Source organism: Archocentrus centrarchus, chromosome 17 (assembly GCF_007364275.1).
Source record: "Archocentrus centrarchus isolate MPI-CPG fArcCen1 chromosome 17, fArcCen1, whole genome shotgun sequence".
NCBI lineage: Eukaryota > Metazoa > Chordata > Actinopteri > Cichliformes > Cichlidae > Archocentrus > Archocentrus centrarchus.
This window is the reverse complement of record NC_044362.1, coordinates 22,055,381-22,179,776: the sequence shown is the minus strand read 5'-3', so window position 1 is coordinate 22,179,776 and position 124,396 is coordinate 22,055,381. Positions and strand designations below refer to the sequence as shown.

The window sequence follows — 124,396 nt, the reverse complement described above, 5'->3', positions numbered from 1 at the left end:
ATATGTGGCATACCAGTCAGATAAAAAAAAAACACAGTAAGTAGTGATGATGACCTCATCATGCTGCATTATCCTGCAGCAGGTCGCGGGCTGAAGCATCATTACTGCATTTTTCACAGCTGCGCAAGCAGCTTGTGCCTGTAATTTTTTTCCTGCAGGTATCAGATGAAACAGTGATGTTTTTATCCCCCTTTGGTGCTGCGTGATCCATGGGGTCTGGAGTTTTGTTTCTCTATTTACAACATCTCTGCCGTGCTTGTCGAAGTTATGATAAATGTGTAAGACATATAGGAGGCCTGAGACATGGATCCGGCAGGGTGATCATTAACAGAAACAGATTCACGAGGAGAAGCAGTAGAGAGCTTAGGAAAAAAAGAATATAAATGTCCTCATGCGTGTGCTAGATACACTATTTATATGAGTGAATGCTTGCCTGAGAACCGTATTCATTTCTTTTTTCCAGTTGTACATTAATCCACCCACAAATCCCTACCATCTTAAATCACATATAGAAGCAGAAAGAGGAGGGGGAAGCATAGTTGTTCATTACAGCCTTTCTTCTTTGTGGCGGTAGCTTGATGGCCACTGTTTCCATGGTAACTGTTTGAGCAACCTCTGCCCACAACATCTCAAAAGATCAGAGATGTTATTTTTAAAGAAACGTAAAACAAGATGGTTTCTGAAGCATGAGGGAAGTAAATCCTCAGGCAGAAGCAGCCCGTCGTCGTTCGCAGTCATTTTTGATGACATGCAGTGCAGAGGTCCGTGACATCCGTGTGGTTTTGTAGGAATTTTAATAGGAGCCAGTTCAATAGACACTGATAAACACTGATATCCTGTAATGACTTTGTTCCAAGAGAACAAGACGTGAGTTTCCAAAACATTTTAACTGCTTTTTTCTCAGCTTAAAAATTTTCTGAAAACAAAAAAATATATAACTCCCTATTTTAATCGCTTTCTCTTTGGTAAGGATCTTTTCAACTTATATTTGCAATAAAAAAAATTTAAAAAGTCACTCGTGTGTTCCTAAAAGTTGTTACCCAGCTTTCATGGGACTTAAAATATTAAAATTTCCATCGTGCAGGCTTTAAAGTTCAGTCACAAAGTTTATCATTGTTTTGTTTTGATTCATTTATGGCAGGGTGGGGTGTGTGTGTGTGTATGTATGTGTGTGTGTGTGTGTGTTGCCTGTGTTTACTTTTTATTGACATTTGTGTTACTGTATGCCAAATTGCAGCTCAGTGAGTGTTCACGTAACAAATCTTTGTCCCGATTATTTTCTCATCTAACACTTGTCAGTTTTTTTGCTCCTCTCTCTAGCAGCTGTTTTTCCTTTTTTTCCTTTCCTCTCCAAAATGCGCCTCACCTAATGTGGACTTTAATCTGAATACGTCACACAGTGGGATGTGTCTTTTACCGCGTGTACTGGACTCAGCAGGTCTTGGCTCAGACAAATAAAGGTCTCCCTCTCTCTGTTCTCGTTCTCTCTGGTGAAGGATTTCAGATGAGTGCATACAGCAAATCCTATGTAGCACTGCAGGCTCCTCAATGGACACACTTGCCAGCGTGTGTTTCCATGGAGACGCAATTTGTTCACGCGCCCCTGCAGCTTGTGTCATTGACTTCAATTAGTGCAGAAGGCCATCTTGCCTGAGCACATACTTACACAGAGAGCCAGCCTCAAAGGGTGGGAGAAAATTGTCAGAGGACATCTAAGAGCACGGCATCTGTGTGAGACAACTTTACAGGACTACGGGAAAGCTTTACAGTGAAATGGCATTCATTTGAATGCTGGAACAATGTCAAAATAAAAGGAGTAAGGTTTAATCTTGGGGCTCTTTCCTTAAGACGGACTAAAGCTGCAGCAATGAATGGAAACTGTAGAGGCACTTACGTCACCAACTACATCAAAAACATTTTTTCAAAATTTAAGTAGGTGTCTCTCTCTACTGTTAAATGCAGAAATAAAGCCTACTGTAAAGAAAAGTTCAAACATTTTCAGATCAAGCCACAGATGTGGGATGTGCTCAGAGGCTCAGCAACTTGCAAATGTTAACAAAATGCCGTAGCTAGCATAAAAATGTTGCAGTTGTCATTTCCAGTAAAAGTGCAACTTGCACTTTGTGTTCAATTTGAGACAGCACTTAGATTAAACTCAATTGCTACACAACTTAATATGTGTGCGGAGTACTACACTCTCATGTAGTACTCCGCACACATATTAAGTTGTGTGCGGAGTACTACACTCTCATGTAGTACTCCGCACACAACTTAATATGTGTGCGGAGTACTACATGAGAGTGTAACAGAAGCATCTGAGTTGAGACTTACAAGGTAAATGCATCTGAAACGCTCATTGCTTCAGGCAATAAAGAGCTTTATGCTATAAGTTTAATGCACACACAGTGTTAAAGTGCTTTGCTTGTACTGTATATATATACAGCACTTTAACGGGTAAAACAGGATGTAGATATTTAGAATTCAGTGTCTCGCCCAAGAATGCTTCTGATTAGTTCTACCTGTGTTTGGCCATTTATCAAAGTCAGGATGTGAAGCTGCTGCTAAAACATATTCATAAGATTAACAAAGCCAGGAATGTATCATCTGAATACCTGCAACATCAGTTGCATTCAACAGTTATCAAGATATTTTGCTCAAAACCAAAGATGTCAAATGTCAGCGGTGCTAAACAAAAGTAAAGTACTGTAGATCACTGCATAAATACAAAAAAAAAAATAAATAATTCAACCTGCTTTTAGTTGAAATGGTGAAATATTAACAGCTCAACGTTTTGATTTTTGATTTTTTCCTCTGGAGGCCACGAGTGTTCATACCTAATTTCATGGTAAACCAGCTTATCCAGCTAACCAAAAAATCATCACTCTGAAACTTTAGAATTAACTAGTCCACCTTAAAGCCTTTCCCAGGTTTCATTTGCCAGGAGCTAACTTCTATTTCCATGTAGACAGAAAAAAAATATTCTTGGCAAATTGGCAGGATGTGCCTTTAAAATGATTCAACCTTGACTATCCCAACTCATTACGAGCACACTCCCGGGCTGTATCTGTAATTACTGTGAGCAGGTGCATTACTCAGCCTCATCGCCACAGAGTTGGAGATTTAATTTAGAGATGCTGCCCGGGATATTAACCCTGCTAATTACCACAGTGAGCTCTACGTTCAGCCACAGGGATGAAACGTTGTGGACCTCACGGCGTGGAAACGCAGACAATTACTTTCGCTTTTATTCAGAGGGGAGCACAGGTGGGGAGGACGTGGTGTTTACACAGGAGGCTTCCAAATTGAGCTCTTGTGGGCAAATTGTGTGAACACTGTGGAAAACTGCTTCTTTTTTTGTGAGGATGGATTCACATGAACAGAGGGTTTTGAAGTTAAAGTGGAAAATTCAAGTTAGTCAGCCACAGATTTTTAAGGTCTTCATTACACCACAAAATGCTGTCATTGAGTTAAGAGGACTGACATAGCAAGAAAATTTGAGGCTGACTGGTCCACTATTGTTATAATAATAAACATTATTTTTTTCTTTAGATAAAGTTTTTTTTAATTAATGTTCTGTACGCTATTGTTGTTCCTAAACTTTTTTCTGAATATCTTCAATGCTCTGAACACACACGGTCACATAACATGTTGTGTAACCTGACAGTCCTTTGAAAATCTTGTCCAGGTTCTAGCAGTGCAGAGCCATGCATTATTTTTATTTAGCCTTGCCACACTTTTCCTGTGAACTCTGCCTCCACTCCCACCTATCCCCTCTCTCAATTTGGGAACTACTGTTTTAAATTACAGTAATATAACAAAGTCAGTATTATGTTTTTGATTAATCCCACTTTAATTTTAACTCTCCATTAGCTCTGAAATTAATGGAAATTAACAGTTTTTTTTTCAAAACATTTGAATTTTTATTTGTCATTTCTTTAAGTGATTTTTTTTTTTTTTTTACATTCTTCAGTTATAAAAAATATGTACCCTACTTGCAAGACTTTTAATATTGTGTTAACTAAAATGTGCATTGTAGCCCTTGTCTATCAACAGCTGCTTTATCCTCTCATAAATAACTCGTAAATACACACAGGAGCTGCTTGGCAGTGGAAACCCATGCCATGAAGCACTCGGTGCACGGTTTTTGTGCTGATGTTAATGCCATAGGAAGTCTGGAGCTCTGCAGTTACTGAGTCAGCAGTCCATTCTTGGCTTGGTGCTTCATTTATACATTTGTGGCAAAATGACTGAAAACACCTGAATTCAACAATTAGGAGGTGTAGCCCAATACTTCTGTCTATACTATACTATATCTATTCCTGAGTCCCCCTTGGTATGGATTTAAAATCAACAAAACAAAATGTTGCAGAGGGAAATTGAGAATTTAACCACATGTGAACAGATTTATTTGCTTTTACTGCAAACCATTATCTGTGGCTGGCTGTGACTTTTCTTTTGCCTTTAATTTTTACTATTTTTAAAGCTGTTAGGCTGCTAAATGTCTTATTTATTATCATAGTATGCTGCTTTTATTCATTTGCATAAACACAGGTAGGAAAATAAAATCTTTCTTCATTTCATAACACTTTCCTGTTTTTGGTAATTAAAAGTTCTGTAATTTCACAAATGCAACAACAACATGGTGTTATTGTAATAACAATGCAAAGCTCAAGTACCAATTATTAGAAATAACCTGCACCTGCCAACTCTAAAGTAGGCTGCAGGAACACTTGCTGTGAAAACTATATGAACTATACACATACACCGATCAGGAATAACATTATGACCACTGACAGGTGATGTGAATAACACTCATTATATCTTCATCATGGCACCTGTTAGTGGGTGGGATATTTTAGGGAGGAAGTGAACATTTTGTCCTCAAAGTTGATGTGTTAGAAGCAGGAAAAAAGAGCAAGTGTGAGGATTTGAGCGAGTTTGACAAAGGCCAAATTGTGATGGCTAGACCACTGGGTCAGAGCATCTCAGAAACTACAGCTCTTGTAGTCAGTATCTATCAAAAGTGGTCCAAGGAAGGAACAGTGGTGAACCAGCAACAGGGTCATAGTCAGCCAAGCCTCAGTGATGCACGTGGGGAGCAAAGGCTAGCCTGGGTGGTTTGATCCAACAGACAGACGAGCTACTGCAGCTCAAATTGCCAAAAAAGTTAATGCTGGTTCTGTAAAAGTATTAGAATACACAGTGCAGCACAGTTCTTTGCGTATGGGGCTGCATAGCAGCAGATCAGTCAGGGTGCCCGTGCTGACCCCTGTCCACCACCAAAAGTGCCAACAATGGGCATGTGAGCATCAGAGCTGGACCACAGAGCGATGGAAGAAGGTGGCCTGTCTGATGAACCATATTTTCTTTAAAAATCACATGAGTGTGTTGCTTATCTGGGGAACACCTGGCACCAGGATGCACTATGGGAAGAAGGCGAGGCAGCGGAGGCAGTGTGATGCTGGGAAACCTTGGGTCCTGCCATCCATGTGGATGTTACTTTGATACGTACCACCTACCTAAGCATTGTTGTACCCTACCACAAAGCAAAAAATGTGTTGTTTCTGAAAGTTGGCAGGGGGTGATTCTACATGGTTATTGAGTCAACTTGATTTACCTCAGTAAACATTTTTCTTACAAGTTTATGGTCTCACTAGTTTCAAGTCTTATTGTAAAAAGCATGACACTCACTTCATATGTTTTACATATTTGGAGTGAAATATATGATACCATGTGTGTCCTCAGCCTGATCCACTCTTGTCCTGTTTCATCTGGTTTTAAAAAATCAAGACACCACCAGAATGCTCACTGTTTCAAAATGGAGTCCAGAAACCAGTGATTGTTGTTCGTCTTTTATTTACAGGCTATGCAAACCCATATATAGATAGATTCCTGAATTTATCTGTGATGTATTGCATGTAACAAATATTTTATTTGAAACAAAACTTATTACAAATTGAGGGAAAAATTTACAAAATAAAGTACTTTTTATTTAATCATTTCAATTATATTTAGAATTTATTTTTTAAGAATGCCAAGAGAGCAACAGGGAATGAAACAAATGACTGTCAAATGCTATAATTCCAAATACTCATCAGTGCAAATTTAATGGGGAGAAATTGTTGTCAATTTTAATTTGAATCTTAGATGTTTCTGTAGGGCTTGATGACACATACGGTCCCTGAACAAAATGAAGAAAAAACTCAATTTATTCATCTTGAAAGTCAATTTTAATCCACACAAAGTCCAAGAGCAAGCTGTCACAGAGACCACTGCTCTACAAGTGATTTGTGCACAATAACCACTCATCACTCATGTGCCAAAATTCAAAAGACAAGTCACGACATGTAAAAACTCCTTTGAAGTATTTTTATGTTTTCTTTCTTTTTTCCTTACTTTTTTTAAACTGCACATATTCAATTTCTTGTTCTTGTTCATCCTGTTCTTCTCTCACATGGTATCAGAATACGGTGGCATTTTTCATTTCATGTGCATCTGCGTCAGAATTTCTCCTTTCATTGGAAAACAGAATAGGATGATAGCTGGCCTGTGATCTTTTATTCATCCATTCGTCCTCTTCTCCTCACTCCTCGCCTCCGCATCAGGGAGCTCAGCATCTGACAGCCCTCGCCGAAAACCACCAGCTGGAGTGACAACAAGAGGAGGAGGTATAAAAAAAAGAGAGGATGCATGTGTGTGTTTGTGTGTGTGTGCGTGAGAGAGAGAGAGATATGGACAGGAGGGCAGTTGGGGGCACAGAGTACTGACAGCAGCCCGGCCCTCGGAGCAGAGCAGATGGTTAGGACAGGACTGGCTGTGGTTCCAGATCAAAACCTCACCTCTCAAAAATCAGAAGCTTTGAAGAAAATGAACTTTTGGGTTTCAGTTCATTTTGTCCTGTTCTATTTCTGATAATGTGAAACTTCTGAAATATATTTTTAAACATTTAAGGATTAGATATGTAGTTATTTGAACAACAACAAATGGCTGTTGCTCTATTTATTTATATTATTAATAACAGAGGCAGAGACAAAAATTGGACATCCTAGTTAATCAAAGCCTGCAGTCATGATAAAAAGAAAGTACAACCTCTTTATTGTTGAAGGCTTTAAGAAACAGTGTGTGAAAGTTTAAATACACCCTTTCTACCTCCATAGGAATTATGAGGGTAAGTAGCAACCAGGTGCTGCTAATCAAATGCACTTGATTAATTGATCATTACCCATCATTAAGCACGTTGCCTTTTCATTTTGGCTTAGCTTTTGTTAAATAACCACATGGTGGAACATGTCATCTGTTGTAGTTCATCTAATTTTAAGAGTAGATAATAGAATGTCCTATATATATATAAAACCTTTTTTGAGCATGACTGTATATGGTTTAAGCTTCTTTAATTAACATCTTTCCACTGACAGTGTTACTTTGCAGGTCCCTTGGACTGCACCAAACATTTTTTATTTATTGTTCAGTTCACTGTTTTGGTTTTACCACCCCCAGCTTTGCTGTTCGTTTCCATCTCAGTGCTTTCACCAGAGATATTAGCCTCAATCCCTCAGGTGCTGGAAACACAAACCTATTTGTTTTTCTCTTTATAAATGCTAAATTCTTATAACTGACAACCACCATGTGATCAAACCATTCACTGGTTGAGGAAAAAGACTAAAAATAATCTTCTGTTGACTGAGCACACAACACACTTTACCTTCACTCGAAAAAAGGAACCACTTATGTGCTTTTCTGTATTTGTCTGTCTCTTGGTCTGTTTCCTGTTTTTTGACTTTGCCTCTTTCCTTTTTGTTTTTCATTCCCATCATCTCAGCATCCAAATTCAAATTCAACCTGCACAGGTCTGACAGATGAGCACTCTGCTTATTTCATCATGTTTTCTATGGGTTGTCATCAACATCCATGTCAGTGATGATGATGAAGGCCAGCAGGAATTTCTGCTTTTTCTGGTCATGCTGTGCATTCACAACTTCAGAGAACTTCATTTTCAATTTTGCTTATTGTATCAAGAAGACCTACCTTAACCATAACTACTACTTGCCCAACTCTAATTAAGTGATTAACCCTTACCATAATCTTAAAACAGGTTATTATTTTTAGTTTAATGACTCACATTTTAGGGTCTTGTTTTTCTTTTGCCATAGGGAAGAAATTCCCCCATAACGTGTCTGTGAAAACAGATTTAGGTCCCCACAACACGATTAAATCCTGAACCACACACACACACACAAGTCTCCGAGCTCCAAGTTGCCATGACAATCTGATGAAAAGGACTCATGATTGAATGGCTCTGGTAAAAAAAAAAAAAATGTACATGTGCTTTGATTTGATTGCTACAGATTGCCATTATTTCAGCTTTCACATCACAGACAGTGATCATTATTTCTGATGAGTACTGAACCAATTTAAATTTACTGTAAATTGCAGCACCAAGAGTGCGATTTCACTGTTTCTGCCAATAAATATGTGATTATTTGCGAATAATTTTAAAGTAAGTGAGAGATTGTGAATAAAACGCAGTGTACAAGCTCATTGGGTGGCGTCTTAGAAACCATATTATGAAAAACTTTTGAAAACTGAAAAGGAAGAATAGATTGTTTGATTTAGAGCATGCTATATTGGTACACAATCTCCCCTTGTGGACAAAGGAAATGGAGCAGAGATGAGTGTGGTGAGACACCTACTTTAAAGGGCAGGGAGGTAAAAATTATTCATTCATTTCAAAAATGACAATCATGAGTCATACTCACATCAGATCCAAATAAAGTGTTAATTTCTGTTGTGATGTATGAAAATCAAATATCGTACAACAATTAGTAGATAGTAAATATGGTATAAATCATCAAGATACAGTACAACAAATTTGTCTAGAGTGAAAAAGGTCTGTTTGTGATAGCTTTCATAAATTATTTAAAACAAGATGACTTTTATGACAGTTAGCTAAAGGACCAATGATGCCATGGTGTCCATTTTCTGTCCATCCACAATTTACAACACACCGTACCCATAACCCTACACTAACCCTAATTGCTGTTTCTTTTAGAATATTAGTAAGAATATAATCAAACACACACACAACGATCACCTAATGGGAAAGCAAGCAAATTGTGTTCATTGTCCAGGTCATATTTGTTGTTTTACATGCAATAACCTGTGAACTGTGATAGGTCGTGAGCCGGATGAGCTACACTGAGCTTATCTTTTGTAAGTTGAGTTTTGGATTCCTGGTTGTATGTGTCATGATCCAGGGCCAGTGGACCTGCGTTTTGAGTTCTTTTAGTGACGTTCTGTTTTGTTGTATCTTCTTGTTGTGTTCTTCATTTTTCTTACAGTCTAGTTTCTCAGTTGTTGTAGTTTTGTATTGTTTTGGTTTTTTGTTAATTATAGGTTATTCTGATTTTCCTGTCTTCCTGTGTCTTTATGCTCCTGTGTCTGTGCTCCTCTGTGTATCTGTCTCCCCGTGTTCTTGTGTCCCGGTGTTTGTCTTCATTGGTTGTGTCTCAGGTGTCTGTCTTCCCTGTTCAGTTGTTCCCTGTCTGGTGTCAGCTTAGGTGTTGTTAGATTCTGTTTAGTCATGTTTAGATTCCCTCTGTGTGCCAGTCTCCTTATGTGTCAAGTCTGTGTGTACCATGTTGGGTTACTTCCTGTTTTATTTTGACAGTTCCTTGTACTGTGTGCTTGTGTTTTGCTTTACCTCCCTGAGTCTCCTTAGTGTTATTCTGTTCACCTGTTACCCCAGCTGTTTCCATTCACCCCTCGTTTCCTCTGTGTATTTATTGTCTGAGTTTTCTCCTGGTCAGATGTCAGGGTCTTGTTGTCTTGTGGCTGGTTCCTTGTGCTCTCCAGTTCTTCAGACCGCCTTAGTAATTTTCCAGTATAGGTTTCCTTTGTTTGTTTCGCTGCTTTAGTTTATTTTGCCATTCCCTTGTTCTGCTGCCATAATAAAGGCTCATTTTGGTTCATCTTTTAACACCATCTCCTGCGTTCTGCTTTTGGGTCCTCACCACCTTTCCACGCCATGCGGCCTGCACCCCGGAACCGTGACGGAATGTCTTATCATTCTAGTAATTATGACTTTATTCTATTATTGTATTTGAGTTCTGGGTTCTGGTTTTTTGTGGACTCCACTTCCTTTTGAGTTTATTTCTCATATGTTACGTTCTCAATGTTTCCTTCCTCTCTCATCTCTTTGTGTTTAAGCTTTTGCTATCCGTTGCTCCCTTCTTCTTGTCTTCATGTTTAGTGCGGATCTTCTTGTCCCACGTGTCTTCTGGTTTGCTTAATGTGTTACTTTGATAAATGGTTTTCTGTAGTGTCTTGTTTTAGGCTTTACTTTTTGTCTGCTTAATTGTCTTTGCCTCCTGTTTCTCAGTGTATGAATAGTCATATCCGAATGTACCTGCTTTTTCCTGGGAATGTTCCTCATCTGCAGCCTTGTGTCATTATAGTCACTTGTGTTTATGGATATTATCTTCTCACCCTTTTCAAGTTTCTTATTGTAGACTTGGTGTCAGCCATGAAGCTTGCTTTCAGTTGGAGTTCTCACCTGCGTTTTGGAGCCCCAACTACTGAACAAGCAACACACCATATTTAGCTAGGATCAGTGTCACTACTGGTGGCATGAGGCAATACCTGGACCCTGCAGAGGTTGCACAGGTAGGCCAACTCCAGGATGGCACATCAATACATGCCATTGCCAGAAGGTTTGCTGTGTGTCCCAGCACAGTCTCAAGAGCAGGGGTGCCCGATACATCGATCGCGATCTACTGGTTGATCGCAAGAGGTGTGCAGGTAGATCGCATGGAACCCCCAGTGGAGTTGGGGGGAAAATGTAGATTGCACGGCATTAAACGAAGTAGAAGATGATTGATGAACTGTCATCCATCCGTTTCGTTACCACCCTACACACGCGCATTTAACCATGCTAGCTTTGCGTGTAGCTCGCGAGCTGAAAAAGTGTGGGCACCCCTGCTCAAGAGCATGGAGGATATTCCAGGAGACAGGCCGTTACTTTAGGAGAACTGAACAGGGCTGTAGAAGGTCATTAACCCATCAGCAGTACTGGTATCTGTTCCTTTGCGCTATTGTGTTATGAAAGGGTCTGGAGAAGCCATGGAGAACATTATGCTACCTGTAACATAGTTCAGCATGACCGGTTTAATGGTCTGTCAGTGATTGTCTGGGGAGGCATATCCACTGAGGGACACACAGACCTCTACCTGCTAGGCAACAGCACCCTGACTGCCATTAGGTATTGGGATGAAATTCTTGGACCCACTGTCAGACCCTACACTAGTGCAGTGGGTCCTGGGTTCCTCATGCTGCACGACAATGAGGCCAGGCCTCATGTGGCGGGATTATGCAGGCAGTTCCTGGAGGATGAAGGAATGGATACTATTGACTGACCCCACTCTCACAGTAAATCCAGTAGAATACCTCTGGGACATTATGTTTCGGTCTATCTGACGCCGCCAGGTTGCACCTCAGACTGTCCGGGGGCTCAGTGATTCCCTCGTCCGGATCTGGGAGGAGATCTCTCAGGACACCATCTGTCATCTCATCAGGAGCATACCTCGGCATTGTCAGGCATGCATACAAGCATGTGGGGGCCATAAAAAATACTGAGTACCTTTTGAGTTGCTGCAATGAAATTTGGGTAAAATGGACTAGCCTGCTGCATCATTTATTTTTTATTTTTTAATTTGATTTTGGGGTGTCTATGAATTCTGTAGGATGATTTTCATTTCCATCAAATGATCCGTGGCATCCTTTCATTTATAACACATCACCCAGTCCATATCAGTACAGATATCCAGCATGATTTTTTTTTCCTCATTGAAAACACATCAGATCTCAAAGTGTTCCTTTAATGGTTCTGAGCAGTGTGGTTTTACCAGCTATCTTTATCTGTATCATTTCAATTTCAGCTATAACTCAATAATTTCACTTCTGCATTGTTTATCATGCCACATGCCCTAATTTCATTGTGTAGCCACATGGAAAAGCTGCACTGTAAGCCCACACTCAGTGTTTACTCCTAAGTATTGGCACATTTACCAAAGATCAGACCCCCAAATATTTGGGATTAACACAGTGTAAAGTCATGGGGGAAAAAACCTTTGTTTTTTGTGTTAAACAAGGTGCGGAGTGTAAAGCTTCATCTGATTTCTAGTGGGTCTGTCTAAATGCTTGATTAAAGAATAAAAATCAACACTAGGAAGAAAATGCTTACTGTGTGCCAGCTGTTTTGTGTTTTTTTTTTTTTTTTTTTTTTTTATTTTCACAGCTTGTCATGATCCTTGGCCAGTGGACCTGCATTTGAGTTCTTATAGTGACGTTCTGTTTTGTTGTATCTTCTGGTTGTTTTTAGTCCAGTTTCTCAGTTGTTGTAGTTTTGCATTGTTTTGGGTTTTTGTTAATTATAGGTTGTTCTGATTTTCCTGTCTTCCTGTGTCTTTATGCTCCTGTGTCTGTGCTCCTGTGTATCTGTCTCCCCGTGTTCTTGTGTCCTGGTGTTTGTCTTCATTGGTTGTGTCTCAGGTGTCTGTCTTCCCTGTTCAGTTGTTCCCTGTCTGGTGTCAGCTTAGGTGGTGTTGGATTCTGGTTAGTCATGTTTAGATTAGGGTTTAATCCCGGGATCCGGGATTCCCGGGAAATGCGATCAGAACCATTTCCCGTTTCCCGGGAAACGTTAGACGGGAAACCGGGAAAAAAGTCGCGCGCGTCGATTTGACTTTCAGAAAGAAAAGAAAGCTTCAGAATGTTAAATTTAAGGAAATATTGAGAGAAGGGTTCGTTTAATGCGAAAAGCATTACTCTTCATTTCAGGCACGTTCAGCCTCCGTTTAAGGCTTCAGCCTTCATCTCAAGCGTTTTAATAGAGGTATTACACAGTTGTGCTTTTTTCCTCTTTAATTTGTTGAAATCGTAGGCAATGTGTTTACCCTAAGGTATTTTGTATTATATAATTTTATATTATTATATATTGTTATATTGCAGTATATAGCCTATAAAATATGCCTGCCCTGAACAATAAAGAAATATCTGTTTAACTTCGAGTGTTTCTTTTCCTCGTTTGCAGCCGCTTACTAACAATCATGAATTAGGATGCGGGCCTAATGTGTGAAGAAAGTATCATGAAATAGATTGCTTTAACATATTTCGCTTTTAAAATGGAGTTGAGTAAAATGTATATTTTTTAGGCTATAAGGATTGGCCAGTTTTTCAAAAGACGATTCACAGCGAACCTACTTTAACCCTCAGACACGGTGTTATAAATTTGCTGTTGCCAGAATGGCAATGACCAAGTCGTAGTGCATTACTCAAGGCCCTGTGTTATGTCATATTATAGTGTAGTACGGTAGTTAACTTTTCAATGACTATTACAGCGTTCCACTGGTGGAGATATAGCGCAACAGATGTCGCCACGACAGCGTGGCTGAGCCTTTATCAATGCTGTGGAGATGAACCGTATTGTTTTGCACCAGCAGTTGTAAAATATCTTGGTATAATTCCATGTACAATGGAGGAATATTCTAATTATATTTGTTAAGGGAGTGTTGAGGAACGATACAACACCGCATATCTCGAGCACTCGAATGTCGAGATGTAAGTTTTATTGCATTAATCAAGCCAACGTTGCCCCCTACTGGGCATAACAGGACATAGCTGGAAAGCTACATCTACAATATCACAATAGGTTAAGGCCGACACAGGCTACAGAAGGCCTAATTAAAATAAAAAATAAATAAACTTTTTCCCGGGATTCCCGGGAAATGGCTCGTCATTTCCCGGGATTTGATTCATGTCATTTTCGGGAAAAATATTAAACCCTAGTTTAGATTCCCTCTGTGTGCCAGTCTCCTTATGTGTCAAGTCTGTGTACCATGTTGGGTTAGTTCCTGTTTTATTTTGACAGTTCCTTGTACTGTGTGCTTGTTTTGCTTTACCTCCCTGAGTCTCCTTAGTGGTGTTCTGTTCACCTGTTACCCCAGCTGTTTCCATTCACCCCTCGTTTCCTGTGTATTTATTGTCTGAGTTTTCCCCTGGTCAGATGTTACTTGTTGTCTTGTGGTTATATTTCCCTGTGCTCTCCAGTTCTTCAGACCTCCAGGAGTCCTTAGTTATTTTCCAGAATAGGTTTATTTTGTTTGTTTTGCTGCTTCAGTTTATTTTGCCATTCCCTTTTTTTTTTTTTTTTCCTTCTGTTGCCATAATAAAGGCTCATTTTGCTTCACTTTTAACACAATCTCCTGTGTCCTGCTTTTGGGTCCTCACCTCCTTTCCACGCCACACGGCCTGCACCCCTGAATCGTGACACAGCCATGGTCAGATTGTGAAGAGTGTGACCTAAGCTGATTAAAAAACATATTTTTCCCAAAAGACCTCTTACTAAAATAGGTGCATCCCAGTGTGAGGACCACAGGGGTTCATTAGGCCCAAGTTTAAGATTTAATGACACACACACACCCACCCACCCACCCACCAGCTAAAGAGTAAACTGATAACCACAGAGGGGGCTATAAGGTCAGGGACACACATGCACAAAAACACATCTCTGCAGATTAGTCATACGAGTTTAAATGCAGTACATATGTAATTCAGCCTAAGTAAGGCTTCAAAAGCACACTGCAAAGGTTAATGTTATATGTAATTATATCTATAGGGAAAAGTATTGTGACGCCACAAGCTCCTGAAACTTGAAGGTACAGGTATAAAAAATTATCTCTAATATTACTTGACATAAACAAAACAATGCCTGCATCACAATATTATGTGTGAAGTTGAGGAGGAAGGAAAATTAACTTTTGACATAACAAGCAACATCTCTCACGCATCCTCACTGCTAGGAGAAACACACCGAATCGAGGAGTCATGTTAGCATGATTAAAATCTGACCACCCCACATGACAATTGCTCATGAGTGTGAATGTGAGGATGAATAGTTGTCTCTCTGGTAGCCCTGTGATAGACTGGTGACCCATCCAGGGTGTTTGGATGTGAACAGTTTGTGCTTCTGTACAAACTCACTGTAATCGCTGCTGACAAAAAGCGAGTTTGAAACTGATTCTTAAATTAGTAAAGATGCAATACTTTATGATTATTTTCACTTCCTACCTCTATACAGTATACTGTATGATTGCTTGGTTTTGGTTCTAACATGACTCAGGCACAGCAGATGAGGTCACACAGACAGTCTCCACTCTGGAAACCCTCAAACTGTAAATTGTGTGAACACTATACACTGTGTAGTGTTCACCTCATGCTGTAGGTTTTACTTCAAAGCACGCATGTACTCCTTTCAAAATGTATTCAACCATTCCTAATTACCAATTCTACATGCAGCCAGCACTGCTTTCTGTGCTGAACTTCTTCGTGCATACTTGTTTTTGCTTTTAAAGCCACTTTTGATTCACGTGTGTCTCAACTCACCAGAGTCTGTGCTCATCGCAGGCTGCCAAGCATTTCATGCTTGTTCACATCACTAAGCTTCAGAATTGCACGGCATGTCTTTTCCTCAGTTATCCAAGCCAAACATCTGTGTGTGCATGTTCGTAGCAAGGAACTTATTACATGCTTGCAGTCTGATGCCTTTTGTGGTACATTTCTTAATTTAAAAAATGTGTTATGCCTAATAATGTCTTTGCATGCAGGCTAGAAGCCAATATGTACCACGTTCATCTTTTCACATACTGTATGCCAGTGAGAAATTATAGCCTGGCTTAAATTTATATTCTTTGTTGTAGCATTTGCAAAGTACCATGTAATAATTTTTTATGAGTATGTTCAGCGAAAATTTTACTGGATTTTTTTTAGAAAAATTTGAATTTGCTCTTACATTCAATGAGCTTGAATACATGACTGCCACTTAGTTTTAGTTGCTTAACACAGACACACATTTGCGTGTTAACTATGACTCTGTCCATTTAGTCTGAATTTAAAATGTTCAAAAAGACACACACTACTTAAAAATATCCATCTAACAATCTAAGCAGAGAATCCCAGACTTTTCTCTTCCCAGCCACCTCCTCCAGCTCATCCTGGGGAATACCGAGGTGTTCCCAGGCCAGCCAAGAGATGTAATCTCTTCGGTGAGTCCTGGGTCTGCCGCGCCTCCTGGTAGGCAATGCCCAGAACACGTCGCCCAAGAGGCATCATAGTCAGATGCTTTAACCACCTAAGCTGGCTCCTTTCAATGTGGAGGAGTAACAGCTCCACTCTGAGTCCCTCCCAAATGACTTACCCTATCAATAAGGGAGAGGTCAGCCACCCTTAGGAAGAAGGTCATTTCCAAAGCTTGTATCTGTGATCTCGTTCTTTCAGTGACTATCCAGAGCTCACGGCCATGAGGGTATAGGGACATAGACCAACTGCTAAATTGACAGCTTCACTTTTAAGCTCAGCTAAAAATATTATGACCCTTTTCTTTGCCAGTGTTGACCTAAGAGCTGTAGTGACTTTTTTTTTTTTTTTTCCAGTTAATGCTTTTTAGGATTAGTCACAGCTATATTAATCTGGGTTTTTTTTTTTTCCTGCCCACTGAACACCAGTTATTTTTAAGCTATCTTGTGCTGCCCACTTTTCATGCTTCCCATCAGCCCAATTACAAAAAATTTACAGGATTATGTAAGAAATGGCCCAGTCACTGTGAATTTAACAGGTAGGTAATTTGATTCAGGCTTGCTAACACGGTCCACTGTCCAATTACATGTTGTTGATTTCAAACAGGATACATGGCAGCAAAAGGAAAGCATCTTGATGTCACCAAAGTAAATGTTAAAAAGAAAATACATTCTCTGTGTGCAGAAGTAAATTAAACTTTGGTACTTTAGCATCTTTTTTCTTTGGTTTGTTGTCCTTGTCTTAGTTAACTAGCAGCTACATATCCAGTGGCGTGTCTGAGATGAGATACCCACACACCCACCATTACTCAAAAAGAATATGCCTTTTATTATAAGCCATTTGTAGCCATTTGACTCTGCTTGCTGAATGAACAGCCAAGCTCTGAGTGAGTGGCTTGTCTCAGAGAAATAATGGATACAGTATGTCCTACCAGCCTTTCAGTTTAGATCTTACTGCTGACTTTTCAGTAGCTTAATAAGTCACTGACTTTGGCCTGATCTCCTTTGAGCTCCTATAACAACCATTTGATTGTTTTGCTTTACCACATTTATGTGTGCAGGGAGCCATCAGGTTTTGAAAAAGTTTTTTAAAATCAAGATTCCATAATGTGTATGTCATTGATCTTTGTATACCTTTCATATCTTCATGCCATTAAATACTTTTGAGTAATAGCCTCTTAACTTCTGCAACTTTTTCTGCTTTTTAAAAAAAAAATATATGTATATTTTGTGATTCTTGCAGTTTAAGGCACAGAAATAGCTTTTTGTGTTGAGATCCTCACAATCTTTCAGTCACTCTGGGCCATTTCTGTGCCCTGCCTGTACAAGCATCTTAAAAAGGATGTTACTTTAAATCTGTTTACCTGACAAACCTGTGGGTTGCCAGGTGGCTCAAGGCATGAGATTCTTGATCAGATGTAGTCAGTGTTAATGCGTCAGAGTTATGTGCGTTTCGATGCAAAGAACCAAGGTTTTCAAACAAAATATTGCATAACAAGATTTCTAGTGTTGTCTGTAAATTTGTGTAAATCAGTGGTGTTGTGGCTGATAGAGTATCCATTACATCAAATGTTCTGTGCAGGAAAAAATGTGTTTCTGTTTTTCTCTGATTTTTAACTCTTATCTTACTGTCTAAATTATGTTTTTCCATCCTTTCCTGGGAGATCTAAAGGAAGTGACTGGCGTCTCAGTTCTGCACATTACTAACAAATAGTTTATATACAAAGCACCTCAGACTCTTTTGTCTCCATGACAACTGGGACGTTTTGTTCCTCGATTTTTCTGGTGCTGTAAAGTGTGTAGCTGCCACTGTTTAAAACTGCTTACTTGTGGGATGCTTCTTAATCATACTTAGATTGTATCAGGTACAGATAACCAGTTTAATGTATATTAATATGGTAATTAGCATAAAACTGCATTGTATAGCTAAAGAACAAATACACGATAAAGCAACTTGTGGTGCGATTCAAAAACAGTTTCACTGTTTTCAAAGTTGAAAAATACAATATTTGATATTTTTTTCTCATTTGTTGCTCCAGTTTGTTGGATTATGTTTTTATGAATTAAGCTGAAATCCTCAAAGGGTTGAAATTCTAGTGGATGCCTGTTTCAGCAATATATGAACATCAGTTTAAGGAGACATGAATAATATCCTTTGAATTTGATTTACTTGGCTGAAGCTTTGAAAGCCAGTAAGGGAATCACTGCCAGCCTCTTTTTTCTCATTACAAGTTAGCTAAACAAGTAGAAAATCTTTCATCTTTATGTGTTTCTACCAATATAGTTATTACTATGAACTTGGTGCACTAGAAATGTTAAATAATTCCTTCCCTTTGAAACATGCAGGTCACTGCATACCAGACTGCTAAATTTCATGACTTAGCAAAAGTGCTCGGAAATGTATTTCTTCTTTGCTGATTGGAGATAAGCTAATGAGCTCATTTTGTATAATTAACTGCTTCTTCTGAGGAATTGGACTCTTGTGCTTTTCCCTGGCATTCAGCTTCTCTTTTAGTTTGATCATTTGTCAGCAGGTGTAGGTCGTTTGGTTTCTGCATGCTGACTTTCAATAGGAAAATGCATTCAAGGATTTATACACAAAGATTGTTAAAAGAATGTCATCGTGACTGAAATAACCTTTGTTGTTGGAGAATGTGTCTCATAATTAAAGTGCAGAATCAAAGTTCAGATGCTTGATGAGAAAGTATCAAGTCTTAGGATTAGCAAGAGAGCAGTCTTCAAACAGCTTCACAGTCAAAAGGAAAAGCAACAAGCAGGCCAGCATCCTGTGTCAAAAGCAGAAATAAGCTTTTAGTCTGATGTATGAACCCTTTTATAAGGTTTAGCACAGACAAGTCCATTAAGTCTAAATTCACATGTAAGGGGATAATAAAATCAATAGATATCCAGTACTTAACCACCTAGGATACATATGAGGACGTGCACAGATAAATCATTATGATGCAGAGGTGTGTATAACCGACACAAAGAAAAGTAAGTGAAAAGAGATGCATTATGTGAAGACTTAAAAGGCATTAATTAATAATGACCGCTTCCTCAAAAGCTCAGGAAACCTGAAAATATGAGAAATCCACAGGGGTCAAGAAGATTGACTCTGCTGGAGCTGTTAACATAAAAAAATAACAGTCTGCAGCCAGTTTGCACCTCAACACCTGAGCACAGCTTAGTGAGTGAATCCTAATACGATGCAGTTTTTTTTGTTTTTTGTTTTTTTAGAATGTTTGCCATATTAATTTAGCATGGTAGCACTGACATTTGCTTATTAAATGACAAGAATGATGGAAAACTTTAGAAAGTGATCTATCCCCTTAAATATGATAAGTTTTACATTTCAATCCATCCATTTTATGCAATTCAGGGTTCCAGGAGGGCTGCAGCATGTCCCAGCGGTGATAAGGTGAAAGGTCAGTCTGTTGCAGGACTAACACATAGACAAAACAATTCAGCATCACGACACAGCACAGCATTTAATCTAACATGCATGTTAGGTTAAAAACCTGTACCTGGAGAGAACCCACCGAGGACAGTGGAGAGCCCACTTAAATTCCACACAGAAAGGCTCCAGTTGTCCAGTGGATTCAAACCCAGGACTTTCTTGCTATGAGACAACAGTGCTAACCACTGCACAGCTGTGCTGCCCAGTGGTAGATTTAAATGGATAAAATTAAGATCATTTCTTTGATCAGGTCTGACCTCTTTGCTTTAATCTTACTGAATGTGTTGTTAAAACTTTAATTGGAGTCCAAATGTGGCTAAGGACAGTATATATACCTGTGTGTGTAAGTGGTGCAATCAAAAAAGTTCTGAGGCTATTCCTGTTGAACACAAAAGTTCATGGACATCTAACCAGTGCCAGCAGAAATTTTCATGTGTCAGGATTGCATGTTTTGCAACTGCTTGAAAGTATGTATTTGCAGTTTGTACTCTGACAATGTATACAAGGATCTCCATTGATAGATGACCAAACATGGCATCTCAGCTCAGGGGAGTGCCCATCAGCAGTGCCAGTGATTTTCTTGATTTGTTTGGTTGTAGACGGAAAGTTTCTCCTAGGGTCAGTGCAGAGTTCTTCTACTGTAACATCCCGAGATGTCTGAGCTCAAATTGTGGCACGACAGTATGCAAGATTTTTGGGACCGATTCAACTGTTACTCCCTCCCACCTAGCTCACCAGATTTGGCTCCCTGTGACTTCATGCTCTTCTCCCAATTTTTGACACAGTGTAGGACAAGCAGCATGTGACACAGATGGTCTTTGATGCACTTTCTAAATAGGACTTCCAGTGAGTCCTCTAGGTGTGACAGGAGCCCCTGAGTGGTTTATTGCTGCCCAAGATGACTAACCGCAAACTTTAGATTGGGTATGGTTTTTGCTTTTTTTGGTTAGTCACTGAGCTTTTTGATTGGAGCTTGTAAACGCCCAATGATCTACGCTGCATTCAAGTTAAAAACATTAATGCAGTCCAACAACAATCCATCTGAAAAATGGAGAATCACGCTAGCAGAAATTTGTTCTGCAAAGATGAGAGAACCTGCAGGAAGTATGACCAGCTCATTTTATTAACTAGGCCGTTATAGTAGACTAGCTAGATGGAAACAACTCTGAGTAAAAGACACGTGAGAGTTTCCTTAGATGTAGTCAAATGGTAAATAAGGCAAAAAGATTTTCTGATCTGATGAAGCAGAAACTGAACCCAGTGGACAGAACTCCAAGCATTATTTCTAGCAAAATCTAGGCACTGCCGACTACCTAGTTATTATCATCTCTATAGTAAAGTATGATGGTGGCAGCATCATTTTGTGAGCAGCAGAGACAGGGAGACTGGTCATACTTCAAGCCAGAACTAATACAGCCAAATATAGAGAGGTCCTTCGGGTAAAAACCTTCTCCACGGTGCAGCAGCCCGATACAGTGTTCCTATCAGCACAGCAATGAAACACATCATGTAGGCAGTACAGGGCTGGTGTGAATTCAAGGCAAGTCTCTGACTGTCCTAGAGTGGCCAAGCCAAAGCCCATAGAACATCTGTGGAGAGACCTGGAGACTGCAGTTCACACATGCTTCACATCCAATCTGACAGGATCTGCCAGGAAGAGTCATGTGTGCAAAACTTATGAACAGATTTCAATGTTTTAACTTTCTGTAAATTTACAAAAAAATAAAGAAATCATGCTTTCACTTTATTATTTAGTGTTAAGTATCTAGTATGGATGGACTTGAAGAAATAACTATTTTATCTATGTAATAGTAAATCCCAACAACATTGGCCAAACAAATGCTGAACAGTGAATTTATGACACACACTCCAAATATGGTAAAAGTTAGCCAGGCAAGTCATTCTGAGGCTAAACAGCCTAAAATCAATCTCTTCATTACAAATCCACTCAAAATGAATTTCTCATGGATCACCAACAAGTAGCACTGAGTAATAAATCTGTAATCTAGCCTCAAGAGACTCATTAGATCTCAGTCATCAGAGCAGGCCAAACGGACATTGTAGTGCACTGAAACCTCCAGCTGCTTGAACAAAGCCTGGAGGTCATGCAGCTGGCTTCCACTCACCTTATAATTAGTCATCTAAAGCAGAATGACAGTGATTACTACATTGTATGTGGAAGCATTAATCAACTGAGCAACTGCATAGTGATTAATGTAGCAGATCTTGGCTCACAGAAACGTTTGAATCCTGAGAATATGTTGGGTAAAGAAGCTAAAAAATGCACCTCTCTAATCCCAGTGGTAAAATTATAATATACTGTACCCAAGAGCAAAACCAAGATGACAGTCATCATCCGATAATAATTTGTGTTTCTGTCTGGATTCAGGTGCATTTAGCGTGATTATTCACAGAATGAGGCTTTGAGTTACCCATAATTGTCTCACTCTCAACTTTAATGTGAACAGAAGACGCATCATTTTGCAAACAAACCATTAAATTTAGACACAACCTGCAAAAGACCATTTGGAAGAGTTTGTAATGCTGTCGTCTGCAATCATTAGCAAGGCGGTGACTAAGAAATAAAAGTCACAGTGGTAAAAACAAAGACATCAGCACCGCACTGTTTTATAATAAACAGTCACACTGAATACAAAATTAGGCCAAAACTGTCTGATTCTCTGTAAAACCTTCATACAGTTTTCTTTTTGTTTGTGGTTTGATGCAAATCCGATTTTGTTACCCTGCTTTTCTGTAACACATTCAACTCTTTGTTTTTTAGAAAACTGTACCTAAATACATAAACCCCAACAGAGGAAACAATAATTTTGGTTATTATGAGCAGCAGATTGTGTGTGCTGTATTTTCTGGCATATCACAGACACAATTGGCCATAACCACACTAATTTCTTTGATGGTCCACATAATGTTGACAGTAACAACAGTAGAATAGCAGAGCTTTGACCCAATTTGTGCCTCAAGTTGTACTTTATGTATTTTGGCTTTGAAAAGCCACAGCCTCAGGTTAGTTATGGTCCTCATACAACAGAAACACAGGCAAGCTTTCATACTGTAGATGTTCCAAAGACAAAAGGTTTGATTGATTTGTATTTGTTAGTTTGTTTGATTTTAACACATAATGTGGTGGTAATGAAAACCTGATCCTAAAAAGTTGTGTTTAAGTACCTCCAAGACCTAAATTACAAACATTAATGGAAGCAAGTTTCACCTCCAGAAGTATGACAAATGCTGAAAATAAATAGGGAAAGCCTGTTCCAAAAAGAAAATGCTACAGAAAGAATTTACTGGAAGTGTGCTGTACAGAAGGCGAAGTGATGGGCTATTGATGGCACGCATGCCTTTGCACGTTCCAATCAGAACAAGGGATCATGCTCTGCACGTTCTTCAGTCGTGCAGTATTTACCACTCTAACACTGTTCAGGGGCATCCACACAGAGAGACATTCATTCACCATGCATCACTTTGTCACTGACACTTGGCTGACATGCAGAGCTCCGGTTGCACAGGTAACCCTCTAATGTATTTACTACTCTGTCATATGTAAGTCAACTGATACTGTGAGCAGTTGCTTCAACGGCTTGCCTCGAAGCTGAGAAAAGTTTAGATCTTGTTTTATAGTACCATGGTTATGTCTGTTTATGTGGATATTTGCCTATGGAGACCCTACAGAGAGGGATTTCCAACCTACGCAAATGTGCTCCAGTGCAGTTTTCCCAAAACCCTACAGTACATAGCTCTCCATGCCTGCCACAAACAATAAAAACATTATGGAGAGGTGTGTAGGTCGAATACTAATTGATTGTGATAAGTGGGTCAGAACAGGGAAGGGAGCAATAGTAGAGTTCACTAGGAACAGGAGAAACACAATAAATAAATAAATAATGATAATTTTTAATAAATCAAAGATCAAAATACAGCAAATACACAAACAGTGGCTTCAATGGATGCTTTTAAATCATTTTTAAACTCGGTTTCACTTCTGCTCTTTGTATATTGTAACTTCCCTCTGCTGGCTGATGGACCAGCAATAGCACAAGCAAGAGAACTATGTTCAGACCAGTTGTACCGCATACTTTGAGCACTTCCTCCATCTACCAACGGACACTCACAGCAGGTAGGCAGGCTGTCTGTACCTCCTTATGCACTGACAGTGGAGAGCCATGTTCAGCTTATTACTTGAGACCTGCCAAATGATGTCATTGACTTTCTCTGGTCTCCACATTGCTGCTAGTTGCTTCCTGTGCGCTAATGTAACTGACTGCTCTTTTGCAGACCTGGTAGCTGTAGCTGCATGCTGGATTTACAACACTGGTGTACAAGTTTGCTTCCATAATAAGACAGTCAATGACAGAAGGATAGCACCAAGAGTGAAAAGGAAGGTTTAAAACAGTGCTTCTTAAATGGTGGGGTGCACGCGTGGTGCGCTACCAGGGCGGCACGTCTGACCCCGGGGAACATGCTTTTTTTTGCCGTACTAGAATAAAGTGTAATTGCACAACAGTAGGTGGCAGTGGCGCTCTCATTGTCAGAGTGTGCGCAGTAAGTAATAGCTCTATGGTGCACTTTTTTTTTTTTGCCTACTCACAGCATAGAGCAGTGACTATTTATATTCGCACCGGAGAGGGGAGGGGGGGTGCAAAAGATTTTCTTCTTCCTAGGGGGGGGCATAACAATTGAGAAGCACTGGTTTAAAAAAATGACAGTGAAACCTACTGTGATTTATAGTTTGGAGATGGTGGCGCTAACAAAAAGACAGAAGATGAAGCTGGAGGTGGCAGAGTTGAAGATGTTAAGATTTTCATTGGGAGTGACCAGAATGGACAGGATTAGAAATGAGATTAGAGGAACACCTGCAGTACCTTCGCGGCCCACCAGGGGTCCGCGGCCCACACTTTTGTAACCACTGATCTATGGCATTTGCCCTAACAGTTTCACAATAAAAGTCGAGTTTCTTGGCTTGAATGCTTTTCGTCAGAGTTATCAGTTGGGTTAATATATCTTTGATATGGCACTGAGGGAGTGAGCAGTGAGGCTGCTTTAGAGAAGATAAAACTAAAAACAAAAATGGAAGAGTATATGCGTCCATTGTTTCTCATGTAAACTGCACATGTACTGATATTTAATTTAAACCCAGCAAAATAAGAATTCTGCCATTAATGATGAAAACTTTGCTGAAAGGTGATCACAGAATGTAAATACACTGATCAGTTATGGCTAATAAAACAGATCACATGCGCTGCTGCCATGAAATTTCCCAGGACTTACTAAGCAGTGGTGCACAGGAGAACACAAATGTTAAACACTGGCAGATCAGATAATAGCTGCTCTTTAGTCGCCCACCTTGCTTGCACAAAGTCTGCGAATTCCAGTGCATTCACTGGTGTGAAAAAGAACAACAGTAGAAACAATCCCAGCTGGATTAAAATTTTCCAAAGTTTTACTATGAAAATTGCTGGTGTATCAATAACAGGTGTGATTTAATTGAAACAAAGCAGCATAAATTTAAGAGCAATGGTTTTTAAGATTAAAGGGCTCATTAAAATATTAACAAAATGACAAAAGGTCTGGTACAGTAAATGATGCTAATTTCAGCTGTTTCACAGTCAAATTTCAGTTTAAACGTATTCAGATCAAGCTAAGCTAAAAGTCAGTTTTTAGTCATGCAACAGGAGTCATAAGACATGGCTTTGCTTTAAAGGGGGTCTCAATCCAAATGGTTCAGAAAGCACATTGTAGGAATAATAGTATTTGCAGTGATGAATCAGTGATACTGTCATGTCTATATATACTGTCGTTTTAGGAGCTTTGTTTAGACCTCTGCATAAAGCCTTTGATTCCTTCTGATCTGCAAGTGATTACTGATGGAAATGAACATGGAGACTTACGATGAATACACTGGAAACAAGCAGTCAGGCATGCACTCTCAAAGACACACAAACACTTTAAAATCTCCCCTAGTGAGACGTCTGCTGCGTGATTTGTCATTCTCTTCTCCCACACCAGTGAAACGGCCTCATGACGACATGTCATCCATTACAGAACATTTTGTTCAGCTGCTTTTCTCTTTCTCTGACAACCTGCAATTATATCCACATCCTCAGAGAAGTCAATCCACACTGTCAGCCTCACATTAAAGGCAATTCAAAGCGTTTGAACAGTCTAGTCAGGAACAAATTGGAGGTCCAGGCCCTGTGCTGTCATACTGACACTGACTGCTTTGAAAGAGGTCTCAGAAAGATGACAGATATCATGACAGTTCCTATATTTTAAATATTTGCTTCTGTATATAATTCTCTAATTACTGTTTGTAACTTAGAAAACTGTATTGTTTTTACAAGATGATATCTATTTTGTTGATATATTTAATAGTTATTGATGAACTTAGCCAATATTTAGGCAGATATTTCGCTCATGTCTCTGTAAAATCCAGCCTTACTTCTTCTAGTGCTCCCTCCAACTTACTGGCATTTCTGCGCACGCATTTGTTGTTAAAAGCAAATAAGTGGGTGAGAGCTCATAACTGAGAACTCTGAATTTTTTTATTCAGCCTTTTGCTCATCTCACCATCTGCCACCCGAGAAAACTTTAGCTCCTTCTGTGCTGGAAGATCAGCAGCCCTCCTCCTTTTTGTTCTCCACCTTTTTGTGCTATAAACCAACCCAACAGACTTCCTGTGAAGATGTAATATAAATGTAGAGGAAACGCCGTTTGAAGTTGCCAGTGACCTTGGCAGTGGTGTCTTTGTTTATGAAAATTAGCGAGCCTTTTCCAAACAGTTTAGTGCCCCATGCAAGACATCCATCAGCAGCCTGTAGAGACTTTTCATTAAAGCTTAGATAAAATAATGGTTCTGTAATTAAATATCATTAACATCTTCTGCGAATAGACTTTATATAAATACTAAAACTTGTTATAATTTATTCTAGCTTTGTCATGGTCCTGGGCTGGTGGCCCAGTGTTTTGTTTCTTTTGGTTAGCTCTGTCTTGTTGTACTTTGAGTTGTGTTTCTTAGTGTTTCCTTGTATACTGTCTGATCCCCTTTGTCAAGTTTTCTGTGTTTAGTGTGTGTGTGTGTGTGTGTGTGTGTGTGTGTGTGTGTGTGTGTATGTTATGTTGGTCACTTCCTGTTTTATTTTGTAGTCTCGTGCTTCTTATGTGTTGTGTTCAGTTTACTTCCCCTGTGTTATTAGGTTCATTTGTTGTTTCCTATTGTTTCCACTCTCCCTGATTTCCTCGTGTGTATTTAAGCCCTTAGTTTTCCTTTGTTCTTTGTTTGGGTCCTTGTCTTGTCTACGTCCTTGTGATGACTGCTGTGTGTTTTGTTTTTGGGTTTCAAGTTTGATGTTTTGAGTTCTTTGAAAAGCATAATCAATAAATCTACCCTCAAACCCTGCTCTCGCTGTGTCCTGCACTGGGGTCTTCCCTGCCTTGCCTGCACCAGCCGTGACAACCTTTTGTCATAAAACTGATATGAAACAAGGTATTATCAGTCTCTGCAAGTGATTCAAACATGATCCGTTTCTGAGTATCTGTCCAGGAGCTGACTGGCCCACAACAGTGTCTTCAAGGTAGAGGTGAGACTTTCATGTATAGATGCCTGTATCATGAATTATGATCCAGTCTTCATTTTCTTCATTTTCTGTTAACCAACCACTTTTCAGACATGTTTAGCGCTAAATTAAGATATTGTTTCCACTTACTCTTTTGCAAGTATTGCTTTTGTGTCTCCTTAAAGTCTGTTGCTCTACTCATTATCAGGGTGTAAAAGAATGTTTCCTATAATATAATGCTCAAAAACATTAAATGAACACTTTGTAATCAGAGAATAGAATCAGGTCAGTTAAACTTATAGGATATTGATCTGATCAGTTAAGTAGCAGATTCCAGGAGATAGGAAGTTACTCTAGGAGAGCTGGGCAGGACCACTACTGGTGTGAATGTTTCTAACCAAACAATCAAAAACAGACTTCATTAAGGTGGTCTTAATGAGGTGGTCATTAAGACATTAAGGTGGTCATTAAGGTGGTCAAAGGGATCACTAGGGCCTGATGTCCCCTAGTGAGCCCTTTGCTCACTGCCCAGCACCATGGAGCCTGATTGGCATTTCTCATAGAATACCAGAATTGGCAGGTCCACCACTATTTTAAGTTTATCTGTTCCAGTACTTTTACTTACAAGAAAAATGGGAGGGTTCAGACAAAAGATGTTCTCTTCTGAACTGTGTGTCAGATCCAGATATAAATACATGGAAATAAAAACTGAGATGTTGGTCATTTGTCTCATATTCATCTTTTAATGTCAAACCCAAGTGTTTTCAGTCTACACCAAAAATAAAGGGATTGGCTTCAATGCTCCAGTACTTTTGGAGGCCAGTGTAGGAACCACAGCAACTCACCCACAAAGTGTCAGACCATGTAAAGTTACAGAGCAGGTCACTGAGTTCTGAGGTACACAGTGTGTCCAGCACTGACTCAATAGCTCCAAACTTTCGCTGGCATTAACATCAGTGTAAAAACCATGCACTGGCAGCTTCATGGCATGGCTTTCCACTGCTGAGCAACTCCTGTAAGTGTGATGTACAGTATAGGTGATCCAATGCTTTTGTCCATGTAGTGTGTTATGTGGATAGTTACTATAAATTTCAAATTTGCAGTGGTATGCAAAAGTTTGGGCACCCCTGATAATTTTCATGATTTTCCTTTGGATCAGCAATTTCAGTTAAATATATCATATAGCAGATGAACACAGTGATATTTGAGAAGTGAAATGAAGTTAATAGGATTTACAGAAAGTGTGCAATAATTATTTAAACAAAATTAGGCAGGTGCATAAGTTTGGGCACCCTTGTCATTTTATTGATTTGAGTACCTTTAGCACTAATTATTGGAACACAAAATTTGTTTTGTAAGCTCATTTACCCTTGAACTACATACACAGGTGAATCCAATTATGAGAAAGGGTTAAGGTGGCCAGTTGCAAGTGTTCCTCCTCTTTGCATCTTCTCTGAAGAGTGGCAACATGGGAACCTCAAAACAACTCAAATGACCTGAAAACAAAGATTATTCAACATCATGGTTTAAGGGAAGGATAGAAAAAGCTCTCTGAGTGATTGACAGTCATAGTCAACCCACAGAGCAGCTCCAAAGACCTACATCATCATCTTGCTGCAGATGGTGTCACTGTGCATCATTCAACTATACAGCACACTTTGCACAAGGAGAGGCTGTATGGGAGAGTAATGCAGAAGAAGCCTTTTCTGCACACATGCCACAAACAGAGTCACTTGAGGTATGCTAAAGCACATTTGGACAAGCCAGCTTCATTTTGGAATAAGGTGCTGTGGACTGATGAAACTAAAATTGAGTTATTTGGACATAACAAGGGGCGGTATGCATGGTGGAAAAAGACCACAGCATTCCAAGACAAACACTTGGTGGCGGTTCCATCATGCTGTTAAAGTTGAGGGTCGCAATATCAGCAGATTCTTGAGAACAATGTTCAAGAATCAGTGACAAAGTTGAAGTTGCGCCAGGGCTGGATACTTCAACAAGACAACGACCCTAAACACTGCTCAAAATCTACTAAGGCATTCATGCAGAGGAACAAGTAAAACGTTCTGGAATGGCCATCTCAGTCCCCAGACCTGAATATTATTCAAAATCTGTGGTGTGATTTAAAGCGGGCTGTCCATGCTCAGAAACCATCAAATCTGACTGAACTGGAGATGTTTTGTAAAGAAGAATGGTCCAAAATACCTTCAACCCGAATCCAGACTCTCATTGGAAGCTACAGGAAGCATTTAGAGGCTGTTATTTCTGCAAAAGGAGGATCTACTAAATAATGATGTCATTTTTCTGTTGGGGTGCCCAAATTTATGCACCTGCCTAATTTGAAATAATTATCATTTAAATAATTATTGCACACTTTCTGTAAATCCTATAAACTTCATTTCACTTCTCAAATTTCACTGTGTTCATCTGCTATAGCTGAAATTGCTGAACAAACAATGATGTATAAAGGAAAATCGTGAAAATTATGAGGGGTGCCCAAACTTTTGTATACCACTGTATGTTTGTAATACATGTTTTAACCCATAAGAGCCCACACCCATTTCTCCTAGAAAAAATTTTTATTTGGAATTTTAAAAAATGTTTTTAATTAAAAACGTAAACAAATTTTCCCAAAACATGTGAAACTGTGACACCCATGTCACACTAGGTTACATATAATTAGGCAGGTGTGGTGGCTTTGGGGCACGTCACTAGACTGTAAACCAAACTGAGATTTGTGCCCTCTTTCAGTTACTGTTTAATTTAGTTTTGCCTCCTTTTTGGTTAGGATTGGGAAATTACAAATTATTAAATAAAACAAGAATGGATGCAAAATGTACAGACAACTCGGCAGGTAAACTTAACAGTATAAATTCATGTGATTTAGGTAAGTAAAAGCAGAGCAACTAAAGTTTTTTTTTTTTTTTTTTTTTTTTTTTGAAGCTCCCCTGTTGCCGTCCAAGGCAGCCATCTAGCTTGCATTATGCTGGCAAACAGGCTTGAATAATGTCAAGTTTTTAAGCTGTATAAGTTTTGTCTTTTTTGGTGTTTCCTAGAAGCATAGTTAAGGAATAGTTTTCCTTCGCCTTCTCTGCCTTGCCTCATATGCATAGCTGATTGATTAATCCCCTCCATGTGAGACACTCTGTGGGAGGTTGGCTTGTGGGAGGAGAAAGAAGATGGCATGGAAGTTAGGAGGAGGTCTTGCCTGGTTCCCTACAGTGTCCTCACTGAGATGAGGTGGGTAGGTGGTCTTTGCACTCAACCACTTGATGCTTTCCTCCCACATGCTGTCAAAGATGAGTCTCCATGGCAATCCAACAGTCTGATTGGTGCATGATGGCAGACAGAGTGGGAGAGAAGTCCTGTGGAGAGCCTCATTGAGTGGTGGCGCAATGAAGCGTAAACACTTCGAAGAGACTGTGTGTTATATCGATAAAGCGACTAAAGCAGCAAACTCTTTCTGTGCATGTTTTTGAATTTGTGTAAAAGGACAAAGCATTAAACCCGGGTCATTTTTATAAGTTTACTACTTAATTTTATATTCGACAGTAGACCACATGACCTGCCGTCTATTTTTTAACTTGTTTGCAGATTAAAAGCTTAAAATCTTTCATGGTCCTGTGTGGATGAATCCTGCTGGCTTGAACTGTCTATTTTTCCTTAAGCATCACCAATAAAATAAGATGTTTGTGGTTCTGATGCAAAACTTTACTGGATAAAATTTGGTATACTCATTCATGTTCCTCTTGGAATGACTAATAATAACATTGTTGGTTTATGACCAAATATGTAGAGAAATAGTGGCCTTTCGATTAGCACACACTGGATGCACTTCCTGATGCAATCCTCCTCATTTATGCAGAAGGTTCCAGAGGAGGATGCCAGGGATAGGGTGAGATGGAGGTAGACAATCTGTTGTGGCGACCCTTAAAGGGACCCGCCAAGAGAAGAGAAGAAGAAGCCTGTTTTAGCATTGCTAAACTAAGACAATTGGCATTGTAGGCCTTAAACCTGCCTTTGGCACTGGAGTTCCCAAGGAGACCTGCTGCAGTGGCTATGGAATATTTTTGAGATTGTTATTTTAGGTTTGTTTTTGGGCCATTACTTTCTTCATATCTGATGCATTTCAGGTTAGAAATGTCAAACTTACTGTAATGTCTTAAAGTACCACTGTCAGTATAATGCATTTTAAAGACAGAATCAGAATAAAACAAGTCATTAATGCTTGAAAATCTAAAGCATTATAATTATTTCAACAGCCTTTCAGAAAATGTTTTAATACCATGATAATTTTCCAACAAAAGACAAAAAAGGTACACAATCTTCCTTTTGAGGGTTTTTATTTGCCTAAAATGAACACCTGCCTCACACAATACACAGATTAGATCTTACTGTTAGCAATAGGGTTGGCAGTTTGACCCTTGACACAGAGAGACATCTCTTTTATGGTACCTATCATCAGCACTCTGTCCTTCAGCAAATGCCTGAAACCCTAAATTGATTGTTTTGTGCAGTAACTGCACTGAAAAACTTTGTACATGTGGATATTTTAGAAAAAAAATCTAAATGAAAACACAATCCGACGCAGCTTTATCTTCCTCTTCTCTTGCCATTCTGCTCACACACAGATGCTTTTATCACAGCAGCACGATTCTGCGTTTGCTTTGCTGCTTCATCTCGAGCTAATAGAGAACTGGAAAGCCAGAACACTAGAAGTAACTGGAAGATGCAGTGTTTGCCATGGAAACAAGGCTAAAACCATTGTCTTACCTGCTATGATGCACAACAGTCTACAAATTGTTGACTTTAATAACAGAAAATTTTCTGAACTTGTCACACTGGGAGCACTTCTGTGGCTGCCCTTGAGGCAAGTCCAGTAACAGCGTTAAAATGTTCCAGGAACAGAGGGAGGCATGCGTCATTGCTCTTCATGGGCTCCACCCCCACCCCCATTTCATACATTTTGATAGAGCCAGGTGTCTTCAAGGCAGTTAATGGGGCCTTTTCTATTTCCTGTTTGGTTCTCTGAATTTAATGCTTTTTTATGCTTCACTGATTTATAGCCAACCCATCAAAAGCTTACATGCTGGGGTGATCAATCATGACTGAGTCAGGCTGCACTCAAAACACTGGCCTGCATACAGCTGCTACTGAAAAATGCCAACCCTGGATTCTGGGAATATTATGTAATAATATTGTGCATCCTTTTTATCTCTTAGTAATTGTTGTTCATATTTGCTTGTTTTTCTTTATTGATACTTTATGCCTTTGAATCTACTTATGCTTGTTTGTTGGTTTTCTTTCTGCTTGCGTTTGTTAGTACGGGTTTACAATCTACTGTCACTTGAAGGTAATTTTGTGTTTTTCCATGTTTTCTGTGACTTGGTGGTATTGTTGCATGTCTTTGTAGCCTTTTGCTTTGATTTCCAAATCAGAATCTGTTCGTTCTTGGCCTTTTAAGTAATTCACCCGCCTAGCTCCTCTCCTGTCTGGATCCCAACAAAGAAACTCAACAGGAGATTTAATTAAAGCGGCGGTTAATATTGATACTGAAGCTTTGTTTAGCTGCTGATAAAAGGTCGCGTGGTTGACTTGAGGCTTTGCTTTCAGCTCATTGGTTCCCTGCGGCGATTGCTTGGTCTCTGTCCGTGGTCCTGAAAGTAAACAGGATCGCCAGCGGCCACAGTGGCCTCTGCAGGTCGCTTGTGTGTGAATTAAGGCTCCTTTATGAGTAAAGTTGACAGTCTAACTCGACCAGCATCCAGTTTGGGGTTTTTGTGTAGCACATGCAGGAATTCAGATGTTAAAGTTCTGACTAAATATGAGTCACCCACATCATGCTGCCCACTCAGTGCCTCGCAAATTGCACACAGCAGGGGACCGGACCTTGTACCTTCTGGAGCGTCTGAGAGGCGCAGGCGCAAATGTCAGAATTTTATGAGTAGTTTCCTTTTTTTTTTTGGAACAAAGTCCCTCGCAACTGACGCAAAGACGTGTTTTTCTTGCACCACATCCCAGACTTAGAAAATCTGTCTCCTCCCCGCGCTGCATCGATGCTTTTGTAGAGCAAACAGCTGTCTCACTTTGTTGTCTGCGTGTCTGACGAGGCGAGAACCCCAAAGGTACTGACACCTTCATCCTCCTCCTCCTCCTCCTCTTCCTCTTCCACCTCGTCGCGGTGCCGCAGCAGCAAACGCGGTGAGTGGGTCCTGCAGCAGCGGCGGCAACAGCACCAGTAACGGCACCTGTTCTTTTCAGGAAGGTTTTAAATGTCTTAGCCGTGAAAACAAGGTAGAAACACCGCTGCAGAACCGTAAATGCCGATGGCTTCATGTGTAGATATTTGCGGCTGTGAAAATTAGGCATCGGTAAGTTGCTTTGACTTGTTTTCCAAGGCGAACGCAGCGCGCTTTCACTCACATCTGTGGCTCCCGATGTGACTGGTGAATTAAGAAGGCATTCAGCTGAAGCATGCATGTCTTTAAAACGCCGGTTATGTGTCTTCTGAAAAAAATGGAAGCAGGGAATTAATATCGAGTGAACGTGCCGTAGAAAAGAGGAAGGATATAGCTGCATGTGCAAGTGAAGGTCACACATGCCTGATGTGTTAAAGATTTGCGGATGTGGGAATAAAGAAAACAAGACAGGGCAAAATGTGTCTATTCTGTACCATTTGGGGGGTGGGTGGGGAGCATTTGTCACTTATTGTGTCTAATGTAGCCTTTCCTTTCCCTCTGAAATGATATAAATCACCTGACATTTTGTGAGCTTTGATTCAAATGACAAGAAAAGACGCTTTATCCGCGTTATGTGGGCTGTATGACCTCTATGCATCGGTAAAGGAACATTCACTGAATGTATGTAGAGATTTTAAATTGCAGTACACGTTTAAGGCAGTGGAAGTGGGTTGATTGGACGTGGGTTTATTTTTTATTTATTTTTTTGTTCCTACTGGGATCGCTTTAAATTGGAAATGATTTATTGATGCATCACAATGTTCAGGGGAATTCTACACACAGGAGGAGGAAACTGATAAAATTCCCTTTACAGTGGCCATAAATCTTTAAGGAATCTGGATTGAGTCTCAGTTTTTCTCTCTTGTTTTTGTCATCTGTAGACACACACTGCTTACACACTGCTTACACACACACACACACACACACACACACACAGTCCTACGGTTGATTGACATCCTTGTGAGTGCATGTGTTTCCCAGTCTTCCTATCACCGACTGGTTATATTTTTGTGTGTTTCTTTTCAGCTTCTGTTGACATCAGTGCCAAACAGATGTGACTGAAAACTGTTATAGCTTTGTCTTCTGTTTCATACAGCAAATAATGCTGAATAGTCCCATGGCTGCAAAGCTTCCAATATTTCCTAGTGACTCAGTACTGAGCGAAGCAGAGACTCTTGGCTTTCTCACCCTCGGGATAGTTCTGTTGTTTTCTCCACCAGATCTTTCGCAGGACCAGAGACATTGATTTGTTCTACATACAACCGTTTTTAACTTCATTTGAAGCCTATAGCAGCATGTCTGCTTTTGGGTTAAATAGATGAAGAGGGAAAAAGAGCTAACCAATAATGCCAGTTCCCATATTTATCTTCCTGTGTCTGTTTTATGTGTGCATTTTGGTTTTATTGCTCACATTAAAAGTTTGCTTTCAGCCCTGTTAGACATATGTAGTCCTCCTCTATATCTGTGGATTTTTCCTCTGAGCACAGTCTGTCCTATTACTTGATAAAGCATCCGAGAGATGCTTTAGAGGTAATTGGATTCAGTACTGGAAGGAAGAGTCTCAGAGTGAAATTCATTTCTCTGTGTACACGAATAATCTTTAGGAGAAGTTGCATGTGTGTTGTGCTGTTTCACTGGTTGTGTGCTTGTTATGTGTTTCTGGTGTTGCAGGCAAGTGTGTTTTGTGTTAGTTGTAAATAATTGTGTTTTCAGGAAGTTTTGGCAGGGGAATGTTGTTAATTCGGACCCGAGGCACATGAATTTTATTGTCTTAAAGGAAATTTAGAGGAACCTTCCAAATTTCTTGCCTTCGATAATCAATTTGTTTTTTGCAAACCCATGATATTGTTTTCATTTATGGCTTTGATGATGACATGTCTTTTTCTGTTGTTTATTTACTCAGCAAAATGTTGCCTCTCTGAACAGTGTCGGGGACTTTGGGGAAAAAAAATCAAATGATGCACATCCACTGAAGGCCTGTGTTTGTTTATGTGTGTGATTTCTGGGTAGAAGAGACGAGTTGTGCTCTGGAGTCCCTCTCAGGGTTTTTATAAGGTGTTATACAGCTTATAAAACTAACAAAATCCAACATTTGATTGAAATGTACAGAAATGCACTAAAGGGTTGCACTTGATTGTTTTTGTTATGAACTGATAACCTGCTTGATAAGATACAGGCACATGTCCTGAAATGATTTCATAAAGTGCCTTAAAGTGAAATCAGACATAATCAAATTTATTGTTTTAACACTGAAAAACATAGGTAACAGTTCCTTTTATATTTTTAAGAGACAATATCATCTTTTTTTTTTTTTTTTTTGGAGGTTTACTAGGTACTTGAAAAATGATGGCTGCAACAACTGATGACAGAATTCATTCTCACTGCTTCCCACATCCGCATTGTTAAGTAAGGCAAGTTTATTTGTGTGGCACATAAGGCCAGTGTAAGTGCTGAGACATCAAAGGCATCAGAAGATGAAAGAAACACATGGTAGCAGTAAAACACATACTGTAAAAGTAGTAATGCAGGAAACATCCAAATTATTTCATAGAGTTGCTTCAAAAAATATCCAAATAATGTACTTTTTTGTGTGATCAATTGTTTTGAATAAAGATTAAAGTAGAAAAAATGCTACAGTATCCAAAAACTGCTGCATAATTGTTATAAAATTTATAAATAAAAGCATCGGGAACATTCTGTGCAGTTTGAATTAGATTTTAGCAGTAAATCAACCACTACAGTAACTATAGTTATGGTATGCAATTCTTTCTGTCATTTAACTGCACATTACCTTTTTTATACAAATTGCTAAAAGTGATGATGAATGGAGGGTAGATTTATATTAATTGGAGCAGCCATGAGGTTGATATGGAATGAAGTCTTGAAAGAAAAAAAAAAAACAGATGACGTTAGAGGTTATTCTGGTGTTGTTTCTCATTTGACAGATTCATTCACTTTAACTGACACTGGCAATGGCGTCAACACTTAAAATAAAGGAGCATCTCTTAAGAATGAACCATTTTAGTTGCCACAGTTAGCAACAACAGCAGTATTAACTTAAACAGGTATCTGCAAATTGTAATTCTCATTATGACTCAGAAAAACTTAATAGAGTGATGGGGTGCATGCACACATTGGCCTCTCTTGTTGTTGCTTGTTCACTTAGTGTTTTTTCCTCTGTGTGCTGTATTTCAGAGCCCTTGATGAAGCACAGTGACGCTGTGGGGAGCATTTTCAGTGCATCCCTGTGAAAACACGAAGATAGTGAGGTGTCTTTTGGATGCAAACGCTTCACAGGAGACGATGAGAGGCTTCCTGCTGAGTGCTGTCTTTCTGTTGCCCTTGGTGAGTAGTTTGTGGGCATTTATCTGTGTGCTGTTCAGATTTGTAGGTATGCGCATTTGCGTGTTTGTGTGTTTGCTTGTGGGGGTGTTCAGGAGCACTGGAATGCATATATCCATACATAAGGATACAGTATATTCACGTCTCCATTATTTCCCTCCTGTTCCTCAACTCAGGCCTGGTTTATTTTTATATGCACACTTTTGCTGGTGTGTTTGTGATGAGCAGTAGAAGGATGGAAATCAACCCATGCACAGCACATCAGCATACGTTACAGATCCAGATTCAGCTCATCATTAAGGCAAGCACAAAAACAGATGGCCTGACTGACCAGAGGACTACCCATCCATCTGCTCTGACTCACTTTTTTGTGGTCTCATTGAAATGAAAAGCAGAATGGAAGAGTTGTGCAAGGTGTGTGGGAGGAATCATATTCAGGGCACTGATGCAGCACAGCAGCTCTTTCCTTGGCTAAGCCACACAAATGTAGAAATTGCTTTTGGCTATTTGAAAATTAATATCGTCCTTTATGTGATGATGGTTTCTTTTGTAACTGCCAGTAAAATTTAGCAGTAGTACCAGCAGTGCCGTTCATAAAGCAACTTTGCAGACACAAACATTGTCTCCAACCTTCAAGTCACCACCCCCTGACATATGTGAAGTGCTTCTCCAGCTGACATCTTTGCACAGTGCCATTTGAAGCTGACCTTCAGCGACTGATGTGGCAGATATGTCTGTTGTGATGTACTTATTATGTGTCAGATGGGTCTGTACGGTGGGCCAGTGGTCTGCAGCGTCAAATGGGAGTTATTATCTGTGCTGCGTGGTGCTGTGGGTGCTACTGAGTTATCTGTCCCTTGAAAAAAAATAGCCTCAGGGAGGGAAACTGCATTCTGCAGCCTCAGAATGGAGGCTATATCTGGACAGACATCTGTCTGAGAAAAGAAGAGTTACTGGGAGCACAGATTAAAAAGCTCGCTTAGAAATATTTCATTGATCTGTCCTGTGTTTTCACGCAGTGTTTTCATGGTGCTTGTTTTAGGCTGAAGCTTCTTAAACCTTTTTAAATCCAGTGCAAACATTTTGTTACTCATAGCTCTACCAGCAGTTTTTAAAATGCTGATTTCACATTGCATTAAAAGTAAAACTAATGCTGATGATAATTTCATAATAAAAAACAAATCAGAATAATAGACAGTGATTTTAAAATTACTCATTCACACTGAGTAATTTTGTTGTGGCCTCAAAACCCATCATAAAAGGTTCTGAAGTATTAACATTATTTAACAATATCTGAAGCTAATATTAGCATTAATATTATCATTAAAAACCATTAACTCAATAACTACTTAAAGCATGTTCTTTTGTATAATAGAGATAAAATGTATTTATGTGGGTGGAACCGCCAGCTAACATTGTGGATTTAAATCACAGCAGGCAACAGCTTTGTTAAAAATAAAAAGCTCTGAAAATCCGGTGTAGGCTGTGCTAAAGTTAGCAACTAGCTGGTGACACATTTAGTAGCTCAGCAGAACTATCTTTACCTCAGAAGCTGATGGGAACCAAAACGGAGCTGAAAGGAAAGCTCACATCCTGTATGCCCCATGTTTCGTCAAAATACCATGTGCAAGCTTGTGTACTGATGAAAATGTCAGACTTACAGTATATGTTTCTTTGGGAAGCTCTAATTACAAAAGTACCAAAACTAAGTGACAGAGTAAACCAAAAAAACCTTTACTGCTGTTCAGCTTTATATCACAGAAAGATACTCATACCTGAAGTTATCTTCTAAAGATAAATCCTTAAATATTTCATTTCATGTGTGCATTTATTTTCTATTATACAAGACTATATAAACAATTCAAGTTTCAATTCAATTTTATTTTTGTAGTGCCAAATCACATCAAAACAGTCACCTCAAGGTACATTATATTGTAAGGCAAAGACCCTACAATAATTACAGAGAAAACTCAACAATCAACACAGCCCCCTATGAGCAAGCATTTGGTGACGGGGGAAGGAAAAATTAGAAGTGCTTTCTAATAATACTGCCTAAGGGAAGCATGTATATATAGTGTAAATAAAATTAGTCCTAGCACAGAACCCTGTGGAACTCCAAAATTAAGTTTACTGTGTGAAGAAGACTCCCCATTTACATGAATAAATTGCAGTCTGTTCTATTCTAACTAATTCAAACCGCTGCAGTGCAGTACCTTTAATACCTATGTAATAAAATATTATGGTTAACAGTATCAAAAGCTGCACTGTGGTCTAGCAGGACAATCACAGAGATGAGTCCACTGTCAGAGGCCATAAGAAGATCATTTGCAACCATCACTAATGCTGTTTCTGTACTATGATGAATTCTGAAACCTGACAAACAACAGTGCAGTCATTTTTCAGTCAAGCATTCAGTGCAGTCAGATTATATTAGACTATTATATTTTTATTTAGAAAGTTTGACTTTTTATTGCATGGCACTGAATCTCACTGTAAATCCTGTATAATGACAATAAAGGCATTCTATTCTATTCTATTTTAATGCTTCAACTCTGCAAAAATCTGTTGCAGTATTTATGCACATTTCCAGATAAATCGTAAAAAGTTTAAACTTTTACATGGAAAAATAAAACAGAGTAGTGAAGCTGACATAATGTATGTATCATTTGAACTTTACAGTTTGTCAGTTGTCTCTGTTTTAAAATTATAAATTTAAATATTGGTCAAGCTAAAAATTAAAAGCTAATTAAATACTGATTTTCTCAAGTGACGTCATGCACACATTACTTGAGAGTTGTCTGCCATTGTGGCTGTGATACAACCACTAGGCAGGGAAAAAATGTGTATTCTCCAACTGTTTGGAAGTGGTTCCTGGAGGGTTGCTGGCTTTTGCTAGGTAAAATTAGACAGAAAGAAAGCGCTGCACTAAAAACCTCCTAGTGATTGCTTTGTTTGCTAGCAGATTGCCACAGTTGCCTGTAGTTTTATTATTATTATTATTATTATTATATATGTCTGCAAATACTTGCTAACTTTCATAAGGCGCAACTCTAGCTTTGAAAGCAAACGGTCTCCATTTCTGGGTTTTTGACAGTTTCGCTACAGTTTGGAGAGTATCACTTCTATCACTTCCATTCAAACTACAAGCACAGCAATATACTAGTGACAAAATAAATCACAAGAGGATTGTGCCAACCAGTTGGGGAATACACTTTTTTTTTTCTCCAGCAACAGGCGGTTGCCAGGAGGGTTTAGCAATAATTTTCCCTGCAACTGCCATCAACCTCCAGAAACCACTCCTAACTCATCAGGGAATGCTCATTTTTCGCTCACAACTGGTGGTTGCTACATGGTTGTGGACCAGTTTCTAAGCTTGTGTGACTGGAGCACTCTTCACTTAATCCTATATTATCACCATGATTGTCACACATTGTCACATAATTTTAAAACAGTATACTATACTGATTTTGTTTGTTTGTTTTTGTTTTTTTTTTTAAAGTGAAGGCATCAATATTTGCATCTTGGTATTAGCAAAAATGTCATTAGTTCATGTGAACTGTAATGGTTTAAACCATGATTAAACAGCATTTCAGATAAACATCAGGTCACATATGTTGACCGTGTTTCATTTTATCTCTTTCACTGGCTGTATAAATGTATCATATCTTAGCAAGCCAAAATTTTTAGTCACTTAAATTAGCTAGCTGTCAATTGCACTTGACAGTCATTGGCATCAACAGCATGCAGTGCTACACACTGAATATAAAAATGATTTCTGCTACCATGCACTCACACAAAAATGCCATCAAGCATGAATGATAACAAAATAAACTTCTGTAATATGAACTTGCACTGCTTTCATAAAGTATTAAAGTTACTCAGTGCACAGAATGTGTAAACATCAGGCCGACTAATCATCACTGCCTACAAATATTACATTCAGTTCAGTCATATCTACATCTTTGGATTGTTTCATACAGAAATACAATTTTAAACATATTTGGGAACAGGAAAAGCACATACACACAGAGACACAAAATAAGTGAGTGGCTCGAAATGGAATGAATAGCACATTTCATACTGTCATCTTACAGGCTGTCTGCATTCATGCCAAACAGATATTAGTCATCTGCATCCAATTATTTCTCATTTCTGAATCTTTGCCTACACTGCGTACCAACTCCTGGCTGGTAACCTGCTGCTTAGCAACATGGATGCTTGCAATGAGTACAGAGAGGTCTTTCTTTAAAACAATACCTGCACTGGTTTAATAAACAGCACCAAACAGCTGTGACAGCATGGGGAAGTGAGGTCTTTGAGATCTTTTGTTGTCATTTTTTTTGTCATCACAGAGAGGAGGAGAAATTGTTTACATTTTTAAAAAAGTGTTATTTTGAAATGGTAACGCACCAGATAACAGATAAATCTAATAATATTTCACATAATTTTCGCAGTGTTTTAAAATTCTGCCCTCATGCTGCAAGATAAAGAAAGGTACTGAGTCCTAGGACATCTTCACAGTCAGCTGATGACCTGTCTTATCTAGGTACTGACGCCTGAAGTGAATTCATATTGGAGAGGAGGGAGATAGAGTGATGAGTCAGCCATGGCTCAGAGGGCTGGGATATATTACACCTATCATTTCACAGTGAGAGCGAAGGAAGGGTTACAAGAAAGCTAAAGGTGCAAAATAGAGATTGGCCTTGAGAGAGTGGAGGGGAGCATCAACAGAGAAGTTGACAGACATATAGTAACTCTACTGCCTCAAAGTAAATTGCTCTCCTCACTGCATCTTGGAGGGAGATGATATCTTGTTTACTCCTCTGTGGTGTCTTTTATGAGCCTTTTTAATGGGCTTTGGTTTCATTGGTCAGCAGAGGATGTCTGAGGGAACCACAGTTTTGGACCCACTGTCCTAAACCCTGGTTTTGTTGGAAGGTCATCCCCTCACTCAGTCAGTTACTTTTACAAGTCTTAGGCAATATGTACAAGAGACAAGAGAATGGGGCAGCACGGTGGCGTAGTGGTTAGCACTGCTGCCCCACAGTTAGAATACCATCTGGAAGGCCTGGGTTCGATTCCACCTTGGCCCAGGCCTCTCCCTCTCTCTGTGTGGAGTTTGCATGTTCTCCCCGTGCTTGCGTGGGTTTCCTCCGGGTACTCCGGTTTCCTCCCACATTCCAAAGACATGCACTTACTGGGGTTAGGTTAATTGGCTAATCTAAATTGCCCATAGGTGTGAATGAGAGCATGAATGTGAGTGTGAAAGGTCGTTTGTCCCTCTGTGTTGGCCCTGCAACAGGCTGGCGACCTGTTCAGGGTGTACCCTGCCTCTCGCCCTATGACAGCTGGGATAGGCTCCAGCCCCCCCGCGACCCTTAACAGGATGTGCGGAAGCGAATGGATGGATGGATGGATGGACAAGAGAATGTCTTATTACAATAGGTGTTATTATAATAATGATGAAAAATTTCATTTTATTTTCCACAAATCAAAACTGCACATTAAAGAGTTAAGAGCAAACAATAATTTGAGAATAATTCTCTACTGTAATTCCTCCAAAATAAAGGTCACCCATTGCTTTACCAAAAAGCCTAGTTAGTACTGGGTGCCAGCTTCACTGGAACAACAGTGCGCTGCAGCCTTTTAAAATGGCACTAAAATGAATGTGGCTTCATAACAGGAACAAAAAAGGAAACGAACATTAATTTTAAAAAGTTTTAAAAAAGTTTTATAAACATAAAAACAAGACAATCAATGGTCTGTAATATTGCTCCACTTGCAGAACACAGGTTAATTTGATGTTTTGTTATGTGCCCCTAAGCTGCTGCTTCTCCACAGTTCATGGGTAGTCCTGGCACTTAAATAACATGCTGCTAAAACCTTTCAGATAAGACAGATGCATTTATGAAGACCAATGATAGAGGTGATGCTGTGAGGCCATGAACGTTGTATAATATATTATGAAGCAGCAGAAATTGATGGCAAACTAGGTAAATTGGAAGTTTCCTACATGGTCAATAACAGTTCAGATATACTGAAAAATATCACTGTTTTGCACTATGAGTCCAACTCTATAATGTCCAAACAGGCCTCTAAATTGTTGATGCAGGTCAGACAGAGGTATTTTGAGTTTGGAGACGAGTTCAAAACGAACTATTAGCCTGTTAATTAAAACATTAGCAGCCATGTAGGGTTATACATAGTATCAAATCACAAAATGGCAACTTGCTGACTGACCCAGATAAGATGAATACATGTTTTGCTGACTTTTAGGCAAAAATCTTCCAATCATAAGGTGAATCAAATATTAAACTTATGGATGCATTCTTTGAAGAATTAGAGCTACCAAACTCTTGGAGGAGTCATCTTTTGCATTAGATGCTGATATCAAATTAACAGAGATACAAAAAAACAATATCTTCCCTCCCAAACAAAAAAGCTGGGTGACCAGATGGCCTTAACATTGAATTCTATTAAATGTTTAGCTCTAAGCTGTCACTGTTGCTTCTTCCCTGTTTGCTTAATCATTCCAAACAAGCCTTAAGACTGCCAGATAGATAAAGACTGCCAGATAGAAAGCTAACATCTCACTGATTCTGAAACTGGGTCACGACCCCCAGGAGGTATCATCGTATCGTCCTATTTTGCTTTTGCCATCTATCCATCCATTTTCTGGGGAGCTGGAGCCTATTCCAGCTGCCATAGGGCAAGAGACAGGGTACACCCTGGACAGGCTGCCAGCCTGTTGCAGGGCTAACATACAGACAACCGTTCACACTCACATTCATACCTATGGGCAATTTAAAATCACCAATTAGCCTAACCCCACTAAGCGCATGTCTTTGGACTATGGGAGGAAATCGGAGTACCCGGAGAAAACCCATGCAGACACAGGGAGAACATGCAGACTCCACACAGATGGCCAGATAGTGGATTCAAAACCAGAACCTTCTTGCTGTGCAATAAAAGATATTGAAAGAACCCCAAAAAACATTAGAACTTTTTACAAGGTTAAGATTAGTTACAAAGGTCAGTTTTGCATTTCCAAGAAATATAATTTTACATGTATTTTGTTCACACAATCACTAGGAGTCATTTCCTTTTGAGATGTAACTTTAGGTCATAATAAGGGCTCTCTGGGGAAGAACAGTCTTTAAAAAAGCAATTCAGGAACCAGCATCTTCTCTGAGTTTGCACCACTGTTAATATACTGCCAGATTATGACTGGTCCTTGTAAATTTCTGGCATGCATTGCAGTCCTGGACCATTCTAGATATTATTGGGTTCTAAGAGGTGCATGTGAGAACATCAATGTTCACCACAGGCATTGCAGTACATGGTATTTATCCTGCCTGCTCCCTAGCACAGATCTGATTGCACCCGTATGAGAATAGCATATATAATTATCCTGGTAATTCACGATGAGTAAGTGGACGATGTGGGCTTCTACATGCTCTGTCCAGACGGCACCCCAACAAAACTAAAGAGTGTATTTCTAGTAAAATGCATCTGATGTGGGACATCTCCCTGACAATCTCCCCAATTCTTCCCACATCAGTGTGTGTGTGTGTGTGTGTGTGTGTTTGTGTTTTCTTTAGGTGGCCTCAGAGTCAGACCACTGCATAATAAAGCGTGAACATGAGAAATGCATGGAGAGGATCGCAATGCACAAACCAGATGGCGCAGAATATGGTAAGTGAGGATGTCTCCCTGGGTGTGGGTATGCATTTGTGTATTTTTGTAACCTTTTGTGCTCATAATCCAGCATGAAGCCACTGCTTTCCATATCTGTGCTGCTGTGATTAAAACGTTCACATCTTGATTAGCTCCAAAAACACAGATTTGCTGATGAAAGTCATGCATAGCCTGCTGGGAATTAATAGAATACAGGCTTGTTTTTACTCTCAATGATCAGGCATTTTTCATGTTTGAAAAGGTCATACAGGGACATGTAAGGATGAAAGATGAATGTAGCTTTATTTCTTATTCACATTGCAAACACATTACCCCAAAAGGCTGGCTGGTCATATACAGTTATGAAAAAAAAATAAAAATGCTTTCCTTGTGTTGCTTTCGTATTTTTCCCACATCATTTTCTGAAAAGAAAAACTTGTTATGTGGGCCCTGGAAACAATTATTTTCTTGGCTAAGGATTGTGGTTTTCATTAGCGACTGCTGCAGGTCTCCTGCTGCTCAAAATTTGCACAGCAGACTGCAAATCCCAGGCTGCACTGTGACTCACAGCTTTGCTGACAGCCACCGGAGCCTTGGAGGGAAAAAAACAAAATGTAAAAGATTTAGAGCGTAAGATAACAAATTTAAGGAGGAGAGGAGCTGTAAGGTCAGTTCGTTTTTCATCTGTAGATTTTAAAGGTCGGCCTCGTAAGTTTCCCTGTGTGCTGCACAGCAAACTGTGTCAGGTTCTTCTGTCTGTTTTTATCTGAGATTTTTTCTTTCTCTTTGTGCAATATGAGGGATTAAAGTAGAAGATTAAAGTATTTATAAGCAAACGTGAGAATAATTTATCACTTGCAATTACTGTCTTGATTAAAATTGTGTACTCGGTTATTTATTTCATTCTCTCGTTCCTCTGCAATGCGAGCAGTTTGTTTATTTTTGTGTTTGACTTTCATTTTTTAGACCACAGTAGCACACAGTGGCCAGCCTTGGCCCTTTAACTGATCCCTGTCTCCTCCTGTCCCTTTAAAAGAAGCCACCCTGTTGCTTTCTGCTGACAGGAAATCACTTGTGAGGAAATAAACCTGCCTGGTTTGCAGAAATCCAGCATGAAGGCTTGAGAAAAATGAGAACAAGGAAAGAGCAAGTCAGAGAAAGGACAAATAAACTGCTGGTGATATGGGTTTGTTTCTGATTCATAAAAAATGATTTCCAAACAAACAAATAGTCAGTAATTTAGTCAAATTATATAACTGGCAACAACAAAAACAGTCTCCAGCTTCTCCAATATGAAGATTTGCTTGTTTATTTATTACAAACCGATTATCAGTGGATGTTGAACAGTTCAAATGTTTGATAATACTGCTGGGGCCTTCAGGAAGTCATACTGGGCATCTTTAATTTATCACACTTGCACTCATTGTATTGATTAAAATTGGGCATTCTGTTATTTATTTTATTTCCTCATTCCTCTGCAATGCAAAGAATTTGTTTATTTTTGTGTTCAACTTTCAATCTTTAGACCACAGTAGCACACATTGTCCAGCCTTGATCCTTTAACTGATCCCTCTCTCCTCTCAGCCCTTTAAAAGAAGCCATCCTGCTGCATTCTGCTGACATGAAATAATTTGTGAGGAAATAAACTTCCCGTTCACAGAAATCCAACATGTCTTTCATTACACATTGATTATCTGTGGATTCTGAACTGTGCCAATGTTGGATTATACTACAATGGCCTTTAGGAAGTCATACTGGGCATCTTTTTAAAAAATAATAATAATTTAATCAGTTAATCCCTGTGGATCTCTGCAGGAGCCTCGTGACATGTTGTTCCTTTCATAGCAGTATCTGAACTTTAATAAAAATGAAAAACGAATCTCTTCTGCTCTTCAGTTTTCTGCTCAATTTTAGCTCCATGACTCAGAACACAAAAAAAATCATTCAGGCTTCTGATTGAATCTGCATCAGAAAATGAAATTATATCAGTCTCATGAATCCAGCCATCTGTATTTGTGTAAATGTATTTTATACCTACATGGACAATACTGTATGTGTGACGGGTGATTTTTGCAGGTTGAATTTTTGCAGCCTAGTGAAGACTCAGCATACTGTGAGATTTTGTGTGAGATAGCCAGAGATGCAGACAGAGAGCTTTATTAAGCCAGTTACCTCTGTAGCTCAGTGCAGCTCATTTGGCTCAGATTTGCCCTTTAAAAGGTAATTGGCTTCGTGTCCGGCTCACCAGACAGAACCAAAACAGATTAGAGAGCCACGCAGAGTAGAGAAAGGACTGCAAACACACTGAACACATGCGCAAACACATGATACCCAAGATCCACAGAAATCAGAGTTCTCTGCAGCACCACAAACCACCCAAGCATAAACTTAGAAAAAGGGGGGAGTGAGAAGAGATGGGAGCAGAGAGAAAGACAGCAATTTAAATTGTGAAACCAGTACATAGTATAAAAATAAAAGTGCTGAACATTAGTCAAGCACTGAGGCAGATGAATAGATCAAAACAAAAACCAAGAAACGGAAATGGTGTACCAGTTTGTTTCAACTGGTACACCAGGTGAATTATATCAGATTAAAAAAACCTTACGAGTTGCTCCTTTATTAGGTGCAGCTGACTAAGACTAATGCTTAACCATTCATCGTGAATTAAGGGTGGTTTCTCCTCCCAGTGCTTGAATAAAACAAGCAGTGGAAGAAGCAGACAAAATAAATTGTGCTCTTTTATTTTACCACAGTTGTTCACATAATTTACAAACTGTTGTGCCATGCATTGGTCCTCTTTTGCAATTTGTATTTATTGTCAAAAAAAAAAAAAAAAAAATAACAGGATTCATGAAAATATGGAGCCCATCAGGCTTTTTTTAGTAGAAAATCGACAGTGAAACAGAAGGACTTTGACCTCAAAGCACAGATGTACATAGATATAAAAGATAATGCAAGTTGCACAAAGCTAGATAATTATACCAACTGCAGAAATTACATGGGAGGAGTCCATAAAACTGAGCAGTGAAATGTAAAATAAATAATCAAAAGATACCAAAAGCTGCAACACAGAGCTGTGTGGAAAACTGGCTTCAAGTCCATCCTGTGACCCATCTTTGGATCATACGACCCATCAGAGCCACTAATGCACAAAGAAAGCGTAGCTACGAATAAGGCAAGCAAACCAGGGAGGCTGTCACGCTATCAGTGCTCTGTTCAAATATTTCAGGGTAACATATGGAAATGATTTCCAGAGAAAATCCTTTCTGGCAAGAGTAGAGAACAATAGAAGGTCCTGTTTCCCAACAATTCTTTGTGTGTGTTTGACATAATTCTGACATTATTTCAATTTGAGTCAAATGTGCTCATTGCATGTGGTTTTTGGTTCCACAGGATTATAAACTATATAAACAGGCCTACAGTGTAAAATGATGGGCTTTTTCTGCTGGTCAGATTGGAATAGCTTGTCAGCTCTTTTGGCAGTGAGGGCTGATTCCCTCATGGGTGTGTCAGTGTTGTGTGTTAGCCCAACTAAAATCTGCATCATTTTTGCTTAGACTATAGATTTAAGCTACAGTATATTTTTGTTAATAAATGCACCTACTTGTACCTGGCTGCTTCTTCAGCATCCTCTTTAATGGTTTTCCAGTGAGTACAAATGTCTTGCCATTTAGAGCATAAAAGGTGGAAACAGCACAAGAACAGTAAAAATACACATAAGTTAAAGCAGCTGTCATCAATGTTTATATAATTTTTAAAAAGCATTTAGCAGCCATGCATTTCCTTCACAAGTTGGAAAGACCAAAATTGGTGCTAACTTTCATTTGGCTGCTGCCTAGGAACATGACTCTAAATTAAAGGGCACCCATTATGATGATTTTCCATTTTTTTATTCTTGAATGAGTCACAGTAACCCAAAATAACCCTTGTCTTATTAGACTGGCCCTTTGTACAGCCATGCAGCTTGTCCACTCTCTGAAACAAGCACCTCTGCCTTTAAGGTGTGTGTGTGTGCCTTTGATAACTATAGTAGAGCAATCTGAAGCCTGACAGCAGAGAAAGAACTGTTCAAATGGGCAGCATATCGCCTCATTTTAGTCAAGTAGTAACTCTGGCCAGAAATCAGATGATCTGAGATTGGTTGAGAGAGGTACCTTGAATTACCCTTAATTCTTTTTTTTTTTTCTAAAATTACTGGATTTTTATTTAGGCCGGCTAAATAAAAATCCAGTCAGAACTTTCCGACTACACCATCAATTTTTTTTGTGAGGAGTTTTTTCTGGAAAGAACCCCGTGACAACATGATTTTACCAGAAAAGAACCTCACACTGACCACATGTGTTGCTATGTTTCCTGTCCATTGCCTCTCAGCATGTGATTGGATGTGGGACAACCTGACCTGCTGGCAGGCGTCCAATGTCGGGGAGGTTGTGGAGGTTAACTGTCCGGAGCTCTTTCATGACTTCATGGGCCCTGAGGATGGTGAGTGCTAACACCTTGTTCAGATAGTCTTATTTGAACAGATTATTTGAACTTCAGATTTCTTTAATTCAACTCAGTTTTGTTCAGTCATATTTTTACTTGCAGAAATGGGGAAGGTCAGTCGTAACTGTACTGAGGACGGCTGGTCAGAGCCTTTCCCTCACTATGTGGACGTCTGTTTTTTCTATGATAACAATAACACTGTAAGTCTCTGCTGAATAATAAGTCTCTAATTATTCAGCACAGTGCATGTATATCCAGCACACAGACTCATTCTCTGTCTCTGATCATTAGGGCATGTACTACGCATCAGTCAAAGCACTGTACACAGTCGGCTACAGCACGTCGCTCGTGTCTCTGACCACAGCCATGGTCATTCTCTGCAGGTTCAGGTGAGCTTTCCCAAAATCAATCCATCCATCCATCCATCCATCCTTCCATCATCCATCCATCCGTCCATCCATCCATCCAACCGTCCATACATACATACAGACATACATGCATACATACATCATCTTCCACTTATCTAAAGTTGGGTCACAGTGGCTGCAGGCTAAGCAGGATATACCAGATGTCTTTCTCTCCAGCAATACTTCCCAGCAGTTGGGCATGCCCTAAAAACCTCCTGAATGGAGGTGCCCAACATGTACCCTAAACAGATACCCAAACGACTTTAACTGGCTTCTTTGAACACAGCAGAGCAGTGGTTCTACTCTGAGCTCCCTCCGGATGTCCGAGCTCCTCACTCTATCTGTAAGGCTTTGATTATACTTTCAGCATTTGTGAGTCCACTAACAGTTCACTTGGGTACTAGTGATATAACTTTAATCATCAGACAGTGAGTGCAAGGGTCCTTGCAAATGTGCATTTGCCTGCCAGTTTTTTGGGACTCATCCATGGAGACTTTATATTACAATGCACCCACTATGCATGCGCCCTGGGCAGTGAACTTTAAGCGGACCTCAAAGAAATAAAACAGGACTGAGTACCTGGCCATGGTGTCTCCAGCTGTCTGTGTCTGCAACAGATCCAGGCCTAAGGCTGAGCCTAGCCACCCTACAGAGGAAACTCGTTTCAGATGCTTGTATTCCTTTCAGTTATGGCCCATATCTCATGACCATAGGTGAGGGTTGAAACTTAGATTATTGGTAAATCAGTCTGTGACATGAAAAATATGTTTACAAATTTATTTAACCATTTGAATCCTCAAACAACGACAAAGTTTAGGAAAAATAAATTTATGTTTGTCTACAATTGTTTCAAACATTTGAGCAAACCTATGCCATAAGCCAAGCAACAGCTGGGTAATCCTTGGTAACCCGGTTGTCATTCATTCATTCTTTTATGTTCTTTCTGTGATATAAATATCTTTAGGTTCTGGACTGTTGTTTGAACACAATTCAATGTGTACAGTTTCAGTGACTGGCTAAATGACAGCCTTGAGGACCTTAAGTCTATAAAATTCATCCTGTTTTTACTCAAAGACTAAAAGCTTGGAATCATGGGAGGATAATGGTGCACATTTTATAGACAGTTTATTCTGGGAGACATTTATTGAGTTGTATTCAGTTGGTTGCAAATAAAACCTTTAGCTTAAGAGGAAAGTGCAAACTTCTCTTTACTTTCCTACCTCTGCTCAGATGGCCAGTGTGTGTTGGAAACTGTCAGACATAACTCCCCTAATTCACCATCAGAAGGGTGTGGCTGTGTTTTTTGAAGCTGATCCACCATGAATCTTAAGGTTCAAAGACACCAATACAATCCTGTCTTTAAACAGCTCAATCCCCTTGCAGTTTTAACATTTTCTATATGAGGTCCCTGTTCTGGGACCAGCCCTTATCTGTTATTAGAGCACATCCTGTCAGCATTTTTTTATATTGCAAACATGGCACATTCAATGAAAACGCTTTCTTAAGATGTGGTATTTGTTGTGCTTCAATTCTGTTACATCAAATTTGATAGAGCAGGTTAATTTAATAGGATGTTATTCACATTCTAATTTACTTCATTTTTTTTTTTTTAGAGATTTTTACTGGAGATTTGTGTGTGTGTGTGTGTGTGTGTGTGTGTGTGTGTGTGTGTGTGTGTGTGTGTGTGTGTGTGTGTGTGTGTGTGTGTGTGTGCGTGCGTGTGTGTGTGTGTGTGAGATTAGGGTTACAAGGCCAGGCATACTGGCCTTCAATGAGGTTTAAGGTGGTAATTTCTAAATCATCTCAGACGTGGAGTGCTCTGATGTAAAGAAAAGGTAAATATATATACATATATATATATATATGTCCTTTCTCATCTCTGCAGGAAGCTCCACTGCACCAGGAACTTTATTCACATGAATCTGTTTGTGTCCTTCATCCTGAGAGCCATCTCAGTCTTCATCAAGGACGGCGTGCTGTATGCTCAGGAAGACAGTGACCATTGCTTTGTGCACACAGTCAGTAACAACAAACATATACTATATATACAATGTGGGTATCTAGAGGCAATAGTACATACTTTAATGGTGGCTGATGGGAAGCAATCTTGACTACTTCTTTGGTTATTAATGAAAAATTGGTCATTTTCAATTTCCAAGGTTAATTAGTTCATTAATTTCAGTCTAAAACAGATTATTTTAAATCAAAGCCTTTAATATTCTAAACAATCCCTTCTCTGACAAAATAACTGCACACTGGAGTCAGTAAAATCTATTTACTGGTTTGGTGTTCTACCAAAATCCAGCCACTCGTCTTGTAAAGAAAACAGGCATATAAATTATGTTCAGGCCTGTTTTGTTCGAGATATAGTGAGTGCTTGAAGCTTGAGAAATATGTCTCTTCCAGTTTTTCCTGTTTGTTGTTCACCTTTGAAAGAACTTCAATCAGATGCAAATTTTACAAAAAAGCAAACATGCTATTAGATGACTAATACTCCCTGATCACAAATGCAGAACAAGCTCTTAGCCTTTGTCTGATAAGAATACATTGTTCGCTGTTGTTAAGCAGCCATGATAAATAAACCTAATTAGGTGCACTAATGGCTTTAGCAAGGCCAGTGGAAATCTTCTGCTAGAGTCCTATTAACATATCAATGGTTATTTTGCCCTTTTTTCCTCTTTTTTTCCTGAATTCAACTGCTTTACCACATGGCGATTGCAGGTCATTGTCATGGCGGTACAGAGAATCAGATCAGTGGTGTAATTGGTTGACCCCGCTTTGAATATGGACTTTAGTCATTAACACAATGTCATCGGATGACACTTCGCCTGGCATGTAGGTGACTCGCTCCTGCTGTTTGCATATTAGCTCATCAGCTCATGCTAAATATTTAGGTTTATTACAGTATTGTGCACAGGTGTTGCACCCTTGCTGTTTGCAGGCATGCCACTCTGACATTTGGGGTCTGTTGCTTTTGAAGAAAGTCTGACCATTAAACATGAATTTTTCTGTTGAAACCAAAGAAACATGTTTTTCCTTCATAAAACTAAAACAACAGATTATTATATTTAACTTTATGAAATTTTGAAACCTAATTTTCTTGTTTATGGTAATACAGAATTTGTACCTTCTTCTAAGATTAAATTGATTATCCAGCATCAGTTATTTTATATAGATATAAAATCATAGATGAAATAACGCATCTCCTGTGTCTTTTCATGCAGGTGGCATGTAAAGCAGTGATGGTTTTCTTCCATTACTGTGTCATGTCCAACTATTTCTGGCTGTTCATTGAAGGTCTGTATCTCTTCACTCTGCTGGTGGAGACTTTCTTTCCTGAGAGACGCTACTTCTACTGGTACACCATTGTTGGGTGGGGTAAGTAGACTTTTTCACATTTATTACCATTATTGGCACAAAGTGGTGACCAATTTACAGTCCCTGGCCATTTCAGTGCTGCTGAAACAGACTAGAACTAACTTCCTGTTTAACTCGTGGTTAGCAGAAATATCTAATCAGCCAACCACATGGCAGCAACTCCCTGCATTTATGCATGTAGACATGGTCAGGATGACCTGTTGTAGTTCAAAGCATCAGAATGAGGAAGAAAGATGATTTAAGTGACTTTGAATGTGGCATGGTTGTTGGCATGAGTATTTTAGAAAATGCTGATCTACTGGGATTTTCCCACACAACCATCTGAAGGGTTTATATAGAATGGTCTGAAAAAGAGAAAATATCCAGTGACCACAAGATATGCCTTTTGACGCCGGAGGGCAAAGGAAAATGGCCGATCTGCTTCAAGCTGATAGGAAGACAACAAATAACCACTCTTTGGAAATCAAAGTATACAGAAGAGCATCTCTGAAAGCACAGTACATCAACCCTTGAAGCAGATGGGCTAAAGGAGCAGAACAGCACACCGGCTGCCTAAGGCTACAATTCACATGGGGTCACCCAAACTGGACAATAGGAGATTGGAAAAACATTGCCTGGTCTGATGAGTCGATTTCTGGTGCTACATTTGAATGGTAGGGTCAGAATTTGGTGCAAACAACATGAAAGCATGGATCCATCCTGCCTTGTATCAGTGGTTCAGGCTGCTGTTGGTGGCGTAATGGTGTGAAGGATGTTTTCTTGGCATAATTTAGGCCTCTTAGTATCAGCCGAGCATTGCTATTGTTGCTGACGATGTTCATCCCTTTATACCCATTTTCTGATGGCTGCTTCCATCATCTCAAACTCGTTTCTTGAACATGACTGTGAGTTTCCTGTACTCCAATGGCCTCCACAGTCACCAGATCTCATTCCAATACACCACCTTTGGGACGTGGAGGAACAGGAGATTCTCATCGTTGATTTGCAGCAGACAACTCTGCAGCGACTGTGTGATGCGATCATGTCAATATGGACCAATATGCTTCCAGTAACTTATTGAATCTGTGCCATGAAGAATTAAGGCAGTTCTGAAGGCAAAAGGGGGTCCAACTCAGTACTAGCAACATGTACCTAACGAAGTGGCCACCGATTATAGTTACTCATCATATTGTGAAGTTTAAAATCAGTGCTGAGAACCTTTTAAACATTTGTTGATCATACCATTCTCTGTACATTTGAATTCAGACTTTTAAACTAAAAGAAACAAAGCATTATAAAATGTAAAATAAAACAGATATCTTCTGAATTGTTCACTTTTTGTTAAAAGTAGATAAAAAAAAAAGTTTTTTTCTTTCTGAATTCCTCCTTCATCTGCTAATTATGATTACAATTGGTAATTTATTTGAAAGTGAAAAATATAAACAGGATTGTAACCACAGAAATATTTATCTGCCCATAACATGTGTCCAAACTTCAGTAATGTTAATATTGTCTGTTTTATCCATTTTATGAATATGTATGGATTTTATATATGATTTAAGTAAAATATGTATGTATTTTTTCTTTCTGTTAATGATTGCAGGAACTCCCACAATTTGTGTGATTGTCTGGGCTGTTCTGAGGCTACATTTTCATGACACTGGGTATGTCTGTACTCCTCTTCCCTGCCTTTAGTCACGGAAAATAACTAAGTACATATACTCCTGCTGCTTTACACTCCTGCTCCACTATAATTTAGAAGCAAATATTATGCATTATCTTACACAATATTTATGTAATTATTGTAGTTACTGTTTTAGTTATCCTTTAGATTTGAGAATCAACAAATACAGTACCAGTCAAAAGTTCATGTGAATGGATGACTGATAAATACTGATGAAAATACTGATAATGTTTTGCCAGCATAAAAATGAATCCCTTTGTTGGGTCAGTTAATAAGCCTCTGTTGAGTTCTCTGTTATTGCATCCTTTTTCATCAGTCTTTTATCATTTTTTGAGCACCATGTGTGATGTAACATGACTGTAAGAAAACAATTTTTTTATTGTCAACTGTTAAGAATTATATCCTTCCATTTTAAATCCTCTTCACTCATCTGACTTTTTTGGCCTTTTTTATTTGGCAAATGGCTTGTTGTTTGACAAAATGTATGATGTTCTGCATTACCTAATGTCTGCAGCATGGTAACTGATTATTGAAATGCATGGTTGTCCTCCAGATGCTGGGATACAAATGAGAACACTGCCCTCTGGTGGGTGATAAAAGGACCCGTGGTTGCATCCATAATGGTATGATATTTGCAGGTCGTACATTCAGTTTTCCTTTTGTCCTTCACTTGCTCCCTCTAAAAGAAGAAAATGCAGGGTTCCGCTATTGCTCACCTGCAAAACCAAAGGCTAAAATCTCTCCTGCAGTGGCCTCAGTTTGAGTCCGGCCCATCCTAATGTGGTGTGAAATAAAAGTGAAAATAATTGATTCATTTTGGTAAACTACCTGCATCGAGAAATCAGTGTGAATGCAAAATTCAAGGAAATCAAAGCAATTAAAAATGAGAGAGAGTGTGTGACTGAGTAGACAAACTTTAAAGGCAACCAGCAATCTCTGCTGGCAACAGAAAGCCAAGCAGAGCAGAGCAGCTAAAAAGCCAATACTTAAGTGACTGGAATGACAAGATTTGCAGGTTTATCATATAATATTTGTATGTTTCATGTCAGATCAATTTCGTCCTCTTCATTGGAATTATTGTGATCCTGGTCCAGAAGCTGCAGTCCCCTGATATTGGAGGAAATGAATCGAGCATTTACCTGTAAGTTACAATCAGTGGGGTTAAATGTGTGTTCAGAAATGCCCGAATTTGGATGAAGAATTTATGCTTAAACTAATAAAATTGATTACTATGGTTTTTCTAGATCTTGCAGCCCTGCTACTCACAGAGATAGGATTCAGAATTAGGAGTTAAGGCTGGTACTGTTACATTTTTCATTTTGTCATAAAATCCCCAAACCTACAACAAAAGACCAAAAGACCTAAAAGACCAAAACCTACAACAAGCTGACCCTACAAAAGGTATCACTTGTATATTTAAAGCTGGGTGACATTTTTATCATAAAACACACACAAATGTGTATGTTGCACAGGGGTTATTGTCTCTCTTGTGTCACAAACACATAAATTTAGCCATTTTCAGACTGACGAAATATGATGTAATACTCTCTAATATCCCTCTGACATTTCTGCCTAGATTATTTTTTAAATTATTTTATTTAGATTCATTTATAGAACCTGGTGGCAGGAAGTTTGAGGCCTATTATGGAGTTGTACTGTATCCAGACATCACTCCTGCTCCCTTCCCACAGGATAGTGTCTTTAGAGACCCAGCAGATAATACCATTGTCTTCTGCAGCTTAGACCTGAGTGTGCGTGACCGAGTGTGAAGATGTATGTGCGCGTGAGACTGTGTGTCTGTGTCCCTAAAGACATTGTCTTTGTTGTATTGTGTGTTGTCTTTGTGCTGTGTAGCAGCTGTGCTCAGAAATGCTTCAGTGAGCCCACACAGGCAGTTCAGCATTCGTGCAGGATGTCAGAGTTATCCACCATCACACTGTAAGTGTGTGCGTGCCTGGGTGTGTCTGTGTTGGTGTGAGTGTCTGTCTTGTGTTGACCGCATGTGTGTGTGTGTGTGTGTGTGTATCTTACACCAGGGGCTCTTAAAGTTTATGTATTTTATTTTAGTTTTATATTTTTAATTGTAGAGGGTCCAAAATGCATTATCACACTTACAAAACAGACCAAATTTATGTTGATTGCTCATGCTTTGGAAAATTATTAAATTAAAAAGTGATTAAATCATTCATTTTAAATTCATTTCTCTTTGTTTATATTTCTGGTGCTGGTGGTCAAATCTTTGTTTAGTTATGGTAGTTGATACAGTAGATGATAAAAGCATGAAAACTATTTGATATTTTGGGATATTGTTTTCTTTCTTGCTCAGAGTTAGATGATAAGCACAACACCTCTTTAACTGCTAACCAAGAGTGTAACCACACTATATTGCTTTTAAATCATAAATGTAAAAAATTTCTATTCCGATAAATATAGAAAATATGTTAAACAGTGAGTTGTGGATTTTTGTTACCTAAACTTGCACTGTAAAAAAAAAAATTACATTATCTGTTTTTATGGATGCTTCCATAAGCAGTAAAAAGTGATTAAAAAAAAGTGTGGTAAAAAAATAACAGAAAATTCTTTTTTTTTTTTTTACAGTGTGCAATTTCCCCATTTCCAGTCTTGGTGTTAACCTAGCATCATAGTAAATGGACAGATGACCTTCTCCTGTAACTCTCAGCAAGAAAATGAGTCAAACTCTAAATGTCAGACTAGTTCATAAGGACCCCTGGCGACCACTGAACCACACTGTGAAAACCGTTGTTTTGCACAATTGTGTCCTCCGAGTGTTTGTCTGTATTGTGCCATTGATATTGTGTGTCAGCCAGTGTTGTTGGCTCCATGAGACACACCACAGTGTAATGACACATGTAGCTTCATGTGACTGCCATAAAGTATTAAACATGGTGGCAATTGTGTGTGTTCTTGTCGGTCTGTTGTCAGAATTTGACCTAAAAAGGACCACTACATTAACCTCATGCATAAAGTTAAGAATGTAAGTGTGGTGTTATTCTATTTTTCTGGTTGTCAACAAATCCAGTCCAATACTTTCTAAATTTCCTACTCTGTAACCTCTGTAATATTAGATTGCTAAACAGCTGGGCAATGTTGATTTTTAGTCACTAAAGCTGGAGTAAATAGTGTATTTTTATTTATGCATGACTGTCTATGTGGAATTTAAAGGAAACTACAGTGCCCAAGTTCATTTTTTTTTAAAGGGAGCATATCACTCAATAAAACAAGATGGCTCATTGATCTATTTTAATATATTTTGGTAAAAATGAAGGGCTTTAGGCTACGTGTTACCAGTTTATTGTTGGTTTTGGTCTTTTCGATGGGTTTGTTGACATTAAGAAAAATACAGAATATCACCAGCCTCCTCCTTTGAACATTTTAAGCATTCATTTAAATAAATCCTCTTTCTTATACAAAACTGAGGATTAACAGAGAACTTTTTAATTTGTGGCTCAACTAAATATTCAGACATCAGTACAGCGGTAAAATGTGTCACAACATTGCATCAGGGGTGCAACATTTGCATCACCTGCCGTTACACTGACCAGCTGCAGCAAATCCACATTAAAATGACTTTGATTTGTGTCTCACTCCATCTCATTAAACTGTTTACTGTTGTGTGTTCAGGCGTCTGGCGCGCTCCACCCTCCTGCTGATCCCTCTCTTTGGTATTCACTACACCGTGTTCGCCTTCTCACCTGAAGATGTCAGCAAGAGGGAGAGGCTTGTGTTTGAGCTAGGGCTTGGGTCCTTCCAGGTACGCTCTTACAGCTCCTTCATCATCCAGTTTCAATTAAAGAGAGGTGCTGGATGATGAATGAGAGAACATAATGTGCTAATAAATCATGTGGATATACAAGATACAGCAGGCTCTTAAGGAGAGTGTTAGTGATATCCAAAAAATTGTCGTCTGCAGTCATTATCAACAGCTATGCACAGCGAATAAGAGCTAAGTGCATACCCCATAAAGGCTTTTTACTGGAAGCAATTGTGAAACTGTAAAAATAATATTGGGCAACACATTAAGTGGTAGTGATGACAAATAAATGCCATTAAGCTACATATAGTTAAATATAAAATATGAAAGCTGCTGTTAAAATGAAAGAGCCATGCAGCAATGAGACTGGATTTATAAAAGGATGAAATAGATTTCAAATGAGTTATTATATTCTGTCTGATGCCAGGAAGAAATGTGTTTCATCAGTGAAAGATCAACATCAGAGATGATTAAAAAAACACACACACACACAGAAAATATCTCCAGTGACTCATTTAAAAGTGCTTTATGTTTGTTTAGAGAGATACCGTTAGGGGTGACTAGATAACCACCTACTAATTTTTTGCACTTTTTAAATTTTTGTCAGCCCATTGAGAAATATATATTTACACAGAATTGTGAGTGTTAAATGTGAAAAAAACAAAACAAAACAAGTATGATAGGTTTTTTTTAAAGTCTGTCCTTTTTCTAATGAACTGCAGGGAGGGCTGTCATCATTGGTTAAGTGCAGGTTAACCTGTCACCAGCATTTGCTGCCTACGCTATGTCCCAATAGACTCAGCAAAATGTCACCAGCTTTGCAGATTTTAGCTGAATATAACGGAAGATAGCACAAAGAAAAAGAAAAGCAACTATGATAAAGACTGAGAAACTACTTGTAACTGGGTAAAGCTGGTGGATTGTTTAGTTTCACATAGTAGCTGAGATTTATCAGACAAGCCAGCAGTTAAAAATAATCTTTAAAAGGGAATATGATTTATTTGATGCCAAATCATCACAGAGTTCCAAGGCACTTTCTTTTCCACATGAAATTTAAAATGACTTTTAGCCTGTTTAGCCTAAAAAAAAAAAACTCCAATGCATTTCGGCACACAAGCCTTCATCCGGGAGTGAAACAGAGCTTAATTATTTTAAACGTTCACATATTGCCACAGTCAAATGAATGAAGCTGCATCTCAAGCTAATTTTCTCTCATTTGTTGCCTCCATCCTTCTCCTCAGGGCTTTGTGGTAGCTGTCCTCTACTGTTTCCTCAATGGAGAGGTAAGCTCGCCCCACCCTCCCTTTTATACATATACACACTCACTTTGATATATTTTTATACGTTTTGTTTATGACATACAAACCACATTATGTATAATATACTATATTGTAATTGTAAGCAAACATGAGGACAAACATCTCCCATGAAACATCTGCAAGTTGTGCAGAAGATTTATTTAGATATATTATGTAATGCTGGTAAATATTGGCCTGTACTGAAAATACTGTGCCTCTTTTTACCATGTTTTTCCCAATTCTGCTATAATAAAATAAATACAATACTGATATACTGTCATGTGAAAAATGAGCACCTATCAGGACATAATAAATAAACATCATCTGCCCTTACCACGTTCTAAAAAATCTGAATACAGATGAACAACAACACGTATTACACTGTGTCATTACTTACATTCCATGATTCAAAACATTTGAAATCATGTTTAGCAGCAATAACTTCAAGTAATTGTTTTCTGTATGATTTTATCAGTCATTCACTATGTTGTGGAAGAATTTTGGCCCACTCTTCTTTACCACGTTGCTTTAGCTTGTTGTGCTTACGGTATTCATTTATGCACAGGTCCCTCTACAGCATTTCCATCAATTTGAGGTCTGAACTTTGACTGAGCTATTGCAATGTCTTGATTCTTTTCTTTTTCAGCCATTCTCAGGTAGATTTGCTGCTGTGCTTGGGATCATTGTCCTGTCGTATGACCCAATTTGGGCCAATTTGACTGCATCTTACAGTCAACTCCTTTGGTATACAAAGGTGTTGACTGCAAGGTGCCCAGGTACTGTCACTGCTGCAGAACAAGTCCAAATAATGACCCCTCCACCACTGTGCTTGACAGTTGGTATAAGGTGTTTGTGTTGATATGCAGTGTTTGGTTTTCACCAGACGTGGTGCTGTGCATTATGGTCCAACACTCCACTTTGGTCACGTCTGTCCAGAAGTCTTGTGGTTTGTTCAGATGCAGCTTTGAAAACATAAGCTGTGTTGCCATGTTCTTTTTAGAAAGAAGAGGCTTTCTCTTCCTAACGCTTCCAAGCAAGCCATACTTGTTCATCCTTTTTCTAATTGTGCTGTCGGGAACTTTAACATTTAACATGCTGAGATCCATAAAAAGAGATGTTGGGTCTTTTTTTTTTTTTTTTTTTTAACAGTTTCTCTGAGCACTGCATGGTTTGACCTTGGAGTGAATTTGCTGGGAAAACTGGCAACTGTTGAATGTTTTCTACTTGTGAATTCTCTTTCTCATTGTAGAATGATGGACTTTAGATTGATTGGAAGTAACCTTATAATCATTCCCAGGTTGGGGAGCAGCAATAATTGCTTCACAACACAGACCTGAAAACTGTCAACATTTTTGCTTTTATGGAGCTGCTTACACCTGCTGATGATTACTTACCTTCTTAATTCCTAAAGCAGAAAATGTGTATATAGTTTTTTGCACACTGCTTCTGCATTTTAGCTTAATTGGTTAATTATATAATCACACTGTGTAATATGTCATGTGTTGTTGTTCATATGAGGTTGTATTAACTTAATTTTAAAATGTGCTAAGGACCAGAATATTTTTATTATGTCCTGATCAGGGTTATAATAGTTTTGGATTTTACATTATAGTTTAGTTTTAGTTAGTTTTTACTTTTTTTTCTGTAATTCAGTTAGTTTTAATTAGTTTTCAGAGTGGTTTTGCTCGTTTTTATTAGTTTTTATTTTTGGTTTTATGCTTAGTTTTAGTTAGTTTCAGTATTAGTTTTAGTATTTTCATACTTAATCAGGTACGCTTTAAAGATACCCTTTAAAGAAATAAATTCAGCAACCAACTGTTCACAGACAGCAGAACTACATGCTAAATGTGTGTAATATTAAGGACACACATGAACATCAACAGGGAGAAACTGCTAACAATATGAACTCCAAAACTCGATAAATTCTACAATAAACTCCCAATAAAGTTCAGCCTCAGGGCAGCAGATTAACAACAGCTACATGTGGTGTTTGACAAAAACAAACTCCTTGAAGGAGTCAAAGCTCAAATCCAGCTGCATCCTGATGTTCTCTCCACCTGATGCTGCTTCTGTTTTGGAGCTAGCTTGGTTAGATGCTCGCTGATTAGACTTGCAGGGTCTTTGCGGCCTATGTAGCCTACGGAAGTGTCCGACCTCATGTCCGCATTTATGCATGTATAGCTGGATTGCGTGTGTTAATTACCTTGTGGTTGTGTGCTGGGGGGTTTTTTTTGGTCCTTGCTCTTTGTGCTCAGTTTTTAGGGTGCAAACATATTTGTCCCTGTTTTTTCACTTTCTTCATTTCTTCACGTCCATTCCCATAGTTTCAGCAGCTCCCTCCCGGAATTTGCTGACATTTGTGAGTCCTTATATTGATGCTTTGATTATTAGTCCTGATTGTTATTATCTGACTGATAAAGTAGCCGGAAACGCAAAAGGACTAAACACAACGTTGTGGGCTGCGTTGACCCGACGAGTAGTCACGTTTCTCTGGAGGTGGAGGCCGGGTTGCCTTGTAGGATGAGAGCGGTTTCCGTAGCTGCCTTGTGTGCGCTTCTCAGGTCTACTTTGATGTTGGTGTTTTTTTTCCTGACTAAGAAGTGTTCCGTACATCATCCACAACATCATCCACAACAAGACACTCGCTGCTATCTGTGCTATCATAGTAAAAAAAAAAAAAAAAAAAACACCACATGGGACTCTCTGAGGAGCAGCGCGGTGTGCGCACGCACGCACATGCGCACCCATTTGCCCGACGGCGTTCCGAGCTTAAACTCAGAGAGAGAAAAAAATGATTTCATATCAATCCACAAGACTTTTGAAAAAATAACAATATCTATAATTTCAGTTAGTTTTAGTTAGTTTTGTAAACTCACAATTCAGTTTTAGTTAGTTGTCGTTTCTTCCTTTTAATTTTAGTTTTTATTTATTTCAGTTAACGACAATGTTTTTTCAATTTCAGTTTTCGTTATTTCGTTCGTTTTCGTTAACTATAATAACCCTGGTCCTGATACATAAACCTTTAGTACTGGAAGAGGGTGTGCTTTCTTTTTCACATGACTGCAAATCAATATCAAACCTACAAATGACTCATACAGCAAAGCCATGTTATATTACAACACTCTCACTCACATTACTAAACACTTTCCTAAAAATTTCAAGTTTACTGTACCTTTTCGTGGAGCTGGTACAGCTTAAAGTACATTAAAAAATGACCTTGTGAAGTTTCTCCCTGAAGGTGCAATCGGAGATCAAGAGGAAATGGCGCAGCTGGACGGTGAACCGGTACTTTGCTGTGGACCTGAAGCAGCAGAGGCATCCTTCATTGGCCAGCAGTGGAGTGAACGGCGGGACTCAGCTGTCGATCCTGAGCAAAAGCAGCTCCCAGATACGCATGTCGAGCCCGCTGGCGGAGAACGCCAACATCAGCCTCCCAACCTGAACATCTGATTGGCTGGTGTCAACTTCAAGGTGCCGTTCCACTTACCTACATCAGACCAACCAGAACAGACCAAAGTGGCCCCTCAAAGCTCTCACATGTAGTTATTTTGCCTTTAGAATATGAATCTTTCTGAAGATATTTACTGGAGGTGCACAGCTGGATTTTATGTTTTTATAATTTAATGTGGTTTTACAAATATTTAAATGTTTAATTTATTTATTTGTACAAAACCCAATTTAAATAACATTTTATTGATTTATCTCCCCCCCCCCCCTTTATATAATGTTTGCCCCTATTATTGCTTTATTTATAAACAGAAAAGAGATGGTGCCACAAGAAACACTACTAGTTAAAAAAAAAAAAAAACACGTAAGAAAAAGATATGAATAGTTCAATATAAAATGTAGGGGTCATATTTGGCTGTTGGTGTAAAGTAAATGTGCTTCAAAGTGCCATACTGGTTGCCTGACTGGATTTCATTACAGCCCAAAGTTAAATATCAACCAAACGTTCGCCTTGCTTGTAAAAATGCTCACTGTTTAAATGTTTTGTCTTGAATTTAAACATTTTCTACTATCAGCCGTAAGTACAGAGTATGTCAAAATATTAGTTTATTTAAAAAAAAAAATCATGGATTGTGTAAATAGTGACTTTTAGTGTCTAGAACAAAATTTCTTTAGGATAATGCAGTATTGTAATGACCTTTTCAAACAAAAGGAACTGGAGCCCAAATCTGTAGACTACATCCCATATCAAGAGGACCCAGAAGATCCTGCCCACTCTATTCTGGACTTTTTTTTTCTATGAAGTAAAAAATAAAAACACAATATAGTAAATAATAAACAGATGTGAATGAGCAGTGTGGAGCAGTGTTTCCCCAACCTTGGTAATCCTATGATGAATCAGAGGGACTGTGAGATGTTACCTGCAACATGGACATTGCTATTGGTTTTTTTTTTTTTTTTTTTGGGGGGGGGGGGGGGGGTTCCCTTCTATTTTCAGGCTAAAAATAAACAGCCTGTCCTCACAGTTTGTGATGATGGGTTGTGAATTGACGTTTGTTTTAATGGGTTACAGATCAGAAAGGTTTGGAACCACTGACCTACACTCTGAACCAGCTAGAGCCTCTAGCTGCACTACTGGTGGAGCTGGTTTCCCCTTGTCAGAAACATTTTTCTGCAGACTGTGAAGATAAACAGTACATGTGCCATATAGTGGACGCTTTTACCCAAAGCTCTTCATAGTGCCATGAGTTCCAATGTACAGCATTTTATTGTACAGTAGGTGATGAGAATCCCACTGTCAACATGCTCGTAAACATAACAGGCCTCATTGTCTCTTAAGCTATCTCATCAGAGTTCGAGCCCATTGTGCCATAATGAATTGTTCTTAATCTAATTTTTAATCATCTCCTTCACTCATATTCCAAAGTGCCTAGTCGGTCACAAATAGCTACCATTTTTATTTACAGGTAATTTAAAGGTGCAGCGAGTCATTTCAAAGAATGTACAGAATGGTGGATTTTAGTGTGGATTTTAAAAAATGTGCTTTTTTCACTGTCACAAAACTTTATTGGTGAAATTCTGCTTTTTTATCAGTTTAATAACTTACACATAGTCTAAAAAGAGTCTTTCTTTAAAAAAAAGTGTTTCTTTTTAATCTTCACTTGATTAATAGTTTTCCATAATTCCTGATTAATTTGGCTATTTGTTTACAACTGTTGTCCATCCAAAACATTTCATTTTAGCAACAGCTCGAAACACAAATGGCTTCAAAAAAAAAAACACTAAATGTTGTAACTGTTATTAAATGCTTTAATGTGGCAGCTCTTGACAATCGCTGAGTTTTGTTCATTCTTCTCTTTTGTTTGTGCACAGACAGACTGACAAATAATAATTGTACAGGTGGGAAAATTATTTAAAAGGATACAATATGAAATGATGTAAAGAAGAAGAATTTTTTTTCACCATATTTTATGTACTGTCATATGTGGATTATACTGTAAGAATGTAGTATCTTTGAACAATGAGTTGATGATACTTTACAGATAAGGATTTATATTTATTTTCCATGAAATGGTGCCATGTAAAGTAACTATATGTATAGCATACATGTTTTTTTGTGCATAAAACATAGTTGTGGTTCTAATGTTAGATTTCATTGCTTTGATTGAGCTTGGCTTTTTTGGTCAAAGTGCCATAAATGTAATGTCATAAATGGTGAGAGGCATAGCAAAGTCTCTCATTTTTGACTTTGATTTTGAAAGTCAAAAACACAAATTGCCGTCCAGCGCTGCAGAAACAGACACAACCTCTAAGTAACATTATACAGAATCCATCTTCTTTGCAGCTTGTGGACAAAAGCGTGAGGAAGACAGAGCCCAGGAAGATGATTTTATTTGAATAGTCAGGATTGTTTTTTGGTTTTTTTTAAAAAGGTGGAACAACTGCAACAGATAAAACACAAAGTGTGTAAGAGAGTGTGATTTTAAACACTAACTCTCTGCTGCTGCTTAAGTCTATCACCAGCCGTCACTCTGAGTGTTACACAGCTCAGATGTAAACGACCATGTCTCAAAGCTGTTACTGTCTGTGAAAAAAGAAGAGTTAAAAAAAAAAAAAACAACTAAACTCCTTGACCATGCCTGTGCTACCACAGGGTGGCAGCAAAATATTATGACAAGTGTAAAGATTTGACAGGCACTGATTTGTTTTTTATGCCTCATATTTTGGATTTTGAAGTGTAGGATTAGGGATTGAGATGCTTATTTACCACATTCTTACTGTTTACATCTGTTTCTGTGACAAGCCCGAAAGTTTGATTTCCACAATAAAACCTATATTAACATTGATTTGAAAAATTAAAAAAAATCTGATTTTTGTCATGCCATATCTCAAATCCCTCCCCTTCACTTAAGTGAACTGTGAACTGTGTGACTTTTGAAACATTTACTGTGAGATTAGGGGAAAGCTTGAGAATTTGTTGCAATTCTAAAGGAAAACAGCAAACTAGCTTCATTTTAGCTAAAAGAGACCACACCACTTTTCATAAACCTCTTCTTGCGTTTAGTTTAGAATTATTATAACAAACCAATGTATCAAAGACAAAACGCTGACATATTTTCTTAAAATATTATAGATACATAGATATGTAAAAGACTAATAACACTCTTATATCGGTATGCTAAAAAGTAAGCTACACCTAGCTGTTAAGGAAACCGCTACCATCTGATCCCTATTTAATTCCCTATTTGAACTTGTGTTATGCATTGCATTTTATACCCAGATTAAAAAATATATATATATCATTTGTGAATAAACTTAAAAGGATAGCTGTTTCCCATACCTAGTAGATTTCTACTAGTTGGCTGTTATTTTTCACTAGAAGAGCGATTCTCCCCTAGCTAAATAAGCTACCTGGACAGCTAGCTAAAATCTTGTAGTTTTTTTGATTTTTCCCAACATTTTTAGTAATAATCTCATTTTACTTTTGGCAAAAAGAAAAGTAAACGAGTGTTTTCAAAACTGATGAAAAAAAAATTATTTTAACTGTAATTATTCTGTGTGGCATATCTCTGTGTTAAGATGCTGTTTCTTTGGCAGTTGTGTTTGTTGAGCCAGTTTTATGAAGTTTTGAGTGTGTGTTAAGTCTTGATTGCCAATGAACTGAATGTACCGTTGTCGCTCAGCTGCTCTTAAATGTTGCCTGCTGTCAAATTTGCCATAGTGTACAAATGATGTCGTTTCTTTATCACGTATGCATACTTTTGGCACGCAGGTGGACCTCTTACCTAAAAGACCTGTAGTGTTTGTGGCCGTGATTTTGTACATTTATCTTTACGTACCAGTTTTCAGTGTGTGTGTGTGTGTGTGTGTGTGTGTGTGTGTGCGCATGCGTGCGTGCGTGCGTGTGTGTGTGCTTGTGTGTTTGAAACTTGGAGACTGTATTCTGTACGCATGTGTATGTAATGACAAGCATTTAGATATAAGTAAATTCTCCGTTTAAAAAAATATCTATGAACTTTCATCCAAGTTAAGTTCTACCTGTGACAATGTGCCATGTGTAAAAGCATTCTGGTGTCCAACATTCATGTCTCCAGTTGTGTAAAATTGACTGCAAAATAAATATGTCTGTGGTAAGTTGTTGTAGTTTGCATAGAATGTGATTCATTTCAAACTTTGTTCAAAAGATTGACTTACACTTACTAGTTGTGCTCAGACGGTTACTTACACTTATCATGGGCTTTTATTTCTTTGAACAGTTCTTTTTCAGGGGTAGAATGATTGTACAATGATTGCATAAATCTTTAATGACTTTAAAAAACAAGCAGTTCTTTTTTTTTGGATTTTCTCTAATTCCCACAGGGTCACAAGTATACTTACAGGCTCAAATATATACATACGCCTCCAATAATACTTGGTTAAATATACCTTAACAAGTTGCACCTTGACCAGACACCTTGACCAGGGCTGTGGCTCAGGCGATCAGCCGGGTCATCTACTAACTGGAAGGTTGGTGGTTCAATCTTTGACTGCTCCTGATGTGTTTGTCGGCCTGTGATTCTCTGTGTGTGAATGTTAGAAAGCACTTAGTTGTAGAAAGTGTCTCGTTTTTTGGGACAAATAGCTCAGTCTTTGTCTCATCTGACCATAAAACCTCTCTCCAGAAGCCGTTTTGCTTGCCCATGTGGGCAGCTGCAAATTTCATTCAAGCTTGAAGGTTTCGATTTTGGACCAACGGCTTCTTTCTTGGTTGGCCCCCTCTCAGTCCATGGCGATGTAAAACTTGCTTCACTCTGGACAGTGACATTGGTGTTCCAGTAGTTTCCAGTTCATTGCAGGCCTGAGTATTGGTGGTTTTTTTGGTTGTTCCTGAACATCCGGACCAATCTCCTCTCATCTGAGGGTGACAGTTTGGGTCTTCTTCCAGACCTTGGCAAAGTGGTGACAGATCCAGATAACTTGTATTTATGAACAATTGCTTGAACTGATGATCTTGGAATCTGCAATTGTCTAGAAATGGCTCCTTCCCAACTTGTGTAAATCTACAACTCTCCTTCCTAGATCTTCACTGAGTTCCTTGAGTTTCCTATTGCTGTCAAACAAATCATTTTTATGCTGGCAAAGAGGAACTCCAGTTGTAGTCAATCATGATCACTAACGAGAAGTTAATAAGACTGGACCTTGTCAAGTTAAAAGGCATTGTAGAACCTTCAGCACCACTTAAAATGTTTGAGTGTATGTGTATATCTGAGCCTCTATGTATACTTTTGACCCTGTGTGGATTTGATAAAATCCAAAATGAATTCAAACTTGAGCACCCAATTCTTGTTTTTTTAAAGTCATTAAAGACTTAGGCTGCACAATTCTTCCACCCTGGAAAAAGAACAATTCAAAGAACTCATTAAAGCCCCAAATTACCATAACATTCATGCCTGTGATGAGTGTATGTGGATCAGCACTTACACCAGGTGTGGGCAACAATCTTTCTTAGTGTCTAAGGTTATAATAAGCTGAGGAATACACTTTAAACCACCAACCTGAAACATTATCTACATTATGCATGAATTTTCTTAAACATACCAGGTATGCCTGGGTCCTTGTTCCAAAAACCAAGACGCATCTGTGAAAATGTTAACACTGTGACATAAAACAATCCTCTTAATTCCCACATTAACTTTTAATTATACTATATTTACCATGAGAGTAAAGTAATTTCAGTTTGTTTTTACACGACTCCAGCATAATATTGCCTTAAATCAATTTTTATTATTTATTTATTTATTTTTACATTTTCCTTTTAAGACACAGGGTTTTGCGGACCAGTATTGGTCCTCTGGCCCATCTGTGGTTTATAGGCATTCCAACATTATCATTTAAAACAAGTTGGCTTTCAGTTTACAGCTGTGTTTATTCCAAACAGTTCAAAAAAGACTGCAAAAAATAAAACTTGAATGAAGTACCAGTTCATGGGGAGCACAGCCAAAGCTCATTGATTTGTAGATTATTCTATTCAGTAAATGTTTAAGCTCATTCAATTATGTATAGGTTCTAATAATCTACAATATATATGAAGTGGTATTAAATAAATTGTGTCTGCTTATTCTAAGAGAAGGGGAAAACGTTTTTCAAAGGAGTAAGGACTCCTCACTGGGAGGTGTGACTACAGGAAGTGGTTTACATTCATCATGACTAAGTAAGGAGGGCCTATTGGAAGAAGTTTTCTTGGGGTTTGAGGAAGGTGATGTTTGGTTTTAGGTCAAACATTGCATTTGGTGAAATAAGCATTGCTATATCTTCTTTCATAAATATGGTAAAATCTGAAAATGAATTTCAAACCACCAACTCTTGGAGCCCCAGACCAAGGGCTTTTAAAATCCTGGTGAAAACACTGATACTGAGGAAGCACTATTTTAGATGGAAAAACTAAACATTTAATACTTTTTAAACCACAAATGGTTCATTTATTACTATACATTTCCCTATATATACATACACACTATGCAAGCCCTCAATTATAAGAACTTTAAAATACAGTGTGTTTGGCATCAAGTGTGACTAAATTATATTTTGTACTTAATCTGACACTGACTTTATTGCACAGATATGGTACAGTGAATTATTTTTGGTCTACAAAAAAAATAAAAATACTCAAGAACGCACATACAGCTTTTCCTATACCAATTTCTCAGCAGCTTATCTGAATATAAAAGCATTGAAATGTGCAGAGCACGGAGCGTGGTTGACTGATTTACCTCCGAGATTCAGCATATCAGGGTTTTTTTTTTTTTCAGATTAAACCAGAGCTAGCTTAAAAGGTGCTAGATGATTTATTACTTTAGGATATAGTTAAGCAGGCTGTTTCCAGTCTTTATACTGAGCAAAACTAACAGGCTGCTGCTTAAAAAAAAATTAATTATTAAATGTGAAGGCTTAATGGTTTTAAAGTTTTCAATGTGCATTCATGTGGTACATAAATAATCAGAAAATTTAGATTCTGACTAAAATCACTAAAGGTGCAACAGCAATGCAGAAGATCTGAAAATGTTGGTACACAATTTGCTGATGTCACATATGCAGAAACAAGACATACAAAAGCTGAGTTTAAACAAGTGGCAAGAATGGCTTAAGATTTAATTTTAATAAGATTTGTTTTCTAGGTTGTAGCCCAACGATCCATGTAGTGTGTCCTAGATTAGGTACAAAACGTATTTATTAGCAGTAACCCATAATGAAAAAAGCAAAATATATTTAAATAGGCTAGCTTTTTTCTGAAGCTGCTGATATCTCAAGAATATGTACAAGTACAATATGTACAATGTCCTTTGGCATTGGTGCCTTGATCCATCAGGTTTAGGCAACAGCGAGATAGGGCTTTTACTCTCAACTCATCAGTTATAGACCCTTGTAAAAGACTGTTTGACTGACATTTAAATGCACTGGGTCATTTTTCAATATGGAACAACCTAACCAAATACTTTTTAGTGGCTAAATATGAGGAAATTCACTTGGTACCAAATCAGTATTTGGCACCAAAGCGTAACCAAGTGAAAGCAAAACGCACAGCTCCAAATTGGGAAACAAACCCTCTAACCTCCTAATGCAGAATTTAGAGAGCTTAAAAGGTAAACCATTACCTTCAGTGCCCAGTATTACAATGGCTGCTGCGTCAAGGCACCAGTGTCAAAGGACATCTTGTGCATATTGTTGCAACTCCAGGCACATCTCATAGAAAGGCAGAATTTGACACCCTGGGGTGAGAAAGTGTTGTAAAAGCACATTAACACTGAGAACTCTGAAGAACAACTTCTCAACTCCAAAAATGGGACTACCTAAGGAGCACTTAATTGCACAAATTCTTACTATGCTGTAACTTTGGATCATTTCCAGAATGTGGGTAACTCACGAATAAGTGAGCTGAGAATTGACATAAATCACTTGAATTGCCCAGTCTTATTAAACATAACTATTTATGTCATTTTTTTATGTAAATGCCAGGCACCCTTTTTTTAATTGTGCTTAAAAGTGCTACTAATACATCATCATTTATCACATCTGACACAATACAAATGTGGAAAGACACAAATAAATATTCACAAATGCAATGGCTCATCAAAACAATAAGTTAAGACACAACGTACCAGTTCATGACAATGTAAAAAGCTTGTCCAAGCCCCTCTGGATCTTAGTCATTAAAATATGTATATCTCTAGCAGTCAGTGAAATGCTGAGTGAGTGAGTATACACACATCCAGAGTGGTCTTTCCAAGGTTTTCAGCATAGACTGTCCCCATTCCTTGCAGCGCAGAACAAATCCATTGTTTCCACTGCTGTCTCTACTGCGGTTTCTCACATGACATAATGTGCACATTGATCAAGAGCTGTCTCTCATATTGGGTGTGACACAACCACCACTGACTGACTGGTTGGCATTGGTTCCTGGAGGTTGCTGGCTCTCAGTGGGTGAAATCAGATGCAAATAAGTTGCTGCTCCAAAAACTTCCTAGTGACCTAGTTACACTGGTTGCTACCGCATTGCCATGGTTGCCTGTAGTTTTTCATTTTTGTCTCCAAATATTTGCTAACTACTAGCCAAGTGGTAGTACACCTTAGAAAATTGCTACACAAACTGGAAATGGAGAAAGATCTCCTTCAAATAAAACTTATGCTGCAGCATTTCAGCCAACATGTTTCAAAAGGTGCAACTGTTACTTTCAAGGCAATTTGTTGCACTTTTCAGTTTCACTACAGCCCAAAGAGTAGCTGGACAGTGGACAGTGTTTGTAGACAAATCAGTTACTTCCATTCAAACATGACCACAGCAATATGCTAGCAACCAAAGCAATCATAAGGAGGTGTGGGGGGAATATTCATTTTTCCTTAGCGACAGGTGGTTGCCAGGGATTCACTCACCAACATCTAGGCCTGTGTGATGCGGAGTTTAGCAATCATTTTCCCAGCATCTGCCATCAACCTCCAGCAACCACTTGCAACAGGTTTGGTAATACTCATTATTCCCTAGCAACAAGTGGTTGCCAGGGGGTCAATGATTGATGTCTAGGCCTGTGTGACTGGGGCCTTATTCACTTGATCCTACATTGATCCTATGTCACTTCCAGACCAGAGTTTTTCTTGAATTTTGTCTTTTGGGGGATTGAATCATTCATTTTTAATTCATCTGCAACTGTGTCAAAGTCACCGCTGCAACTTGGCACCTTTTCTGAAACATGTTTTACAGCCTTTTTCAAATGGGTCAGATACCAAGGTTAGCCTGGCTAGCAATGTGTTTTGTTTTTAGCCTGCTTGCTAACTGCTTGCTACCTCCAGCAGCTGTTAAGCATTGTTATGGCTGTGTATGGACACTGCCTACCAGCATACTCAGAGTTAGAAGGCAACAGTCAACAAATGAAGCAGGAGCTTAGGAAAAAGGATGGGCTAATCATGAAGTTCTCACATGTTGCCACTACACAAGCTAAGCACCTGGCTTCTCTACACTCTTCCTGCTGCAGAAACAACTGCCTTTCCACTCAGCTCCTCACGATGACACCATACTCCCTCTGGTCCAGCTCTGTTACCCCTGGAGGAGAACCAGTCATTTAATACTATCAGGTCAGCTGAAGCTGTGGTTTGTTTTAAATGAGTACTGAAAACCCATTTTTATTACTTAGGTTGGACGTGTACACTTAGCTTTAATGTGTGGTTTTATCCACACGGTGAGGCATTTTGTAGCTGTGTGTTTTAAATAAATTAATAACACTTCCCATCATTATTATTGTTGTTATTATTACATTGTCACCATTATTGTCACACGTCCAAAATGGCAGACAAGTAGTCATGTGTCTGCAATTGATCAACTTTTGCTCAGTGATCATGCTCAGGACCAACTCTGTCTCCAGGTTGTCTTCTTTCCTCTGTGGCATCATGACATCCTTACAAATCTACCACCAGTGGAGATGGTGCAAGGAAGAGCACGCTGCGTTTCAGATGACAAATTTGCCATCCTTAGACTAGTCAGAACTGCTTCTGACATCAGTATAATCTATCCTGGTAAATTTCCTCCATCACTTACCTGTGTTCATTATGGTAACCTATTCTTACAGAGGAGTTGTTGAATTAATGTCATCAGCATGTTTAGCTCCAGGGAATGTTTTTTTTCCCCTTCCTTTTCCTTTGTAAACCCTTTTCTTCATTAATGATCTCAGAAATCATACAGAAGAGATGTTACCGCTAGAAGCAGGTAGCCCGAGCCCCCCATGGGTTCGAATTGTGATCTGAGTGATGCTTCTCTTTGCTGGCGTGAGATGACTTTGATTGTGGCACTTCCACAGCCACCTCCGCAGCTCTGTTTGGACCTGTAAACAAATGCATGGAAAATTGCAGAAAGCTCTAAATGTCTGGGCTTTTTATTAACCTGTCAATGAGCAAAATAGTTTATGTGTCTGTGGTGCTGCCATTTAACCATACCAAAAAAAATGTGTTTTTGAATCACTCCGAAGAATATTTCTTACCTCAGAGCAGCTATTTATGATGAATGTTTGTATGAATTTTTTTTATTACAAAACCTTCCCCTCCATTTGCCTACCTCTCCATTCATGAAACAGTAAAGAAGCGCCACCACAAACCCCTGCAACATAACAGACATCTGTTTTAAAATAAAATCATGGGAGTAAGAACTGATTGCACGTACAGTCTAACCTAAGGGAAAACAGTCACTTGTGTTGCACTTAACTGCATAAAATATCACAGTAACTGCAGAGAACAAACAAGCAAAACAATAGTAAAAGGAGTGAGGTTTCGGGCTTTCAAGAAGCCTGTCAATTTATGGGATATATTTTGTGCTGCATCAATGTCAAAGTTGCAAGTACACTCCCCTCCAAAAGTATAGGAACAGTGAGGCCAATCCCTTTATTTTTGCTGTAGACTGAAAACATTTGGGTTTGACATTAAAACGATGACTATGAGACAAAAGATTAAAATCTCAACTTTTATTTCCAGGTATTTACATACATAAACTGATACACAGTTCAGAAGATAGCACCTTTTGTCTGAACCCACCCAATTTTCTTGTGAGCAAAAGTGACTGACAGGTATGTTTCGTTGCCCGGGTGTGTTCTGTTACATTGATTATTCAATCAATAAATAGCACTGAATGTCTACGCTCAGTTTCAGATTTTGGTTTTGCCTGCAAACTGTGCATTTACAGTTAGAGGAGTAACAAACATGAAATCCAGCAAGAAGAAGAGGAAGGCAAGGCTGGAACTTGCCAAGACGTAAAGAGACAAGCTTCAGAAATCTGGGACAAACATACAAGTTCATCTGTGAAACAAAGTGGAGGTAATGTCATGGCTTGACTTCTTCTGAGAGGAGGTCATTAATCTTTACTGATGATGTCATTAATGATGGAAGCAATGTACTCAGAAATCTAAAGAAACATTTTTGTATATTAGTTTAGAGAAAGCTTGGGAGATCATGCAGCAGGGAAGTGGCCCGCTCACTCTCCCAGCCCCGGTTCGGTTCCCTGACCTCCGTGTGAGGGAGAGGCACCTCCTCCATACATTGTATCTGAGGGATGGCGAGCCGTGACCGAGCAAAATCATTCAGCATCCCGCCCTGGAGCCCCGAGCTCCTCCAGAGCCTGGATGAGGGCATTTTCACCGGGAAATGGGATCCAGGGAAGCAGCCCGCTCACTCTGCAGGCCCCGGCCTGGTTCCCTGACCTCCGTGGGAGGGAGAGGCATTTCCTTCACACATTTTATCCGAGGGATGGTGAGCCATGGCTGGGCAAAATCATTCAGCAGCCCACCCTGGAGCCCCAAGCTCCTCCAGAACCAGGATGAGGGTCTGGCCAATGGCAAACCCCAGACTAAGATGCAGCAAGATAATGATCCAAATCTTGCTGCCAAAAGTACAAAGGAGTTCATCAGGGGCAGAAAGTGGAAGGTTTTAGACTGGCCTAGTCAAGTTCCATATTTAAACTCTATAGAACATGCATTTTACCTGCTAAAGAGGAGACTGAAGGGAGTAAACTGCCAAAACAAACAAAGCTGAAAGAGGCTACAGTGAAAGCCTGGAAAAGCATCACACAAGAAGAATCCAAAAGTTTGGTTTTTTTTAACTGCACGCAAAGGATATGCAAATAAATATTAAGTCTTATTCACTTTATCTATTTTATGTTTATCTGTTCCAATACTTTTGCTCACAAGAAAAATGGATGGGTTCAGACTAAAGTTGCCATCTTCTGAACTGTGTATCAGATCTAGATGTAGATACCTGGAAATAAAAACTGAGATGTTGATCTTTTGTCCCATTTTAATTTTTTATGTCAAACCCAAACAATGACAATAAAAGCTATCTATCTATCTATCTATCTATCTATCTATCTATCTATCTATCTATCTATCTATCTATCTATCTATCTATCTATCTATCTATCTATCTAAATGTTTTCAATCTGCACATGTCCAAACTATCTCAGTCTTGCTTCTCTTACTTTGTCTACAAACCACTTAATTTGAGCTGTCCTGCTGATCTGCTTGTTCTAATCCTGTTCATCCTGGTCACACCCAGTGAAAATCTTAGCATCATCAGCTCTGCTATCTCTAACACTGCCTGTCTTTGGGTTAGTGCCACTGTCTCCAAACCATACATCATAGCAGGTTTCACTACCATCTTGTAAACCTTCCCTTTCACTCTTGCTGCTATCATTCTGTCACTAATCATCCTTGACACTCATCTCCACCTAAACCCTCCCTCCCTGCACTTTCTTCTTCACTTCTCTTGAGCACAGTCCATTGCTTTGGACGGTTGACTCATCCACCTTCACTACCTCTGCTCCTTAACTCTTCACTATTATGCATGCCTCCCTCTCATTCACACACATGTATTCTGTCTTGTCTCTACAGACTTTCATTCCTCTTCTCTCCAGAGCATATCTCCACCTCTCCAGGTTCTCTTCCACTTTCTCTCAGCTCTCACTACAAATCACAGTCATAGTCCATGGAGACTCCTTCCTGACCTCATCTATCAGCATCACCACTGCAAACAAGAAGGGGCTCATAGCAGATCCCTGATGTAATCCCACCCCCACCATGAACCCATTGGTCAATCCTACCACACATTTTACTACTATCTCGCTGTCCTCATACACATCCTGAACCACCCTCATATAATACAGTACCACAGTTCCTCTATTGGCACCCTATCATATGCTTTTTCTAGATTCACAAAGACACAGTGCAACTCCTTCTGACCTTCTCAATACTTCTCCATCAACAATCTTAAAGCAAACATCGCATCTGTAGTGTTCTTTCTTGACAGGAAGTCATGCTGCTGCTCGCTGATTGTCACCTGTCTCCTTAACCTAGCTCCAACAACACTTTCCCATAGCTTCATGGTATGACTCATCAGCTTTCACTAAAATCTGACTATCTAGGGAGAGCTGTGAATTGAGTGAACTGTGGAGGGACGGATGGAGGGACAAACAAGAGATGTCTAACCAGTTATTTATACACAGGTAATAAACAATATGATTAATATGATTATGCTATGATTAATCTGATTAGTAACACCTTTGCTTCTCATGTGACAGGGAAAAAATCTGCTGGGAAGAATTTCAACTTGAGAGGTGCATTATTTATTTTTAGCAATTCTTTGTAAATTTTGATTCTGAACTCAATTGTTTCATACCTGAAAGGAGCCCAGTCCCAGCTCGATGTAGAGTCTGGCAGCTACTCCAGTGTTCTCGGGCAGGAAAGCAAATACAGTGTAGTGCATCCCAAACAGAGGAATTAGGAACAGGGTGGATTTTGCCAGTCTCCTGAGTGAAGCAAAAAGAAAGAAATGAAAGAAAAAAAAAAAGAGTAGAAATAAGTGCAGATAATGATGTAACAGTTTGAAACATTACAGTGTGTTACCATGGTCAGCTATTTTCAGTCATGTCAGAGTTTCAAATGTCAGACAGACTAAATGCGTCATTCAGGTTTCATCAAAGCAATATTGGTGGGGTCAGATTTTCATTACACTGACCTTTAAAACAACATCGTCATCAGGCCAATCAGTGGAAAAGATTAAAATGTCAAAACACCAAACCTGAATGCATTGGTTTTAGTTCAAGTCATATCACTGATGTCTAAATATCATGTAAATGTTGCCATTTAATTTCTTGTGACATTTTGTTGAAATGGCTTGCCACAAATAATGTGGTTTTAAAAGAGCAACTCCACATCTACTTGATCATCAAAATACCCTGAGATAAGTATCATGTTTACTCTCTTCATCTTTTTCTCTTTTTTGATATGCCATTGAGACTGTAAACTAGTTGAGTACACATCCATCCACATCCAAGAGTATCTAGTCCATCAAAGATCAACAGACGGCTGTTATTCTAACCCCTGACAGAGACATCTTCAACATGTTTTTTAATTCTCTGATGATTACACCACATTCAGTCTTCTCAGTGAAGCTGTTACAGTCATCTGGATATTCAGTCTAACCCAATTAACCACTGATCAGAAATATATAATATTTAATATTAATATAATATATAAATATTTATTATGAAAATGTTTAATAAAGAGTAAAAAAAAAAACTATCAGGTTATTTCAGGCATATAATTTATGCCTTTGTGTTAATGTCAAGGTTCCTCCTGAATCAAATTTAAGTTCCCACGACAGACCAGGCTTTTAATCCTGCAAAACATTCATTGAATTGGTGGAACAATCCTGTCGCACGTCAAAGTAGGAGACATCTATTTCTGGTATCAGGAGCTATTTTTATGTGCTCTCATTTTAAATTAATTCAGCTGAGCACAAATGTGCACCAGCCAGATGTCAGCAGAAGGGAAGATGCTTTCAGGTGAAGCAGGATTTCACTGTTACTACGGTAAATTTGTGTACGCACATTTTTACATTAAACTGTAAGAAGTTCTACATTTTATCAAGGGATTTAATCAACTCCCCTTCATATTTCTCCTCTCTTCTCTTTCTCCAGACATACTACTTTCTCAGCAGTTTCCAAATAACAACAAACAGAAGGTTTATATGTTAAAATAAACTACTTTTTATCCAACTGTATTGTAGAGACTTCAGTGCAAGATTGAAAAAACTGATTTGAAAGTTCAGCTTTATCAATGCTGACCCATCTTTTTTGCGCATGCTATGGTTCTGGCTCACACCAGAGCAATAGGTTGGATTATAATAAAAAAAAATATGGACAACATGATGGCTTTCCATAAGTTATCCCCTTGCTGGTGGTTGACACTTGCAGTAACTCACAACTTTGATCTTCATCAACATCATACTTAAAGATGGTACTGGTCTATCACAGCAAGTGACCAATCATGGAGGTCTTTGGAGGTGTCTCAACATTAATGGTAATTTTGTAGAAATGACACTAATCTGATATCTCATACAACAACTGTATACCCAGTCCCTATTTGTTTCTAAGACTTCTTATCACATTAAAGTCTGTTGGAATTTTTTTTTTTAATTGTTTTAGTTAAGTCATGATTGTTGCGTTATTATTGAAAGTTGCCATTTGTGGACATTTGAGTACAGTGAACTCAATGCCATGCTCAAGAAACCAGTTTGAGATGATTTGAGTTTTGCGACATGACATGTTATCCTGCTGGAAGCATCCATCAGAAAATGAGTATACTGTAGTCATAAAGAGATGGACATGGTTAGCAACAATACTACTCTTTAAACACAGCTCAGTTGGTACTAAGGAGCTAAAACTGCACCAAGAAAATATCCACCACACCATTAACCCACCACCACCATCTGAACCACTGATATACAAGGCAAGTTGGATCCATGTTTTCATGTTGTTTGCTCAAAATTCTGATCCTACTATCTGAATGTCACAACAGAAATTAAGACTCAGACCAGGCATATTTTTTCAATCTTCTGTTGTCTATTTTCAGTGAGCCTGTGTGAATTGTAGCCTTAGATTCCATGTTTTGTGATGGTCCTGGGCTGTTTGCCCAACACTTTGTGTTTTTTGTTCTTTGGGATTCTGTTAATGTAGTTTGTTGTGTTTCTTTTGTTAAGCTCCTGGCTTATGGTTAGGTTGTGCTGGTATCTTTTCTTTGTCCTTAATGTTTACCCTCTGTCCTCAAGTCAAGTTCTTGTTTATTAGTCTCGGTCTGTGTTTCCACTTCCTGTTTTATTTTGGTGTGTCCTGGTTCTTGTGCTTTGGGTTTTGTTTTGTTTCCTGTGTCTCCCTCCTAGCTGTTTCCCTTTGTCTCATTACCCAGTGTGTATTTATTGTCTGTGTTCTTGTCAGTTCCTTGTCAGGTCGTTGTTGTCCATTCCATGTGTGGTGGTGTGTCCATTTGTTCCCTGTCTTTCCAAGTAGTTTCTATGTTCTGGATTCTAAGCCTTGTTTGGCAGGAAGGATTATGCCTTTTTGTTATTTGGTCAACAAATAAAAACATTTTAATTAACATCTGTTTTTGGAGTCCTGCTTTGGGGTCCTATTCTGCCTGTCACACTGTCCGATATGACAGTTTTTAGCTGACAGGAGAGGCACTTGGTGTGATCTTCTGCTGCTGTAACCCATGTGCATAGAGGTTTGACATGTTATGTGTTCAGAAATACTCTTTTGCATATCTTGTTTGTAGCAAGTGGTTATTTGAGTTATTGTTGCCTTCCTATTAGCTCAAAGCAGTCTGGACATTTTCCTCTTCCATCAACAAGGCATTTTCTCCCAGAGAACTGCTTTTCAGACTGTGAAACCCCAGTGATGGTTGTATGTGAAAATCCCAGTAAGATCAGCAGTTTCTGAAATACTCAGACCAGCCTGTCTGGCACCATGCCACGTGCAAAGTCACTTAAATCACCTTTCTTTCCCATTCGGATATCTTGTTTTGAATTTCAGCAGGTCATCTTGACCAAGTCTACATGCCTAAATGCACTGCGTTTCTGAGTCACTGGATGTTTGTACCAGTTTGTATGGCCTTTCAACAGTCAAGACATTTCAGTAAGACATACAACTGTCATCAACATCGGAGCGCTAGATCACGATGGTGGTCACAAAAATGAAAATCATTCACAATGTATATCAGTGATATTATTGTTATTAAATTAATGCCTGCATTAAAAAATACCTACAAATAGTTATCTTGGAGTACAGTTGTTTCTTAAGGGTTGTGTGAATTTGGTTTCATTCATTGCAGCCTTCTTGTGAGGTGCTGGCTCACATGCAGGCTTCAAAGAAAGAGTGTGAAAGTTGCAAACTCACAGAGCATATCCGATCTTTAAAAAAAAGAAAACTTGAAAGAGATTGCATCAGAGAGGGGAAGTGCAGCTTTGATCAAAATTTTTTTTAGTCATACAAGACATTTCTTACAAGAACAAATTTTATCTGTAAGATATGAAATTTGAACTTACAGATTATTAAAAATGATGGATTATCAAAATAGCACTGATATTAAATTCAGTACTGTATGTATATAGAAACCAATTTATCTGATGGGTTATTCATTCTTCATCATTTATCAATGAATGGACATCACACAAAAAACATTTGTGTGAGTTCAGGGTGAGCTTTGAAATCCTGCATTAGCTGATTGGTGCAAGCCGCTTCGTTCCTTCCTCACAATCAGTACTCTATTCATCAGCTGTGAGGTTTCCTGCTGAGAAGTATTATCAAATGTCATTTTTACAAGACAAAACAGCTTTCCACAGTTGCTCCACTGATACTCACACAACAATGTCTGACGGAGTATTCCATCCTCAGACTCCTCTTATCTTACTATTGTTCTAAAGTTTTTGGTACTAAGATTTCATATCAATTTGTTACTTTAGGATCTCCATCAAAGAGCGGCACCTTTTTTTTTCTTTATTAAATCAAAGCAATTATATGTCTTAAAAATAAATTAATAACTTGTGACTAGGGTGCCCAGATGTCCCGTTACGGGGAACTGCAAATCATTTTTATCTGTTTTTCCGAGTCCCACATATTGAGATAATGTCCCACACTTGGATTGGTTCTATACTTGAATGACAGACAGATTTCTAAACTCTGGCTCTTATCCAGTGGCTGCAAAGAAAGTAGAGGAGGCTGTCTCACCAGGGGCTTAAGATGTAACAAATAATATGGATGCTTTTAAACTCAAACCCAAAGGTGATTAATGGACAGATAACAGCAGCTGAAATAAGGAGCATTTACTACACTTTGAAGCACACCTAATCATACAGATCTACAAACTAGTTACGTTTCCAGACTCTGAAGTAAATTTCATGTGGTTGTAGAAAAGCAGCAGTCATACTTTCAGCAAGGTGCTTTCACGGTGTTTCACAAGTGCAAGCCTGTGTGGGCTTGCATGCAGTTGTTGCTCTAATGAACAAAACAGAAAAGCTCTTTTAGAATTTTTGTTCCCTCTCGAATGGTTTTAATTTGTATTAATGTGGTTTCATTTGACCTATTTTATTTAATAACTTATTCTGTGCACTGGATTGAGGTTAGGAGGATGGATTGAAGGACTTTAAGTAATAATGACTTTTTAGTTACGTGGTTGTACTTCAGTACATAGTGCTACAAGAAAGATTTGCATAACTTAAATATTACTGTCCCTGGAAAGCAGTTGTCCAGTCAAAGCCTTTGTCTGCAACCTGTCTATGCTGTTTTTTTCTGTATTTTTCTGTATCCCTCATCAGATTGCTTATGAAAAGAAGGATTGTACTTTTAAGAATTATGATAGAAAGAGGGAATGCTTAAGTACCGCCTGCCACATGTAAACGGTAAAACTAAATCCGTATCTATTGCATGTTATTTTTAAAAGCCGGCTATATCAAAATTTTATTGCACCATGCAAATAATCTCTACTTGTGACTCACATAAAATGTCCAGTGTCGTTGTTCCCCACCATGGCAGAAGATTTAAGCTTTTGAACGAGAATCCGGATGACGTTAACAAAGATGACTATGTTGATCTGTAAGAGAAACATGCACAGTGGCCCAAATGACAAAATGAGACACACACTGGGCAAAAAAAAAAAAACACACAAAATACATTTAAATACCATTCTACTGTGCTACCCTAAAAAAAAAAAAAAAAAAAAAAAACTTAAATACTATGTGATAATCTGAAAAGGTATTTTGAACAGGTACCAAAGCCCACCAAAATGACAAAACCACTATCTGCTACTGGGACAAATGCACTTTGGTATTGATCGTACAAGTCAACTCTACTGGAAGGATGAAACACCTTGATCCCAAAGGATATTCCTTCATTTGGTGATTTGATTTTGGTAGTGGAAATGCTGCCCCAGCTCAAAAGTGTTCAGGGTTTAGGCCAGGGCGAAAATGAAGGCCACTGCACATATTCATCAAACTGTTTAATGTTTAATACAGGGCAACAAAACATTTAAAAATGCATCATCACAGGATAAAGGTGATCACTCAGAGTAACTATCACAAGAAACAGTCGCCTCAGGTGCTTAAATGCACACATGGCTACCAGATCTCCTAACCTTACAGGTCAAGTGTTTATGTTTTTCCTTTAATGTATCAGTAGAAAAATATGTATCCAAACAGATCTGCAATGCAGTAGTGAAAATATTTAATCAAATTTTATTCATATTTGTCAAAAATACCTGGATAATTATTTTTTGCCAGAGACATGTACTGAAGTCTTTAAGGACATCAAATGCAGTCCATCAAATGGTAGAAGCTTTTTACAGGGTTTTAGACACCAGGTGTTTTCACGCCTATAGTTCATTTAGTCTGAATCACTTGATGAGTTTGTAAACTTGTACCTTTTTCCCCTGATTTGGCTTCCTTTTTAAGTCACTTCTTAAAACCCATTTTTTCCATTGGCCATAGTCTGAGAGTTGATTTTTATTGACTTTTACTCATTTGTTTTACTTATCAATTTTAATTATGTTTAATGGCTTTTAATGCTTTCGTATTTAATGTTAAGCACTTTGGTCAGCACCCACTGTTTTTAAAGTGCCACATAAATAAAGTTGGCTTGGCCTGGCTTGGCATTAGGGCTGCAACGATTCATCGTAATCGATGACGTCGACTACAAAAATTTGTCGACGTGGAATTTCATTGTCGAAGCGTCATACTTTTAAACCCATCCATCTATTTTGTTCCGCTTATCATGTGATTTTGTAATTGCAATACACTACAGGAAGATATGGGGGTAGTATTGCCTCCATTGTCTGCCAATACGATGGTGGAACAGAAAGGAGGGTGGAGAAAATTAAGGTAAATGGAGACAGACTGTCAAAGGTGTGGGAGCATTTCACAGAAAACAAAAATAAAGCTGAATGCAGACTGTGCAAAGCATCCACGGCAGCATCGCTGCAATGCTGAGCGTTTAAAACGCCAGCACCCTGGAGCTGTGACGTCAGCTCTGGATGGGTACGTTAGTGCATCGTTGATACCATGTTAATGTACAGTAATAATTAATAACTGTTACTGTTAATACAGTAATGTTTCTGTTAGTTTACCTGTCAGAAACAAGCTCTCATGGATGATGTTTGCTAAGAGCCACCATTTCAGTTATGTTAGCTAACGAGTGAAGGACAACAGGAGCAGCTACATTGGCTCCTATTTTTTTCTCGCATTAATATCAGCGTTCATTCTGAATAGTAAACTTCTTCATGAACTGTAAACTTTTCAGCTGTTTTGAACGGAAATTTTTTTGGATGAAGCCTTATTTGCACTTTTGGACAGAGGCCATTTTTATTCATTTGCACATTATTCTTCATGTAAAAATAAAAATTGCATTTACTTTAATATGCTTTGTTTATTTGATATTTATTGTGATGTCACATTATGTTAAAAATACGTTGGATTAGTTTCAAACTCGTATTTTTATGTTTCATTATTTTAACTGTGATAAGAGACAACAAGGTGATGTTAACAGGTGGGCAGGCTTGAACAGGTTAGGTAAGATTGAAATAATCGTTGACTAATCGATAAAAAAAAAACTGACAGATTATTCGACTACCAAAATAATCTTTAGTTGCAGCCCTACTTCCTTGCACACAGAAAAAACTTGAGGTGAACTCAAAGCGAACTACAATGTGTCACTGTACTGTGTTTTGGACTAGTAAATTACATGGAGAATTAATGTATTTATTGCATTTATCTGGGTAATATTTGAGGCAAAATTGTCCCCTGCATGTCTGCAGTACTCTGTCGCATCACATAATACAAACCCTGCGTAACTACAGGATGGCTTTGAGCTCAAAAACGGAATTGCCCACCCCTAATTTAAACAGACCTCTGATGTAAATACCTTCTGTTAACTGAAATATTACAGTGTCTACCAGAGATGTCAGTTTCAACTCACTGAACTAAAGTTAGCTTAATTAGCTATCTAAACCTCTGCCAGCAATAAATGTGATTAGCAAGAAATCTTTTCCCTAGCTCTGCCTCTCAGTATGTTGGCAAATATTTATTAACCTTCCGTTTTTCCAAAAGAAAATCTAATTGCAAATTGAGAGAAAAAAAAAAACAGAGGGCTGATTAGAAATTATAGCTCCTGTTCCGGTAATGTTTTGAGGATTCTGAAAGTGTAATTAGACCAGCAGTGAATGTTTCTTAACAAGCTCCTGAAATTTTAAAACACTCCTGGTAAATTATTTAGTATTTGACGGTCACCGCCCCAATGGACACAAATTTCCTCTGCCTGAAACTAAGAACCCCAGTTTAGTTTAAAATTTCCTCATAAAATTTTAAGTGTAAATCTGCCACCACAAAACAGAAAGCTTGACAGGGATGGCAAGATTAAGTGAACAATGAGTTAATCAGGTACTTGGTGGTTAACTCCTATACTCACCAGCAGTGAGGCTGTTATTGGTCCTTTAATTATCCACCAGATGCCAACACTGTCTGTGTCATCCCAGCAACTGCAGGTAAAGCCAAATGTAAGTCAGTGTAATACTGAACCTAGTGTAAACTCAAAATAGGTCTAATACTTGACACAGAGTAGCTGCTTCAAATTAAATGTAGTAATATAAAAATAATAACAATAAAACATACCCTCTGTCATCATAGAAGAATCTGGTCAAAACCCACAGTATGAGAACTGTAGATGGGAGCCCTATAATGTAAGGGCAGGAATTAATTATGCATGCTCTGTTTACCTGTCAAGTAAAATTAATCTGAACACAGCTCCAGGCCAAACACATATGTTTGCTGCATTATTTTTATGGAAATGTTGATAAGCATATAAAATATTAAGTTGACTCTGTGTATCAAATTTATTTCTGTGCTACTTGCAGCTGTTCCATGCCAAAAAAAAAAAGAAGCACACACAGGATAAAAGCAAGAGACAGGAGAGAGCAAGACTGTAAAGCTGGAAAAAAGCTGATAAGACACATCAGCGCTACTCTGGATACAGTCTGAGCTCCACTCATTGTGTGTATATGAATCCAAAGTTCACACCTCAGGTGGCTTGTCTAAAAACATTCAGGACAAAAATATTCACATATATCCACATATTGAACTGCAGTGTTTTATTTCAAATGCATTTTGTCTGTTATTGCTATGATTAGACTATTACTATAACTAAAGCAACTGGCAATCTAACACCAACCCTGCATCTGGTGTCCTTTGTCAGGTACAAAATATAATAATTTGGGGGAATGGCTGAACTTATTAAGGTGATCCTCCTTTTATCAACAGCTGAGAGTGCTGCAAGCTAAACCTTGTGTGAAAGACGACTAATAAGAAATAGATACCAGAGCCCTGCACTACAAAGCAGGATTTGGGTTTATTGAGGCAACTTCAGATTTAATCCTGGGTTTTCAGTATTACTAAGGTGGTTTGCCTTCTTCTTCCTTTCACATTCGCTTACACACTGCTGCTTTGTCTGCAGCAGCTGTGTTGCTTTCAGACTGTATCGTGTCATTTCAGAGTTTTCTAATTTATAGTTTTCTCTTTCTTGTTAAAAATCAGTCACTCTGCTGCCTGTGAACCTCTCAAATTTCAGATTGTCAATGCCACCTCTGTCAGTGAAACATGCTTGCAGCTAGATTGGGAAACTCTGGGTTGAATTATTGAGTTGAAAACCACCTATGTGTGACCGATTAGCCTGATTGCTGATGTTAGGCCAAGAGAAGCCGAGATAAGAGAAAGAAGAAGAGATAGGGAAAAAATATCCTGAGTATGTTGTACTTGCTTTGTAGTGTAGCCCCCAGGAAACAGTCATAACTGTAATTGTAACACTCTCTCTCATAATTAAGAGATCTTGTCAAACAAGAGGTTAAGGTGGCTGTCAATCAGAGATGTTACTCCTTGATGTAACATATTATTTTATTAATTATGGCATCTAATATTGTCTCATGCTTATGAATGTAGTACTCTTCCATGTTTAGCACCAGCAGTTCAGGCCTATAAAGGAGGACTCTTGTGACACGAGGAGCTGAAAAAAATTCTTACAGTTCAAGCGCAAGTTCTCAGACAAGATGTAGAATCGACTGATCTCCAGCACAGAGTAACAGAGGTAGAGAATTTCACTTTCTTCTCTTACTTTTCTCTGTTACCTTCCTGTCAAAGCAGCCAAATGGCAGTTGCCAGCTCCACCATCCTCCTCAGCATGACTCACTGTTTGTCTGTGAAATGCCTTTTAATGGTGCGGCTTTTCCAACAACCAAACTAAAAGAGCTCACAAGACCTGACGTGAAAGCATAATAATATCTGTCTGAATGCTGATGACCCGACTTTTCTTTCATGAAACTGGTATGACGTGCTTGTAGCCCTGAAGGTCAGATTTAATCATATCTTACTATAAATTCTATTCATCACCTTATTTGAAATATTCCTGCCACTGTGTTTGAATGCAGCATTGCACTGGCATTTAAAAAGCCCAACATGACATGAAAGGCTTTGTTCTGCCATTTTATATTGTCTAAAATTTTCAGGTAAGAATGTCGCTGTTTCTCTCTTTAAATGCTGCACTTAATAAAAGTGTTTGCTTCGCCCTGTGTGGTCGGACTGTTTGCAGCATTTTGGCAACAGGAATCAAATTAGACTGACAGGAGCTGTGGTGCTTCATTAAGACCTCTTGAGATAGCATGCTCAAATAGGAAAATATACAGGAGCATGAAACAAACAAAAAGAAGACAGTGGATTGAGAATAGTAAGACAATGGAAATCACTTGGCTGAAGAACAAGGGATAAAAAAACATGGAAAGCTCTTAACACATCCATAGAAATTGCAGGAAAATGAAAGGGCAGGAGGGAAAATGAAAGAGGAACTGAGGAAACAAGAGCAGCAGTCATTGTTGGGGCTTGCTGCTGCGTAAATAAACTGCTTCCAGGTTTTTGGAGGCTTAATTCTTGCCTAGAAATAGATTTCTAACTCCAATATGAAGAAAATGTGTGAAAATACCAACAACTTTATGCCATTTTACTATAATAAGGCACTGAAAGGGACTTTTTGTACTGTACACCTGGAATCTCATATTCTACAACTATATTCACAATGTGCAACTGATGGCACTTATTCTCCAGTCAAGCACCATTTGCAAAAGAAGAAAATGCCGTAACATACTTAAAAGAGAACTTTAAAGTTAAATCAAAAACCATGATGAAAACGATCCATTTATTAATTAGGCTTCTGGTGCATTTTGTCACATTTTACTTTTATAAGTAAATAAACTTTTTTTTTTTGACCTTGGAACCTCTTCTTTATTAAGGAGTTAATATGAGTGAATTTGTGACAGGTCCTTCAGGCAGATGCTGCCAAGACTGCAAAAATCTGACACATTTGCTGCAGGACCTTTGGCAGATGTGGCCAGTGATGGTGTCAGACACAATGAGGAGGATGAGAAGAGAAATCAGAGCTAGAGTGGGCGAAAAGTAGAAATTGCCATAAGCAGAATCTAACAATGGGCTGGCTGCCTGGAGAGATTATGATTATGATGATTAGCATTGAATTACACTGCTCTGTACTTCAGGAACCCACTGAGATCTTTTTTCAAATGGAAAATATATATATATACAGCTAATGATAAGTTCTACATGCTTTTCTCGCTATTTTTAAAAGCAGGTGTAGTTTTATAGCTAGTTAGTTATGACCTGAGTATCACTGTTTATGGAGGTCAAAGTGGCTTACTAAGACATTGTGAGCCCTGATCAAATATTTGCTAACAGGCTAACTGTTGTGATTTCCCTGCTTAGCAAACAATCTCTTTTAATGGTATAAGATATGTGATATTTTTAAGACTTTATCAGTGCTTGTTGACCTGGAAAAAAAACATGTTTTGGGGGATAGCTTTTGTGTGATTTAACAGTTCAATGCTACATTTACCTGGAAACACCGATTCAATTATTTATAATATCTTTCCATGCTTTCCCTCAAACTCAGGACTTTTTTTAAGTTCACAGGGATCCTTTCTGTAAGGTTACAGTTTCTTCAAGTCTGAAAACATTACTCATCCAAATTAATCATTTATCATGTTTTTCCTCTCACACACACCCAGGATGTAGCGAGAACACACATTACTGTAGTAGAGTATAGACTACAATTTATTTAATCTTAATCTTTCTTGATTACTTATTACTCTGGAGCTTTAAGTTTCTAAAGACACTCACTGTTAGTAGATAGATGGAGTAAAATGTATCAGTCCATCTCCTGAGAGTTTTCAGTAGCACTTCACAATATAGTACACAAAAAAGGGTGTTTCCCACCTATAATTAAATGGAATTTCAATGTATTTCATATAATACAAACTGTAAAATTTTGTTTGTAGTTCTGCTAAATTATCTGGAGGTTATGTACTACTTAAAATTACTAACAGTATAATTTGTGTCTCCTTTCCAATCCAGGTCTACCAGCCTCCTTCCAGTAAGAGATACCTGAACCACCTCAACTGGCTTCTTACGACGTGGAGGCGTATCGGCTCTACTCTGAAACCCTCTCAGATGACTGCACTCGTCACCCTAGCTCTGAGGGAGAGTCCAGCCACCCTTCAAAGAAAGCTCATTTCCGCTGCTTGCAACCCTGGCGGAGTCCAACACATACTGGAAACGAGTCCGACTTATTGCCAGCAATCCAGACCCAGCTCTCACTGCATTTGTAATGGGGACTTAATGGCCCAAAACAATGGGCCAGAAATCCCATACTCCCACAGCACCTTCCAAAGATCACCCTGAGCGATGCAGTGGAATGCCTTCTCCTAGTCCACAAAGCACATGTAAACTGGATGGGCAAATTCCCACGCACACTCAAATATCCCTAAAAGGAGAAAGAGCTGTTCCAGCATTCCACAACCAGGACAAAAACTGCATTGTTCCACTTGAATCCAAGGGTCAACTAACAGCCGAACTCTCCTTTCCAGCACCCTGATATAGACCTTCCCAGGGAAGCTGAGGAGTGGGATTCCCCTTAGTTGGAGCACACCCTCTGATCCCCCTTCCTGAAGATGGAAACCACCACTCCAGCCTGATAATCCAGAGGCACAGACCCAGATCTCCACGTGGCATTGCAGAGGTGTGTCAACCAAGACAGCCCTATAACATCCAGCGCCTATAGGAACTCAGGGCAAATCTCATCAACCCCAGAGGCCCTGCCACCAAGAAGTTGTTTAGTTGTCCTTGACGCAAAGGTGTAGGGAAATGACCCTCTCGTCAGTAAAAAGTCGATTGTAGAGGCTGCAAGCCAAGGGGATACAAGGATACCCACCCCAGCCTGCCACCTCTCCCTGAGGGCAACTCCAGGCTGGAACAGAGTCCAGCCTCTTACCAGGAGATTGGTTCCAGAGCCCAGGCCGTGCGTTGAGTTGAGCCCAACTATATCTAGCCAGTATCTCTCAACCTCGTGCACTAGCTCAGGATCCTTCCTCCCCAGACAGTTGATGTTCCATGTCCCAATCACCAGTTTTGATAGCTGGGGATCAGTCTGCCAAGGCCTCTGCCCTTGGCTCCCATTAGGCTGACACACACTGCCTGGCCGAGCCCCACGGGCTAAGGCCTGCCACCAGGCGCTCTACCATGAGCACCCTCCCCAGGCCTGGATCCAGGGTGGGCCCTCGGTAACCCTATCCCAGGCAGGGTAAACTGTTTCCTTGAGCTTCCCCTCATAAGTGTCGTTACTAGTAAGTACTTGTAGGTAAATATAATTACATCATAATTTCAGATTAAAAAAATTAACTGAAATTCTATTTACTTCTAGGGAAATTACACCATTAGTCATCAGCCACAGCATAAAGTGCTACAGAATTTTCTAATGCTAAAATATTAATTAATCTGTGTAATCTAAGCTCCATGCCAATGCAAACTGCCAATATTTCAGTATGAGCAAAAATATATCATGGGACTTAACATAAACATACACAGACCAACGACAAAAGGAGAGGGTGTGGAGGGAAATGATAAAAACAGTTCATTGACTGTTTAGGAAAATAAACACACTGCTCAGCAGTCAAAATCATATGAACAAAGCAAGGCAAAAATTTGGTTGACTTTCTAAGCACATTTTCAGAAAACCAATTTGTTTGTCTATGCATCCATGACTGAGCTTATTTATACCAGTAAAAAAAAAAAAACAGTTCTTCCACCACATTTTTTAACACCCCCCCCTTCAACTAAGCTTCTGTGTTTTATGACCCTGCCTCAGTTTCACCAATATTTGCTTTATTGCTAGAGCTAATCATGATGTACTCATTTAGAAGATAACCCTTGTGAATTTTAATATGTTTTAATATAATATTCTGTGTTTTTTAGTGTTTGTGTTGGGAATAAAATATGAGTGCTTATGTGTGACCATCAGCCAGTCTGTCCTGAGATTCACCCCCTCAGATGATAAATTCAGTCACTCTTACTCACCCCATCCAATCAAGATGTACCACCAGAAGTATTTCCTCTGTGAGACAAAGGTTAGGGCCAGTAGTGTCTGCAGGTACATGCCCTCCACCAGCAACCAGAAGTAATTGGCCAGGATGCTGAACTGGAAAAAAGCCACGGCTGACTTGCATGCTGTCTATAGACAGGAAACAACAGAGCAAAGTTACAAGTTCTGGATGTATCATTATTTAACATATAAATATATCTTACTGTGTAATAAAAAGCCAGGTAGAGATAACAATATATTTGATTCTTCTTCTCAATAGTTCTGTTCAAGATTACTTTTATTATAACTTCTTCTGAAGTCAATCAAACAAGTACAAAGAGATACAAAATAACCACCAAGGAACTCAAACCAATTTCAAAAAATTTCAAAAATAAAAAACCTAAAGAAACACAAAATGACAACAAAACACACACAGAGAAGGAAAACAGTTTGAGGAGAATTGCAAAAGAAATTAAAAACCACAAAATGATCAAAAAGAAACACAAAATAAAAAAAATCTACAGACAGACACAAAATCAACATAAAGAGATTTAAAAAAAAAAAAAAAAAAACAGATGCATGACCACAAAAAGCAAGAAATGCAAAACAAGTACTAAACACAAAATCAACAAAGAAAAACAAAAAGTTCACAAAGACAAAAAGCAGTAAAAAAATATCCACACAGAGACCAAAGACCAGGAATACATGCAAACAATAAAGAAGAGAACAACCATAAATTTAAAAAAAAAGAAGAGAACAACTAACTTCCAGAAACACAAACGTATTCTCCCAATTTAAACATGCATATATATATATATCCTGTTCACTCTGTACTGATTGACCTCCAGTATAACAGTGAGTCATGCCACCTGCAGAAGTTGTCTGATGACACTGCAGTGGTTGGGTGTATTAGGGGTGGGCAGGAGTAGGAAGCTGGGCATGACACTGGTGAGGAGCTTTGTGGAGTGGTCCAGCAGAAATCACCTCCTTCTGAATGTCAGCAAGACAAAAGAGATGGTGGCTGATTTCTGGAGGAAAAACTACAACTAAGCCCATTACTATCATGGATGAGGAGATTAAAATAGTGGACAGCTACAGGTACCTGGGTGTTCACTTGAATGACAGAATGGACTGGAGGATGAGCAGACTGTACTTTCTGAGAAAGCTCAGTTCCTTCCTTCAATTTGTGCAGCAAGATTCTGGTACCAGTCTGTGGCAGCAAGAGCCATTTACTTCACTGTTGTCTGCCTGGAGGGGCAGCATCATTGCCAGAGATGTCAGCAGGATCAACAAACTAATCCACAAGGCTGAAACCATCGCTGGTCCGAATCTGGAGGCCACTGAACAAACTACTCTTCATGATGGACAACCCATCACACCCACTCCATTCCACACTACAGAGGCAGCAGAGTTCATTGTCCCTCAGATTTATTCATCGCCGCTGCCATGAAAAAATGCTTCAGGAAATCATTTCCACCATCCTCTATAAAACCGTACAACAGTTCCTCTTTTTGTGACAAGTGAATAGACCTGTTGGGACTGAAGACTCCACACACATTTCTCTATTATAACTTCCTGCTGCTGTTTATTAGATTTATAGTGTACATACAGTACCAGTCAAAAGTTACCCATTCATAGGAATGTCCAAACTTTTGACTGGTACTGTATTATTTATTAATGTCATTTGCTCTACTCTTTTTGACAATCTCATTTTTATTTTTTCTTTATTTTTATTACTGTTTATTCTTATTTACTGTTAATCTGCAGGAGATTTAAGCTCAAAACAAACATTAAAATAACTACATAGCAACATACTGTAACCAGCCTCACCCTCACACAAAAGAACAAACTGAGGACTATTATGTGAGTTGTTATTTTGTCAACACTTCATCTACAGCATCAAAAAAGAAAACTCACTTCTTTTTTTTTTACTATTAAAAAAAACATGTTTAACCTAAATTGTTGCTGAGAGATTTCATCAGTCTAATGAGAGGACTTTGCCTCTCATCAGTTTGCCATGTGTCTTTCCCTCTTTGCTCTTTGTTTCCATTGTTAACTCAATCACACAGCATGTGGGAATTTATTTTGTGATGGAAACATCAATTAGCGCCCTCACCGTGGACATGGAGCAGTGGTCCAAGGTCTCATCAGCAAACAGCACGGTGTCTTTAATGAAGACTGCACTGGCTCTCAGGATGAAAGAGGCGAACAGGTTGATGTGGATGTAGTTTCTGGTGCAGCGGAACTTCCTGCGTAACAATAGTGTAAAGTGTATACTGCATGTAAATTAATATTTCATGAGACGGAAGAAGAAGGTAAACAACTTCATGAATTTGCATGTGTAAGATGATTCATAATCCTCTGTACTACAAAGACTCTGTGAGGCTTTATCATCTGAATATATGCATATTTTCCTAAAATAATAAGATGCTGCTCCTAACCACACAAATGCTGAATGTACCAGAATCCCAGAATTTTTCCCATTTATTGCCTTTTGTCTGTGCAGATGGTTTGTGTGCTGCTCTGGTCTAACCTGAAGGCTGCGAACACCACGATGGCTGTAATGAGGGAGATGAGTGATGTGGCATAGCCTACGGTGTAAACTTGTCTGAAGGTATAAAGGTAACTCGTCTGGAGACAGGGAAACAGAGAAATAGTTGGTTTAGTAAAATATCAATTTAAAAGTGTAAAGTTGTGAGTCTCACTACAGCTACAAGGGTGCTTCCATTATAAGATACATGAATGAATAATAATTTTTAAAAAGTTTTAAAATCAAGAAGTGACAAATATGCTGAAACATGGAAAAGAAATATATATAATATATATAAAAATATAGTGTGTGGTTATTCAGATATATAAATAATTTCAAGACCTGTAGCTTCCCCTGAGTTGTTTACATTTACACTTGGAACAAAAGTCCTCACACCTAACCTACAAATAGGTCTGACCTAGAAAGGAAGCAGTGATGGAGGAAGTAGAAACAATATGTCCATCCTTCACTGACTGGCATGATTACAAAAGCATGTCTGTATACCTCAGTCTCAGGCTCGCTGTCGTCACTGAAAACACAGGCCTCCTCATAGGGTGGATACATTTCTGACCAACCGTCAGCAGTACAGTTCCTGTAAACATACCCTAATGTGGGAGCCCAAAGCAAGAAGGTAGAAAGTTAATTTCAAGTGATTCAACTGCACAGTTTTTTATATTTTTTTTTATCCATTAAGAAGCTACTTTTGGCTGCTCCCTTAGTCACAAAGGGACGACAGCAAGTAGTTCCACATGTTTTGATTTGGTAGATTTTCTTTTTTTTGCACCAGATGCCCTTCCTGACAGAACCCCAAAGGGATTTGTGTCTCCTCCCAGGAACAAACCAGGGTTCTTTTGTTTATTAGGCAAGGAATACATAAATTCCTACTCTCTGGAACCACTTTTTTAATCTGATAAGAATAAAGATGTCAGTTTCTTTTCAGTTTATGTGCCACATACAGCCAAACATGTTAGCCAGACCTGTAAAACTACTGTATAATAACCCATAAAACCTTCAAATTTTCTCTTTCTTTTAAACTACTTTCTGAAAATTTTCACATGTAATGAACCACACATTTGCAAAACAGGTGATGAAAAACCTGAGATCTCAACAATATTCAGTCAGCCTACCGTCTATCCACTCATAGCTTTCAAGACAATGTTTTGAAAGTGAAAGTACTGTGAAAACTTACAGAAATGAACTCTTTCTCTGCAATTTTGACACTTTGCAAGGCCATCCGATGGGATTTGATTCCCTGATGGGACAGGCTGCTTGTTTGATATCCTGGGTTTAGAAGCTCTGTGAAGCTGTTTTTGTTAAGCCATGTGTCCATTTCTGTCTGGGTTTTTGACTAATTTCCATATATTTTACTGCACAAGCAGCACAACTGGATGACAATAAAATTCACTGAGCTCTTTTAAGTCTGCCTGAATAAAAATGTTGCTTTGACATAAGTAACTATGTTTCCCTGTTGCTAATTTAGCACTGCAGCTAATGTGCAAAAATTAAGAATATTTTTTAATTTGCTCTTGTTTTCTAAAATGCTCATGAATCCATGAGCAGATTGATTTCTTCAGGTTAATACCTTTCTTTATAATTGAATATCGCATCATAATTGCATTATGCAGCCTCGCTTTAAATTTTACAGCAACATATGTAATAGCATTTTTGCATGTTGTTGCCGCAGACCTCAGTTCTTAGATTTATTTTGTTTTCACACTCCTCGGGAATCTCATGTCTAAGTTTACATACTTAGAAGCTTCCTGTACACTTGCACCAATATTTCCTGTCTTGGACCATTTCACTCTTTCAGTGCTTTCAGTCAGAAAATGTTTTATTCTTTTATGTCCTTTGACAGCTGCTTCTGGTTAAAGTTCACTCGGACGTAGCAGGTGTCAGGAGGAAGTCAATCGGTGTTTGTGGGACTGCGTAGTTAAATTGGTGCACCAGAGATAGCACACGGGTGATAGCTGAATTGTTGTTTGACAGAACAAAGATGTACAAAAATACATGACAGAAGGGGCTTTTTTTTTTTTTCATTATTTCCTCTGTGCAAACAGGAACCAAATGGAGTCCAAATGCTGTAAACTGCAAGGCTGAAAGCAAAGACTCTTGCTTGTTTGGGTGATCTGCAATTGAGATCATAATGACCCATTATTTCCATCAAGGTAAAAGAGCAAAGAGCACCACTCATTAATTAACGTGGCCTTCCCCTCCCCTAATGATCCTGTGATGACAATACGACAGAGCACAGATCAATATTGTTGTCTGTGTGTCTTGCTGTCCAATGAACACCAGTTTAATAACTGCATAACGTAATTATTTTAAGCAAAGACAAAGCACATGAATGCCAAAATGCATACTGTGTGTAAATATAAAAACTGCTAAACTCAACAGCTCATTATTAAGAAAGAATTTACATCTCATGGTGTCACAAGGACTTTCTTTGAGGAGACGGAAGCCTAAAAGCTTGTCAGATTGTAACGAATGAACCCTGCAGACAAGATTTCAAGCCACTTCTGCCAAAAACATTCCAGACCATATATAAATATATATTCTTGCCAACAAACATACATGAATAATTCATGCTGTGATTCTCCATCAATGACTCCAGCCTGCATTAGCTCTGGTGATTATCCAGTGTAGATAATTAGACTTAGTAGTGGAGCAACAGCACAGCATCAGAGAATCAGATTTTTACATTATCATCCCTATTTTAACAATTCTGATGATTAGATGATTTGATTATGAGAGGCTGTTCTTTACTGCATTTTCTGAGGCTGGCACAGGAACCAACCTTGATTGCTGGAGAAATGCTGGAAGACTTCAGAGCAGGACACATTGACCACCTGACCAACCTCAGCTCTCAGCCAGCATCCGATCTCATCCCAGTCTGTTTTACATCCTGCAAACACAGACAGAGGGAGGAGCAGCAGTCAGTTATTAACAACAAATGACGTTACTCTCACTCTGACAGTACAGACTCTGAAGAGCTTGAGATTTAGAGCAAAATAAAGCAGCAAAGTTGAACAAGTCTTTATGTCAGACTTTAGTGAGAATAACATGACGCGGTAAATAAGGCAAATACAGAATTCTAATGAAATTCTTAGAAGTCAACATTTTTTTTGACCACCTTTAATCTTCTGCAGAGCCTGAACTCTCTTTGGCAGCTTTCCTGTAATTTCTTTACAGGAATAGTTCTCCGGGCTTCTTGAAGGACATTCAAAGCTCTTCTTTGGATGTTGGCTGCCTTTTGTTCTGTTCTCAGAAAAGATAATCCCACACTGCTTTAATCATGTGGAGGTCTGGACTCTGGAGAGGATAATCCATGACTGATGGTGTTTCATTGTGTGTTTTTCTATCCAGGTATGCACTTGCAGTGTGTTTGTGATCACTGTCATGCTGACAAATTAAGTGATTGCCAATGGTATTGCATGGTGGATCAAACACTGATGGTACTTTTCTGCATTCCATCAATTTTGACAAGATCCACAACACCACTGTTTAAAATGCAGCCCTAGACCATGACAGAGCACCACCGTGTCCTACACATGACTGTTAGCACTCACTGTACCATTCTCCTGACCTTTTCCATATGTGATGACAATAATTTGAACCAAAATCAAAAGTTTCAAATTTGGATTTGTTACTAAGTGAGACCTGTTGTTACTGATTTGCAGTCCAGCAATCTGGCATACCTCAGCCTATTCTTCTCGTTTCTTTTCATTAAAAAATAGCAGTAGATGGATCAATTGAAGGTCCAAATCTCTTGGGTCCTGTGTCAGGTCTTTGCTGGATTTGTTCCTATTTCTTACTTAGTGTAGATAGTTTTTTTTTAGGCCTGACACTTGTTTGTCCTCCACTTGTCCAGTTTCTTCAAATTTTTTAAGGACACACTGAACACCATATTCCAAGTATTTGCCTAGTAACTCTTTGGGAATCAGCCTGAAGAACTATTCCGCAAAACCACTTTTAAAATGAAAAGTTTGGCTCCTTGGAAACAAAACATAAAGAAATGAGGGGTGGCTCATGATTTTTTAAACAGTGTTGTATAATTGGATTCCTAAAACACGATTTACTGTCTTACTCTGAATGTTGCTTGGGTATATTTTTTTTATTTTATTTTATTTTTTTCAATAGCGCTTAATTAAAGGATGTGAGTCTTCTTTCACCACTGGTACAGTGGCCAGATGTCATAACCCTGTGATCTCTGAACCTCCAAAACTTGTGTTTTTGTCAGTTTGACTCTTTCGATCATTGCAGCCATAGCTTTAATAAAAAAATCACATTAACTCTAACCCTTTATTTACTGTTTCATAATTCATTCCTTTTCATAATTATTGTAACGTTCATTGGTTGTGTCAGTCCTACAACATCAAATTAACACCAGCTGACTAGTTCTTTCTGCTGCACTCAATCTGTCACACCAATCTGTAAATATCCAGTTCTCTCTCTTCTTCAGGCTTCAGAAAGGGAAACAGGAATCAAACTTTGTTGAGTCTGAAATCTTTCTTGTTTTTGCTGAAACTGTGTGCGTATGTGGGTTTTTTGTCCTTGTAGCAGGACAAAAATACTTCAAAAATACCTCCACAACTATTACACAGTTTTTGATTAGCATTTCTACAGACATTAATGGTCCCTGGAGGACGCTTTCCACTAGCTTTATTCACCCCCTGACCTTTCCCGTAGGTTCATATTTCTCTTTTTTAGTAAAATACCTCTACTACTATTGAATGAATTGCCATTACAGTTTGTTTCAGATATTCCTGTCCCATTCAGGATGAACTGCAATCACTGTGAGCTTAATCATCATGTCAAAAATATTAAAAAAATTGTCCACCCTTTTAATTTTGGTCATGATGTTTAGCAGATATTGCGTGCATTCAAATAAGCAACTTAAACATATCTCTGTATAATATCTCTGTATGTTATAGTACCAACATTATCTGGTTCCTGTATATGTACAACAAAGGAAAAAGGGGATCTAATGCTTTTTAGTCATCCGTCAACTCCCTCAGCTTCTCTCAATATTTATGAAAGGCTGAGCACAATTCAAAAAGCACTGAACTCTGGCAAAGTTATGAAGAGTTCCTTGCAGCGTGACATACGTGCTACTGTTTTATTCATGAAGACTGGAGGAGACACATTTAAACCTCAGGCCTTCATATGCAAACACAGTATATTCAGGTGACCTGATTGCTTAGTCACATACTTACTCTTGTATAATTAAAATGGGATATTTCTATTAATCCTGACCTAATAAATCCAAAGTGATGCATAAAACCAGCTGACAGGTCACAATAAAGCTTTTACTCCCCCCCCATCAACTGATACACATTTTCCACATTCTATATAACCCCAGAATTACTTACCAGTGTATAATGGATTAATTCATATGTCAATAAGTTGACAGATTTGACAGGACAAAGTGGAGGAATAGATGGAGTAGCTCATCTTTGATACATATTAATCACTGTGATAAATGGTGCATCTGTGTGTGTGTGTGTGTGTGTGTGTGCTGCACCAAGTATCTGTAGTCATATCTGCTCATGTTGGCTAAATGTCAACAGCAGTGATGAATTAAAAAGGCAATGTAAGGAGATTTTTTTTTTTTCTCATTTATTCCCAAAGGCTGAGGTGAGATCAAAACGAATGTCAAATACATTTAAAGTAGGAAATCTCTTCTCTGAAAAAAAAGAAAAAAGAAAAAAGTATTCCCTCCTCAGGCACTGCAAGCTTCGAGGAACATAAAACAGTTTCTGAGGCTGGAGCGATTTCTGAGTGAAACATAAACACAGCCTGCCTGCATGAGAAATGGAAATTACTTCTCTGCACTTGGCAACAGAGGTGGCAAAAGTACACACGTTCTGTACTTAAGTAAAAGTACAGATACTTATGTTAAAAAATACTCTGGTAAAGGTTGAAGTACTGATTCAACTTCTTTACTCAAGTAAAAGTGAAAAAGTACAGACTCTGAAATGTACTCAAAGTAAGAAAGTAAAAGTAGCTCTTTGGAGGACGCTTCTACCAGCTATGCTTACGCAAAGCTAACTGAACCTCATGCCATATTAATGTAATAATAAAGCAATATTGGTACATGAGAATGCAAACTTTATTTTAAATCTTAATTCTAATCCTGATTAATGCACTCAGCTTGAACACTGTTATGTAGAACATGAGTAGAAAAAAGAGAGAATTAAAAAAAAAAAAAAGCTCTATTTGCTGTTACCTACATTATACAGGGTGACTCTGCCTCATCACCTAAACAGGAAAACGAGTAGAGTCAGGGGTTACAGTGTGATTCAGTGGGGGGGCTAGCAGGGGGGGACCCTAAGATCAGTTGTAGCGGCTCATCGTGGGGAGTCACAGCTCCCCTTGTGAGCTCCAGTAGTAGTAGTAGTACAAAATTGCATTTTGACAGAAGGTTTGATGTTGATACTTTTGCAGTTAGGTGAAAAAACCAAATGCCTATTTTTTCCCACACTCCATTTTGTCAATGTCATGATCATGCATCCAGTGAAAGAGTTAGAGTTACAGTTAAATATGATATATCTGTTTTAGTGCATGCTGTGCATCAGCTTTTTAAAATGCTCGAAAAGGAAAACAAATATCATCATGAAGCCTTCACAGCAGTTCGCTTAATATTAAGGCAACTTTTTGTTTGTCTTCAAATATGTAAATTCTGCATTGCCTTATAAAATGTGCACAACTTTGTGCCAATCTCAAGAACTAGATTAAAAAAAATTCTGGTTTTATTTTGTTAACATAATAGATGAAAGGTTTTTAATGAGGAAATTATGAATCTCTCTTTTTTAATGTTGTTTTGTTCATTTTATCACAAGATCTAGTCCTTACAGAGTTGATCATTACATGAAATCTGCTACAAGTTAATGCTGTTGTGAACCAGTCTATTTGGTACCTCTGATGCAGTCATAATGGAAATAATTCATTTATATAGTGCTACAACTTTTTTTTGTGTGTGTACTAAAATGGCATTCGGAGACTACTTTTCCACCAATGCAGACATCTGCATCAAATTAAATGGTTTCTTCATTTGCCTATCTCTCTACCGCTCCACCAAATTTTGTAAAATCCAGCCTGTAGTTTTTTGTGTAGTCTTGCTGCCAAACAGAAAAACAATTAGCCTTGTTTTGTTGATATCAGGGTATAAATCCAATATGTTGTTCCTTTGTTTACAAGTTTTGATTTATTCCTCTGATTTGATCCACCATAGCACAAGATGAATTCTGTAAAAAACTTACAATATAATGGAAATCAAGTACATTCAAAGGGGTACAATAAAACTTCAGTGTTTAAAATAGCATTTAAATCCATTTAAAGCATGTAAACTTTTCCTGATTTAATTTCAGGTAACAACAGAAACAGGCAGAAACAATTAGGCAGCTGGTGGGATTACATCAGAGAACATAACAGATGAAGGTGCAGGATGAGAAGAAAGAAAACAATGAAACAATGGTACAGAGGTAACTGTGTATCAAGTAAAAATAACAAAGGGCAGCAAAAAATGTGAGTACGGAGCGAAATAACAGAGGCTAATGAAATACCTACACCAACACAAAGAATCCCATTTTTACAATCACGCCTGTCAAAAGGCAAACGTATCATTAGAAACAGTTTCATCAATTTTACATTTTATTAGTCTGTGGACTAGCGACCCCCCCAATCCTCCTTCTTATATTTTTTCCTACATATCTTCTGTACTCTCCAAATCTTCCCCCCATTTTTCTCCCTCCCTATCTACTTCTGTTTCATCCTCTCTCACTTCCTATCACCTTACCTCTCCATTGTCCCTTCCTCCATATCTGCCCCCCTATCACCCACCCTTGATCCCTATGTTCTTCCCTTTCCTCTCTCCCTCCATATCATCTTCTGTCCCTATCTTCCTTCCTTTTTCCCTCTTTCCCTTCCTATCTTCTCCCCTATCTCCTTCACTCACTTCCTATTAAGAACACTTTTTTTCTGTTAACGTTGCTTAATTGAGCTTTTTTACATGTTTATTGCATTTTTATTACACTTTGCTTGATGGTTTTGTGACCAAAAAATTGCCCCTCAAACATCAAAAAGATATCCTTGATCTTTATACCCCCCACCATCTTTCTCCCTTCCTATCTCCTTCCCTATGTCCATCCTGCCTTCCTCCATATCTTCTTCATTATGGCCCACCCTTGATCCCAATGTACTTTCCTACCGCCTATCTTCCTCCATATCACCCTCTCTCCATTTCTTCCTTTTTCCCCTCCCTTCTTTCCTTCCTATCTTCTCCCCATCTCCCTTACTCACGTCCTATTAAGAACACATTTTTTTTTATGCTAATGTTGCTTAATTTTGCTTTGTTGTATATTTATTGCCTATTTATTGCACTTTACTTGATGTTGTGTGACAACAAATTGCCCCTCAAGGATGATAAAGATATCTTTGGTCCCTATATCCCCCCATCTTCCTCCCTATCTTTCTCCCTACCAGGGTTATTATAGTTAACGAAACGAACGAAATAACGAAAACTGAAATTGAAAAAACATTGGCGTTAACTGAAATAAATAAAAACTATAATTAAAAGGAAAAAACGATAACTAACTAAAACTGTATTGAGAGTTTAAAAAACTAACTAAAACTAACTAAACTTATAGATAAAATGACCTTCCTTTTCTTGTTTGTCATTTTATTTAAAAGCCTTGCGGATTGATCATTTTCTGCTCTCCCAGTTTAAGCTGGGAGCACCTTCGGGCAGCTGTATGCCTGCGTGCTCGTGCTCACTGCGCTGGTCCGAAAAGTAGTGGCAGCGGTCTGCCGAGACAGCGGCAGAGTCCCATATGGAGTTTCTTTGAGTCCGATAATACAGATAGAAGAGTGTCTTGTTGTGAACGATGAAAAATGTATGGAACACATCTCAGTGAGGAAAAAACACCAACATCAAAGTCCACCTGAGAAGCGCACACAAGGCAGCTACAGAAACCGCTCTGAACCAACGGAATCTGGTGTTCACCTCCGGAGAAATGTGACTACTCTTGGCTGCCGCAACCTTGTGATGAACCTGTTCCGTCCTTGTGCGTTTCCGGCTACTTTATCAGTGAGAGAATAACAATCAGGAACAATCAATGTAAGGACTCACAAATGTCAGCAAATACCTGGAAGGAGCTGCTAAAACTGTCGGAATGGACAAGAGCAGGGGCGGTTCTAGGGGCAGGGCCACAGGGGCATTGGCCCCATCTGAAATCTGATTGGCCCCCTGAAGTGCCCCTGTCCTGTCACTCATCTGTCCTTTGTCCGAGAGCGAGGATCAAATTATAGGTGGATGCAATTCCATGCCGAAACACCAGTAGCGCTAATGAGCCAAATAGGAATGCTCAGCGTGAATAAAGCTTACAGAAGAAAAAGATTTGAACAATATTGCAGAGAAAGTTTTTTAACCCACAACCAATGCCAGTCTACATTTTGATGAGTTTGTTGGTAATAATAAGTCATAAATCCCTTTTTACTCACAGCTGTCACATAACATAAGTCTGACAAACATTAAATTAAGAAGCAAAGTTAGTTAAGAGTAATGTTAACTGAGGCCCTACTTCTGTTTGGATATGAATGTTAACATTTCACTAATTCATGTAATGCTAATTCATGTACTTTGTAATTTGCATTTGTGTGTTAACATTAACTATAATGTTTGGCAGTGATAGAGAAGAATATGAAAAGAAAGGGTCAGTCTCAGGTAGGAATTCAGCAGTTTTTGAGCAAAACAGTGAGTCTGCCAGCTGAAAATGAGCAGGGTGAGAGGAGGGAGAGAGCAGCAGAACACAGTAGACCAGAGGCTGGTCAAGAGCAGAGCACCTCCAGTCCCTCTTCATCAGGTCAGAAATCATTTAGGGAGCACAACAACAGTTAATGCTGTAATCTATGAAATGTCTGATATTGTTATTTAGTGTAATGGCACATAAGTTCACTGAATTTATACACCTCATGGTGATAAGATTTACCATAACTTTAATGTAATGGCTTTCATTTTTATTGGTCCGTATATCACCACACCTACCACAAATACTTGGCCCCTCTATGAATACTGTGGCCCCTTGATGGCCCCTTACTCAGAAAAATCCTAGATCTGCCACTGGACAAGAGGGAATGAAGAAAGTGAAAAAATGGACAAATATGTTTGCAGCCAAAAAACTGAGCATAAAGAAGTCCCAGCCAGCACCGCATATAAAACCAGTACACGACCGTAAGGTTATGAACGCACACAATGCAGCTACACAAGCAGAAATGCGACATGAGGTCAGCCACATATCGAGCATCTAAAAAAGCTAGCTCCAAAACAGAAGCTGTTGTTAATCTGCTGCATTGACGCTGAACTTTATCGGGAGTTTATTGTAGAATTTATTGAGTTTGGGAGTTCATGTTTTTCTTTGTTTCTCCCTGTTGATGTTCATGTGTGTCCTTAATATTACACACATTTAGCACGCAATGCTGCTGTCTGTGACCAGTTGGTTGTTGAATATATTTTTTTGAAGGGTATCTTTTGTTGAGTTTTTATTACACAAGAGTTACTCTTGTACCTTGAATCTTGCACCTGACAGTGTATGAAAAACTAAAACTAATACTGAAACTAACGAAACTAAACTAAAACTAAGCAATAAACCAAAAATAAAAACTAATAAAAACGAGCAAAACTGCTCTGAAAACTAATTAAAACTAACTGAATTAAAGAAAAAAAGTAAAAACTAACTAAAACTAAATGATAATGTAAAATCCAAAACTATTATAACCCTGCTCCCTACTGTCCATAGCTTCCTCTCTCCCTCCTTCCATCTTTCCACCCTATCTCCCTCCTTAACTATTTTCTTCCCTTCCTATCTACTTTGGTTTCATCCTCCCTCCCTTCCTATCTCCTATATATCTTACCCCTATCACCGTCCATTGATCCCTATGTTCTTGCCTCCCACCCTATCTCCCTCAATATCACCTTCTCTCCCTATGTTCCTCCTTTTTTGTCCTTTTTGTTCCTTCCTTCTCTCATTCCTAATTTCTCCCCTATCTCCGTAACTCACTCCCCATTAAGAACACATTGTTTTTTTTCTGTCAATGTTGCTTAATTTCCCTTTAATGTATATTTGTTGCCTATTTAATGCATGTTGCCCTTGATCCTTGATCCCTATATCCCTCACTCCCCATCTTCCTCTCTTTCTAGCTCCCTCCTTTACTATTTATTTTCCTTCCCATCCTATCTTCCTCTCTCTCACCCTTTCTCCTGCCTTTTTTCCTGAAGTTCCTCCCTCGCTATTTCCCCCCATCTCCATACTATCTTCCCCAGTGTCTTCCTAGCTTCCTCCCTTTCTTCTTCTCTCCCTATGTCCAACCCTATCTCCCTCCCTGCCTGTTTTTCCTGTATCCCCTTCTCTTACTTTTTCCCATCCTCCATATGTCCCTCCCTCCCTACCCTATCCCCTTTAGTGGCTTCCTATCTCCTTCACTCACTCCCTATTTTCCTCCCTATCTCCCTCACTTCCGGTCACCCTCCCACATTACCTATCTTCCTTCCTTTCTCTCTCCCTCCCTATCTGCCTCCCTCATACAGTATCTTTTTCCATGTCTCCCTGCCTTCCTTTCTCCCTTCCTCACTATCTCCCTCCTTCTCTCCCTTCCTAACTTCATTACTTTCTCCCTCCCATTCTATCTCCAGCTCTTGCTCTCTCCTTCTTCCACTCTATCTTCCTTGCTTACTGTCTACCTTCCTCCCTCTCTCATCTCCTTTTCTTTTTCCATTCCATTCCCCCTTCATCTCTTTCAATTATCATCCATATCTCCTTCCCCGCATGTTCCACCCAATCTCCCTCCGTCTGTTTCTGCCTCACTCCCTAGCTTTCTATATTCCTTCCTTCATCCTTCCTTCTCTTCCTACCTCCCTATCGTCCTCTCTCCTGTCTAATTTTTTAGACCTTCCTTTTGAAAGTTTTTAAAGCTTATACTTCGAGATGGATTCCTGTGTTTTTACTCCCAATGATTTTATATTTCACTACTGCATGTCATTAAACTTTGTCTTCTCTTTCCTGTTGTGTGTCTTGTCCTACCATACCATACCATCTTTATTTATAAAGCACTTTAAAACAACCACAGCTGACACAAAGTGCTGTACATTAAAACACAAATAAATAACAATTTAATAACTCTTTCAGGTTAAAAAAAAAAAAAAACAGTTTAAAACTAGATCCCGCTGGAGTTAAAAGCCAAGGAAAAAAGATTGGTTTTAAGACGAACTTTAAAAGTGGACAGTGAAGGGGCCGCTCTAACCTGCAAAGGCAAGTCATTCCATAACTTAGGACCAACAACAGAGAAAGCCCTGTCCCCTCTGAGCTTCCTTCTTGATCTTGGTACCTCCAAGAGCAGCTGGTCTGCTGACCTGAGAGACCGGCAAGGTATGTAGGGGTGAAGAAGCTCAGAGAGGTAAGGCGGGGCAAGATTGTGCAAAGATTTAAAAACAAACATAAGAATCTTAAAATGAATCCTAAAATGTACAGGCAATCAGTGAAGTGAGGCCAGGACAGAGGTCATGTGCTCTCTCTTTTGAGTTCCCATCAAAAGTCGTGCAGCAGCATTTTGAACCAGCTGCAGACGTGAGAGTAGCGACTGACTGACTCCAAAATAAAGTGAATTACAGTAATCCAGTCGAGATAAAATAAAAGCATGGATCACTGTTTCAAAATGCTGCCTAGATAGAAATGCTTTTACTGATGCCAATTGCTTCAAATGATAAAAACTGGACTTAACCACAGCTCTGATTTGGCTGTCCAATTTAAAATCACTGTCCACCTTAAAACCAAGATCAGTAATAATGGGTTTAAAATATACCTCCAAGGGTCCCAGGTCAACAGAGGAGGACTCACAGGAGCCACTGGGTCCAAACACCATTACCTCTGTTTTCTTTTCATTAAAATTTAAAAAGTTCAAGGCCAACCAAGCTTTAATATCACCTAGACATGCCAGGAGATGTTTTATGGAATGGATATCCTTCTTCTTCAAGGGCAAATAAATTTGACAATCGTCAGCATAACAATGAAATGAGATTCCATGTTTTCTGAGGATAGAACCCAGAGGCAGTAAATACAGTGAGAAAAGCAGTGGGCCCAGAATTGAGCCCTGTGGGACACCACATGGCAGAGAAGCAGCAGATGATTCAGCATCAAGAATGCTCACAGAAAAAGTTCTCTCTGCCAGGTAAGAACTGAACCATTTAAGAACAGTGCCACCAATGCCTACTAAGTGGTGTAAACGAGATATTAAAATGTTGTGATCTACTGTATCAAAGGCAGCAGTTAGGTCAAGTAAAACCAGAACAACATGGTTCCCAGAATCACATGCAAGAAGGATGTCGTTAAAAACCCTTAATAAAGTCCTGTCTCTCTATGCTCTCCTTTTGTACTTTTCTTTCCCCTTAACCCCCAACCAGTCGTGGCAGATGGCTGCCCCTCCCTGAGCCTGGTTCTGCCTGAGGTTTCTTCCTGTTAAAAGGGAGTTTTTCCTTCCCATTGCTGGCAAGACCATGCTCACAGGGGTTTGTTTGATCCCCTATGAGCATGTCAGTAACAGCAGAAACCACTTTCAGTATTTAAAAAGTTAATCTGCCATTTACTGTTTGGTTTATTTTAGGGTTTTCTCTAATATTGTAGTGTAGGGTATTGTAAAACTGTTATTTTAAATTAGTGGTATTTTAAATATAACTGAACTGAATTGAAGTGAAATTGAATATAACACCCAACTAACCCTAAAGTCACTTCATCCAATTCAGACAGCCAGCACAATAAAATATACTGGATTCAAACAAAAACTGATCCGAGGTCCTTTTATTTACAGTTTCCTTTCTCATGTATTTTCTTTCTAAGTTATGTAAATTATAACCTATAATGTAATTTGAAATGTATTTTTGTCCCCATTGCAAAGATTAACTTAAAAGGTCTGAATATAATATGATTTATCAATGTTTTGGAGTGGCAGACGCTCCAGTGATGTGATAAAAAAAAAGCAATACTTCAAAACAAGAAGGAAAACTTGAAAAAAAAAGAGGCCACTAATAAATAAAGTTTTATCCAATCTAATCTAATCTAACTAATGTTAAGTTTTTTTGTTTTTTTTTTAATCCATGTCTCCTCCTGTACTGTTTTCCTGACAAGAAACCTTTCTATAGTCAGTAACAGCAGAAACCACTTTCAGTGTTTAAAAAGCTAACCTGCCATTTACTATTCAGTTTAGTTTAGGAGAGATGTTAGGAAAAAGTAAATTGAAAATGTACAGTAAATAAGTATAGGTCAAGGAAAGGAAAGATCATGGGTTAGTTGAAAACCCGTTTTTAAAAAAAGTATTCAAAAAAAGCTTTGTGTCCACAGCACTTTCAAAACTGGGCCACATCTAAACTTAACTGTAAATTATGATGTACTTTCAGTCTGCTGACTGTGTAGTTGAGGTGAGTAATTTCTACTTCCAGGAGGCTGAGGGGTAGCGCTGGCGGCTGACAGTATTTTCCTAAACTACGGAGATCAACCTCAACAAAGCCCCGTACCTTCTGACTTTGTGTTGTGATAAAATAAGTCAGCTGCCTTAATTAAATTTAAAAAACAACCACACAAATAAACCAAAAGCAAAATAAAACAAAAAAGGGCTCAAGTTCAAAGGCCCAGTTCCACTGCTATGTTTGTAGAAGACCCCATAAAGATGAGATTAGCTTCAATGGGGCAAGTGAAGTCTGGAAGTCAAAATCTTTGAAGACCTCACCTGGACTGCTGATATCTCCATCCAGCTCAAAAAACCATCAACAGCACCTACTTTCTGAGGTCCTCCTTACCTCCAAAAATTTTTAGCGCTGCAGTCTACAGCACAAACAGCAGTCAAATCAGAAACTGACTTTCATTCTCAGTGCTCATCATCTCTTAACAGCAGAGATGACACTGTTGGGAGGAAAGAGCCAGATCCCGTTCAGTTTCAGCTTTTCATTATTCCACCATTATACCAAGGACTTCAGATTAAATATAACCACTGTGGTACATTTCATGGGAAAACCAAAACTAAAATCTCCCTCTCTGTATAAACATGTTGGTTCTACATCCGAGGCCTTCTTTATTCTGCTTATGTGCTGCTGACTGTGATCAGAAGTTTGGGTGTAAAAAATATGGAGGATCAGGACAGTTACACATCAAATCAATAATTAATTTGTGATTTAATAATGAATTGTACAATAAAACATCATTAGTAAATTCATTTACAAATTACTTTTTCATTTCTTCTGTTTATTTAGACATTAATGTCTTTTATTGCACAATTAATATTTTAATTATTTCAATGCGCCTGACGCTCTTGGTTCTCCATATGCAAAATCCCAAATTTGATTCAGTAACACCTACACAGTATTATTGCAAAATACCGACATTTCAATACTCTTCAGTAACATTAATAACTGTATTTTAACAGACATTTTAATATGTCATGTCATAGATAACAAATAAGAGAGAAGTAGATTAAACAGATCCTAAGGAGAAAAAATAGAGCGTGTACTCAGTCCTGAGCCCTGCAGGTGATTTTTAACTCTTGTTGAGGCTGCTGACATTTATGTGAGACAGAGCAGTAGCTTTCAGGCAGCACTCGGTCAGAATGAAATTCCCATTTTCTCGCTGTGCCTTACTTCATTTGTATAAAGCCAGCGTATCTAATCCATTATGCACTCTTACTCCCATGTTTCTCTATCTCACAAAACCAACCGCTCTCATCTAATCAGATAATCTGCAATCTATCGTTACCAAGGGAAATGATAGTGATGCAGGGGTGTACGATAATTCACAGAGGCCCCCGGCTGCTTCACCTCTGTCGCTGTCAGGCTGACTCAAAATGATGTTCCTGAATTCGAGGATCCAGAAATGACAAAGGGATTGTGTGGAAGTGATGCTTCACATCATCTGTCATCTTACTCGGTGTTTGTTCAGTGAGTTGTTATCTCGGGGGTTGGCGCTATGAATTGTGGGGGGTTTTGCACAGCATTTCATGGCCACACAGTCAGTGTATGTTTTGCAATTCATGTCTTCGTGTGTTGGCTCTATTATGACTAGAAGCGTCAGTCTTTCTTTGGGCTGAAACAACTCAAAAGCTACTGGATGGATTGCCTAGAAATTTTTATACAGATCCTGAACACTTGTGGTGGCCACTGGATAATTCTGATATCCTTACTTTTCTTCTACTGTCACATTTGTTGTCACCTCACTTCAGAAAAAATGTAAACGTTGTTCCTATGAAAATAATCTCTTGATGCCTTAATAACACTGTAATTCTACACCTTTGCTTTATTCAGTATGTCAGTGATCTACATGCAAGTCCCTGCCACCACCTTTAGTTGCTCATCGGTATGGTGGAAGACACAATTCTAGTCAATGAGTGTTTATTTTGTTAAGCTCGAGAGGAAACCACCGTCCTTAATTTTAAATCAGAATGTGTGGAACACCTCTGTGATGGTCTGGCAGCCTGTCCAGGGTGCACCTCTCCTCTCGCCCTATGGCAGCTGTTCTCCCCTATGTTTCAGTACTGCTATATGTTAGCCAATCTGCAAACTCTCCTGCCCATCTCTGCAACACTGAGTGAGTCGCATACTTAGCTGCAGCTCTCTCTTTCAGTCAGATCATGCTCAGCTAATTCACCATGCCTTTGCTCTCTCACTCACTAACTGCTACCTTCTGCAGCCGACCGTCTCTGGGCAACCTTAATTAAATATAATTAAACTGCAAACCTGGTAATAAACTGTTCTCTTCTGCACCCCAATCTGCTTTGGGGTCCCTTTGGCCATCCGTGACAGTTCCAGGACAAAGCTCACTTGCTTTTTGTGATACTTAAAAGCAAAATAACCATAATTAATCTTATTAAAGACAAATATCTGCAGTTTTAAAAAAGACTTGTAATGGCTGCACTAAACCAGCTAATTATAAAAGAGCCTCTTCTCCTCTCTCATGGCTTTCCATCCACACTAAGCCAAATTTAATCACAGCCTAAGAAACAATGCCTTTCAAACCACTCCCTGTCAAGCACATCTTCTTGCAAGGGGAGAAGATCTATTGTGGATAAGGCGATTAAACAGGGAGTGAAGTTCTGGGTAAAAATAAGGGTTATATACAAGATACAAGCTTGCAGTATACTACCTGCTGAGGTTTAGCTGGAAACAAAAGATTTATACAAGGACTAAATTGTTATCAAGGATTAATAAAATGTATTCTCCAAGATTGTGGTTATTTCACTGATTAATAACAGAAATGGGTCTCTCAAATTTAAATTTAGTGAGAGGGGAACATCTTTTTAAGCACACTACATGTGGGAGGATCATCTTCAGGTTTACACACAGAGGTCTAATCCTTACAGAACAAAGACAGCAGCTTTGAAATAATTCAGTTTCATGGCAGAGACAGTGGGAGAACGAGCAAACCTGAACCAGTCCTATCTGTTTTCTCAGCTGCAACATTGTTGACAGTCAAGAAGAGAATAGCTGAAGGGAGACCTGATTTAATTACTGAACTTCAGGTGCTGAGCAAAAATTATTTGGCAGCTTGTAGGGTTGAATTTAAATCAACTTGCTACAATAAAGCAGCAGGTAAATTCATTAAAAGTCAGCAATATCTAATGTTATGGTCCATTGTTTGCCATTAGTTGTACCTGTACCATGTATCAGAAGCTCCATTCAGAAGCTGTATGAAGCTGTGAAGGTACAATGACCTGAATTTCAACATGGGAAACAAATGTGCTGAAATTGCTGCTTTTCTAGAGACATGATGCACACTGACAATATGAATTAGGACAGCGGCATATCCTGACACACTGACAGCCCATGGGCTTACTGTACACAGGAAACAACAGACGTGGGTGCTTTGAAGTCCTCCCACTGCCACTACTACATTAGCCCTACTGTATGTTTGCAAGTAAAAAGCTGGTTAGTTTATATATCCTTATGGTTATGGGGAATACTTTGGATTTCTTCTTGCAGAGAAAGCAGATGACGATTATTTCTTTTTGTCCCTTTGGCTGACTGAAACATCTCAACATATTGTACATATTGGAATTAAATTTGGTACCAATGGTGAATGTAATGAAAAAACACATCTACTCTAAAATTTACGTACAGATTTAAGTGCAGATTTATTTACTCAGCATAAAGTGACAGACCATGTAAAGTTGCAGAGCGGGGTTGCCAAGTGCTGAGCCCCATAGTACGTAAGTCACCAATGCTCTGTTGACCTAATAACTGCAGCACTCCAAACTTCTTCTGGTATTAACATCAGCACAAAACTTGTGCACTGGGTTTCCAAGGCTGAGCAGCTCCTATCGATGTAATGTGTAGGCGGCCCACCATCTTTGTCCATGTAGTGTAAATAAAATTGAACAGAACTAACTTAATTCTGACATTTGAATCCTTTTTATTTTAAAAGTGAGTGTTTTGCCAGTTACAGTCAGCTCCATAATTTTTGTGACACAATTTTTGTAGTTTAGTCACTGTGCACCACCACAGTGGATTTTAAACAATCAAATAATTGAAGTGCAGACTTTCAGTTTTAATTCAAGAGTTTTAAGGATTTTTTTTTTAATTAACTGTTTAGGAATTATGGCCATTTTTATATACAATCCCCCATTTTCAGATGCAATTAATGCAACATTTGACTGACAAATAGTTTCATGGCCAGATGAGGCCTGTTCCCTCATGTCATTTCATGACAAATGAAGCAGACATAATATCTGAAGTTGATTCAAAGTGCTGAATTTGTGTTCTATAACTTTTCATTGTAATTTTAAATATGAGGCCCAAAGAGATGTCAGTGCAAGTAAGGGCTCCATCATTATGCTGAAAAACCAAAATAAACTTATCAGAGAGAGAAAAACTGAGTGGTTACTGACTGTAAAGAATTTTCATCCAGCTATTTAAAAAAATCCTTATATTTAACATTACGTTAGCTTGTCTGATTAATTTTGATCCTCTGAAAATGGGGGGGGGGGGGGGGGGGGGCGCAGTATATAAAAATGGCTGTAATTCCTAATCGGTTAATGCAAAAAATATCTTTAAAAACCCTTAAATTAAAACTCAACATCTGCACTTTAATCACATCTTGATTGTTTGATTTAAAGACCACTGTAGTGATCTCTTCATCTCAAAAATTATAGATTACATCGATGTGACTGTAGAACGTGGAATCACATGACTGAGTTTTATAGATAATGTGGTCTGTTTGCTTCGTGGCTTCATGAAAATTAGTGCCTCCAGATCAGAGACCACTCTTCTCAGCTGGAAAGGGATAGATTGCCTACTCTGGGTTGAGGAGTAGTACTTTAAGGTCAAAGCAGGGCTCCTCTGGTTGTGATTTGGACATTTGACTGGGATGCTTCCCGGGCACCTACTAAATGCAGACTGAGGATGTATGAATGGATGGATCCCCACTCTCTATAACAACTCACTTTTCCCTGCCATAAAGTGCAGCCATTTGGAACAGTTTGAAAACCCTCTGATTTTCAACAAGTTCTGACAGGGTGTTACACAAGTTACTTCAGGCGTAACACTGCCCTTAGCTGCAGCTTACTGAATGCTATATAGTGGGATTAACTCCTGTCCATGTTTCTTAGAGGGCTGTCAGAAGGCTGCAGACTCTACATTCTGTTTCAGGTCCTTTGCACTGTATCTGCACCAAAGTGTATATTAAGTTGTTTGCCTCAAGCTGTTTTGTGTTTCTCATACAGGTTAAATTGCTTCCAAGTTCAAATTCAACTTTTGCTGTCTCTCGAGCTGTGGAATAATATTCCCATAAGAGAGTTCCCACTTCGAAGTGTTTAAACTTAGATCTCTGGGCTTGAGTCATACAGACTTAGAGCGATGTGACAACTGGGGTTGGCTGATTGTGAAAAGATTTCATTTTTAGCCTGAGATTAGAGGTGTCAATGAAAGAGGCACAATTATCAGATCTATGCTAAGGGATGCATTTGTCCTCATTCATTCGCATCACAAAAGCCAGATTGAGTGCAGCAAAACCCCCAAATTATGGAAACTTACACTGTTTCTGACATCTTTGTGTTCAATTGCAGGGGGAATTGCAAACGATCATGAGAAGCTGAAATGTTTTATTCCCTACTGCTTCTGGAGTTCCATAAACTGCAAGAGTTTACAATTAACTGAAATGTCAAGAGGTTGATGATTCATTTTAAACATTTCAGGTTTTAACCCACACTGAGCAGGGCTCTATTCTTAGGCTTTGATTAACGGATGTCTCCAGAGTATTATGCACTTAGCCATGAATGTCACTTTATTTAGGATTAACAGTGACGTATGAAATGACTTCGGACACAAGTGAGTGTTTCCAGAGCAGTGCTGAGGCAAGGACTGGATATCATCTCCATTTATTAAACAGAATGAATTGAGCTGACATCTCAGTGTTATTTAAAGTTTTAATCAAAATTAAATATTAATGTTTAATGTGGAGGCAGGTGGGGGTTTTATTTGTTTGTGTGTGTGTGTGTGTGTGTGTGTGGGAGGGCACACTCGAGTATATTTATGAAGAACAAGCACTTTTACCCCTTTTTTTCACATGAAAGTGCACATTTGGTTTTTCTCCTGTTGTCAGGTGCTGTCAACTTCACCCACACCTTGTGAATCTTTGGTTTCACCTGGACATTAGCAGAAATGTTCAGGTAGTTTACACATGTTCTCTAAGTAATAGAACAATACCACATTTCTGCATTTAAAATCTAACTGAAGTAAACACATGTAATATTGTTAAAATCTACTTAAAGTATCAAGTATTTACTCTACAAAATAAAAACATTCTACATTGTTTTAATGTAATATAATGTGGTTTTGGATCAGAAATGTGCCATCTGATGATGTGTAACGGAGTAAACGTACTGAGTCACATTTCACTGCTGCACCTGGATCAGAGCACAGTCATGGTGGAATCAGCAATTCAATTCAGTTCAATTCAATTTTATTTATATAGCGCCAAATCACAGCAAACAGTCACCTCAAGGTGCTTTGCATCATGGGTAAAGACCCTACAATAATACAGAGAAAACCCAACAGTCAAAAACAACCCCTATGAGCAAGCATTTGGTGACAGTGGGAAGGAAAAACTCCCTTTTAACAGGAAGAAACAGCAGTAGGAGATTATGGAGTGGATTATGTTTAATTGAATTTATTAATCTAATCTTTCTGATCCAAACAATGTAGAGTCTAAATTTAACCAGCATTTAAAAATGTGAGTGTATGACACCAACACACCCTTATGACATTTTGTTAACAGCCTCAAAAATGTATGTATTTTTATGTTTTTTCTGGTAGCCATATAACAATGGTTGACATGTATCTGAGTGTTTCTGTGGTATACTCACAAAAGCTGTATCTGTTCATTCATATTCATGGAGACAGACTGTAGTGTTTCCAGGTTAATGGAGCAAATAAAGTCTGCAGAATGTGGTTGCAGCAGCAAAAGTCATTCACTGAGAAACAACAGTTCTTGTCCCACAACAGAACAATAGCTTTTTAATAAAATTTTCTACTATTATTTGGAAACTTTCGATTTGTAGGCTACTTCAATGTTAGCACATCTTCAGCAATATGTGAATCCCTACTCTCTCTGATAATTCAAAATGTTCAGAAAGTTCTGTATTCTAAAACTGAACTTTTGTGATAGCATGATAGAGAATGATGCAGAGAAAAAAACTGGTCTCTTATGTGCTTGTTTATACTGTATATAACCTTTAAATTATATTACAGGTGCCATCCAATGGCCAGCTAAATTAATGCCTGACAAGCTTTTCTATAATTTGTGAAGCCAAGCCTGGTTGAGGAGTCATCATTCAAGACAGAAACCTTGTAGCTTCAGTATAAAAAAAAAATAATGAGGCCTGCAGGACTGCCAGATGATGTAGCTACCTTGGTGTCACTTGAATAGAGCAGATTTTATTTTGAGAGATCCTCTTTTGTACTGACTTGAAAGTCTGTCACGTACAGTACCAGTCAAAAGTTTGGACACACTCACACTATGTACTACAATAATGCATTTGATTACTACATTACCAAAAAAACATAATGTGATTACAGTAATGCATTATTTAGAGCAGGGTTCACCCATTACGATTGACGGCATCTCCAGGGGAGAAGAATAAAGAGAAGATCAGAGGTGGCAAAAGTACTGACATTCTGTACTTAAGTAGAAGTACAAGTACTTGTGTTAAAAAATACTTTGGTAAAAGTCAAAGTACTGGTTCAACTTCTTTACTTAAGTAAAAGTAAAAAAGTACAGGCTCTGAAATTTACTCAAAGTAAGAAAGTAAAAGTAGCTCTTTGGAGGACGTTTCTACCTGCTATTTTTGTGTAAAGCTAACTGAACCTTATTATATATTATTGTAAAAATATAAAATAATACATGAGAACACAAACGTTATTCCAATCTAAATTTTAATTCTAATGAATGTACTCAGCTTGAATAACAAACTGTGAAAGGGAATTTAAACACAGCTCTATTCTCTGTGTCCTCCATAGTAGAGGGTGACTGTGTCTCCACCTAAACACAAACATGAGGATACTCAGGGGTTACAGTGGGATTCAGAAGGTGGAGGAACCCTAAGATCAGCTGTAGTGGCTCTGCATGGGGAGAAGAATCACAACTTTCTATTGTGAGCTCCAGTAAATGATGTTGCTGTGCAGGCTGTGATCAGCTGACCTGCTGCTGCTGCTCTGAGGTTTACTGCTCTGTGTGGATGAACTGAACTCACAAAGATGTAACCCAGTATTTCACAGCTCTCTGAGCTGATCTCCATCCCCTACACTGACCGCATACAGGCTGCATAAATGTTGGATTCAGTGAATGAATCTCAGCATCAGCAGCTTTGATTCAAACTCATCTCTGCTGCTCTGATGTAACCTGTAACTCTGACCATGAACACAAACACTGTGCTCCAGTCCAACACAGAGCTTTACTGTAAATACAGTACAACAAGATAACCTGTTTAGTACGTACTAAACTGCAGTATTTTCATACAATCTTTGAATTACACAAAGTCAGTATACTTCAGTTTATTTTCCAGTCCTTACCTTTAAATCTAACCTCTCTTCTTCCTCTCCTGTCCTCTTTCTCCATCTCTGAGTGAACTTCTCTCTCTTTGCTCTCCCTGAAATGCAGCAGCTCTTCTTTTAGCTAGTAGACACACTGTGTGACAAACTGCACACACACTTTGTGTGTTTGCTGATATTTGTTGAGCATTTAAAAACGTTGCATTTACCTGCCACACGTTACTCCCTTCATGCTCGCTCCTCTTCAGTAGCGCTAGCTAAGCTGTTTATGTCCTGCGAGCGTAACTTACGGATTCGGTCCGGCCCGCTGTGACCCCTGATTATAGCGCTGTAAATGAGACATTAATTACATGGGTTTGTGTATTTAATCCCTTTGTACCCGATAAGCCCCGGTGATGGAGGATACGCCAGTACGATTGTCTCTTATATGTTAATATTCCTCCGTTTAGGCTCAGATCGCTTGATGACTGACGGCGCACTGACCGGAAACGCAAACTTCTCCCTGACGTGTTAAAAAGTAACGAGTCTGTTTTGAAAATGTAAGAAGTAGAAAGTACCGATACTTGTGTAAAAATGTAGGGAGTAAAAGTAAAAAGTACTCAGAAAAATAAATACTCAAGTAAAGTACAGATACCTAAAAAATCTACTCAAGTACAGTAACGAAGTATTTGTACTTCGTTACTTCCCACCTCTGGAGAAGATTAATGTACATTAATGATGCATCAGAAGGGGAAAGTCATACAAAGATGGAGATTAAAAGATTGCATAAAAATTCTATTTCAGATGATGATGCTGTCCTTAACTACTGTAACTACTGTACATTAGAAAGCTGTTACTTGTTAACTGTGAAGATGTTATTTCATATCAGGTGTATATATATATATATATATATATATATATATATATATATATATATATATATATATATATATATATATATATATATATATATATATATATATGTTTCTTAAATTTGTATTTATCTTTGTTCTATATCTATGTAGACTAAAACCAGAGACAAAACAAGAGGTCTCCTTGTTGTTCTTCAAATTACTGATGACAGCATGTAAATAGGGAGTCTTCTTCACGCATTAAAGTTAATCATGGAGTTTTTCAGGGTTCTGTGCTGGGACCAGTACTTTTTACATTATACATGCTTCTATAAGGCAATATAATTAGAAAACACACCGTAACGTTTCATTGCTATGCAGATGATACCCGGCTTTATCTGTCTGTGAAGTCAGTGAGCACAAACCAGTGAGTTAAATTACAGGCATGTCTTAAAGACATAACAGCCTGGATGTCCCAAGTATTTCTTCTAAATTCAAACAAAACTGAGATTATTCTATTTGGCCCTAAAAGTTTTGGTATCTGAACATGGTGTCCAACCAAATACTTACTTTGGATGGCACTACCTTAGACTCCAGTAACACTGTGAGGAACCCTTGGAGTCATTTTTGATCAGGATATGTCCTTCATTATGAAACAAATATGTAGGACTATTGTCTTTCATCAATATCACTAAAACAGAAAAAGCCTGTTTCAGAATGATGCTGAAAAACTAGTTCATGCATTTGTTACTTCTAGGCTGGACTATTGTAATTCTTTATAATCAGCTTGTCCTAAAAGCTCCCCCAAAAGCCTTCAGTTAATCCATAACACTACAGTTAAAGTACTGACAGGGACGAGAAAAAGAGATCATATTTCTGCCATATTGGCTTCTCTTCATTAGCTCCCTGTTAAATCCAGAATTGAATTTAAAATCCTTCACCTCACATACAAGCATCTTGAATAATCAGACCCCATAGTACCATATCACTTCAATAGAGCACTTTGCTCTCAGGCTGCAGGCTTACTTTTGATTTCCAGAGTTTCTGAAAGAAAAATGGGAGGTAGAGCCTTCAGCTATCAGGCCCCTCTACTATAAAACTAGCTCCCAATTTCGATTCAGAAGACAGACACCCTCTCTACTTTTAAGATTAGGTTTAGAACTTTCCTTCTTGATAAAACTTAGTTTTATCATAGTTAATGATGAATCAAGTGACCCTGAACCATCTCTTAGGTATGCTACTATAGGCACAGACTGCTGTGGGACTTTATAAGATACATTTTGATCTACTGAGCACTTTTTCTCCACTCACCTCTTTTCACTTCCCATGTGTTTATGTACCATTGCAGCATGTCATTCCATTTTTGTCTTCTCTCCCTTAGTCTGTGATTTATGCTGTCTCCCAACGTGTAACATCTGTTTGGGCACTTTACCACTAGGAGTGAGTCGCTGATAAGGTTCAAATTTGCATGCCTCTTTAGGTCCTGTCTCTGCATGATAACGCATGTCTTCTGCGCAGCTGGTATTATGCAAATGGGGCACAAACACACCTTTTATCAACAGACATTTATCTGTGTAATGAGCAGTGGTTGACAATTTTGCACCGATGTGTTGTGCCACTTCAACATTAATTAAAATCAAATTAGTTTGGAAATGTTAAAGTTCATCACTCTCACAGAAGGGAACTGCTAGGTTGTTGTTGCTGTACTAGAGCAATATCTGATGAAATACTTACTATGGAGACATTACAGTGCACTGGGAGATGGAAGTTCATTAATTTATTTTTTTTAAAAAGAGCGAAACCGATTGGAAGAACAAGCAGGTGAGGCCTCATCAGGAGGAAGAACAGGTGTCAGAATGAGTATGATGTCAAAATAATGGAGATAGAGTACCAACACACAGTCATTCTTGCCATTTTCAGCCTTTCAAAATAAGTTAATTAAACAATGTCAGCAACTTAACTGCTACAAATGAACAGATTACAGTTTTAAGTTTTAATCTTTAGGTTACCATGGCACCGTGTTGAGTGGCAACACTTGTGTTTTCTTTTTTCTTGTTTTTCACTATACTTAATCACCTACTCATTTATTTTTTTATTATTAATTACTTTGTTGCTTTATACACGTTTTTGTCACATGGAGAGCCCTGTGTTAACCTTGCAATACACTGTCAACCTGCCCAGGATGCACCGTGCATGGATGGATGGATGGATATCAGATTGTTTATGCACACAACCACCTGATGGTACACCACCAGTACACCAGTGATAATCAGTGGAACAAGACATGTTATCCCTGAGTAGCTGGAGCTAAGCAGAGAACTATGAGGAGAAGATATAAACTGTCCGTTTCTGTTATAATCATGGCGAATGTGAGGTAATATGTGTTTGGTATGTATGGGGAATGTAGTATTAGGTGTCTCACAGAAATGTGGTTGAACTCACATTTTTTGGACCACAATGCGGTTTTAACTTTTTAGGCAGATAAGGATGTAATTAAAAAAATATATATTCTTCTTAATCCACTATCGCATGATAAACATTAACCTTTAAGTAAAAGTAGGAATATCATACTATAAATGACACAGAATCAGGAAGGAAAACAGTGAGAAAAGTATTAATTATGTTAAAAGCTCTCTGCGTTGTGTGAGGAGTCGTATTTTTCTATTAATATTTGAAGATTATTTATTACCCGTTGCAGTCGTCCACTCTGGAGCTAATTTAACTGTTTGCATGCAGTTAAATCTCTAATATATTTTAAAGGAACTACAGCTGTGAAATAAAAATGGTGGGGTATCACCTGCTTGTTCTTCCAGTCTGACTCACTTTTTAAAAAAAAAAAAATGAATTATGGCATATAAAAGTTGTATGTAAGTACAGACAATACAAGTGAATTTACTGCTTTATAGGGATTGTGTTAGTAAATTCTTGGAATCTCTAAAGTATTATAGCTGCTTTTCTTTTTACTATATTATAATGAGTTAAACCACAGTGGCACATTTTATATAGTTTTATCTGTTTTGTTACTTTAAAGGAATAAAGTCTTTTCTGTTGCTATTTCTGTTCCATTAGACAGATAAACTTTTGCCACCCTCCAATCCACCTCCAGCACATCAGGACTGTACACACTTTCACTGACTGTATGAGATTTTGTCTATAAATTCACACACTTGTCTTTGTCATTACTGTGGTCACTGAGAAGCTTAAATGAACAGTTGATAAGATTAAAAAATAAAATTGTGTAAATAAGTTGAGCCTTTCAGACATTTTTAAAGCTGTGCTCTCTGCTCAGAGTTAAACATTTAAAAGGGGTTGTGGTGGCCACCTGAACATTTGTGGCTTTTCTAATTTTGGTTTGTCAAAACAGGTCATTTAAAGAAATAAAATCAGTCTTTTAGACTTCTGACTCTAACCTGCTGTAAAGGAAATCTGTGTAAAATTAGGCGAACCCTAAAAAATATAGAAAATTGAAGGGGAATTTCTTATGTAAACATAATTTTTAGTTAATTCAAGTGGTGTATTTTGTTCATTAATGAAGGCTCTAAATGTTTTTCACTGGTGTAGTTCTTTTTTGTGTTTGGCCTTTAAGATATGCATCCTGCATCCTCGTCATCAGACTTTAGCATAAAGCACGTCTCAGAAAAATGTAAATATCACACCACAAAGCAGACATCCAACCAAAGCAGTTAAAACTGCGTGCAGCTTATACTGCATGCAGTTTTAACTGAGCGCAGCTGAAACTTTAACCCGCACCGTGTTCCAACGTTTACACGCATTGTGTTGTACATTTCACTCCCCAGCCCATCTCAAAAACTCCTTTTTTTAGTTTACCCCACATTCCAATCTATTAAAATCCTCTCCCAGAGCGCCAGCTTTTCTTGCTTATCTCTTTAAGTGTGTGCGTGTTCGCAGAAACACAAAGCAGCAGCATCTCATACACACGAACCCACCGCTGTGGTCGGTCTGGTTTTGCGCCTCGCTCCTCCTCGTCTGGCTACAAATCTCACGAGCCCTCAGGTGTTGGGAGATGATGGCGCAGTCCGGATGAATTGCTTCGACCTGAAAATAAGATCCAACTAAGTTATCTGCAGTAAAGCAGACACACGTGCTGATTTTCTTCGCTCGGAGCTTGAAGGAGTTATGATGCGAGTGGGTGCAGTGATGGGGGGGAAAAAACTTGGAAATTAAATGCAGTTTATTAAACAAACATAAACAACAGCAGGCACACTTTTAGGGCAGATAATGAGCCTGCATTCTGGAAAGGAGAAAAGAAATTTACGCATGAGTTCCCTGATATTTATAAGTTAATTCAAGTAAATATTTTGAGAATCATATTAAAGAATAGGTCCGTTTTTGCGAATTTATGCTCCAATCTATATGGCAACATCTGTATCCTTAGCTTTAAAAAAAAAAAAAAAAAAAAAAAAAAACGTGTTTTCCCTGCTGATTTGGTCTTTGATTGATAAAGACGCAGGGTGACGGATGCAGGTCGCGAGCCTCGCTAATTAGCGCCTCCGGCTTAATGAGGACATTTGCTGTTCAGGTCTGATGCATGCCTCGAAGAAAGAGAGAGAGAAAGAAACCAGAGGACAATGAGAAAAGAGGCATTAAAGTAAAGATGCCATTAGGGCGTAATTGGGAAGATCGTTGCCTAATTAAAAAGGATTTTTCGCGTGCTAAATGCGCAGACCAAAGGGACTTTTATTTCACTTTGAGCAGCTTTTAATCACTTCATGGATAACAGCACCTTGGCGCAGATATAGGGAAATTGTGCAGTGCGCCCGCATAAATAAAAGAATCAAAATGCCACTCACCATGGGGCTGGACCACAGCTGGAGATAAAAGATGAGGACAATAAATTTCCACCGTCGTCCTTTCAGACCCTTAAAATACATTTCCATGTTCTTATCTGTCTTATTCATATCCTTCACTGCTGATGCTGATGAGAGCACAAATCCAGGTTCTCCCCCCCACCCCCCCTCTTAAAGCCTGACTTCTTCTTTATAGTCTCGGTGTGAACATGTACTCTGTCAGCCTACTTCTCCCTGCGAGCTGCAAACTTGAGGGAGAGGAAAGCTGCTCTCTCTCTCTCTCTCTCTCTCTCCCGCTGTGTGCAGATGAATGAATATCACCATTCAGAGACATGGGAGTGGGGATGCGTGATAATATAAATAAATAAACAGCCAATGGCCTATTTTCACGTCACATATCTATATTTTGTAAATGTTAATGAGTATAAGACGCAAACATTCGGCCTACATGTATTTGTACACAAGCTAATAGGCATACCATTTAATTATTAACAGGATATATCATGGCCTACACAATGTTCATTGGCAGCGCCTGTGCACAGCTGGTGGAATACAAGCCAGCGTCAGGCGTTTAGTAGAAATTTACTAGTCACACCTTTTAATAATATATTGTGATGCTTACACACACGCACACAGAACGAGCATTTTAATCGATATGTGTCGGCCTGCACAAGGAAAAGTAAAAGTGATCTTACATTAGCAGAGGCCCCCTGTCCTTTCAGCTTGTGGGAGAATATGCCTTGTCATTTTTTATTTTATTTTTTTAGACTGGATAGCAATATATACTGTTAAATTATATTTTTTTTCATCATAGGTGTTGAAATTGGCATTATTAATAATAAAACAACGCTTCATTTGTGTTTTTAAGTTTGAGGGGTATACAGTAATGGAGCGTTTTCATTCTACTTTGGAGCTCTATAAAACTGCAGAGCCAGTTTAATTATTATTTATCCAACTGTACCGAAATTTACCTGCAGGGCACTCACCTGAAGCTGCTTTATCAAGAAAAAAGGCCCAAATTTAATAAACATGGTACTGACTATAATTGAGAATTGAAATGAAATAGTCTTGCTACCCTTTGTTGTTATTACAGAAAACACTGCTGTCGTGATCCTGGGCCTTATGCCCAGCGCTTTGTGTTTCCATCCTTATGATTCTGTTTCATTATTTAGATTCACAGTTTGTTTAATGTTTTGTATTTCTTAGTTATAGTTATTTGTATTGATTCCCTGGTCCCTGTGTGGTACTCCAGTGTCTGTCCTGTCCCTTGGTCATGTCCCTGGTCCCATACATTGTGGTGTTGTTGTTGTTGTTTTGTTTTTTCCAGTGTTGTATGTCAGGTCCGCATTTCTGTCTCTGTCCAGTTGTTTCCTGTTTTATTTTGACAGTCGTCTTGTCCCTGTGGGTTGTGTTCTAGTTTGTGTCCCCTTTGTGATTAGTATTATGTTGTTCACCTGTGTTTCCCAGATGTGTCCACTTCTCTCATCAGCCCTCATGTATTTAAGTCCTGAGCTCCCCTGCTTGTTGTTGTGTCCTTGTTATTGTTTCTGTGGTTATTCGTGGTCCCTGCTGTGTGTGCGCTGTTTCATGTGTGTGCCTTAGTTTGAGTCAAGTCTAGTTATTTTGTAGTTTGTACCACTGGCTCCAGACCAGTCCTGCCTTGCTTTCACTTATAAATAAAACTAAGTTTAATTTCCTCTTGCCTATTCGAGTCCTGCTTTGGAGTCCTCCGCCTTGCCTGCCACAGCAGTACATGACGGTGCTCTGCTAATGTCAGCTGACTGGTTGGTTAAGGACTGAGCATCCTCCCTCAATAGCATTATTTTTAAAATGATAACCACAACAGATTTTAAGAGCACAACTGAAGCAAAACAGAAAAAAAACAAAGAACATACATGAGTATATAAGAGGGAGCTGGCCACGTGGTCACTGGTGAGTGCTGTCACATGGCTGCTGGCAGAAATTCTCTGCTGCTGCTCTTTGATGTGTGAAATCTAAATGGCAAATGCATTAAAATGGTCTTTTGTGGTGTGACATTCCCCATCCTTGCAGAGAGGTACTCCACAATAATCTAAATGTCAGACAAAATCTAAGGTGGAACTATGCCTGTTTTCCTGACACTTTCTATCAAATGCTGTTACAAAATTTTTCATCCCATCAGTGTTACATTTTTAGGCTGCAGCTCCATAGGGGGCCTGCTGATTTTGGACTCGTGAGCATCCATTATGAGACCAGACAGTCACAGTTCCCATATTTAGAAATTCCCTGGTAACATCAGAGCTTCTAGAAACTGTGAAACTGGGGATAACTGTAGTGTTACCTGCGGTTTGGGGGCTGAAGATGATTTTAAACAGTATGATTTTGGTAAATCTGAAATTAGTAAAGGTGTGGCATCAGTCGTTAAATTAGCATTACTGTTAGCCCGATATTATGGATAACTATCAGCTTGTTAAGTTGTTTCTACCTGTTTCTCTAGTCTGACATTACATTCTCAGTTTGAAATG

The 124,396-nt window shown here is 38.6% G+C and overlaps 2 protein-coding genes across 2 annotated transcripts; one reads left to right on the top strand and one right to left on the bottom strand.

Annotated features, from left to right (window-relative positions):
• The first annotated feature begins 33,268 nt into the window (after positions 1 to 33,268).
• On the top strand, positions 33,269 to 63,030 carry adcyap1r1a (adenylate cyclase activating polypeptide 1a (pituitary) receptor type I). Its single transcript, XM_030751647.1, has 15 exons — positions 33,269 to 33,356; positions 36,590 to 36,739; positions 44,338 to 44,431; positions 48,785 to 48,895; positions 49,001 to 49,098; positions 49,190 to 49,287; positions 51,191 to 51,323; positions 52,530 to 52,683; positions 54,266 to 54,326; positions 54,900 to 54,969; positions 55,396 to 55,487; positions 56,201 to 56,284; positions 57,989 to 58,118; positions 59,360 to 59,401; positions 62,655 to 63,030. Exons 2-15 carry the CDS (start codon positions 36,698 to 36,700, stop codon positions 62,856 to 62,858), a joined length of 1,413 nt encoding a protein of 470 aa, XP_030607507.1. The 5' UTR covers positions 33,269 to 33,356; positions 36,590 to 36,697; the 3' UTR covers positions 62,859 to 63,030.
• A 9,950-nt stretch (positions 63,031 to 72,980) lies between these two features.
• Positions 72,981 to 122,004, bottom strand: LOC115796251 (pituitary adenylate cyclase-activating polypeptide type I receptor-like). The gene is made up of 13 exons (XM_030752567.1): positions 121,896 to 122,004; positions 121,032 to 121,140; positions 95,978 to 96,085; positions 93,688 to 93,788; positions 93,187 to 93,284; positions 92,770 to 92,902; positions 90,650 to 90,803; positions 84,860 to 84,920; positions 84,657 to 84,726; positions 81,698 to 81,792; positions 76,544 to 76,673; positions 73,440 to 73,481; positions 72,981 to 73,209 (listed from the first exon to the last, which is right to left on the bottom strand). Exons 1-13 carry the CDS (start codon positions 122,001 to 122,003, stop codon positions 73,063 to 73,065), a joined length of 1,356 nt encoding a protein of 451 aa, XP_030608427.1. The 5' UTR covers position 122,004; the 3' UTR covers positions 72,981 to 73,062.
• Between the last annotated feature and the right edge of the window lie 2,392 nt (positions 122,005 to 124,396).

Excerpts from the sequence above, each read along its gene's own strand:
- adcyap1r1a (XM_030751647.1), top strand. The coding sequence starts at position 36,698 with ATGAGAGGCTTCCTGCTGAGTGCTGTCTTTCTGTTGCCCTTG. Across the intron at positions 36,740-44,337 it reads CTGTCTTTCTGTTGCCCTTG|GTGGCCTCAGAGTCAGACCA; the intron begins GTGAGTAGTTTG and ends TGTTTTCTTTAG. Across the intron at positions 52,684-54,265 it reads GTACACCATTGTTGGGTGGG|GAACTCCCACAATTTGTGTG; the intron begins GTAAGTAGACTT and ends TAATGATTGCAG.
- LOC115796251 (XM_030752567.1), bottom strand. The coding sequence starts at position 122,003 with ATGAATAAGACAGATAAGAACATGGAAATGTATTTTAAGGGTCTGAAA. Across the intron at positions 96,086-121,031 it reads AAACCAGACCGACCACAGCG|GATGTAAAACAGACTGGGAT; the intron begins GTGGGTTCGTGT and ends CTGTGTTTGCAG. Across the intron at positions 93,789-95,977 it reads GCATTTCTCCAGCAATCAAG|GGTATGTTTACAGGAACTGT; the intron begins GTTGGTTCCTGT and ends CTCCCACATTAG.